Consider the following 106,636-nt stretch of genomic DNA (forward strand, 5'->3'; position numbering starts at 1 on the left):
AAAATCTGTAGTTATTGGTTTGAAACAGTATCAAGATCCAAGTTATTCCTCTAAAGTCAACTATTTTTGAAGTAAAAGAGCTCAGAATTAGGTAATGAGTGAGGTTAAGGCTCTGATATATCTAAGTGGAGAAAGTCGAGGTAGGGGTGCCAGTTAATTTGGGGGTACTTTAGGAAAATGGGCTAGAAACCAGCTTTTTAAGGATTTCAAACTAGATTGTTGATGGCTTTTATGATGTATACCTTGATTTGCATATTTAAAACTCATGAAAACAAACACTCCTAAGTCTAAGTGTTGCATCTTTTGGTGGTCATTTCCCACAGAATCGGGAAATCTACATTTTTTAAGTTCAGTAGGTAGTTACTGCTAAATACTCAGTACTCTAGTCTTCCCTGGGAGTCTGAAGATGAAGCCAGCTGCTATAAAGTTCGCACCATTCGATTCAGTAAACTAACCCTTTGGACTCTATCCACTAAATACGCTTGTGTAGAATCACTAAACTCCATGGTCTCCGCGGCCACGGAACTACCGAAGCGGAACTAGAGGAAGAGACCCGCCCGGAGAGGGCGGGGCGAAGAAGAGGTCCGAGCACCGCCCTCGTCTCACTCCCCCTGAGCTGCCCCGCCCTCTCACGCGCGCCTTTAAAAAAAAGCGCGGGCACGCCGTGCGCAGGCGCAGGCGCGGCTTGCTCACGAGCCGCGCAGCTCACGAGCCGCGCAGTGCGGCTTGCTCACGAGCCGCGCAGGCGCGGTGACTGTAGGATGGCGGAGTTGGTACCTTTTGCGGTTCCCACAGGGCGTGACAGAACCTTGCTGGTGTGGGAACTGAGCTCTGGACCCACGGCCGAGGCTTTGCAAGTGAGCCAGGCCGGGGTGGAGGCAGGGATGGAGAAAGCCGCCTCGTGCCCTAGTAATTGGGAGCCATGGGGCCTTGCTTCAGCAACTCTCCTTCTTGTGGTCTTCGCTGAGAGGAATCTTAGTTCTAGAGCCGACCGGAGCTGTCAACTCACCCCTACAGAGTTTTGAGAGATACTTCCCAGCAGGCGTTACACTGCCTCCTAATGCTTCTCGAAGCTTAGGAGTTCGGAGGGAAACTTGTTTGTGAAATGAGAAGTGTTCGGAGTTGCAGGCTCACCACCGTTGCCTGTGGCGAAGGGCTGGGGGGAATATAAGGGAATGGGCAGTTTGGTTTCCTGGGCATTGAAATTTCCTGCTCTTACTTAGCGTGGGACCACCCTACAGCATTCTCTGTTCACAGCCTTCTCCCAGTTCGGCCTTCTGTATTCGGTCCGAGTCTTCCCAAACGCAGCAGTGGCCGGTCCTGGATTCTATGCCATCATCACGTTTTATTCAGCGAGGGATGCTCACAGAGCCCAAAAGGCATGCAACCAGAAGCACCTTTTCCAGAAATCTCCAGTGAAGGTGGGTCCAAATGTGGAATTCCTCGCTCTGCTGGGATGAAGTGCAGAATTTAAAACGAATAGGCCAACGTTTATAAAGCACTCTGGTTTACAGAATGCATTCAGATGCATTGCTCCACTTACCGCCCCCCACAGCTCCCCATTTCTCCCCCCATCCCATTTCTTTTCTCTTTTCTTTTTTAAAGAAACTCAAACCCAGGATGGTTAACTGACTTAAGGTTCATGACAATAAATATGGCAACTAGAGGTCAAACCCAAACTTATTGATGTTAAACCCCATGTCATTTTATGCTGCCCCTTAATTTACAAAATCTTCACAAGAGTTCTCTATAGTTACTTTTATATGAATTTTAAATGGGTGAGCTTGACAAAGTCTTTAGTCAATTGTAACATAAAGGATGCTTTATCATCATTCTCAAACTGCCTATTCAGAACTCCCTTCAGTTTCCAGAAAATGGTTAAAATATTCCTTAGTGCGTGATTATTCTAAAATATTGGAGAAGGCAATGGCAACACACTCCAGTACTCATGGCTAGAAAATCCCATGGACGCAGGAGCCTGGTGGGCTGCAGTCCATGGGGTCGCTAAGAGTTGGACACGACTGAGCGACTTCACTTTCACTTTTCACTTTCATGCATTGGAGAAGGAAATGGCAACCCACTCCAGCGTTCTTGCCTGGAGAATCCCAGGGATGGGGGAGCCCGGTGGGCTGCCGTCTGTGGGGTCACACAGAGTCAGACATGACTGAAGCGACTTAGCAGCAGCAGCAGCATTCTAAAATATGGTTATTCCATAGTAACATGCCAGCCAGTTTTACCTCCCCAGAGCCCCAGAATGAATGTTTCATTATGTGCCTCCATTCAGCCACCATTCCTTTTTCAAGGATTTTTTCAGTTCCTCTGAATAAGTGAGTAAGGCTTAGGTTTCCCAAGCCTTTCACTTTATAACTGTGTGTCTCCTCTGGTTGGCTGCTTCTTCTTCTTCTTTTTTTTTTTTTCTAATTTGGCTGAGTCGAGTCTTAGTTGTGGTGCCGGGGCATGTGGGATCTTAATTCCCTGACCAGGGATTGAACCTATGTCCCCTGCTTTGCACAGTGGAGTCTTAACCACTGGATCGCCACGGAAGTCCCTCTGGTTGGTTTTTTGATCTGGCTACTTCCCACTGACCTTGCTGCCTATTCTTACCCATGTTTCTTTCCTCACTGGTTTGACCTTGATTGAATCTGAGAACTCTCCTCAGACGTGACTCTAGGCACACTACTTCCCACTTTTGTACCCTCTTTCACACCCTCTTCAATCTGGGCTCTCCTCCCTATGATTGAAATGATTTCCTGTCAGACATTCTTTAATTTGGAGATCATGATCTGCCTGCTTCTAGCCTGTGACCATTTCATGTACCCGGTTAGATATTATTGGAAAGATTCTGAAATGATAACTTGGTATCAGTTGTGAGTAATGACTTCTTTTTCTTATATTGAACATTAAGACCATTCCTCAAGCTTAGGTTTTGAGATTTGCACACCATAAAACTCATCACTCATAGAGCAATGAAGGAAATGTTCTATAAGTCACTATATAGTTGAGAGGAAAGGGCATTCATATTAGATTTCTTTATTTAATGCAGAACCTTGACTTATTACCCCTCTCCCAATTGTTTCCTAGTTTAATTATGTGTTTTTTAATACATTGGCAAGTGTACATAGTTCTTACCTTTTTTCCCCTGAATTTTTTATAAATACAGAAAAGAGAACAACATCTTAACTTAAAATGAAGGAAGGGTCTAATGTATCTTGAGTTTCCTCAGTAGCCCAAAGGGACAGTTTTGCCAGCGAGAACTGTGGCAAGGTTATCCCAGATGTAGACTGTCTGTACTATGCAGAGGCTCAGAACTCTTCTGAAGCTTCCTCATTGTCCAGGACAGCTGAATTATGACTCACCATACAGGGCCTAACCTCCCACGAGACATTCAACATTTAACAATTAGTCTTCATTTCTCCTTCCCAGCAGGCAGCTTCAGTTGGAGAAAGCAATTTCATTTTCTTATTTACTCATTCTTTCATTCATTCACTCAGTCGACAGACCCTCAGTCTTCTATTATATGCCAAGAATTATGCTTGTTCCTGGTAACAAGATATGGTTCCTTCCAGCACTTAAGGAGTTCATAAACTAGTGATAGAGGAAGATGCACAAACAGATCAATGAAGAATTAATAATGCTTTGACTTTATCTGAATTTTTATTAATATACTTATATACTACACCCTGTTTAAAATGGAAATAGACATTTAAGAAAGAGCTAGTGATGTAAAGAAATCCACAGTAATGTGATACTGTGTAAGTTATTTAGACAGTTAATGCTGGAAATATTTGTACTCTCAAAGAAGCTTGTCAATGGAGATGAACCTCTCATTCTTTTGGTTATTTATAAAATGTATAGAGGTGTGTGTATTCTCTCTTCTAACAGGGGTTAGTAACTTGGGGAGAGGGTGCTACAGATTAAGGTCCTACTTCAGTGGCAGGTCCATCTGATCTCCCCTTCAGGTCATATTCTCCAGCAGGATAAGATGGGGATAAGATGACTAAAACAGTTTTCTTCCTTTGCTTACTCACAGCCCTATAATAGGCTTCTGCTGGCCTTCCTTGGTTGCTTTCATCATCACTTTCACCGCCAGAGCTCAGGGAAACCTTCCGATGAATCAGGGGTTCTGGAAATGATGCAGAAAAGTACTGACTTTTAAAAAATAATAACACTTATGTAGGGCTCACTGTGAACTCATTGTTTAAAATGTCCTGTGTAACCTTTACAACCACTCTGAAATTGGTTGGGGTTTCCCAAGTGGCTCAGTAATAAAGAATCCGCCTGCTATTCAGGAGACACGGGTTCAGTCCCTGGATGGGAAGATCCCCCAGAGGAGGAAATGGCAACCCACTCCAGTATTCTTGCCTGGGAAATCCTATGGACAGAGGAACCTGGGAAGGCTACAGTCTATGGTGGTCACAAAAGAGTCGGACACAACTCAGCAACTAAACAACACAACAACATGAAACTGGTATTGACAAACTTCAGGTGTATCCAAAATAAGTCTATGTCAGATTGTGATATTTTTAGGTTTCTTATGTCTTTAGATTCGTCTTGGCACCCAACATCAGGCGGTTCAACACAACGCCCTTGCCCTAAACAGCTCCAGATGCCAGGAATTGGCAAATTACTACTTTGGTTTCAATGGATGGTCAAAAAGGATCATCAAGGTAAACTCTGTAGATTTTCTTTGACCAACCAGGCCCCTTTCAACATTGAACTCCTAGACTTTAGAAAGAAAACTAGAACTGGGCTACAGGGAGGAGATGGGAGAGGCTTCCCTGTGGAAGTATCTGAGCATGGACATGCCACCTAGAATTCGCGATCATCTCAATGACTTGAATGGCAGTGTCCATAATTTTCTCCAGTATTTGTGGATGTATAATAAAAAGTAGTTCTCTGTACCTAGTAATTCATTTGCAAATCTCACTTGATTTTGAAGCTATAGGACACCTCAACTATTAACTGGGATTGATGGAGTTTTTTATTTTTCAAAACAGAATATTTTGAAGTATAACCTTTAATTCAAAATCCTAACAGCTTCAGGATCTTTCTGACCCTGAAGAAGAAAGGGAAAATGGAGATATTGTGGCACCTCTTCAGAAGCAAAGCCTGAAGTTCTTCTGTGCTTTAGAGGTGGTGTTGCCATCATATGAGTGCAGAAGTCCAGGAGTTGGCATAGCTGAGGAACCTTTGGATAACTTGGAAGAAGGTCTGTTTTCCTTTCTTTCTGAAACTTGCCTTTTCACATACATCATCACCATCACCTTTGCCAAGCAACTGAAGTCCTGGGCAGAGTTTTTCTGCTTTGCCACATAGGTTTTTAACTTAGGCAATACCTGACAGGACCTTAAACTTTAGAGTTTTAGAACTGACTGCCAGGAAGGAGGGAAAATTAAGGTGTTTTATTTTTTCCCATTTTTGGCTAATAATTTGTTTTCTGCTAAAATAGTCCTTCAAATGCAGATCTCTTGTGGCCTTCAGTTATCCCAACAAAATCATTGTCTAAAGATTTAAATAAGCTCTTGTGTAAAGGTTCAGTCCTTTGCCTCCTATGAAAGGGCTTGAGTGGAGAAAGTCAAATGTAGATCCCTGGAAAGGGGATTCCCATTGGTATGGATTCCCATGGCACTTGGGCTTCAGTCAGAAGCAGGGCTATTAGCAAAGGGAGTGGAGGAGGCCCCACCATCCACCTGAGTGAGTGATGTCTGGGGAGAGGCCAGATCATCTGTCTCACTGTGTAGAATCCAGCCCTCTCAATGCAGGAGTCTGTCTGCAGGAGCGTGGCTGTAGCTTGTCCATGTGGAATCTGTGAGTAATGTGAGATTTGTGTCGCGTTCTTGGCTTGCATCTCCCATCTAGTATTTCAGGAACTTCAAGAATAGATGTGAGCAGGAAAACCGTGCCCTGCCAGAACATAACTACATCATAGCCATTCAACCATACCCCTTAATCACTAAGATAATGATCTAAGAAGCACAGGTGCATTTTTAATTTTTAAACATATAACCTAGAAATCAGTTATCCAGATAGGCATTTTAAATTCATTTGTTTTGGTTGGATTTAGGGCCATTATCACTCCTTATGAAAAGGAGGAAAACCCAGAAGCTTGCTATTCAGAAGGCTATGACAGATGCATTCCAGAAACTGCAGATTGTGGTTTTAGGAAAGACTTTTTTTGATTGTCCTTAAAAGTACTTCAGTTTCAATGAGCAAATAGACTTATTTGAAAAGTTCATTGGATGAAAATAATGGTTATCTAAAACACTACATAGGGATTTCCCTGGTGGTCTAGTGTCTACGACTCTGTGCTCCCAATACAGGGGGCCTGGGTTTGATCCCTCATCAGGAAAGTAGCGTGTGGCTCCCACATGCCACAACTAAAGATCCTGCACGCCACAACTAAGACCTGGCACAGCCAAGTAAATAGATAAATAAAAAGTAAAAAAATAATGTTTAAAAATAAATAAAACACTACATACTCTTTCATTTACCAAATGCTTTCATAGCAATGGTCTCAAATTTGTTCTTTGTGGCATTTATGAGAAAAATGACACAAGTATTATTGTCCCCACTATTTAGATGTAGACTGACTTGCCTCAGTTCATATAGAAAGTGTCTGATCTGGTTCTTGTTTCTCGGTTGCTGACTTATCCTACAGAATGGTATGGTGACTATAAACCTTGGACACCTGTGTTTGAGTCCTGACTTTGTCTCTTAGATTTTTGTTGTTGTTGCAATTTTAGGTTTTCTAGCCAGAGAGATTTGAAGGTGTTAAATATCTCTAAGCTGCAATTTCTTTATCTATAAATAGGTTTAGTAATTCAGCTTACCTTGTGGGGGATATTGTAAGAGTAAATTAGATGATGAATGTGAAAGTCTTAGAACCATGCCTGGAACATAGTAAGCAGAGAAAATATTTTGACTATTATTATTATCATTGTTGTTTTCTTGAAGAGTTGATTAGATTGTGGTTTTGGAATCGATTTAATTTCAGTTTTCATTTCTGATATATTGGGTGAATATGATTCTTATATACATTTTTGTGAGCCTTGAATGTGACCATGCTATTGAATAGCTTGATTATGTACCCTATTGAGTTATATAGGGTGAGAATGTCACAGGCTGTGCCCAAAGGAAACTTCATGGTTGGTAGATCCCTGGAACAGAATTGCTCCCCTGTTTCACAGCCCTGCAGGCTTAAGGACTGAGAAATGCTAGCTAAGTTGTCAGAGACTATTTGCTGGTCAGAGTTGGCCTTGGACTGGTGTCAACCTTCCAGCCTGGGCAGTCGTTCCAGTGCAGTTTGACTTCCCTGGTCACCAGGCAGAATCTCCATGAGCTGTCAATTCCAGTAACAACCTTTGAGAACAAAACTAACTGTCTAGGTTGTTTGCCTATCCCTAATATGCAAATGGTGTTCCTTATATGCACTCAAAATTCCTTAAACCGAAAAGCCTGGTGGCTGTAGTTTGCCTTGAGGGAAGCTGTGTAGTCCAAAAGGTACATAGGCCAGTAAAATTCTCTCTCCAAAGCTTTGTTCATTGCATCTGGTAGAATTTTGGTCCCAAGTAGTAGACGCTTGCCTCGCTTCTAATATGAAGTTTCCTGTATAGTCCAGTGGTATCTATCCCCGGTTTGAACTCACTTTGACCCCTCCTTAATGCCTTCCTATTTAATCAGGTTGTGATTGAACATTTTTGTTTCCATAGCTTTTACTGCCTCATTCCTTAGTTCTTATTTCTGAGATCATAAAGGTTTTTGAACCAAAGTTGACACTTCTCTTACATATTTTTTCAGAAATAGTAATGATATGTGTCAGATGAGGGAACTGCTAGGAAAATGCTCTCGTTTTCTGCTTTTAGAAATAAAAAGAATGTCTAATTATTGGATGCTACCATTGTGCACAGGAAGTTTTGGAACAAAATTTCTGAATTGATGTTTGTTAACTCTATTTCAGAAAGTGGTAAAATAGCTGTGACATATAGATCCTGTGAAGAGGTCACAGATGCTAGAAACGAAGAGGAACTACAGGATTTAATTCAAGTACGTGGAGAGAAAGACTCAAGGGATACAAAGCCAGGGTAGCCATAATTCAAAACAACGAGAAGATTCTTGGCATGTCTTCTCAGCTCCATCATCCTTAGGGAAATGTGAAACTCTGAAACTGCTATTGAGGCAGGGAGTTTCTAGGACTTTTCCTGATGTCCTGAGCCTTCTCTCTGACCCCTTATTTGAAATTTGGAGAGCAGGGTTGAGGCCCATAAGGTACTTGTACAGTTGTGGACACAGGAGAAGACACAGGCCTCTTAGAACTCACCTCGAACAGAATTGCGGGCATTTGGGAACAAAGTAATTATGGCTTTAATTTGCTGTGATTATGCTACAGTGTGTGAAAACTGTATTAATGTATTCATGCCTTTCAAATAAGATGTTTTACCCAGATCTCATGTGTATTTTATGTGAAATATTTTGCTGAAGGACCTTTCTGTAAACCAATTATATGAATGCCTCAAATCAGGGATTCAGTTGTCAAAGTAATTTCTAAAAGAACATATTAATGTACCGCATATAGGATTTAAAAAAAAAAAAGAGCAAAAAATGTGTTTCATGTCATTGAGAACTTAATTTGGGGCTAGATTTCTGATTATTTAACCGATCCCAATGTTGCAAAGTTTGTTTTGAAGAGAAGAAAGTAGAGAAAGAAAAGGTGGTTATGTTCTGAAAAACATAAAAAGTTTGAAAGTTTTTCCTTCACAAAATAATTATTTTAATTCAATTTAGATCAAATAAGTCACGGAAACTTCAAACATATCAAACATTGGGCTTTTAGAAGGCTAGCTTCCTGTGAAATGAGAGAGGAAAGGATTCGGTATTGATGCTAAAGATTTTGGAAACCTGATTATAAAAACAAATCCATTCCTAAGTGAGGCCAATCTTGGAATCAGTTCCATTTAAAAACCATTATGTTGGACAGCGGGAATAAGAAGCAGCTCCTTTTCTCTTGGAGTTCAGATGTTAGAGGTCATGCCAAACAAAAAGGATAGATTATTTAAAAGGACTGTGAAGAAAGTAAACTGCGTGCTTAGTTACAGTATTTCAAGAAAATTACTTAACATGCTGACTTCTAACATCTTACGTGTTTTCTCCGTGCGTCTGCACAGAGTAGGGCTCTGTAAAGTGACACTGCAATGTTTTCTAGATTAATGGCTGTGCGGAAACAAGGTGGGATGGGGCACGTTTTCGCATGGTAATGTAAAGGGCCTTTCACTTGGTTGGACATTCTTTCCCAGAATGGCTTGCTCACTTGCCCAAAGCCTCTCCTACAGAAATTTTGAAATCATCACTGATTTGATGGTAACCCCTAATAGCAGAGTGGTGAATTAATGACCAGACCTGAGTACTGAGAGTTTAGAGGATAGAGCAACATTTTAGAATAACTTTAAAATTGTCAGGTGTGTTCCCCTCCCACCACCCTAACTGGTGCTGCTCATTTGGCAGGTCAGCTGCTTTTCCTGGAAGCCGTGTGGCCAAGGGGAGGAAGAAAGCCTCTCAGACTTCAGCTTTGAGGAGGAAGAGTTCACAGTGCCAGAACTGGACTAGCAATTCTGAATTTCCCAGATGCTTGGCCTCTGGGGCTTCCTTGGGAAAGTCTGCCTCCCCTTGCACTCCTCCCCCAACCCCTGGGCTGCCAGCGTCCAGGGCCATTTAGGTCTGCAGCCCAAATCCTGCCTGGTTGCGTGGAGCCAGGGAGGGGCTGGGGGAGGCTGGGGAGAGGGCCCGGCCGGAGGTCACTGTCACCTGTGCGAGAGGAAGGATGGCTTGGTTTGCGCCCTGGTGACTGGGAAAAAGGCTCACTCAGATGGCGCAGATTGGTTCTAACGTCATAAAGGTGGCGTAAACAAAGGGCTGGACGTGGCGCGGGGGAGGGGTGCGCGCGCATCGCGAGCTCACATTAACTGTTCGGCGCCCCCGCCCAACAGACCTGGGTCGCTGCGCCCGGGAGCCTTTGCGTATGATGTGTCGCCTGCGCCTCTGGTCGCCACGGTTCCTCCTTACCTGGCAATCGTTGTGGCTTTTGGTTCAGGCAACTCAGCCTCTGGAGTGGGCCCAGGGCCCTCTCCAGTTGACCCCCAACCCCCCAGGGCTGACTGAGCCCTGGTCTTCACCCTCCTCTGACCTCCCGCCCGAATTGCCCCATGCACTCACACCCCTGGCAGAGCCGGGGGACTTTAATTACTTGACTTCCTCCTCTGCAGGCCACATGTTGGCCCTGCCTCGTGAGGATTTGCCTGAGACTCTGGTTCCATACCTGGACTCGGATTCAGCTGGAGAGCTGTTGGCAGAGCCAGATGAGTATGCTATTCTACACGAGGATCTGGATGACAAGTTAAGCCAGCATTTAAAGCTCCCAGCAGCGGTTCCAGTGCTAGACTGGGATCAGAATCAAGGCTTGGTTCTGCCTCCTCAACACAAAAGTAAGGCTAAAACTATAGGTCTAGATCAGACTGAAAATCATCCATCATTTGAAATAGTTGTTCCACCTCTAGGTAGTAAGAGCTCAAAACCAACGAAGTTTATTGTTTCACCCTCAAACCTGAAGAAAGATCTCGTTAAGCATCGACAGCTTGCCAAAGTTGTTGTTGGAACTACAAGACAACTTGGGGGAAAAAATAAGGGTCCAGAAGAACTGCAGGATGATTATTCAGATTCCGGTATGGATGCCTTTTATCCTGAGGAGAGCCTACCTACGGGTTTTCTGGGGAGCCCAGATCAACCTCCAGAGCCCCCTGAGGCTGAAATTTCTTCATCTCAGAAGGAGGACCACACTCGCTATCCATTGCTTACCGAGCAGTTTGAATCTTCCTCCCAACGAGAGACGCCTGAGGAGGCTGAATCTTTTTTATTCCAGGAAGAGGCCCAGGCTCAGCATCCAGAGCCCACCGAAGAGGTAGAACCACCTCTACTTCACCAGGAGGCTCTGTCTCAGACTTCAGAGGCCCCCGAGGAAGTGGAAACCTCAAGCCCTCAGGAGGCCCTAGCCCAGCCTTTGGAGACACCTAAGGAGACTGTAGCTCAACCAGTAGCGCATCGTAAAGTTCAGCAGTCACACTTGCACAATGTCACCGTTAAACCTCTGGATCTGGTGCTTACCTTGACTCCGGAAGTCACTAAAGAGGTGGAACCTTCTCCAGTCCAGCAGGAGGTTCTATCTCAGCCTCCAGAGCACTTTGAGGAGATTGAACCTCTTCCAGCCCAACAGGAGGCCCCATCTGAGTTTCCAGAGCAACAAAACGGGGTTGAAACTCCTCCAGTCCAGCCAGAGGCCCTATCTCAGCCTGTAAAGCACCCTGAGAAGGTTGAATCTCCTCTGCTCCATCAAGAGACCCCAACTCAAGCTCCAGGATTCCCTACTGAGTATGAACTCCAAGTTCCAATTAGCGATGAGGTAGTAGTTCTACCTGGCATTCAGCATCGGGTTCATTCAAATCTGCATAGTGTTACATTTAAATCTCATGATTTGGAAGTTACTGTCACTCCTATGCTCACTAAGGAAACTGAATTTCCTGAAACGCAGCAGAAGCCTCCAGTGACCCTGGAGGAGGTTGAGCTTTCAACTGAGCAGGAGCAACTGGATCAGCCTTCTGAGCTTACCGTGGAAGTTGTAGCTTTTCCAACCCAGCAGGAGACCACAGGCCAGCCCCCTGAGGAAGCTGAGCCTTCTTCAAGTGAACAGGAGCAACTAACTCAGCCTTCTGAGCCTACTGGGGAAGTTGAACCCTCTCTCACCCAGCAGGACACCCTGACTCAGCTGTCAGGCTCTTTTGGAGTAGCTGGACCTTCTCCAGTCCAGGAGGAAGATGCTCCTCCACCTCCACAGTCCCCTAATGAGGCTGAATCTTTTCCCACTCAGCAGGAGTCCCTAGCTGTGTCTCCAATGGAGACAGAATCTGCTACAACCCTGCTGGAGCAACCTACTCAACATTCAAGCATATCCAATGTCACCGTCAAACCCGCAGACCTAGAGCTTGCTGTAACCACAGAACCCATGCCGGTGGCAGGACTTTCTCCAAGTCAGCAGATGCCTTTGGCTCAGCCCTCAGTGCCCCTTACTAATGCAGAATTTTCCACATCCCCGCTGGAGGCCCCCACGCTGCTTTCACAGTCACCTGAGGAAGTTGAACCTTTGCCAGTTCAAGTGCCAGCTCCTGTCCTATCTCCAGAAGCTGTTACCCAGATTACACCTTCAGAACAACAGGAGACTTCAGCTCAGGATTCACAGGCTCCTGAGATTATACCTTCTCCACCCCAGCAGGAGGCCACAGCTCCACGTCCAGAGCTCTCTAATGAAATTACAGTTATCGTTCCAGAACATCATGTGACAACAGTTTCTTCTCGAGGTCAGCGTCTGCAGCGGCCCAGTGCCACTGTCAAACCTGTGGATCTTGCACTCACCATCACTCCAACATTCACTAATAATGTTGAAACGTCTCCACCCCAAAAGGAAACCTCAGCTCAGTCTACAGTGTCCCCTGGGCAGTTAAAACCTTTGTCAGTCCAGCAAGAGGTTTCAAGTCAGCCACTGACTGCCTCTGAAAATGACCCTTTTCTGGTCCAGCATGAGCACCTAGCTCAGCCTCTAGAGGACACCAACAATGCTGCTACTCAACCTGCAGTAGCGAATGAGGTACCAGTCTCACCTCTGGGTCCAGTGTTTGCTCCTATCACCGCTAAATCCATGGATCTGGCGGTTGCCCTAACTCCAGGCCCCACTAAAGAGCTTGAACATTTTCCAGTGCAGCGGGAGACCACTGCTCATACTCCAGATCGCCCTGGGGGGGTCAAGCTTCCTTTAGCCCAGGGGGGACGCCCAGCTCAGTCTCCAGTTCCCCAGGGGAGCTCAACTGTATCTCTCAAGCCCCCCAAGGAGGTGGTGTCTTCTCCCACACAGCAGGTGCTTCAGACTCAGCCCACCAAGGAGGAAGAACCTTCTCCAACCATGCAGGAGCTACCACTTCAGCCTGTGAAGCCACCTAACGAGGTTGTGGCTGATTCAATTCCAGGCCAGTATCAAGCTCAGAATCTAACACTGCCCAGCATCACAGTTCAGCCTTTCAACCCAGGGCCTACTGTAACTCCAGAGCCTACTGTAGAGGCTGAATCTTCTACAGCTCTTCGCCCCAACCCCTCTGAGGTGACACTTGTGGAGCAAGTTCAGCCTCAGTTGACGGAGTTCACAGTTCAACCTTTGGACCTGAAAGTTACCATAACTCCAGAATCCACGAATGAGGCTGAATCTTCTCCAGTCATGCAGGAGACCCCAGCTCAGCCTCCATTGCAGCAAGAGGTGACTGTTCCAATGCCAGCTCAGAACCAACTGCTGCCCAGTGTCACAGTTCAACCATCAGGCCAGAGGCCTAACACAACTCTGAAACCTATGACAGAGGCTGAATATTCCACAGGCCTGCAGCAGACTGCAGCTATTCCACCATACCCCGAGTTAACACTGCCACATCCATCGCCAGTTCAGTCTCAGCGCCCAACCTTGAGTGAGGTCACCTTTCAACCTTTGGACCTGGAACTCACACTAACTCCGGAATCCACTGTGGAGGTCGAACCTTCTCCAACCATGCAACAGACCCAAGCTCAGCCTCCAAAACCCATTAAGGAAGTTTTAGCTCAGCCTCCATTGTATTCCGAGGGGACAGGTCCAGCACTCGAGGCAGCATTGCCCGGCGTTACCGCTTATCATGTGGACATGGAGCTTACCATAACTCCAGAACCCGCTATGGCGTCTGAACAGTCTACTGTCCTGCCACAGACCACAGCTCCTCCTCCAGAACAGCCTGAGGGGACACTTGCCCATCCAAACCTGACTCAGGTCACAGTTCAACCTCTGGACGTGGAAGTGAATGTTACCGCAGTGAATAATACAGAGACTGAACCTCCTCCAACCCTACAGGAGACCCCAAGTAAGGATCAAAGTCAGGCTCCAACATCACCCACCCTCACAACTCATCATGCGAACCTGGAGCTTACCATAACCCCGGAACCTGCTATGGTGTCTGAATATTCTACCGCCCTGCGGCAGACCACGGTTTCCCCGGAGGTGACACTTCCACCACCAAACCTGACTCAAGCCACAGTCCCAACTGTGGACCTGGGAGTTAGCATATCTCAGCAGCCAAGGTCATCTAGGAAGGTTCTTTTTTCTTTGACTGCATTTTCGGAACCAAAAAGTCCCCCTGGTGTAAAACATATACTAGGAAAGAAGCAACCAGTACAGAATGCCACCACAACCATCAATGTATGTAAGCTCTGTACCTGCAAAAATGAGACGCTGTCGTGTGTTGGTCTGAGTGCAAAGCAGAAGCTCCACAGAGTGCCTGAGCCAGGGCCCAACTCTTACAATGACACCTTCACCGTCTTGTAAGTATGGCCTTTCTTTATTTGTTCTCTGTATCCTGCCTAACACGGCAGCCCCTCTTCCAGGTTTTCCTGGGTCTTTCTCATCTCCCCAACCCACATTGACTGACTTGCTATTTTTAACCTTTTGTTTGTCAACGATTCCTTATCTTCATTCTCCTCCTTACTATATTGTTCCCTCTTCTCCAGTCTTTTACTTATAATCACCCCTATTCTTTTTCCTTCTCTATTTTTTACCCCATCATTTAATTCCTTAACATCTACTCTTCTCCCGTCTTTGCTCCATCCTCTTTACAGCAACATGTCCCTCTCCCCACCTCATTGGTGGTGAAACAGCAAATAGTGAGGAGTAGAGATTCCAGAGCTGAACTACCTGGGTTTGAACCCAGGTCTGTTATTTGTTAGCTTTGTGACTCAGTTTCCTCATGTGTAAAGTGGGAATGATGATAGTCATCATCTCATAGGATTGTTGTGAGATTTAGATGAGTTAATACATGTAAAGCTCTTACATCAGTGCCTAACATATACGGGCTTTCCTGGTGCCCCAAATGGTTAAGAATCTGCCTACAATGCGGGAGACCCAGGTTTGATCCCTGGGTCAGGAAGATCCCCTGGAGAAGGAAATTGCCATTTCCAGTATTCTTGCCCAGAGAATTCCATGGACAGAGGAGCCTGGCAGGTTCCATGAGGTCTCAAAGAGTCGGACCCAACTGAACGACTAACGCACACAATGCTTGTAAAACTCTTACGTCAATGCCTAGCATATATGTTAGTGTTAGCTATTATTATATTCAGTTCCTCAGTTACATCTAGAACTCATCTTTGTCCCCTGACTTTCTATGTATAGCACCCATTTTGTGCCCAACACAGGGCTAAGTACTGTGGGTGCCACAGAAGTATAACATTGTCTGCAGAACATGACAATGATAGGTGAGAAGAAAGGGGATGTGCTTTAAAAGGGAGATAATATGCAGTTAAGCATTAAAAGAGATACAGATATGTGCTGTAGTTCACCAGAACCTGTAATTATTATGGTGTGGAGGTCAGGGAAAGCTTCATGGATAAGTTAAAACTTCAGCTGGGACTTAAAACATTGGCTGTGATTTGTTAAAGAAAAAACAGCACGGTCTCGGCAAATGTGTGCCTGCGAGGATGATCAGGATTTCATAGGTTAGTCTGGCTGTAAAAAGAAGTGGGTTGGTGGTGGTGGTTTAGTAACTAAGTCATATCTGACTCTTTCTGACCCTGTGGACTGTAGCCCACCAGGCACCTCCACCCATGGGATTTCCCAGGCAATGAAATGGATTGCCGTTTCCTTCTCCAAGGGATCTTCCTGACCCAGGGATCAAACCCATATCTGCATTGGCAAGTGAATTCCTTATTGCTGAGCCACCAGGGAAGCCCAAAAGAATTGGGTTAGAGAACAATGAAAGCTACGATTATGAAAAACCTTGGCTGTCCTAATGGAGGCTTGAAAGTTATGATGTAAGATATGCGGAGCCACTGAACGTTTTCAAGCAAAAAAGACAAATGATTAAGACAAGAGAATTATTTAAGATTCCATATGTAGACTGATCTTGAGAGGAAAGCTTGATTCAGGGAGACCAAATAGAATGGTCTAGCAAAATCTAGCGGTAGAGTGAGAAAGGGCTGAATTAGAGTGGTGGTGAGAGGAGTAGAAATAAAATCATGAGAGCATGACAAAGGCAAAACCGACTAGATGTAGTCATTGACTAGTGTTGGGGGACTTGGATATGCGGGAAAGAGAAAAATTGTGTATGTTGATGGGGCTTCCGAAGTGGCAGTAGCGGTAAAGAACCCTCCTGCCAAAGCAGGAGACATAAGAGACACGGGTTCATTCCCTGGGTTGGGAAGATCCCCTGGAGAAGGAAATGGCAACCCACTCCAATATTCTTGCCCGGAGAATTCCATGGACAGAGGAGCCTGGCGGGTTACAGTCCATGGAGTCGCAAAGAGTTGGACATGACTGAAGCGACTTAGCATGCATGCATGATGGGGAGAATGATAGTGGTATAACAGGTGGAAATACAGCATTTGGGAAGGAGAGCTGGTTTCAGGAAGATGAGTTCCATCTTAAGCATTTAAGGTTTGATCCCTGGGTTGGGAAGATCCCCTAGAAAAGGGAATGGCTACTCACTCCGGTATTCTTGCCTGGAGAATCTCATGAACAGAGGAGCCTGGCGGGCTGTAGTCCAGAGGGTCACAAAGAATTGGACTAAGCACACACACTGGGAAGCTGTGGGAATTAGAGATATGTTTTTTCTGTGTTTGAATATTCCCCACAAGGTGGCCATGGTTCTTTTACCTATTCTCTTCATTCCTTTCCTACCTATTCAAAGATATGACCTGTGTTTCTTCACAGAAATTTCCAAGGAAACTATATTTCTTACATTGATGAAAATACATGGAAGGCATACCGTTGGGCTGAGAAACTGTGAGTATATTCTCTCAAAATGTGAATACAAACTGCTAACTGTCTTTTAAGATCCTTCTTAGTCCAGAATTTTGAGGTCAATAGCTGTGAGAAAAGGTATTTCCCCTTTCATCTCCCAAAGCAACCTATTAATTGAAATTCTGTGTTTATTTTAAAAATTAAATTTGGCAGGTCCTCTTTAAAATCAGTCATTTATTTTCCATTATATGAGTATTGCATGATTATATTCTCACTATGTAAAAATAACAGGTATAGTGAAAACCCTCCTTGCTCCCTAAACCCCATTCAAGCTGCTTTAAGTTTAGTATATATCCTTCCAGACTCTTTCCTATACATTTGAATACATATATATTTCCAGATAACGAACAGATAGGTTTGTTGTATGATTTTCTTATCTTCTTACATAAATGAAACATCGTGCAAGTTGACTCTTTCATTTCATGATATCTTAGGTTTCTTTCATTCCTAGTACATAGAGGGTTACCCCATTCATTTCAACTCCTGCGTAATATTCCATAGTATAAATGTATCACAGTTTAATAATGCCCCTATTGAAGGATGTTTGTATGTCCAGTTTTCTTGTTGCATGCATTAATGCAATGAATATCTTCATACAGTCACCTTTGTGAATCTGGTCAGGTATTTCTGTAGAATAGCTATCTAGAAATGGGATTGTTGGGGTGAAGACTATGTAGATATAATTTTTTAATTGCCCTCAAAAATGTTGTGCCAGCTTCTACTCCAATCAACATGCCATGATGACATTCATTTCCCCCACATTCCTTCTACTACTGGATAGTCTCCACCCTCTCCCCTGCTCTTTTTTTGGCCGATCTGATGGGTGAATCAAAGAGGTCTGATCTGAATTTGAATTTTTCTAATCACTTATGAATTTAAATATCTGTATATGTTTACTGAACATTTGTCTTTCTAAATTGTCTGTCCTTGGTCCATTTTTCTGTTACTGTTATTTTTTATTGATTTGTAGAAAAAGTCTGCTTAGATACATAAGTGATTTTGGAAAAAAACATTCAAAGTAATTAACTAGTATTTTTCATGACCGTTTGTGGTCATATCATTCATTCAACTTGAATAGACCAGTCATAAATGAATTCTGAATTAATAATAAAAGACATAACAGTCAATCTGAAAATAGGGATTATGACTGCCCTTAGAGACATGTTTACTTAGTCTGACTATCTTATTGGTAAGGAAAAAATGCTAGAACCAGGCAATTTAAAAAAATTTACAGATTTCGTACCTACAAAATGTAGTTTATATTTCCCATGACAGTATCTAACTTGGAGGTTTTATTTCCCAAACTTGTGAGAAGAATGAAAGTCATTTGGCACAAGAACTAGATTAACATTAGTTTCCTCTGAGGAGCAGAGGGGAATGGTAGACGTTTGGATTGTGTACTATATATCTTTGGGATTTGGAGCCATGTGAATATATACTACATATTTTGTAAAAAAATAAATTGAAATTCAAAAGTTAATTGTTAAAAAGCCTGTGTTTGGGAAGTGATACAGTGTAACATGAATCTGGTGAGATCTGAAGATTTCTTTCTTTTTTTTTTTCTTTGTTTTGCCATACATTGACATGAATCCACCATGGGTGTACATGTGTTCCCCTTCCAGAACCCCCCTTCCACCTCCCTCCCCATCCCATTTGTAAGTCAGCTTGAGGTTTATACCTTATAAGCAGAGGTTCCTAACTTGGTGGCAGTGGTTCCCCAGGGCAGAAGTTTTTAATCTCCCTCCTAATCCCCCATGTATGTCTCTTTGGCGTATAATCTACAGAAGCTTATGTTCTTGGGATAATGTTTTAAAGTGTATAATAGGTTAAAAATATATAGGAAAACAAAGGAAACTGACTATATTGAAACACTGACTATTTTTCAGAATAGTTTAAAAATTAGTGATATAGTAATAAATATGCTTCTTTTAGCACATTAAATAACAAGATAATAGTAGGTCAATAAATATTATGCCTCGGGATAGTGATGTGAATAAATGATATTTTGAGATATCTGCAACATACATGTGATATGAAATGGTGTGTGATTTCTGCTGGGGACCAAGTTAGCTACTGCTGATCTACTGCAATTTGTTGCCTATATTCATAATGGAAGGAAATGCTGATTTTATTGAGAGATTGTGAAAATTGAGATGTAATTTTGTTTCCCGTCCAAGTTTAGCCCTCTGAATTCAGTCTCCTCTGTTCATAGACCTCTGCCCTAAAAGGATGGCCCATGAATGGAGATTGCACGTATACTCTTACATGTGTTCAAGACAGTGCAGTTTTCTAGGGGAAAGGACATTGTTTTTATGAACTTCTCAATGGATTCTTATCTCAAAAGATTTAGTCACAAATGTAGGGGAGAAGACATTTCTTTTCTTGTACTTATCCTCGTGAATGATGGCAAATGGATGATTTGTTTTAAATAAAAGTATCAGATAGTTGATAACCCATCACTTTCTGAATTCATTCATAAATATTTTTTGAGTGTCTCCTGTGTGCCACGAACTGTTTTACATGCTAGGGAGACAGGCCCCAAACAAAACAGACCAAGTATTCCAGTTCTCAGGGGATATGTATAAAAATAAGTAAGTAAGTATAATAGATAAATAGATATAATTTTAAGCATTGATGAGTCCTTTGGAGAGAAAGAAAGTAGAGAAAGTCGAGTAAATCACTTCTAGAATGGCCTACTGTTTGCATTATATGTATAGTTGAGTCAAACAAACACTGAGGCCTCTCAGTTTCCTAGAAGTTTCAGAATGGAGAGAAGGATAATTGTCTATGAATATAGAACCAAGAATGAATGTGAAACTTAGAAGATTGCCTTAGACAAGAACCCTGGTCAGAAGTAAAACATGGATGTTTCTTAAACGTTACTTCATGCCTGGTTTTGATATTTTCATGGTGTGAGAAAGTTTTCGATCTGGCTTTAACTCTTGATTCCCCGTAGTTTTAAATTTCTTGCCTCAGTCAGAATGAATATTTGAAGTTCTACAGATCAGTATATTTTATTTCAGTTAGTTGCTTATTTGAAGCTCCTTTTGGGGGTACTTTTTGGTGACTGACATTCTCATTCTAAACTTTACTTCTAGGTTGAATTTATTACTGTTATTTTTAAAAATTTTACTATCCTGCCAGCCAAACAAGTTCACAAAAAGGAACTCCATTACTTTAAAATACATATTCTTGGTTACTCTCTGTCCTCCCACAATATTCAAATTCCAACTAGTCTGATATGGGCATCAGCCAATCAAAGAAGACAGTGCCATGAAGAGTTAATGATCAGCCCCATCTCTTCACTGTCTGATTGAGTCCTTGTCAGTGTTCAGACTTATAACTAGTACATACGAGTTTCACTTTTGTCTTGACCTTTTTCATATATCATTATTTCCTGTGACTTGTGTAAATCACCTATGGTGTACACAGTTTTGTTACACAATGCAGGGAGGTAGAGTTCTTTCCAACTTTCGAAGTTATGAAAAGGATTACTATAAATGTCGTTGGGCATATTGATTTGAGCTTCCCAGGTAGAGCTAGTAGTAAAGAACCCCCCTACCAATGCAGGAGACATAAGATATGCAGGTTCGATCCTGGGTTGGGAAGATCCCCTGAAGGAGGAAATGGCAACTCACTCCAGTATTCTTGCCTGGGAAATCCCATGGATAGAGGAACCTGGCGGGCTACAGTCCGTGGAGTCGCTTCTGTCTTGACCTTTTTCATGTATCATTATTTCATGTGACTTTTGTATATTACCTATGGTGTACACAGTTTTGTTATGTGGGGAGGTAGAGTTCTTTCCAACTTTAAAAGTTATGGAAAGGGTTACTATAAACGTCGTTGGACATATTGATTTGTTTTTTCATTTTGGATCATTTCCATGGAAATATGAAACCACTACTTAACAGAGGTGAGGAAAGAATCAGTCTTAGCACCATCTGTTGACCATTCCCTCTTCACCTGTCCGTCATTGCTGTTCTTTCTAACAAGGTAAATTTCAAATTGAGGTCAGGATCTTTGAAGCATTTTCAGGACTCCAAGAGTTCTTTGTGGGAATTCTGTGGGAATAAAGTCTTCTGTGTTTTTGTTTTAGTGATCCTTTAAAAATGTGCATGCCTGTATTCTATATAATATGAACCACCTTATAATTGAGTTGCAGAGTTTCCAAGTAGTGATACTTTAATTCTCATAAGGTATGAGTAAAGAATTAATTTATGAGATAGAATCAAGCTATGAGGTGGAATTAATATAAATATGTGACCAAGATACACTATGAGTGAAAAACAATGTTTTAAATGCAGAACTCAGTGAAAATATTCACAAGGCAACATAGCATATGCTCAGATCCCCAAGACTCCTGAAGGATGTACCACTGTTAATATCACAAGGAAGGGGATTCTTGCAGGCAAGAGAAACTGACCTCTGACATCTTTATAGAGTTTCTTCTGTACTAAAGTCAGAGAGAGAGCTGTGATTGGAAAGGTCTGCCCGGGGACTCCTCAGATGCTGACAGGATTCTTTTCTGACATGAGTGGTATCACACAGGGATTTGTTTCATAATTATTAAACTGAACAATTGTATATATTTTATGCATATTTTTAAAATATTCAAATAATTTTCAAAAAAGTTTTACTAGAGGAAAAAATCAAATGGCTTCATTTGCAGCCCTGATACAGTTCTGTGTGGAACTTCCCAATAAGGTTTGGGAAAAGAGAAGAGGGAAGGACTCCTCTGCAATGTTGGTGCTGCCCACAGTTGGATTCTAACAGAAATCCTGTGATCTAGAGAGTAGGCATTAACTATATGATCTGTATGATTTGGTGGGAAGAGTGGATGGAGTGTGTGTGTGTGATGGAGAGAGATGGACACAGCAAAAGATGTGAGGAGAAAGGTTTAAATGAAAACAGAGCAGAAATCGCCATCCCTAAATTAAATAAGAATTAGGGTGTTTAGATGGCACCATTACTTAGCTTCCTCTACTTACAGAAGTACTGTGTAGTAAATGGTTGTAGTTATTTTGCGTTTTGATTGAGAAATAACCTTTTCATTTTTCAGAATTCTCAGTGAAAATTCTTTGACTGAATTACGCAAAGACTCATTTGAAGGCTTGCTATCCCTCCAATATTTGTAAGTTAATTAGTGAATCATATTTATTTATGAGATCTTCTCTATAAAGTAACTACGGGGTTCAAAATAGATAGTCTCTTCAATTTCTTCCACCCATACAATTCTATAATTTTGTAAGTCTGTGTAGGGCCCTAGCCCATCTCTACCGTTAAATACCCCCTATTCATTTTTTAGTTTAATTATTTAGACAAGATATAGATAGGAAAATACCCTTTAGTTGTAGAGGAAAAGTAGTAATGGGATCTGAGCAATTATAGCCTCCCATGTGAACCTTATATATAAATGTTCATATACTATCTGCTTATATTTTGTTCATGACTCAAATCTGGCCCATGGTCCATTTTTATACAGCCCATAAGTTAAAAATGATTTTTAAAGGGCTGTAAATGAAAAAACAAGAGGGAGAAACAAAGAAAATATGCGACAGAGACTGTGTGGCGTGCAAAGCCTAAAATATTTACTCCCTGGCCTTTTTGGAAAAGGTTTGAAAAACTTGTTTTAGTAAAATGAGAAGAATTAAACTTAACTTCAAATTGTCACCCACAGAAAAGAAAATATAGAGCACTTACATTAGTGTGAATGCCATTAACTCATAATTTTGATAACTTAATCTAAGCTAAAACTGGATCAGATGCTATTAAAGCAATGCTGTTTAAATGGAACCTTAAAGGGCCATCGGTATGATCACATAGACATCTTGGGAAGAATAAGCTTGCAAGAGGAAAGTGAGAGAAAGATAAAACACAGGAAAATGTTAAGTATTTAACATTTAACACTAAAATGTTAAATATTAGGTGAACTATCTAAACAGTCGTTTGTCAAGAACACATGAAGTTGTCAAAAGAACAGACTGTTGTTAAGGATTTCATGCAGAAATTGCATGAAATTAAAAATGTTAAAGATGATGGATAAGTGGTATATTTAGAAATGTCTACACTAAATAAACATATCAGAAATGCCCCTAACTTCACTAGGTACAAAACAAAAATCTCTCCAGCCTCTATTTATTGGCCACACTGTGTGGCTTGCAGGATCTTAGTTCCTCCACCAGGGATTGAATCCAGGCCCCTGGCAGAAGTGCTGAGTCCTAACCACTGGACCTCCAGGGAATGCCCTCTCTAGCTTCTTTATCCAAGAAGAAATGCTTGCATAATGTTTCTGTTTATTTAGGAATAAGGAGATACCGTGTTCTTTGCTTTAAAAGCTCAGTTTTTGTCCTTTGTCCATGGCATCCAAGATGTGTATGTTATTAACCCTTATTAAGCCAATTTATGATGCTGTTTAACAAGTAGAGTATTTTTGCAAATACAAAAGAGTTAAGGGAGATGGGTATATAAAGAATCTCACCTCACCCTAACAATAGTTCTTTAATTATCAAACCTTCAAAGCCTTAGGGGCAACTGTTTTCTTTTCTTCTGTCTGGGGTCCAAACCTTACAAACATAGTTTGGAGAAAAGCAAAGGTAACTACTCAGTGGATTAGGCCCTTCATTACTTCTATGAAATACTTTATAAGTTGATTATTTCATGTTAGCATCCGTATACACATTCTTTTTTAAAAATGCCAATCAGTAAAAAAAAAGCTAAAAAAGAATATGCTAACCACTAAGCCTAGTGTTGGAAACACAAAAGTGGCTAAGATAGGATTCCTTCTGGCAATTCACGATCCCACGGAGAAAGCAAACAACTCAAACTCGAATGGCAAAGTGCGGCAGAGGCACAGAAGAGGGAGCCGTGAAGTAATAAAGCTACACTTCTCTTAACACAGTCATTTTCCTCTTACTCACTCCTTATTTGTTGACTTTATAAATATTTGAGTTTGCTTTATGTCCATACATTGGCTGCAAACATCACAGACAATGTGCATAAATAGGATTTAACCCATACATTCAAGGAGTTTTATGCTGAGAGAAAATGGCACGCAAAAATATCTTTCTTTTTTTAAAAAAAGAAATGGATATGGGTAATGAGAGCTGTAAGTTGGTGTTGGAGCATAGAAGAGGGGAAAAAAAGACTTCTAACTGGATCAGGGAAGATGTTGCTAAAGCAATGCTGTTTAAACGGAAATTTGAAGGGCCACTGGTATCATCAGATAGACATCTTGGGAAGAAGAAGCTTGCAAAAGAAAATTGGGAGAAAGACAAAACACAGGAAAAACACTTTGAGTACCCATAGAGTTCCAGTGGGGAGAGTAGGAGATGAGAGCCAGGTTATCAAGGGCATTGGGGCCAAGCGACCATGTTACCACAGCAGTGCTCTCGGGCAGATTTGAGCCTGCAGCAGAGTCAATCACTTGGAAGGCTTGTTGAAACCCAAACTCCACCTCTGTAGTTAATGATTCAGTCGGTCCAGAGTAGGGCTGAGTATTTGTCGCTTCAGTAAGTTCACAAACGGTGCTAGTATTTAAGGACCACTTCTGGAGATTGGCTCAGATGGTAAAGAATCCGCCTGCAATGCGGCAGACCTTGGTTCAATCCCTGGGTTGGGAAGAGCCCCTGGAGAAGGGAACGGCTACCCACTCCAGTATCCTGGCCTAGAGAATTCCACGGCCCGAGGATCCTGGCAGGCTACAGTCCATGGGTTCGAAAAGAGTCGGACACAACTGAGCAACTTTCACTTTCACTTTCTGGAGAGCTCAACTAATGATCATGTAGAGGATGGCTTAGGAATGGAGAGAGCAGAGATAGAAACACCAGTCAGAAGACAGTTATACCCATCCAGGTGAAATGAGACGCAAGCCGATATCAATGGAAACAGGATAGTCAGCTATAGTCAAGAGTGGGTATTTTCCAATAAAAATCAATATGATAGAAAGTATAATACTGAATTAGGTCAAGTTACATATCATTGAGGGGAGTGACTTCCTTTCAGGTTGTATGAAAGGATATCTTTTATTTCTGCTAGTACTGAATTGGTCTAGAAAAACGGAACTAAATTGGGAGGTGTGTAAATATAAGAAAATTCTTTTTAATGTTAGAAATTGTAATTGGAGAATAAAAACTTTGAGCTCATAATCTAAAATTTGGAGAGGCTACAAAAGGTGGGAATCTAATCAGTTCTGCTCTCAGGAGAGATTACCTCCAAAATCTATCAAGGCCTATAGTTGTAGCTCAAACTGGTAAAGAATCTGCCTTCAAGGCAGGAGACCAGGCTTCGATCCCTGGGTTGGGAAGTTCCTCTGGAGAAGGGAATGGCAATCCACTCCAGTATTCTTGCCTGGAGAATTCCATGGACAGAGAAGCCTGGCGGGCTATAGTCCATGGGGTCGCAAAGAGTTGGACATGACTGAGCGACTAACACAGCCCATAGTGATAGCTGCCTTCCAGGTGATTATGACATAAACTTTAAAAAAGTTCTATAGTTATATATTTTATTTATAGAGATTTCTTGAGAGAGGTGAAGGCAGGGTTAGGGACTCTGGAAGGTTCAAATAACAATTCCTAAGGTTTGGAGTTTAGACCAAAGCTACTTACTTGTGATTGTCATTCTAACCTCTACTATTATTCCTATTAAATAGATATCTAATAGCTAATTGAGGCAATATTTTCCTTTTACTTTTCCTAGAGATTTATCCTGCAATAAAATACAGTTTATTGAAAGACGTACATTTGAACCACTTCCTTTTTTGCAGTTTATGTAAGTTACAAATACAACTTCATTATATTTGGAATTTTTAGAAAACTTAATTTTTATCAAATTAATTTGTTACTCATTTTGAAATATTATTAAAATTATATAACAAGTGCTTTTTGTCTCTGGCAAAGGTTAGTGTGAGAATTATTACACAGATCAGAGTGAATCGTTATAGAGCAGTGAGTGATTCCCAACCAGGGTAATTTTGCATGCAGTGACATTTGGCAATGTCTGGAGACATTTTTGGTTGTTAGAACTGTATGTGCTACTGGCATCTAGTGGACAGAGGCCAGAGATGCAGCTAAACATTCAACAGTGTACAGGAGAGCCCCACCACAAGATAGAATTATCCAGTCTCAAATGTCAACAGTGCCGCTTTTCTAGAGAAATAAAGATCACTTAACATAAGCACTTATTGAGCATTTACTAAATGCACCAAGTATATAATCATTCAAGTGTCAATCCTATTATCTTCCACAGTGAGATTTCTTTAGTGTATGGAGGGAGTACTGGTGTTATTTTCATCATATATAAATTAGATTTACTGCCAAAGGATAAGTGTTTTGAAAGAATATATATTTTTCTTCTTCTTTTGCTTGTGTCTTTTTTTGTAGAAATCTTGGTTGCAATTTACTCACAGAACTGAGCTTTGGAACATTTCAGGCCTGGCATGGAATGCAGTTTTTACACACATTGTAAGTGAAATAGAAGATGAATACATGTATAAAACTGTGTGTAAAAACATCATACAGTTATTGGTTACCTGGGTGTAAGCCTAGTATGAATCCTGAAAAGTATATCTTGTGATCCTTTTTTTTTTTTTTTTCTCAAATGAGGAAACTAAGGTACAAAGAGGCCAAGAGACTTGTCTAACTCCTATGTATGAAACGGTCTGGTTTCCATAGTACTGATCTTTGGGACAGGCAATAAAAGGCACCAAACAAAAACATTCAAATTAACACTGTCATGGAATCCCACTGATGCTGCTCCAATATAGGAAGGGTCCATGAAGTTCCATTTTTGAATTTAACTTTGATTCCTGCTCATGTGCAAAGTTCCTAACTGCTTAACGTCTATACAATGCACAGCTGCAAAGATCTAAGTTTAGCACAAAATTCTTCATGGAACAAAAGGTATGGATGCTTCCTCAACCATTAGCTTCTTTTAAATGGTAAAGGAAAAGGAATTCCTGAACATCCGCTACAGGGCTCTCCCCAATCACCCAGATCCTTGTTTTTCAAAAAGTATGCCTCTGAAGTGAATTATCTGTGGCCAGTAAGAACCTTTCAGTTATGGAAAAAGATGATGTTTTTGTTCAGCTGTAGTGTGAAAAATATAAAGAAAATACATTGCTGTAGCCTAATTCTATAGACTTTACCTGACTACTCGTCAATAACAAGTGTGGGTTTTACACCCCTTCTGCTCAAAAATTCTGTGATTTCTCTGTGACACAAGCAAATCATAGTACATTCCATGGCCGGAAGGGGATTTTCGAGTCAAGGTAAAGAGCCTTCTCTATGCCTGGCTTTGGTAAAGGCTCTCTTACTGTCTTGTGGCTCAGAAATCCAGTTTCACACAGTTCCTTTCCAGTTAATGAAGGTGTTAAGGGTGTGTCCAGAGCTACAGATCCCTATCTGGGGTGGCCTCCCCCCACCCCTCTGCCCCTCATGAGTTTCCTGATGCCTACTTTGGGGAAAGAGCACCCAGGGTCAGTTTTCCTTTGGCCAGAGAGCCGGTGCCTAAGGTCCCTCCACCAGGAGGTTTCAGTAGCGTCAATACAATGTCTTAAACTCACCACCTTTTCTAAACATTTTATAATGCCAAGAGTCCCTAATAAGAATCAGAGTTTCACTGTGGTTATGCAGACAACAGGAAAGTAAATTGTGGAATCACAGTAGACAAAAATTGATGAATTCATTCAAAAACATTCACAGAGTGCCATGCCTACTGTGTGTCAGCACTGTTCTAAGTGCAGTGTTGGGGACACAAAGAAGAATAGGACAAGGACTTTGTCCCCAAGAAGCTTTGACACTGGAAAGAGGAAGATGGATGTTGATGGGGAAATATAGGAGAGGCATGCTAGCATCTATGCAGCAGGGTAACAAGGTGGGCAGGGGCAGCAAAGTAGAAAATGGGTGGTGGGTCAGAAAAGATTCTTAAGGGAAGAGACACCAACTTGTTCCTTTTGAATTTCTGTGTTTATCATAAATGACAGGAAAAGGTAATGAAAGAATCTGAGCTATCTGGTGTTGGAAATAAATCAATACTGTACTCCTAAAACTCATTCAAAGTTTTACCATCAAAAGATTGTCACAATACAGTAAGTGTGTGTTGGGGGTAGGGCTCTTTGATGGGGCCAAGTCTTTCTACTAGACAAAGCTAATTTGCTTCAGGCAACATTTGCCATGGTGAGATATAAACTTTATTGCATCTTCTTCCAAAGGTAAGATGCCAAGGGAAGATGCTACCCCTCGAGTTAAGTCATTTTATTACCTGTAATGACTAGGGTGTTTCCAAGTTGAAATGATATTTTCCCTTGCATTAACTAAGTTTGGTAAAGGGCCCCAGTTGAGATAGATTTGTCATGAATTAAATGAAGCTTAAGCTTTAGGGCTCCTCACTTGCATAAGTCCCTTCCAAGGTCTTGGGAGTGGTCCTAGCAATTTTTGTATTCTTATCTTTGTGTGCTTTTATTAGAATTTCCCAAAGTAGATAAGGTTCAGGCCCTACAAAAACTTGATTCATCACTGGCTTTCAGGTAATTATAAGAGTAGGTTTCTTAAATGAAGCCTGTATGTTATTGACAAACACCAGGTAAATAGGTTAGCAGTGTGGTAGTCTATTTTGAATCTGACATCCACCTCAAAGTTGAACCAAGGGCTTTTTAATTGAGTACAACTTTGTGAATGGCAGTAATAATCATGTCTCTTTCAGATGAAATCAGGAATGAAATATATTATGGAAAAGCAGCAGTGGTTGATAATCCTAAATGTTAAGTATACTTTTTCTTCTGACTTCAAACTGCTTCTCCTTCCTTTACCTACACAGATCCAGACTGATGGCTTAGTTTTTAAAAATTCTTTTAGTCACTTCATTGTTTTTAACAATACAAGCTCCATGATTTTAGAAACTAAAGGACTGTACAATGTAGAAAGGCTATATAGTTATCCAGACAGAGCATGTTCACATGCTGGCTTGTCTGTGGTACATCAATATTGTACCAAGAACATAAGCATTATGAGAGAATTAGAGGAAAACCAAAGCCTTATCCCTATTGAATTATTTACCCCACTGTTGAGAATATTGATGAGATGGGTGTGGTCACACCATGAAGACAAATTGAGCTGTGGTCACCAAGCTTCCCAGTCAGCTGGCCTTGGTTTTCTTTAGACAGGTGTGTACACACAAAAGTTAGCACGCTTGAGGATGTTGTCATCACTTTTTGGTATGTACTGAAATCCCAGCAGCTTCTCAGATTCAGAAAAGCATCAGCATTAAAAATGAAAATGAACTCACTTGGGCCTGTCCTCTGGGATGATTTAGGGTGGCTGTTCTTTTGGGTTTTTTTTTTGTAATAGTTCAAAAATTTGAGATTGTCACACCTAGCAACTGCTCTACTTTTCTTGTCTCAACTGCATCTTATTACCACCTATATTACAACGTTTCTACTCCTTGTCAAAAGCATAGTAATTCTTCCTCTGCCCTATAACATTTCTTTAATACCTACATCTCTTAGATACTTATTATGTTCCAGGCACTATACTTACTATACAAGTAAGATAGTGTGCCTAAAGCTTTTACCATAGTGCTTGATACATGGTAAATACTGAATACATATTACTTCACACTTTTTTTTCCCCCAACAACTCTTATTATCCCCATTTTAGGGATGAGGAAATTGAAACTCAGAGACACTGGATAACTTGCCTAGATTCACACTGTTAATAAGAAGCAAAACCACTTATGAGCTTTGCAAGTAATTTTCTACGCAGTTCTTCATTTCCTTGTAGTAAGAGCTAAATGATGACAGTTTGGCTTTTTGTACCTTGCATCTTGAAGTTGGCTTCTAACTTGAATAGCGCCTTTAGAGCTGTTTTCCCTGTGATAACTCCACACTTCTGGAGCTCTTGGCCAAGCCACCTCTGGGCATCCTCAGGGTTTCTGGCCAGTGCAAATATGACATCATCACTTCTGAGCACCTACTCCGTCCCCAGTCTATGCTGGGTGCTTTGCATATGCTCTTTCACTTAATCCTCAAACTGCCTTACGAGGTAAATGATACTAAGTAAGACAGAGATGTTCATTATTCAAGTCACTGTACCAGAAAGTGACAATCAGAATTCAAACTCAGGTCTGCCTGATTTCCTTGTGTCTTCCTCTGTTCCTCACTGCCAGGGACTCTTCTTCAAGGCTACTCTCAGAACTTGCATGGAAAGACAGATTCACCACTTCAAATTCTTTAGGCTGCCCCCACCCCACCCCAAGAAAGGGTGTACGTGGTGCAGCTGGAGGTCTTGTATTGAGGAGCCTCACGTGGGGAGTCATGTTCTCATGGCTCATGGACCTATGCAGATGAATAAAGGAAAGGGGGTCAGCCCCTCCCCAAGTACTTCAAATATATTGGAACAGGGTCTAGGTCACTCTGCTCATTTCTTTGACTGCCTTCCTCCAAGGAACCAGTTTGCCCTGCCTGCCTTGGGATTCTAGCATAGATAGTTGTGGAGTTTGTCCTATTTGAAATCTGTTTTCACCGCCTGATTTGGACATTTTTTCAGCTAAAGCTGTTAGGATTTCAGTACACTCACGACAGTGATGACAGGCTTCAGTCCTCAATTCTTCTGTCTCCTCAGTTAATAGAAAGGAAACATAGCCCATCTGTCTGGACCTGTATAGAAGAATTTGGAGAAAAAAAATAACAGGTAAGAAATGTTCCCTTATTTTGTGTTCTATAGCAGAAGGCTGATGCGAAAACATTTGAGCTTTATTCTTCAAATAAGGTATATTTTTCAAAACCATTTAGGACAGCATTTGTTAAACTTTGACTCTGAGATGGTCTTTGAGGCTAATAAAAACTGTTGCCTAGGGGAATCTGGGTAAAAATATACACATATTTCTTGATCTGTTTCTTTTTGTAACATTTTATGAGTTTGAAATTATTCAAATAAAACTTATTTTTTAAAATTGCCAAAAAAAAAAAAAAACTGTTCCCATGTTTTGTTCCATAAAGAGAAGCTCATGAATTAAAAAGGTAATGGACTAGAAGTCGGCATACCTTTTATGTGTAAAATGAAGGAATTGGGCCAAAATGGAAATGATCTGTAGTACAGTGTCCACTGTGAATCTGAAACCATTTGTCCTTTGGTTTGTAGGAAAGTAGTTGCTGTAGCAACCCCCACATTGAGCTGTTGACTCATTCTCACTCATTCTCCCCTTTGCCCAGACACAAGCTTGTGAATAAAAGGCTGCACTAAAGACAGGAGGAAGAAACAGGGTAACTTAGAGTGGCCGCATACTTTTATTTCACTAGGGATGAACACAAGGATATTAATCTCAGAGAAGGGCTGCTTGGTTAAGAAAAAACAGTAAGCTCATGGGACCAAGACCATGGGCAAGCTATTAAAAAGTGAAGGGTTGGAGAATTGAGATAATTCTGGAGAAAGATAACAAACTTTGCCAAATTGTTTTGGCTACCTATTGCTTTATAATCATTCTATTTTTATATACAGTCAGTCGTGATGACTGGGGAAAAGTGGACAGGAGAAGATGCAAAAGTGAAGGAATTCACTGTCACAGGAGCCCATCAGTGATCTGATAAGTTAGTGCCAAAAGTTTGTTTTTCAGCGCCTCAAAGTTTGAAGAACTGTGCTTAACCAAACATGTGACACTCACGTTTTTTTCTTTTTTTGACGGGTACACACTGCTCTATTTATTTATTATTTGTTTATTTTTGGCTATGCTGGGTCTTCGTTGCTGCACACAGACTGTCTCTATTTGCAGTGACTGGCTACTCTCTAGTTGCAGTGCACAGGCTTCTCATTGCAGAGGCTTCTCGCATGGAGCACAGGCTCTAGGGCACGAAGGTTTCAGTAGCTGTGGCACAGGCGCTCATTAGTTGTGGCTCAAGGGCCCTAGAACATGCAGGCTTCAGTAGTTATGGCTCTAGAGCGTGGGCTCAGTAGTTGTGGCACAGGGGCTTAGTTGCCCACAGGGGCATGTGGAATCTTCCTGGACCATGGATTGAACCTGTGTCTCCTGCATTGGAAGTGTGGAGTCTTAACCACTGAACTTCCAGGAAAGTCCTATTTTTTTCACTTTCATGATAGTGTCTTTTGAAGCGGAAACATTTTTAACTTTTGTAAAGTCCAGCTCATCTATTTTTCCTCTGATTGTTTATGCTTTGGGTATCAGGTAGTGTAGCGGTAAAGAATCTGCCTACCAATGCAGGAGATGCAAGAGATGTGGGTTCAGTCCCTGGATCAGGAAGATCCCCTGGAGTAGGAAGTGGCAACCCACTCTATTATTCTTGCCTGGAAAATTCCATGGACAGAGGAGCCTGGTGGGCTACAGTCCATGGGGTCAAAAAAGAATCAGACCTGACTGAGTGACTGAACACAGCGCATACACGATGCAAAGTCATAAGAATTTACTCCTTTGTTTTCTTCTAAGAGTTTTATAGCTTTAGCTCTTCCTTTTGGATATTTGATCCATTTGGAGTTAGTTTTCTTATATGGTGTGACGTGTGAGAGTCGAGCTTCATTATTTTGTGTTTGGATGTACAGTTGTCCCAGCACCGTTTGAAAAGACTGTTCTTTCCACATTGAGTTGCTTTGGCACCCATGTTGAAAATCAATAGACCGTAAATATAAGGCTTTATTTCTGTACGGTCGATTCTGTTCCATTGATTTAACATGTCTATTCTTATGCCAGCACCACGCTGTGGTTGCAGTAGCCTTAAGCTGGGTTTTGAAAGCACCAACGTTGTTTCGGTTTTTCTTTTTCCTTGAATTGCCATATGAATTTTAGAATTAGGTTGGCAATTTCTGGAAAGAAGTCAGCTGGGATTTTGATAGACATTACCCTGAAACCGTAGGTCAATTTGCGAAGTGGTGAAATTTTAATAATGGTACTTTCCTATTCATGAACACAGCATGTCTTTACATTTTATTTAGACCTTCTTTAATTTCTTTCAACAATGTTTCATACTTTGCAGTGTGAATCTTGCACTTATTTGGTTAAAATTTTTCCCAAGTATTTTATTTGTTTTGATGCTGTTATTCATGGAATTGTTTTCTTAATTTCATGTTTGGAGTACTCATTGCTGTTGTGTAGAAATATAACTAATTTTTGTATATTTACTTACATCCTGTAACTTTGCTGAACTCTTTAATTAAGGCTAATAGTTATTTTTAGATTCCCAGGAATATGTCTTGCGGTCTTCTAGTTTCCCAGGAATGTGTTGGAACATTACGAAGTCTCTGGGGGCATCTCACTCCTCAGCTTTTCTTTCTTTCTCTCTTTCTTTTTGGCTGTGGGTCTTCTTTGCTGTGAAGGCTTTTCTCTAGTTGCAGAGAAAAGGAGCCACTCTCTAATTGTGGTGTGCGGGCTTCTCATTGCAGTGGCTTCTCTTGTTGCAAAGCACTGGCTCTAGGGTGCATGGGCTTCGGTAGTTGCAGCACATGGGCTCATAGTTGCAGCTCCCAGGTTCTAGAGCACAGGCTAAATAGTTGTGGCACAGGGGCATTGTTGCCACGTGGCATGTGGGATCTTCCTGGCCCAGGGGTCGAACCCGTGTCTCCTGCTTTGGTAGGTGGATTGTTTACCAGTGAGCCACCAGGGAAGCCCCTCAGCTTTGCCTTTTAAGATGTTTGGTTAGGCTGTTTTTTGCCTCAAACTGTTATCCACAGCCTCATACAACTGTCTTGTTAAAATATTTACCTGGAACTATTTTCCAAAAATACCATCTGAGAAGAGACCTTTTACATTAGGCCCCTTCCAGTCAGGTCAAAGGCAAACCTTTCAAGTAAGGTCTTCCAGGGAACCACCAAATGTGTAAAATAATGCTGGTGCTTTGGAAGTGAGGCTTTGAAGGCCCTCCCGGTCTGTTCTGCTTCCTCTGGTACCAGAGATGTGGGCTATTTTTCAAGGCATGGAGAGCAAAGGTCTGGAACAAGTGTACAAAGTTTCCTCATTTGTAAAATGGGGCAACACAGATCTCATTGTTCTTACAGAAATTAATTTGTTTTCCTTGAATAAATGATTCCCTGCTTTGCTGCAAGCCTGTTGGTTAAATTTCCAGAGTTCAGGAAAGGTTGATTCTGACCATTTTTGGGGTCAGTTTTGTTGTTGCTTTTATGGAGGGATGAATTTTCAGATGTCCTTACTGCATCAGTTTTACTAATTTGCCTGCAACATTGTTTAAAATCTCAGTGACCATAGGCTAATTAAATATTTAATCATGGGAGATGATTAGGGAAAAGAAAGAAAAAGAGAAAGTACAATTCTCATAGAGGCTTTCCCAGATGGATAGATGAAGTTTGAAAAGGTATTTCTATATTTAGTGCTCTCACAGTTAAGGTTAACATAACAGATATTTTTAACCCATAACAGATATTTTTTTTTTCCCATACAGGTTAAACAAAAGCTTTAGAGTCAGAACTGAGTACAAATTCCAGTTCTGCTTCTTACTAGTTTGATGACTTAGAACAAGTTATATAACTTCTCTGTGCCTCAGTTTCCTCATTTGTAAAATAGGGTAGTAAGTCGATCACATAAGGTTACTATGAGGATTAAATGTTAAATGCCAATCACAGATGCCTAGCAACCCAACAGATGTTAGTTGTGATAATTAGCTTTATAATAATATTCTGCAAAAATATGCTATGATTCTTGGGTGGAGTTAGCCTAAAGACAGATTTTCTTTCCTTGCTTCCTGTGTCTTCTTGGTTTTCCTTTTCCTTATTTGTTTTAAAGAACTAAGAAGAAAATCTATTGTAGTATCTTGGAATAAAACTTTGTTCCAAAAAAATTAATTTGTTCATTTTTTGATATATAAATAAAATGTTATTTATTTATTCAACAAACATTTATTAAATACCTAGTAAATATTAGGCACTCTGTCAGGCACAGGGATAACAATGACAATATAGTGTGGTCACTGCTTTCCAGTTGTTGACGAGACTGACAAGCAAACAGGTGATTACATACAATGTAGCAAAGGCTATGATACTAGGATACACATGGGACCACATGATGGGAATATGACTTTCACCAGTTCCTCTTGTATTTATCTCTTCTTCTTTCCTATTTTTGTCTTTAATTGGGTAGTTTAAACTATGAAATTTAAGAAAAATTTCTAGAGATGAAAGAAAAACACCTTGAGTTATGGAGGACCCTAGAGATAGTATTTCTTATGGAGCAAGGGCTTCCTACCAGCATAGTCACTTCTAGGGTTTTTGACCTGAAAAGTTCTTTGGCATATTTTTTTCTTTGCTACCCACTATTTTTCTATTTTTTTTTTCCTCTCTTTCTCTTCTCCTTCTTATCATCTAGAGACTTGGGTAATTCCCAAAGGAAGAGTGCTTTACGGACTCTAAGGGTGATTTATAGGTAAAGACAGAAAAAGATTAATTTTTTACCAAGTTCCATATGCCCCAAAAATGAATGTAAACTTTCTTGGACGTCATTGAAAATGCAGACAGTTTTAATTCCATTCCATTTTTCAGAATTCTCAATCGTAATCCTTTGACAACAGTGGAAGATTCGTATCTTTTTAAATTGCCAGCATTAAAATATTTGTAAGTATTGCAGCATTTTCATGGCCCTTGGGATGATTTCTGCTCTTTCTTACTTTTGTCACAGGTTGAGTATTTTGTCTAAAAAGTCATAATTTAAATTTTAACTAGGTTCTTGATACAAGAGTTATTGGCAAAGAAAAAAGTTAAAGAATATATATGAGTAAGACAGCCAGCAGAGGAAGAGAGCAGTGTTGAAGAATGCACATAGATATGGAAGGTGTAGATGCATTAGGAATATTATTTATCCAGGAAGCAAAAAGGGATAAGGGGTACATTATTTGAAAAAAAACAAGTTATCGAGAGAGGTAGATGCAATTGAAAATGAGAACTCAGGATAATAAAAAAAGATTTTATTGTTCAGCACCAGGGTCATTAATTAGATGATGCAAATTTAAATTTCTCCAATAAGAGTCCTCTGGAATTATCTAGGGCATATAAGAAGTCAGAATTGAAGTAATCACATGTTAAAAATTTTAAGTTTAGAATTTGTGTTTATATTATATGTTTATATCTTACGTGTTTGGGCCTCTCCTTCAGAGACATGGGAACAACACAAGTGTCACTTACAACAATTGAAAGCGTTCTCATGATGACCCTTGAATTGGAAAAACTGTAAGTTGATTTTTATTATATTTATTTTCACTCGACTGTGTTTTTTTAGGTTTATTTTATTATTTTTTAAGTTTATTGATGTATAATTTTCATTTAAAAAAATTCACTGTTTAAAAATACACAGTTTGATGTGTTTTGACAGACTTATAGTTCTGTAGCCACCATTACATTTGAGATATAGAAAACTTCTGCACCCCCCCAAAGACCCCTCATGTCCCTTTATAGTCAGTCTCTTCCTCCCACTACCAGCCCCTGGCAACCACCAATCTGATTTTTGTCTTTATAATTTTGCCTTTTCCATAGCATCTTATACATGAAATCATGTGGTATGTAGCCTTTTTGTTTTTGACTCCTTTCACTTAGCCAGTCTCCTTGGAGATTTATTGTTGCAGTTGTACCTATTGGTAGTTCATCCCTCAGCAGTAATGCTGAGTAGTATTCTAGTTGTGTGGGTATATAGTTTGTTTTTGCATTTATCAGTTGATGAACATCAGCTGAGTTGTTTCGTTTTTCGGCTATTATGAACAAAACCTCTAAAAATATTCACATGCATATGTGAGCATGTTTTGTGCAAATGTATGTTTTCATTTCTTTGGGGTAAAATACCTAAGGGTGGGATTGTTGCATCATATGCTAAGTGCATATTTAACTTTTTAAGAAACTGCTGAACTGTTTTCTGAAGTGGCTGTTCCATTTTGCATTCCCACTGGCAACGTCTGAGAGCTGGTATTGCTCCACATCTTCACCTGATCCTTATATCTGTTTTAAAAAATTTAAGCCTTCCTAGTAGGTGTGTGGTTAAATTTAATTGTGCTTTAATTTGCATTTCTCTAATAGCTGATGCTGTTGAGTGTCTATTCATGTGCAGATATCTTTCAAAATGAGCTGTCTGTTCAAATCCGTTTTAATTGGATATTTATATTGAGTTTTAAGAATACTTTATAGAGCACTGAAAAAAAAGTCCTTTCTCTTAGATATGTGTTTAGTAAATATCTTCTCTCAGATTGTGACTTACCTTCATTCCATTAAAGTGTCTCTGAAGACCAGAAGTTTTAAAATTTTGAAGAACTCTAGCAATTTTTCTTGTATGGTTTGTGCTTTTTTGTGTCTTACCTAAGAAATCTTCCCCTGTGATCCCATTGCCTAATCCAAAATCACAAAGATTTTCTCCTGTGTTTTCTTCCAGAAGTTGTATAGTTACATTTAGGTCTATGACCCATTTAATTTTCATGTATGGTGTGAAGGAAGGGGTCAGGTTTTAAATTTTTGCAGTTTGAAAAACTATTTCTGTAGGTCCTTATTGTGACAGTTTGTTACACACCTCCAGTTCAGTTCAGTCACTCAGTCATGTCCGACTCTTTGCAACTCCATGGACTGCAGTATGCCGGGCTTCCCTGTCCATCACCAACTCCCAGAGCTTACTCAAACTCATGTCTAGAGTCATTGACTAGAGTCAATGATGCCATCCAATCATCTCATCCTCTGTGGTCCCCTTCTCCTCCTGCCTTCAATCTTTCCCAGCATCAGAGTCTTTTCCAGTGTGCCAGTTCTTCGCATCAGGTAGCCAAAGTACTGGAGTTTCAGCTTCAGCATCAGTCCTTCCAATGAATATTCAGGACTGATTTCCTTTATTTGGGTGGAGTGTTCTATAAATGTCAATTAGGTCAAGTAGGTAGATAGTGTTGTTCAAGTCTTCTAGTCCTTTCTGATTTTTTATCTACTTGTTCTGTTAATTATTGAGAGAGGAATGTTAAAATCCCTAACTGTAGTTATAGATTTTTTTTGGTTTCTCCTTGCCACTCTCATTTTTCATTTGTATATTTTGAAGCTGTTACCGAATGGATAATTTTTTAGGTAATGTCTTCTTCATCAGTTGACTTCATCAATTGTATCATGATGAAAACATTCTCTATCCCTAATAATATTCTCTGCTTTGACACTGACTTTGTCTTAAAGTGATATATCCACTCCAGTTTTCTTTTCATTAGTGTTAGCATAGAATAATTTTTTCGACCCTTTTAACCTTTTATTTTCTATTGAAGATGGTTCTTGTATATAGTTAGCTTTTGCTTTTTGTCTAGTGTGATGATTCTTTTAATTAGGATGATGAGAGCATTTGCATTTAATGTAATTATTGATATTACTACATTCAAATCTACTGTCTTGCCATTTGCTTTCTATTTGTCCCATCTGTACTTTCTTTTTCCTTTTTCTTCCTACTTTCAGATTGAGTACATTTTATTATTTTATTTTCTTTGTTTGCTAATTCATTATAACTCAGGTTTTGTTATTTTAATGATTGCTTTATAGTTTACAGTATGCACCTTTAACTTATCACAGTCTATCTTCAAATGATATTACACAATTTCATTAATAGTATAGGAATCTTACAATAGGGTACTTCCATTTCTCCCCTCCTGGCCTTTGTGGTATTGTTTTCATATATTTTACTCATGCCATAAACAGCACACTATATTATTTTTTGTGTAAACAATAGATTATCTTTTAAAGATATTTAAATAATAAGAAAAATCTGATATATTTACCTATGTTGTTACCAATTACAGTGTTTTTATTCTTTTGCGTAGATCCATGATTCCATCTGGTATGATTTTCCTTCTGTTTAAAAATACTTTTTAACATTTCTTACAGTGAAAATCAACTAGTGATGAATTCTTCAGCTTTTGCATATCTGAGATAGTCTTTATTTTGCTTTTATTTTTGAAAGATCTGGGTATAGAATTCTAGCTTGATAGAATTCAATTCACTACTTGAATTGTTATTACATTATTCCCACTTAGTATTTGTTTACGTTGTTTCCAACAAGGAATCTCCTGTCATTGTTATCTTTGTTCCTCCATATGTAGTGTATCGTTTTTTCCTCTGATAGCTTTAAAATTTTTCTCTTTATTGCTGGTTTTGAGCAATATGATTATTTGTGCCTTGGTGTAGTTTTGTCCATGTTTCTTATCCTTAAAGTTCACTGATCTTCTTAACTTTGTGGGTTTATAGTGTTTAGCAATGTGGGAAAAATTTGGCTATTATTTCTTCAAATTTTTGTACTTCTCCTCTCCTTTAGGGAGTCCAAGTATACATATATTAGGTCACTTGAAGTTGTTGCACAACTCATTGATGTGCTGTTCATTTTTGTTGTTGTTTTGTTTTTTTACTCTTTGTGTTTCATTTTGGGTTGTTTCTATTACTATGTCTTAATGTTTTCTGATCCTTTCTTCTGCAGTGTCTAATATGCCATCAACCTCGCCCAGTATCTTTTTCATTTCGACATTGTTTTTATAATCTCTAGAAGTTCAATTTGGATCACTTTTACATCTTCCATGCCTCTACTTAACATTTTCAGTCTTTAGTCTGGGTTTTGTAACAAATGAAATACAGTTGTTATAACTTTTTTAATGTACGTTGTTGTTGTTGTTGTTCAGTCGCTAAGTTGTATCTGACTCTTTGTGACCCCATGGACTGCAGAATACCAGGCTTCCCTGTCCTTCACTATCTCCCAGAGTTTGCCCAAATGCATGCCCATTGAGTCAGTGGTGCAGTCTAACTATCTCATCCTCTGTCATCCTCTTCTTTTGCCTTCAATCCTTCTTTTCCAGTGAGTTGGCTGTTTCCACTAGGTGGTCAAAATATTAGAGCTTCAACTTCAGCATCAGTCCTTCCAATGAATATTCAGGGTTGATATCCTTTAGGACTGACTGGTTTCATCTCCTTGCTGTCCAAGGGACTCTCAAGTCTTCTCCAGCACCACAATTCAAAAGCATCAATTCTTCAACGCTCAGCCTTCTTTATGGTCCAACTCTCACATCCATACATGACTACTGGAAAAATCATAGCTTGGACTATATAGACCTTTGTTGGCAAAGTGATATGTCTGCTTTTTAATATGCTGTCTATGTTTGTCATAGTTTTTCGTCCGAAGAGCAAGTGTCTTTTAATTGCATGGCTGCAGTCATGGTCCGCAGTGATTTTGGAGCCCAAGAAAAGAACATCTGTCACTGCTACCACTTTTTCCCCTTCTATTTGCCATGAAATAATGGGACCACATGCCATGATCTTAGTTTTTTGAATGTTAAGTTTTAAGCCAGCCAGCAGTCAGCCAGTCAGCCAGCTTATTCATATATTATAATTTTTAAAATGTCCTTTTCTACTAATTCTAATATCTGTATAGATAATTAGTTAGTTTTAATTGATTGCTTTTTTCCCCAATACAGGTCACATATTCCTGCTTATTTGCATGCCCGGTAATTTTTCATATGATTCTAGACGTTGTGAATTTTTAGCTTATTGTGTGCTATATATTTTTATAAAACGCTTGGGTTTTGTTTGGGGTAAAGTTAAGTTACTCAAAACAAGTTTATTCTTTTAGGTCTAACTTTTAAGATTCATTAGGTAGCACTTCAAGTAGCTTTTAAGTCTAGAATTCATTATTTGCAACTACTGAGACAAGTCCTTTCTGTGTATCATGAGGTTTTCCCTTCTGACTTGTAGGAACAGATGCTATTCCCAACCCTGTGTGATATCCAGTTATCTTTTTTTTTTTTTTTGCCTTTTAAAAAATTTATTCATTTTATAAAATTTATTTTTTGTTGAAGGATGATTGCTTTCCAGAATTTTGCAGTTATTCTTATTATTAATCCTTTCATGTGGTTCTTTTCCTGGCATCAGTTAATTCCTCACACAAATGCACTGACCAATACTTTGTTGAATACTCAAGAGCTCCCTTTGCATATCTCCAGAGTTCTTTGTCTGAGTACTTCTTTTCCCTCTAGTACTCTGCTTTGTGAACTCTCATCACCTTGGTTTTCCCAGATTCTCAGCTCCATTTCTTCAGCTGGGGAGTCTACCAGTCTGTGCCAGGGTTTCTCTTCCCTGTACCATGACCTGGAAATTCTCTTAAGAAGTAAGCTAGGGCAGTCATAGGGGTCACTTCATTTATCTCTCATCTCTTGGGGATCACTGAACTTGATTGCCTGAGGTCCGGTTTCTTGAAAACTGTTTTTCGTATGTTTTGTTTGATTTTTTCATTGTTTCAGGTAAAAGGTTAAATTGGTCCTTGCTACTTCATCTTGACCTGAAGCCAATAATATTCTTTAAGTCTGTTTTGTTTTGATATGGATGGAGTCCAATCAAAGACTAGGCATTGCATGTCATGTCTTTGTTTCCCTTAATGTAGAATGTTTCCCTGCTTTTTTTTTTTTTTTTTTTGGTCTTTTATGGCATTGGCATTTCTGAAGAGTCTAAGCCAGTTGTTTTATAATTTGCCCCGCAATCTGGATTTGTCTGTTTCCTCATTAGATTCAAAGTAAACATTTTGGAGAAGAATACTATGTAAGTGACATATCCTTCCTTCCTACTTCATCACTTCAAGTGGCCCGATGCTAAGTCTGATCACTTGATTAAGGTGATATCTTACATATGTCTCCATTGTAAAGTTATTTTCCCCCTTGGTAATTGATAAATAATATGTGGGCTGAACTTTGGGATCATAGAAGATCCTACTTCCAGACAACTCTTCACCCAGCTATGCATCAGAGATAATCCTTGTCTGAATCAACTATTACATTGATAGTTGTAAAATGACACTTTCCTAATTTTATCATTCCTTTCGCATTTATTACCTGTTATTATTCTATAAAGCAGAGCTCCCTCACTTTTCTTTTTGAATATCATTATGAACTCATGTACTCTTCTTTAATTATAACTTGTTATAATGATAATGTTATTCTTTTGAATGTTCAGATTGTCCAGATTTGGTCAATGAGATCTCTGTTATAATTTAACCACACAATATTTTTTTATTCCTAGAGTAATTTCTAATGTATTTATTACTCACAAATAGGAATTGAGAAAGAGACTCCAGAAGGGGGACTTATTCAGATTCTTCTTAGAAGTCTTCCTACTTCTGTGTACTCTCAACCCAAAATGAAGCTTTTAGGTTGGAAGGAGATATTTCTGAATTAAACTACAGATCAGTGTCACCCGATTCAAGTCCCTATTCCCTTTTTTCTAGGCATACCATCCCCACTGCCACCCTAATCCTTCTGTTGGGCACCTCTGGCCTCTATATTTATTTTCAACAGTCAAGAGCAGCAACTGGCCAACTGATCTGTATCCAGTTCTCCAATCCATATGCCCCAAGAACTAACTCCTTTATGCACTGGCCTGTGGTGGCCTTGGCCTGCCTCTTCCACCTATTCGAGTAACTCCTTTACCACAAATTTGATTCTCTGCATTTCCATTTATAGGATCTTACCTATCCGTACGGCCTGCTGCCTCTGCCAATTTAAAAATACTATTGAGGTTGTCTGCAAGACAGTCAAACTGCACTGTGACAGTGATTGCCCGACAAACATCACATTTTGTGGTGAGTCTGAATTGCCTGATGGTAATTTTAAAATTTTCTTTTAATTCTTTAATTTTTATTTTTAACCAGTGACGATAAATTTTAAAATTAATAATGTAATTGCATTATTTTTATTCATTCAGAATTCCACATCCCTAAATTTCTAAGAGCTACTCTCTTACTAAAAATCAGATTCTCAGTTACATTATTAAGCTAATCATAGCTTAGTTACATTGTTAACTTAATAACTGATATACGTACATAAAAAAACAAGAAAAAGGAATGGAAGGGGGAAGGGCATTAGCATGAATGGCCACACAGTGTGTTCTGTGCTGTCTGCAAATGAGAATTTATTCATACAGTGCATCAGTTTGTAGACTGATTCTATATACATTAGGTCTCAAGTATCCTTTGTCTTATAGGGTAGATGTAAATATATTTTTGATATGTTGTCTATTTTTGTAATATTATAAAAGAGTACAAGTGATGCTGTCTTATGGCCTACATGGAGCCTGAGAGTTTCTGGTTCCACCACCAGAAGCTGCTAGCTAGCACTTCTAAAGGATGGGTGCACTGTGTGTGTGCTAAGCTGCTTCAGTCATGTCTGACTCTTTGAGATTCTATGGACTGTTGCCCACCAGACACCTCTGTCCATGAGATTCTCCAGGCAAGAATACTGAAGTGTGTTGCCATACCCTCCTCCACGGGTTCTTCCCAACCCAGGGATCGAACCTGCGTTTCTTACATCTCTTGCATTGGCAGGTAGGTTCTTTACCACTAGCGCCACCAGGGAAGAGCAATTTTATTCTTAGACTGTCCAGCTCTGAACTTGTTCTGAATCTCAAACTTTTCTATCCACAAAACACTCAGGTGCTTCTGACTATTTTTCTATTTATTAGATTTGTTGGCACTAACTCGATAACCTCCAAAATGTGCTTTGATGCCCAGATATCTTAAATACAGGTGTCTCAATGGTCTAGAACACATCATAAATAATAACACTTTGTTACTTATATAAAGATAATTTTTGCTTCTTCTTCAAAAAAATTTGTTATTTTGGCCACTCAGTTCCTTGACCAGGGATAGAACCTGGGCCATGGCAGTGAAAATACTGAATCCTAACCACTATACCACCAGGGAACTCCTCAAAACAATTGCTTTTACCAATTATATTACTCTCTCTCCCCCAGAAGTGGGCCAGAAAAGCCATTTTTAATCTCCTTTTGCAGATGAGGAAAAACAAGATCCGAGATATTAAGTGCAGTGGCCTAGTACCCAGATCTCCTGTCTCCGATTTTAGGCTCTCTGCACACCCACGCTCCTCCTCTCTCATGACCCTTACATCCTCCTTTGACCCTTGCCACCACCACTAACATTTTTAATCCTTTTGTAAGAGAAGCCCAGCTACACAACGGTACATATTACCTTCACACAGTCAGAAGCTTTGGATGGTTTCCCAACACACTGGAAATATTAGAAGCGAAATGAAATGAAAGCAAAGTAGGCAACTGACAGAAGTTGCTTTTCCCTTTTGCATTATAGTACTTCAAGTATTATTCTATTGGTCTGTCGAACATTCCACACTGGCATATAGGCTGGCAAATCTGTTAGCTTATGGATCCCTGCCTAAATTTCAGCAAAGAGCCAGGGTGACATAAGAGTTTTGGACATAGAGCCCTCTGTTCTAGGGGCTGGAATATATGGGGGCAGGGACTGAGCAAAGGACTCAATGGGTGGGTGGAGGACACGTTCGGATGATGACCTGTCGGCAGCAGTTGTGGTCACGGTCATCTGGGATAGTAGTAAGAGTGCAGGTGCCCTGAAGAGGTGGAGGGAGGAGACCTTATGCTCCTCTGCGTCTGAGGCAGGGTGGGGTGGGGTATGTGACTGTGAGGGGTCACAGTAGATGGGAGTAGAGGAATCTGTGTCTTCCTGCCAGTCCCTTGGGAGCCAGTTGAGTGATCCTAAATATAATTGCTATATTTCATGCCACAGAATTTTCTGAGTAGATGGTCACTTTTTCAAAAGATATCTTTTTCACCTTTTAGTGTAATCAATCACTGGCCTATGTTTGGGTTTCTTTCTCTCCCCTCCAAGTGGCACTCACACATTTGCTGATGCCTAATTTATTTGTCTGGGATACTTGACTGTGGACTGACCAAAAGCTCTCCCATCAGTCTTCACTTACCAAAAACAGTCTCTTCTCTTTTGACAGATGAAGATACATCTATAGGGAGTGCAGAAGGATCGTTCATGAAGGTGTTACAAGCCCGGAAGAAGAACACCAGCACAGAGCTGATTATTGAACCCGAGAGGGCATCCTCAGACAAAAGTGCTGTCAGTCTGTCAGCCTTCATGAATGAGCAGCTGGACTTTAATGATGAAAGTAACGTGATCAGTGCACTGAATTACATATTGCCTTATTTCTCAGAGGGAAATCTAGAAGATGTTGAATCCACATTATTGCCCTTCATTCAACTTCTTTTTACAAATGCCCACGAGGGAGATATGCCACTGGGCCATCTCAAAAACAATGCAAAGAACCCTTCTGTTAACCCTATACACCACAATTCAATTTATAAAAATAAATTGAGGAAACTCTATTTTCTGGAAAACTTGTTAAAGACAGAAATTCAAGAAAAACTTGACGAGGTTGAAAAGAAAGAAAAAACGGCCATGCTTACCCGTGCCAACCTTTTGGGTCCCAAATTTAAACGCCAGATCTTTCCAAAGAAACTGGAAACAGCCCAACCACAGGAAAACAGCCTAGCTGAGATTGAGAGCCCAGGGCAAAGGCTGCTGAGAGTGAACAGGGTCCTCAAGCGCCCAAGGGGCCTACAGAAAAGGCACTTCAAAGATGCGGGAGATGAGAGCAGCAAGAAGAAACAGAATGCCCAGCCATTGGTGGAGAACACTGCCAAAGAAAGAAGGCTCCGGAGGCCGTCCCCAAGGGAGCTGGATGAGCTGGACATGGTGAGGAGGCCCAGGAAGTTAGTGGGGAACTCCTTCAACACAGAGCCTTCGTTCATAGAGGAGCACAAGTCAGCAGCCTATTCTTTGCTGAAACAATACTCTTGGGATAGGCCTTCAGACCCCCTCCCTCCAAAACCCCAACCTGAGGTTAAAAAGAAATCAAAAGGTTTATCCTACCCCATTTCCATTTTAGAAGACGCTGATGCTAGAGTGAGAAACATGAAGTCTTCCAAACCAGCCTTGCATTCCAGAAAAAAACACCTCTTCCATAAAACTCGCTCTCGGGTGGCCCACAGAACACCTACGGCCAAAATAGGTCAAGAGCAGAGAAAGAAAGATTCACTCAACAGAATGATGCTGGCCAGAAGGCCTCCATTCTCTGCAGTGAGGAGTCTCATCAATTCCCCTCCACGAGAGGCATTTTCATCTTCAGGATTACTGGATCCTCAGGAAAAGCCTTTTTCAGAATTATATTCTCTTTCAGATCCTCCCAATGGAAAGTCTAGTTCAGTGAACAATACTCCACATGTTTTAGAAGCAGTTATCTCTTCAGGAAACATGACTCTGCCAAAAGAAACCAGGCCTGGAGTCACTGCCCATAAGAATGTCTCCAGTGCACATTCTACTGTTGCTGCGGACTTCACGCCACCTGTTCAACACACCAACGAAACACAGTGGGAGTACCACAACGTGGGCACTGAGTTCGCCTCTAAGCCCCCAAGCCTCGGTTTCCCAGCGCTCGCATCCCCAGGCGATCAGTTTGAAAGTCAGCTTAACCAGCAGCTACGGCCCCTCATCCCCAGCAACGACGTAAGAAAGCTCATCGCTCACGTCATCCGGACTTTGAAAATGGACTGCTCTGAGACCCACGTGCAGCTGGGGTGCGCCAAACTCATATCCAGAACAGGCCTCTTGATGAAGCTTCTCAGTGAGCAGCAAGAAATAAAGGTGTCCAAGGCAGAATGGGATACGGACCAGTGGAAAACTGAGAACTACATCAATGAGAGCACAGAAGCCCAGAGTGAACAGAAAGAGCAGGAGTCCAGTGAGGTGAGGATTGTGCCTGAAACATGGGACCTGGACTTTCACTCAGTTCAGGACATGCCATTAACGTGCCCAAGCAGGAAGTCCTGGGGCTCCTCGTCTGTATCTTGTCTCGGCCAAGCTGGCTAAGACAGTGACCTACCACTCTGCTCATTCAGAGAACGTGCCACTACTGCTAGGGTAGATGAGAAGAGGACATAACCCACAAGATAGATACATTGTAGAAGAAAATGCTAACGATGAGATCAATAACTTTAAATTTGGTTTCTTCTTGTAAAAGCTATCCACCTGAAAAGGATGGAGTCTTCTAGTAGTTTAAGAATAGTTAGGTATTGTTTAGAATAGCTTTAATACTCCTCAGCTTTCCTCCTTTCCAGCTCCCTGTTTTTAAAAACTTGTTGTTTATTTATTTATTTTTTAGCTCACAAAAGAAGTTCCAGGTTACGGCTATAACAACAAACTTATCTTGGCAATATCTGTGAGTGCAGGAGTGACGGTTTTGATTACAATGTTCTGTCTCATTGAGGTAAGGATGTTTCTTAATTCAGATTCAGAACCCCCAACCCGAAAAATCAAAGCTACCTTTCCACCTGCTAGTACTTGATACTCCTCTTCAGTCACGAGGACTAAGATATGCTTTGTTCTTTTACTGAAAAGTGTGTTCCCAGGGTTTTCACAGGAGCTCCACTCCCAGGAGATATCTGTGGAACTGAATCCAAGATAACAAGCCATTAGACTATTCTGACCAGTTAAGTTTATAAGAAACCAGAGTTGACATGATAGTAACATTTCTTCGACTCAGAACACCATGTGGATTTGATGTACTCACAGTCACTCTCATGCTACCTTGATTTCTCTCCTTGTTGGCTGCAGTGGTGAGAGATATATCATTTCCACCCTCACGTAGCTATTGGTCACCCTGCATGCTATGCATGCTAAGTCGCTTCAGTCGTGTCCGACTCTGTGCGACCCCATAGACGGCAGCCCACCAGGCTCCGCTGTCCACAGGATTCTCTAGGCAAGAATACCGGAGTGGGTTGCCATTTCTTTCTCCAATCGGTCACCCTAGGAGGCCTAAGTTCAGTTCCGTTCAGTTCAGTCGCTCAGTCGTGTCCGACTCTCTGCGACCCCATGAATTGCAGCACGCCAGGCCTCTCTGTCCATCACCAACTCCCGGAGTCTACCCAAACCCATGTTCATCCAGTCGGTGATGCCATCCAACCATCTCATCCTCTGTCGTCCCCTTCTCCTCCCGCCCCCAATCCTACCCAGCATTAGGGTCTTTTCCAATGAGTCAACCCTTCGCATGAGGTGGCCAAAGTATTGGAGTTTCAGCTTCAACATCAGACCTTCCAATGAACACCCAGGATTGATCTCTTTTAGGATGGATTGATTGGATCTCCTTGTAGTCCAAGGGACTCTCAAGAGTCTTCTCCAACACCACAGTTCAAAAGCATCAATTCTGTGGCGCTCAGCTTTCTTCACCGTCCAACTCTCACATCCATACATGACCACTGGAAAAACCATAGCCTTGACTAGACGGACTTGTGTTGGCAAAGTAATGTCTCTGCTTTTAAATATGCTATCTAGGTTGGCCATAACCTTCCTTCCAAGGAGTAAGCGTCTTTTAATTTCATGGCTGCAATCACCATCAGCAGTGATTTTGGAGCCCCCAAAAATAAAGTCTGACACTGTTTCCACTGTTTCCCCATCTATTTCCCATGGAGTGATGGGACCAGATGCCATGATCTTAGTTTTCTGAACGTTGAGCTTTAAGCCAACTTTTTCACTCTCCTCCTTCACCTTCATCAAGAGGCTCTTTAGTTCTTCTTCACTCTCTGCCATAAGGGTGGTGTCATCCGCATATCTGAGGTTATTGATATTTCTCCCGGCAATCTTGATTCCAGCTTGTGTTTCTTCCAGCCCAGCGTTTCTCATGATGTACTCTGCATAGAAGTTAAACAAGCAGGGTGACAATATACAGCCTTGACATACTCCTTTTCCTATTTGGAACCAGTCTGTTGTTCCATGTCCAGTTCTAACTGTTGCTTCCTGACCTGCATACGGTTTCTCAAGAGACAGGTCAGATGGCCTGGTACTCCCATCTCTTTCAGAATTTTCCACAGTTTATTGTGATCCACACAGTGAAAGGCTTTGGCATAGTCGATAAAGCAGAAATAGATGTTTTTCTGGAACTCTCTTGCTTTTTCGATGATCCAGCGGATATTGGCAATTTGATCTCTGGTTCCTCTGCCTTTTCTAAAACCAGCTTGAACATCTGGAAGTTCACGGTTCACGGGTTGCCGAAGCCTGGCTTGGAGAATTTTGAGCATTACTTTACTAGCATGTGAGATGAGTGCAATTGTGCGGTAGTTTGAGCATTCTTTGGCATTGCCTTTCTTTGGGATTAGAACGAAAACTGACCTTTTCCAGTCCTGTGGCCACTGCTGAGTTTTCCAAATTTGCTGGCATATCGAGTGCAGCACTTTCACAGCATCACCTTTGAGGATTTGAAATAGCTCAACTGGAATTCCATCACCTCCACTAGCTTTGTTTGTAGTGATGCTTTCTAAGGCCCACTTGACTTCACATTCCAGGATGTCTGGCTCTAGGTGAGTGATCACACCATCGTGATTATCTGGGTCGTGAAGATCTTTTTTGTACAGTTCTTCTGTGTATTCTTGCCACCTCTTCTTAATATCCTCTGGGGCTAGGCCGGGCCGGGGGCCGGGGGCCGGGCCCGGGGTCAACGGCCGAGAGGGGCTAGGCCGGGCTGGGGGCCGGGAGCCGGGGGCAGCGGCCGACAGGGGCTAGGCCGGGCCGGGGGCCGGGGGCAGCGGCCGAGAGGGGCTAGGCCGGGCTGGGGGCCGGGAGCCGGGGGCAGCGGCCGACAGGGGCTAGGCCAGGCCGGGGGCCGGGGGACGGGGGCAACAGCCGAGAGGGGCTAGGCCGGGCCGGGAGCCGGGGGCGGCGGCCGACAGGGGCTAGGCCGGGCCGGGGGCCGGGAGCCGGGGGCAGTGGCCGAGAGGGGCTAGGCCAGGCCGGGGGACGGGGGCAACAGCCGAGAGGGGCTAGACCGGGCCGGGAGCCGGGGGCTGCGGCCGACAGGGGCTAGGCCGGGCTGGGGCCCGGGGGCCGGGGGCAACGGCCGAGATGGGCTAGGCCAGGCGGGCGGCGGGGGACGGCGGCCGACAGGGCCTAGGCCGGGCCGGGGGCTGGGGCCGGCGGCGGCGGTGGCGGCGGCGGCGGCAGCGAGAGGAATTACCCAAGGCCCAAGGTAAGAGAAACCCATGTAAGACGGTAAGTGTTGCGAGAGGGCATCAGAGGGCAGACACACTAAAACTAAAATTACAGAAAACTAGCTAATCTGATCACATGGACCACAGCCTTGTCTATCTCAATGAAACTAAGCCATGCCGTGTGGGGCCACCCAAGACGGATGGGTCATGGTGGAGAGGTCTGACAGATTGTGGTCCACTGGAGAAGGGCATGGCAAACCACTTCAGTATTCTTGCCTTGAGAACCCCATGAACAGTATGAAAAGGCAAAAGGATAGGACACTGAAAGATGAACTCCCCAGGTCAGTAGGTGCCCAATATGCTAATGGAGATCAGTGGAGAAATAACTCCAGAAAGAATGATGGGATGGAGCCAAAGCAAAAACGATACCCAACTGTGGATGTGACTGGTGACAGACACAAAGTCCGATGCTGTAAAGAGCAATATTGCATAGGAACCTGGAATGTTAGGTCCATGAATCAAGGCAAACTGGAAGTGGTCAAACAGGAGATGGCAAGAGTGAACATCGACATTCTAGGAATCAGCGAACTAAGATGGACTGGAATGGGTGAATTTAACTCAGATGACCATTATATCTACTACTGTGGGCAAGAATCCCTTAGAAGACATGGAGTAGCCATCATGGTCAACAAAAGAATCCAAAATGCAGTACTTGGATGCAATCTCAAAAACGACAGAATGATCTCTGTTCGTTTCCAAGGCAAACCATTCAATATCACGGTAATCCAAGTCTATGCCCCGACCAGTAACGCCGAAGAAGCTGAAGTTGAAGAGTTCTATGAAGACCTACAAGACCTTCTAGAACTAACACCCAAAAAAGATGTCCTTTTCATTATAGGGGACTGGAATGCAAAAGTAGGAAGTCAAGAAACACCTGGCGTAACAGGCAAGTTTGGCCTTGGAGTACAGAATGGAGCAGGGCAAAGGCTAATAGAGTTTTGCCACGAGAACGCACTGGTAATAGCAAACACCCTATTCCAGCAACACAAGAGAAGACTCTACACGTGGACATCACCAGATGGTCAACACTGAAATCAGATTGATTATATTCTTTGCAGCCAAAGATGGAGAAGCTCTATACAGTCAGCAAAAACAAGACCGGGAGCAGGCTGTGGCTCAGATCATGAACTGCTTATTGCCAAATTCAGACTTAAATTGAAGAAAGTAGGGAAAACCACTGGACCATTCAGGTATGACCTAGATCAAATCCCTTATGAGTATACAGTGGAAGTGACAAATAGATTTAAGGGACTAGACCTGATAGACAGAGTGCCTGATGAACTATGGACGGAGGTTCGTGACATTGTACAGGAGATAGGGATCAAGAAAATCCCCATGGAAAAGAAATGCAAAAAAGCAAAATGGCTGTCTGAGGAGGCCTTACAGATAGCTGGGAAGAGAAGAGAAGCGAAAAGCAAAGGAGAAAAGAAAAGATATTGCCATCTCAATGCAGAGCTCCAAAGAATAGCAAGGAGAGATAAAGCTCAGCGATCAGTGCAAAGAAATAGAGGAGGGCTAAAAGGACCCAGCTAATAGATAGAAGTGTGATCTTATCAGTCCCGTAGATCTCCGTAGCAGCTGTCTTCTCTGGTGTGTTAGGCGTTGTGTAAATAGGTTCCATTAGAGCACTACAAGAGAGTCCTGCATCAGGCCACCCTGAAGCATGTCATGTTTAGAACAGCATCTTCCTGGAGCTAGCCTCTTGAGCTTTCGTCCAGTTACATAATGGTTTATTACTTTTCCCAACAGGCAGTTGCTAACATTAAGAGGAAGATTTTGGTTTTTTTTAACATGTTTATTTTTTTTTTATAATCTTATTTATTGATTTATTTTTGCTGCCCTGGGCCTTTGTGGCTTTGTGCGGGCTTTCTCTGGTCGAGACAAGTGGTGGGGCTACTCTTCCTTGCTGTGCACAGGCTTCTCATTGTGGTGGCTTCTCTTGTTGCAGAGCACGGGCTCTATGTGTGGGAGCTGAGTAGTTGCAGCATACAGGCTTAGTTGCTCCATGGCACGTGGGGGTCTTCCTGGACCAGAGATTAAACCCATGTCTCCTGCATTGGCAGGCGGACTCCTATCCACAGCACTACCAGAGAAGTCCAAAAGAGCAATTTTAATGAGCTGACCATCTTGATTCTACTCTACCAAGTCAATCTACTTTATCTTTTCTTCTGTCCTGGCAGCCCTCTATTCCAGCCAAAGCAGCCCCTTACCATGTGCTCATTACACCGTACCCATTCCTGCTTTTATCTGTGCGTTTGCACAGACAAAATAAATTCCTTAATTTTACTTTGCCTGTGGGAGTCCTATGACTCTCAAAAGCCAACTCAAGTTCATCTTTCTTCAAATAGACTTCCCTGAATACTCCAGCCCTGCTGACCCTAGTCCCATGAGGCCTGTCACCAGTTCTCAGGGGCCCCAGCAAAGCAGTCCCCTCACCTCAGAACTTACAAAAGTGGTAAACAGTTCTTTAGAAGGTGGCTCCCTAAGAGCCTCGTGGAGGGGAGCAGAACAGTGTAAGGACCAATGGCTTCCTGGTCTGTCAGACTTGAGTAAAACCTGACATGATGTGTTACCTGCTAAAGAGAAATGTGTCCGTCTGTAGGAGGGCTGGTCAGTAGTGAAAGTGCAGGAAAGGTGAAGAGGGACCAGCATGGGCAGTGCCCAGCCTCACCTTGTCCAAGAGGAGAGATGCACCCGAGGCAGCATAACTGAAGAGTCAGGCCCATCGCCAGGCTGCAGCTGTTGAGAGCATCTGGCTACCGCAGGCCTTTCCATTTAATGTGGGATTCAGCTGATTCCTTTGGTTCTAATTCTGTTCTCACCAAGTAGCCTTTTGAGTGTGTGGTTGTGCTTTGGTGTGCCTTGGAGGCCTGTCTCTACAGAAGTTTAATTCTCCGGTTGTGTAGACACAGGTAGAACAGATGTATTTCTCGTTGTCAAGTAAGAATTTGGCATTCTGATTTTTGATCAGTCCTGTGATATTATTGATAAAGTGAAACTGCCGCAAGAGGAAGATGTGAGTTCTCTCTTGGTGGGGAAGAGTAATTTCTGAGCCTAGGAGGCTAGGGACTTAACATGGGGTCTGGGGACTTAGCATGGGGTCAGCTTGCTAGTAGTTGGCCATTGCCCAGACTGTACCCCTGCATCTCCAGGTGGCATATGGCCTTTGCTTGTTTAGTGTATCTACATGTGCGAGCTAAGTTGCCAGTCATGTCTGACTCTTTGTGACCCCATGGACTGTAGCTCTTCCAGGCTCCTCTGTCCATGGGATTCTCCAGGCAAGAATACTGGAGCGGGTGGTCACGCCCTCCTCCAGGAGATCTTCCCAACCCAGGAATCAAACCCGCATCTCTTATATCTTGTGCATTGGCGGGCAGGTTCTTTACTACTAGTGCCACCTGGGAAGTCCTATAACATCCTGTTTCTACTGTTTTTAATTTCCATGTAGTTTAACCTTGCATTTGTATTTATTTATACCATTTCATTGTTTCCGCTCCCTACTTACAAGGTTTTTGAGGACAGGGACTGTGCAGTGTTTTTCCCATGATAGACACTAATGGTGTTTGACAGAAGAGAGATGAGGCATTATATCAGTTCCACAGTGAGGAATAATGCAACGGAATATTTATTTGAAGTAGCATAGAGAGCCCAGAAATAGACCCACGTGTTCTTAAGATATTTGTCATGTTTTAATATTCTGATCAGTGGAAGAAAATGAATAAATGGTAATCAAATAAGCTGCCTGACTATTTGTGGGGAGGGGGGGGAGGAATAATAGCAGATCCCCATTTCTCACCTTAAATAAACATGTTTCCATAAATGTGAAAAGATACTGCATAAAAGTATTAGAAGAAAAGCAGTGTTTTAATAATCTTGTGGCAGGAAAGCAGCTTCAGGGTCCGGTACCATGAGCAGAGTCTTTGATGGATCTGACCACCTGGTCTGTGACAACAACTTAGCACTGATTCATGCCAAGTGGAAGATGAAGAATTTTCTGTGTATTGTCTGACTCAATCGCCACAATCCTGTGAGGATGGTATTACTCTCCCTCTCTCATAGAGGAAGGAAATCAGCATGAGGCCCCAGTGGTCAAACCAAAAGCAGGAGCCGGATCACCAGACTGCAAAGCCTGTGCTTCCTACTCTGCTCTTTTGTCTTTTCTCCTTAGAGACAAACACTGGGAGCTTTTGAAACACTGAAATTCAATGGAAGCCAATATTTATTTATTATAACGAGGTTTGTGGTGGGGGTTTGTTTTTGTTTGCTTGGCCGTGCTGTGCTCGCAGGATCTTCGTTCCCTACCAGGGATCAAATCCAGGCCACCGCAGTGAAATCGCCGAGTCCTAACCACTGGACCACTAGGGAACTCCCAGGGGTTTTACAGATCAACAGGGAGAAGGCAGACAATCCAGGGGAGAAGGGGGTGAGGGCTGAGAGGAGTAGGAGAGGCATTGACAGTCTGCCACCATACTGGCCCGTCTCTCCTCACGGGTCGTGTGCAGCGGGTTTTGCTAGCCAAGCCTTTGTCACCTCATGACATAAAAATCATCTCTAATCGTCATCTTCAAGTACTTTTATAATCTGTCTAGAACTTGCTGTATTTGATTTTTAGTGTGATTGAGGTAGGGGATCTAACCTTTTCCCCACTACCTGAAGATCCACTTGTTTTCAAATCTTTCACTGAATGGTTCATTCTTTCTCCCCTGTCTAAAATACTATCTTTATTTGAACTCTATTCTGTTGATCCAGTTATCTTTTCCTGTTATCTTTTCAATATCACACTGCTTAACTCCAGTTACTCTATAACATGTAATTTTATATCTGTTAGGGTAAGGCCCTGCTCTTTGATCTTCTTTTTCATACATTTCATAAGCGTTCTTGCGTATATTCTCTACAAAATGTCAGCTCACCAGATTTTGTTTAAAAATTTCCTTGGATATAAATAGGGTTGCATTGAATTTGTAGGTTAATTTGAGGAGAATTGACCTCCTTACAGTATTCTTGGAAGATGGTATCCATCCCATGCCATGTATGTATTTCTTCTCAACGTCCTTCAGGAAGGTTTTAATGTTCTCTTCACATAAGTCTTACACATTTTTGGTTGAGTTTATTCCTAGTTACTATTGATATTATAAATGGGATCTTTCTTCCATTTTTTAGTTGGTTTGGTGATTTGTGCTATATAGGAAAGCTATTAAAGCTTATATGTTGATCTCTTGATTTTGTACATAAGCCACCTTAACTAAATTCTCGTATTACTTACAGTACTTAAAATTTTGGTTGATTCCTTTGGTCTTCTAAAGTCCATTACTCATATGCAGATATGTTTGTCTCTTCCTTTCCAATTCTCCCTTTTTCTTACTGTACTGATTAGGAAACCCCCCTCCTCCACAGTGATCAATAGTAATAGTAATGATAGGCATCTTCCCCCTGTCCTTGATTTTAAACAGTGCTTAGGTTTCTGGTCAATGCTTTTATTTTCTTTCCCTACTTCTGAAAGTTTTTTGTTAGGAATTATCTGTTGAACATGATCCAAAATGGTCCATAAAATGTATCGCCAGCTGCACGCAACACCCAAGGTTAGGTACTGTGAGAGAGTCAAAGGATTCTTAAACAGGATAGAATTCCTGTCCTTGAAAATGTTATCAACTCACTGGGTAGATAAGACTGAAAATAAAAAGTAATTAATAAAGATTTGAAAGTGGCTGTCATGATCGTGATCATGTTTTCTTTTAAAACAGATTTATTCTCATAGAAGAGCATCAGAGGAAGAAGGAAGCAGAAGGTAAATATTGGCCTTTTAAAGTAGAATTTTAGAACTAGAGGAGAGCTGAGAACTCATCTATTTTAGTCTCCTCACCAAAGTCAAGAAGAAGCTCTATTTACCCTAATGCTTTACGCTAATTTACTTATCAGCAGAATTAACTCCTCAACCAAATCTGGCCCAGCACAGGACTGGCACGGATTCATCTGGTTTCACGCATTCTTTAAGGAAAGAGGGTGGATGGGGAGAGGTTTCGGTTGTACCTGTTCCTGCCGGTGGTAGGCATCAGGCCAGGTCAGAGGTGTTCTTGGAGGCTCTGGGGTAGGGAAGTTAGAGATTTGGGGGCTAGCCTTACTCAAAGCTGATGAAAAGTAGAACAAACTATGTGTTCTTTCTGTAAAGGGGCAGGAAAGCTTCCCTTCTCATCATCCTCCTGGTTTTCAGCCCCCACTCCCTATTCCCTTTATCCAAACCAGTTAAAGTTTTAACTGGAAGAAACTTCAGACAGTAGTTTGTCTTTTCCTTTTATAATTAAAAAAAAAATGGAGAAAGAGAAAACATCTGGCCCCGTGGTCACGCTGCTAGTGATTATCAAAGAGAAGGTGGTGCCTTTCCAACTAGGGCCCCTCGTGATCACACTGTGCTTGGGCTGCGAGCTGCATTTTATGTCAACAGTTCAGTACACACATACTTTATGGACAGAAGTGGTTTCTGATACAAACTCATTGTGCACTCTGTTGTTGTTGTTGTTGTTAGTTTTGTTTGTTTTCGAAAAGAATACTTTTGAGTTTTCCTTCTGGTCATAACCTTTAAACTGATTTCACAATTCACTCACACCTCAGTGACAACCTGCCATATGCAAGTCAGAGTGCTAGATAACTTTGCTAGTTGGACTTAGGGGTTTACCTGCTGTGATGCAGTTTATCAGATCGAGCAGCTAAGAAGATAGAAGCACCTCCTCCCCTCCCCCACCCCCACCCCAGCAAATGCTGCACATGAGACTAAGTCCAAAGGGGGCTAGTGTGGAATGCTTCTGAAAGGAATGTGCACCTGCCCAGCATGGTTGTGCAGTGTTTTCACTGCACGAGGGCAGTTGGCCGAGGGCCGAGAAATGGGAGTGGGGCTGCAGTCGTGCCTGTAGGCCATGCTAAGCCACATGCACAGGTCTCCCCAGAGACGCAGGCAGGGGGCCATTTTGAACAGACCCGGAGAGCTTCTGGAAGGCCAGCATGCGTGGAGTGATTCTCAAGACCCCAGGTCTGTGGTGACTTTGCTCATTGTGATTGCTGACTGAAGTCCCATTTAGTCCTGGTAAGACCAGAGCAAACACACTGTGGGAGATGGAAAGTGGCACGTGACACTAACTGTGTATGCTTTCCTCCAAGGGGCTGTTTTGGATTTCTGCTGCGTAAGAGAAGCTCAGGGACAAGTGAGAGTCAGGTAGGTTTGGGAAGGATAAAGTGCTGTGGCCAGAGGAAGCAGGGGAGAAGCAGAACTAACATGTCGCTCTCTGTGTCCCAGGAGGGCTTTTTCTGGCGGCGGCCACTTTGGCTTCGGGACATGTACAGGCCTCTCAGTGCCACACGCAAGAAAAATATGGCGCAGAAGCTGCACGACAAGGAGTCTTCAGATGAGGATGAGATTTTCAAAAAGGATGCCTGGTAAACGATAGGGGACAATTTACACTTCTTGCCTCAGATGAGGAAATAATGCAAAGTGTAATTGCCCCTTTCGAGACTAAACGCCTTGGTACTCTTCTTCTTATCCCAGGGGGGACCCTGAAAAGCTGATAGGGACTCCTCCTCCGGCTACAGATTCGGCTGCTGAAGAGCCAGCGGGTGAGGAGAGTGAGACAACCGCCGACACCACCACAGAGTGAGCCCCGTCCTGCCACCGGCCACCTGCAAATTTTATTTTCTAATACTGGCTTCTCAGCATCACTTTTAAAATACTTATTTTTCTCATATTAAAATGTATGAGTGCATAACCAATTATAACCATGTGGTAAGGAATTAAAATATCAATAGTTGAGTATTTATGTACCAATATAATATCAAGAAAAAAGCAGAGCTGAAACTAGAATCCCTCAGGGCGGCCAGAACTTCCACCAGAGGAAACACAGGCAGAAGAGGAGAAATACAAGAATGGAGGGGGGGGGGCTTCCATCCCGTGTTTCCGCAGTATAACCAGCCCCTGGGAACTGGAAAACAGGTCATCCTCCGGGGGCATAGATTATTAAATCAAATAACAATTTTCTCTGGTGCTCTCTCTCCTGGTTCATCAAGTACAAGTTATTTACAACACACTTGCCCTCCTGCTCATGGAGGATCATCCACTTCTGGCCCCTCTTGTAAGTCACTGGGGCTGACAGAATATTTGGATCCCTGGGCCTTCCTCCACCACAGGACCAAGGCCTGACTTTCTCCCAAGCCCTCAAACTCGTGTACAAATGCGTTCCCTGTCTTGGTAGGGGGTTCTCCACCCCTTAAGCTGGTGGAAAATGCACATTGGGTTGCATTTTTTCTTTAAAAAGCAAAAAATCTGAGCCTTTGAATAGCTAGCAGGGAGGGGCCAGAGGGGCAGGATAAAGAAAAACATGTGCAAGCACCCAAGATGGTCCTCCTCAGGCCCCAGCCTCTCCTGACCCCTTTGAGGGTCAGTCATATGCTGCTCGGCTCCCTCCAGCACCAAACCCGCCGCACTCCTGCCTCACCCAACACGGGCCCAGGGCTGCCTTGACTCCAAGTGACGATGTAATGGCAGTGCCATGTGGGGAAGGTGCAAAGGCTCTTCCAGTCCTTCTGCAAAGAAAATTGTTAATCGATCGCATTTAGTAAGTCAGGGAGAAAGAAATATATTAATGAGTAAAAGAAATACTGAATGAACAAGATTTGATAATCTACCAAAATGACCACAGACAGCGCCGGAGCTTTAATAATACGAGGTGAAGAATGGCGCAAACCATGGGACGAGAGCACGCAGTCCCCCAGAGGAGCAGTGGGCCTGAGAGATAGCCCAGCAGGTTCTGCTAGTTGGGTGGGGTTTCAAGCAAAGTGATCAGTCCACCCGTTCTTCTGGTTTATGAGTTCCCTGATGGGGCATGAAGACATCTGTTCTCTTAGTGCCTGCCCAGGTCACCTCCCAAAGTTTCTCACCAAGAATGAAAAACAAATGTTTTCTCTGGGCGGTAACTTCAACGAACAAGTATTTACTTTGTTTAAAGTGCATGACCAATAATACTAATAATAGGAAGCAGCAGCAGCGAGCATGTTCCATTTGCCTGTGTGCTGCCCACCCCTGGGTTAGGCATTTTACGGTCTTACCTAGCCCAACAATCCATGTAAACATATCTTGTTATCCTCGTTTGACAGATAGGAAACAAGGTTTAAAGAATATAGGTAACCTGGACTTCCATGAGGGTCCGGTGGTTAAGAATCCACCCCTCAGTGCAGAGGACCCGGGTTTAATCCCTGATTTGGAAAGTTCCCACATGCTGTGGGGCAGCTAAGCCTGTGCGCCACTCAATTACTGCAGCCTACGCTCTAGAGCCCATGCTCTGCAACAAGAGAAGCCATGCACCTCAACTAGAGAAAGCTCACGTGCCGCAACAAAAACCCAGTGCAGCCAAAAACAAGTAAATAAAATTCAAAAAAGAAGAAGAAAGTAGGTTACCGGCTCAAGTGCCCCAGGCCACACGTCCAAAAGTGTGTTAGGGTTGTAGCGCAGAACTGCTAGATTCCAATAGGGGTGAGAGAAGTATAGAACCTTTGGTTGCCACCAAAGAGCCAATAAGTGATAATAATTAGGGGGAAGAGGCGGCTGCTGTTTCTTGAGCACCTGCTGTGTGCCAGGGACTATCCTAGGAGCTTTGGTTACACTATTAGTTCACAGGAGCAGAAAGTCCTCATGTCTGCTCAAAACTCTGTAATGAAAGGGAGGTTGATTTCAGTAAGAGAGGTAGCCACAAAGACAGGGAGCTGACAAGACCAGCGGTAGAGATCCTTGCGCTGCTGGGCTTCCCAAAGAATGGACCAGGATTCCCAGTAGCTTCAGCTTCCTATTTGAGGACAGTTTCATTATTTCAAAGTTGGTACATAAAGTGAGGCTTAGATATCATTTTTTTGTATCACACTACCTCAAGTTTGCACAATTTTATATTGGTCTCACATGCTACCCTACCAGTTTTCTAAATTAAAATTCCCAAGAGTAAAAGTCTGCTTTGCCCAACTTGACCTAAAGGTTGCTGTTGTTGTTCAGTCGCTCAGTCGTGTCTGACTCTTTGTGACCCCATGGGCTGCAGCATGCCAGGCTTCCCTGTCCTTCACCATCTCCCAGAGCTTGCTCAAACTCATGTCCATTGAGTCAATGATGCCATCCAACCATCTCGTCCTCTGACCTAGACTGGGCAGTGTTTTTGCCAGAGCCCAGAGACATCACCTGACCAGCCAGTGAGTGAGATGTCTCTCCTTGGATCCAGGGACACATCCCTAAAGAGAGCTTGAAAGTGGGAAGAGTGCCCAAGGTCAGGTGGTACAAAGCTTGTCTGCCTAGGGCTGCCTCTGTCACCATCACATGATGGACAAGCCAGCGCAGAGCCCAGCTCCTTATTGAGAGCTGAGTGACAGAAGGAGAGAGGGAGACACAAGGCCAATAGCTACCAAATGAATGAAAAGTCTCACTGATTCTGATGAAATCTGTCAGAGGAATTAGCCATTTTTTAAAAGATAATGAAATGAGACAATATGATTGGGCAAAAATGATAGAGAAAAGTTGTAAGACTCGAAGGAGGGAAAGTTAGGAAGCTAGGGAGAGTCCATGAAAAAGGGAGAACTTGAGCTGGCCTGGACTATATGCCAGACACTGCGCCTGGTGCTGGGGAGAGTTGATTAGGACAAAGTCACTGCTATGAGGGACTCTAAGCCTAACAGGAGGCCCAGACACCTGAAGATACACACAGAAGACAGTGTGTTGGCAAGACAACGGACCAAGAAGGTTTTGATACAACTAAAGGGCTTGTGCAGTGGGTGTAGATGAATAAGAACTGAAAGGACAAGAGCTTATGTTTTAAGGATGAAAGATTGGCCTTGTGTGTGAAACCCACATGTGCTGACTAACTGACGCTTATCAGAGGTGGGCTCCAATCCTGTCCCAGCAGCTGGGAGACAAGGTCCTTAGCTTCAGGTGTTGGCTGGAACAAACAGCAAATTCTTTAGGCAGCCTGGAGTTTTTCCAGGCAGGCACTTTAAGGGGGGCTAGAGTCATCCTAGATCTGTGGCCTTGAGCTGGTAGAGACTGTGTTGGTGTTTGTTGAAGTCTCTATGGGCCAAGGTTGAATCTAGAGGGAGGCTCAGAGGAGCCTGGCTAGAATTTAGTCCAGGAGAGAGTCTGTCACCCTCCAAACCCACATGCCCACCCCTCCTGCCTCCGTCAGCCTCTGAAGCAGGGGGACTTGCTTGTTGTGTTCACTGAACTGCTGAGGTGTGGAAGCAAGGGGGGCAGGGAGGTGTGGGATGCGGAGGTTCTTTGGCACCTTCAGGGCCGGAAGTCAGCAGGGATTTGAGAGTGGGAGAGGTTGGCTGCAAAGATGACTGGGAGGCAGAATGGACATCTCTGCCCACCCCTCCAACTCCCCAAGGAGGTCAGGACCTCTCACTCCTGGGGAGCACCAGGCCTGCCTTCGGGTGAGAGTGAGATGCTGTTGAGACCCCCTGGGGGAGGGCAGTGGAGCAGCTTGCGGACATAGGGGGAGCATACCCATCCAAGAAAAGGACAGGCCCTGAAGCCTGGAGCAGAAGTGGAAATGTGGTTCAGGGTGAGGCTTCAGGTGTTGGAGGGTGATGTAGGAAAGAGGGTTTGGCGCCACGCTGTGGCATGTTTGGACTTGCAGGAAAATTATGACCGATCTGTGAACAATACGAAGGCTGCAGGTGGAAGAGGGCTACAGCGAGAATGGTGGAGCCTGGCTCCCCAACACATGAACCGCCAAACTAACCCTGGCTGCTTAACCAGATTCTTACACAAAAGATCAATAAATGTCTTTCTTATTTAACTCACTATTGTGTAGGGTCTATTGCAGTGGCTTAACTTATAACCAATAAAAGAGTATGCACATGTATTGGTTAGTTATTGCCACAATAATGCTATGTAATAAACCCATCCCAACCTCAGTGGGTTAAGATAGCAATTCTCGTGAGTCTGCAGTTTGGCTGGGGCAGCTGTGGTTTAATGCTCTGCTGGCTGGGTCCACTCTGCTCCTCACTGCTGGTCTGCAGACCAGACGAGGCAGCTCTTTTCCAAGCGTGTTTATCCTGGGGCCCAGGCTGAAGAGGCAGCAGCTGCCCAAGTGAAGTATATGAGAGGAAGCATCACCAGGCCTCCTCCAACCTGGCACAGAACTGCCACACTCTCATTTTTGCCCATTCCATGGGCCAAAGCAAGTCACTTGACCAAGCCTAAGCCCAGGGACTGGACAGTCCACTCCACCCACAGTGAGATGAGTATAGATGTAGTGAGGGATAAGGGATCATAGCTAATAATTCTATCCATCCCAGGATGTGGTGAGTCTTGGTTTGGGATGTGTGCAGATGATTGCGATTTTGTTCTGCATCAATAAACAGCTGCCATAGGACCTGTTGGTAAGGGTAGTCCTGGTTCTGTAGCAGAAGGAAGGGTTTTGCAGAGTGCACACCCTCCACTCTCGAAGGTGTCACCTATAAATGGAGCTTTGTGAAAGTCACTGTCTGTCAGTGTGCAGACCCAAACACTTTCTCTATTATGTCAGGAACCCTGACAAGGCAAGAAGCACATCTTCTTTCCATCCCCAATGTATAAGAGCAGGTCCTGCCCCCAGTGATGACTCAGTCCCTCAGTCTTGAGTGACTTTTAGATCATTTCTTCATTCTCCCCATATGATTCCTTGTGAAATACAGACTGAGCTCCTAAAGGTCAGCACAAGCTGCAAAGGGACTATGCCATTTGGAGGTGGGTTTTGTACCCAGATCTGGCTGATACTGAATTCTGTATCCACTGCTACCCGAAGGGACCTCACAGAAGAAAGCATTTGTAGAGAGTAAACATCAAAACAGACTAGTGAAATGTTTTTCTCTAGATGCCATTTGAAACTGGGTAGATTCTCATTGCCTGAAATATCCGAAGAGGAAGACTGTCTAAAAGCACAATCCTGGGGGCTTCCCTGGTGATCCAATGCAGGAGGTGATGCAGGAAATCACCTTCCAATGCAGGAAGTGCAGGTTCAAGCCCTGGTTGGGGAGCTAAGATCTCACATGCCTCGGGGCCAAAACACCAAAACATAAAACAGAAGCAATACTGTAACAAATTCAACAAAGACTTGAAAAAAATGGTCCATATCAAAAAATCTTTAAAAAGAAATAAAACAGTACATTTCTAGTTATGCCTGAGCCTCGGTTAAATTATGATGCAGATTGGAAAAAAAAAAAAAATAGCACAACCCTAGGGAATTCCCTGGCTGTCTAGTGGTTAGGACTCAGTGCTTTCACTGCCATGGGCCCGGAGTTCAATCCCTGAGCAGGGAACTAAGATCTTGCAAGCCACGAGACATGGCCAAATAAATAAATAATACAAAAGCGCAATAATACAAAATAATACAAAAGGGATCCACATGGACTTAAGGACAATTTTAAGAACAATGAGATCATTCATCAGAGCCCCCATGGCTCTGATGTCACATGTGCATGACGGCTACCATATTGGACATTGCAGGTAGGCTGTTTTCATCATTATGGTTCTATTCGAAGATGATGGTGCAGAATATGTCCAGGACACAGAAGAAACTGGTAATGGTAGTTGCTTTCAGAGAAGGAAACTGGGAGGCTGAAGCACCATATTCCCTCTTGTACCTTTTGAATTTTTTGTCATGTATTTGTATGGCGTACTTAAAACCAGCAACAACTGGGAATTAGAAATCTCCACATAGGGTCACCATACCAGGACAGTGATTCTCAGGATATTACTTTGCAATCAGCATAAAACAAAGTAAGCTAACAGATGTTATGATTTCACACTTAGTTTTTTTTCACAGTGTAAATATTTAGCTCCTGCCACCATCTCTCTGCTCTTGTGAACTCATAGACAACAACGTGAAGTAGCCAGGGGATGTTAAAGGAAAAACAACCTACTGTCAAGCACTGGTTGACAGCATTATTTTTTCCAAGAAATAAATTCGCATGATCATGATTTTATTCCACATCAATGAACAGCAGCCATAGGACCTGTTGATAAGGTGATTCCTAGTTCCAGAACAGAAAGAATTGTTCTGCACAATGCACACCTTCCAAGTGAGACAGGAAGGAAGAGGGCAGGGCACAATCTCTTAAAGAACGGCATAGTCCTTGAAGATACGACATAAACTGGTTAGAACCAGTGAGGTCTAAGATGGCAGAAGAATTGACTGCTGGTAGACCTTGAGCCTCTTGCCTACTAAGATGGCCCCCACTCTGTGTGGGGTTTTTCTCCCACGGCCGCTCTCAGTTTCCGAGATGGCCCCATGTCCTGGGGCCGCTCTTGCCAGCTGAAACTACACAACTCAGATGGGACTTGAACCCAGCCAGAAGCTACAATGGGACTTGAACCCACTGTCTTTGAGTTGAGTTCACATACCTGGCCTTAGGACTTCATGAAGCTCAGGTTCTTGATGTTTATCACAGAATTCAGTGAGAGGCAAAGTGATAGCTAAAAAGTCGATTTATTTAGAGAGATATACATTCCATAGACAGACTATCTCAAAAGGCATGAGCTCCCCTCCAGGACATGTGATCATTTCAGAAAATAAGCCCTCAAGGGCTATGTCATTCTTTTAAAGGTTGTGCCCTGCCCCCATCCCTCCTGTTTCACGAACACCCTGCCTCCTAAATGAGTTTGAGAACTGGTGTAACAGGGAACAGGGATCCTGCTTGTAACCTGTATCCAGGTCAGTTAAGGAGGGAATGGGGGTAAGACAGGAAGAGGGCAGGGAACAATCTTTAAAAGAAGGACATAGTGGGAGGACAGGACATAAACTGTTTAGAACCAACTAGGCCCAAGATGGCAGGCAAATTGACTTCCACTAGAACTTGAGCCTCAGTGTATGCTCATTGCAACTCATCAGCATGCTAAATGACACACCCACAGGCACCATGACAGTTCCAAGGCTGACCATAAAAGTCAAAAAGTGGACAGTGGCCTCGATCCTGGAAATCTCCACCCCCTCCTCAAAATAGCTGGAATACTCCTCCCACTCATTAGCCTATGAAAGTACCCAGCCCTACAAAACTGACAACCCCATACTCTGCTGCCACTCTCGCCTTCTGAGATGGCCCTGTCTGTGGAGTGGGTTTCTCTCTAAATAAATTCACTTCTTACCTATCACTTTGTCTCTCACTGAATTCTTTCTGTGATGAAATCAAGAAACTGAGCTTCATTAAGTCCTGAGATGAGGTGTGTGACATCAGTTAAAAGACTGTGAGTTCAAATCCCAATCTGAGTCACATGGTTTCATGATCAGGGATTGAACTGAATCTAGGCAGTGAAAGACCTGAGTCTTAACCACAGAACCACCATGGAATTCCCTGTAAACACTATTAATTATCTGGAGACAGTGACATAACTAAGTCTCAAGAATAGTTTGGGGGTGGCAACTCCTTGCCAGTGCCAACTAGGAATTCAATAGACAGGGTCTAAAATGGATAAATCAAGAACTAGATGTGCAAAGAGACATGGAGAAAAGCAGCAGAAGATTCAGCTGAAACCTGCTCTGTAGAGGTACCTAGGCCCAGTGAGCTTGCTCGGGAAGGTGGGCAAAGACCTGGTCTGGGGCAAGGAACTGCTATGGGTCCTTGTGTTTCATCACCATTTCATTTCACTTAGCATCTGAATGTAAACTGCTATGATACAATTTTTTGTTGGTTTTATTTTTAAGTTCATTACTTGGTGACTTTTTTTTCCCAATAAGAGGTATAATTGACAAATAATTTTAAAATTTAAATCCATTTTTTAAAAAAGAATGGGAAGTGGAATTCCCTAGTGGTCTACCGGTTACAGTTCCACTAGAAGGGGTGCAGGTTTGATCCCTGGTCCTGGAACTAGGGTCCAGCAAGCCACGCCATGTGGTCAAAATGAAGAGAAAAAGAGAGAGTGGGAAGAACCAGTTTCCTACTGAAGAATCTGGGAAAACACTAGCTATTCCAGTGTTGAAAGAGATGGTTGCAGTAATACCTGTTTCATGATTTCAACCTGATGCCAAGTAAGTATATCTGGGATCCAAAGAAGAAAAGATTCACTCCAGTGCTCAGAAGGGCAGTGAAAGGCAAGGGCCTGACTGGATTGGAAAGGTAAGAATTGCCTTGGGCTTCCCTGGTAGCTCATCTGGTAAAGAATTCACCTGCAATGCAGGAGATCTTGGTTCCATTCCTGGGTCAGGAAGTTCCCCTGGAGAAGGAATAGTCTACCTGCTCCAATATTCTGGCGCTTCCCTGGTGGCTCAGAAGAATTACCAGAATTGTAATAATAATAGCTAGTCATCTTCCAGTGTTTCCTACAGAGGAGAAACTGTCTTAATGATATTATCTTATTTAATCTGATGTTTTCCCCAATTTACAGATGAGGAACTGAGGCTCAGCGAGTTTTAGGAACTTCCCTGAAGTCACACATTCCGGACCACTCTGCCTGAGGCTAAGGGGCCAGAGGATGTTGTGACTTACTTCTCTTTTCTAAACATCAATAAAACTCAATTTAGAAGTTTCATTTTCAGTGATATCTCAAGGGACCTATGAAAACTAACAACAGGGCGCGCAGGGGTCGTGTGAGCGGCGAGCACGGGTCGGCGCCTGGGGGGCGGGGGTCACGTGAGCGGCGAGCACGGGTCGGCGCCTGGGGGGCGGGGGTCACGTGAGCGGCGAGCACGGGTCGGCGCCTGGGGGGCGGGGGTCCGGTGAGCGGCGAGCACGGGTCGGCGCCTGGGGGGCGGGGATCGTGTGGGCAGCGAGCACGGGTCGGCGCCTGGGGGGCGGGGGTCGTGTGGGCGGCGAGCACGGGTCGGCGCCAGGGGGGGTGGGGGTCAGGTGAGCGGCGAGCACGGGTCGGCGCCTGGGGGGGCCGGGGTCAGGTGAGGGGCGAGCGCGGGTCGGCGCCTGGGGGGCGGGGGTCAGGTGAGGGGCGAGCGCGGGTCGGCGCCTGGAGGGCGGGGGTCAGGTGAGCGGCGAGCGCGGGTCGGCGCCTGGGGGGCGGGGGTCAGGTGAGGGGCGAGCGCGGGTCGGCGCCTGGGGGGCGGGGGTCAGGTGAGCGGCGATCTGCGCCTGGGGCGACGGGGGTCAGGTGAGCGGCGAGCGCGGGTCGGCGCCTGGGGGGGCGGGGGTCAGGTGAGCGGCGAGCGCGGGTCGGCGCCTGGGGGGCGGGGGTCAGGTGAGCGGCGAGCGCGGGTCGGCGCCTGGGGGGGCGGGGGGCGGCGCCTGGGGGGCGGGGGTCAGGTGAGCGGCGAGCGCGGGTCGGCGCCTGGGGGGGCGGGGGGCGGCGCCTGGGGGGCGGGGGTCAGGTGAGCGACGAGCGCGCGTCGGCGCCTGGGGGTGCGGGGGTCATGTGAGCGGCGAGCACGGGTCGGCGCCTGGGGGGCGGGGGTCCGGTGAGCGGCGAGCACGGGTCGGCGCCTGGGGGGCGGGGATCGTGTGGGCGGCGAGCACGGGTCGGCGCCTGGGAGGCGGGGGTCGTGTGGGCGGCGAGCACGGGTCGGCGCCTGGGGGGGCGGGGGTCAGGTGAGCGGCGAGCGCGGGTCGGCGCCTGGGGGGGCCGGGGTCAGGTGAGCGGCGAGCGCGGGTCGGCGCCTGGCGGGCGGGGGTCAGGTGAGGGGCGAGCGCGGGTCGGCGCCTGGGGGGCGGGGGTCAGGTGAGCGGCGAGCGCGGGTCGGCGCCTGGGGGGCGGGGGTCAGGTGAGGGGCGAGCGCGGGTCGGCGCCTGGGGGGGCGGGGGTCAGGTGAGCGGCGAGCGCGGGTCGGCGCCTGGGGGGCGGGGGTTAGGTGAGGGGCGAGCGCGGGTCGGCGCCTGGGGGGGGCGGGGGTCAGGTGAGCGGCGAAAGCGGGTCGGCGCCTGGGGGGCGGGGGTCAGGTGAGCGGCGATCGGCGCCTGGGGCGACGGGGGTCAGGTGAGCGGCGAGCGCGCGTCGGCGCCTGGGGGGGCGGGGGTCAGGTGAGCGACGAGCGCGGGTCGGCGCCTGGGGGGGCGGGGGTAATGTGAGCGGCGAACGCGGGTCGGCGCCTGGGGGGGCGGGGGTCAGGTGAGCTGCGAAGACGGGTCGGCGCCTGGGGGGCGGGGGTCGGGTGAGCGGCGAGCACAGGCCACCGCCTAGGGGTCGGGGGTTGCAGGCGCCGGCCTGTGCAAAAAATAAAAAAAGAAAAAAAAAAAAAGAAAACTAACAACACTGTGGCAGTTGTCCTAGCTTCATGCTCGTTGGGTGGCCCTGAACCCTGGACTGTTTTAGGGAAAGCTTAGCGAACACCTGGGCTTCCCAGGTGGTTCAGTGGTAAAGAATCCGCCACCAGTGCAGGAGACGTGGGAGAGGCGGGTTTGGTCCCTGGGTTCCTGGGTCAGGAAGATCTCCTGGAGAAGGAAATGGCAATTCACTCCAGTATTCCTGCCTAGACAATTCCGTGGACAGAGGAGCCTGGCAGGCTACAGTCCACGGGGTTGCAAAAAGTCAGACACGACTGAGCACACACGTCCATCCATTTACCATCAGCAAACAGTATGGGATTAAAAACTAAGCATTCCTGGCTCCAAAGCTCACTTGCTCTGCCACTGAACTATGCTTCCTCACCAACCAGAATCAGAAAGAGCTGGGTGAGACTTCTGCTTCTGCTGTTTATTCATTGTGTGGCCTTGGGCCCCAAGTCACTTAACCTCTCTTAAGCCTCTTTTCTTATTCGTTCAGTTGTTAGGGGAAGCACTGACCGAAACCATCCTCCCTGGCCAGACCCAATAATAACCAGTTGCATGAGTTATCTTATAACAGGAGGTCCTGGGAAGGAACATGAAACTAACAAGCTACCACCAAGCAGGAAGAAGTTGGGAAAGGTCAAAAGGAGAGAGAAGACGCCAGTCCATATGTCCTACCAACCTCCCAGAATCCTTCTCGCTGGAATCCATCTTGGCTGAGCAATGTGCATGCCATCAGGAAGGACTCTGAGTCAGAATGATCAGCCAGAGGGACTTCCCTGGTAGTCCAGTGACTAAGATTCCATACTCCCCATGCAGGGGGCCCTGGTTCAGTCCCTGGTCAGGGAAATAGATCTCACATGCTGCAACGGAGTGTTTGCACGTCACAACTAAAGATACCACATGTCGCAACTAAGACCCCGAGCAGCCAAATAAATAAATAAATAAAAATAATAATAAAAAAAATGACTGGGTGGAGACAACCCAGAAACTAACACCATCAACATAAAACCTAAGACTGTGAACTGCATGGCAGAGAAGTTCTCCTGGGTTCTCCTACCCTACTGCTCTCTGTCGGGGCGCCCCTTCCCAATAGTCTCTTGCTTTGTTAGCATGTCTTTTCCTTTGGACAATTCATCTCCAAATGTTAGACAAGACCTCACTCTCAGGCCTTGAAAGGAGTCCCCCTTCCTGCAATACTATGGGTATAACAAGGATGTCTACCTTCCAAGTGCTTGGTAAGGACAGATCACAATTCCATCCTGGAAAACAGTAGGAGCTTCTATTTTCCACAAATGTCAAACCCTTACCCTTCATCTCCCAGGTTGGGGCAGAGATTCTCACATTTTATTATACTTCACATCCATCAGAGGTGAGGGCAGAGGACAAGAGGGATGATCAAGCCCCAATTTTTGGACCCCGTCTTGTAGTGACTCTTTAGAGTAGGGGTGGGGTTCAGGATTCTATATGTTGGACCTGTCCCCAGGGAATTTGGATGGCTGCAGTTCTTCTATCTGGCTTCAGATAACTCTGGATAGTGCTAGAAATCTCAGCTTTCAGACCAGTAAGATATGAGCTGCCTTTGCAAATGTTTTGAGCCCTCCTTGCCCTGGTCTCCAACTGTGTCTGTACCTCCTCCCTTTCTCTCTGGTGTAATCTATCTTTATCTTCCCTTTTATCCCGACCCCCTGCTCTGACTTTTCCCTTTCCTTACTTCCTTGCTTCTCCCCCCCATCTTGGTCCACCCTCCCCTGACCTCAGCTTGCATTTCTACCCACCAGCCATTTCTTCTTCTTTTAATATTTATTCATTTGGTTGCAACAGGTCTTTGCTGCAGCATGTGATATATTTAGTTGTGGTATGTGGGATCCTCTATTGACAAGAAGACTCAGATCAAAAGTCACCTCCTCCAGGATGCCTTTTGAGCTCTCTTGTCTAACACTTTGTGGGTGGCCTTTATTATTGTTCAAATTATGTGGTAATGTGAGATTCCTCTTCTGGCTGGAGTCTACCTGGTGCATTCATGGTCCACGTAAAATTTTTCGTGGCAATGCACATTCACCTTCACTCAAACCCTCCAACCCTCCAACCCCTCAACCCCTGCCAGGATTCAAGGCTTTATTCAGTCTCACAAAGGCTTGTGGAGCAAGAGGAGGAGAGGAAGGCAAGCTTGCAGACTTTGCACAGAGGCTGAGAAGCCTGGGAAGAAGGAGAGGACTGAGAGATGGGAGTGCTCCTGAAAAATCAGACGAGAGATTATTCCAGGGGATTCCCACAGCTTTTACAGATGGCAGTCGTGCAAAAATTCACTGAAATTGAAATTGCTGGGTGGCATTTCAGGGGGCTTGTAGAGCTCTGGTTCTTTATGTCTCAGAACAGGAAGAATTCAGCAAGAGGCAAAGTGATAGATAAGAAGTGATTTATTAGAATAGGGTGCTTTTGAGGTTTACAAGCGGGAGGTGAGAGGTTGCCTTGCCCCAAAATCTTAGTGGGCTACAGTTTTATAATCAAAGGAAAAGTGCGGAGGGGGAAAAGACCATCTTCTTCCTCATTCATGAATAGACTTCCACCATTAGTTCCTCTATCTCGTGGTGAAGGAGGGTGGGACGAGGAGATAGTTTTCTTGTCCCGATGTGGTCAAGCTGGGACTGTCATGACACTATGGAAAAATTATTTCAGGTCTCATTACAATGAGTGTCTTTCAGTTTGAAATGTCACATTTCCATAAATTATTGTTTCTTATGTCTGCAGAGAGTATGTCCTAGGGGCCATTAAATTACTGAGCCCACGAGGCAGGATGTGGGTCTCATGTCACCATTGTTTTGTTTGGGGCATGTCTTGTGCTTCTCTTGCGTGGTTTTCTTGCTCAGCGAGCCTGCTTGGTTTTGTGGTTAAGCAAACCCCTGCTTTCTTGAGTAATCACTAACTTACAGGGGTCTCCCACACTATTCTTTCTACTTACAATGCCCTAGTGGAAATAACTGTTTAATCACCTATCTTGTCCCTTTACTTGTCCCTATCAGAATAACCAAGGGACATTGCATGCTCCATTTGAGGTGAGGGTATGATTGTGCCAAGCCGGTGAGGCGCTTGCTGTGCCAATTATGACCAAAAAATACTGCCCTTTTGCCAAGGTGACCATATTTCCCTAGTAACTCTCTTACTTTCCACTTGTTTAAGAGGAATTTAACACTGGGACTTCCCTGGTGGTTCACTGGTTAAGAATCCACCTGCCAGTGCTGGGACACAAGTTCGATCTCTGGTCTGGGAAAATCCCACATGGTGCAGGGTGGCTAGGCCCCGTGTGCTGCAACAGGAGAAGCCACCACAAGAAGCCCTCTCACAGCAGCTAGGGAGAAGGCCCTGCTCACTGCAACCAGAGGAAGCCCGTGGGCCTCAGGAAAGGGATGGAAGCAGGGCTGGGGACTTTCCCTGGCAGGTTTCTGCTTCTCTTGGTGCCTTGGCCTCACAACTCCCTCTGCAGACCAGCTTTCTCTAATCTACAGTCTACCAGACAGACTATGTCTGCCCTGAATCTATGGGCTAATGTCCTAAATGACCATAGAGACCCACAAGGCTCAGTCCTTGTCCAGATAGAGGATCTGTTGGGTTAGCTTGGACCTGGTGACCCAGCTCCATTCAGCTGTAGGGATGGAAGCAATTAATCAACATAAACATGGCTGCCATGGGACCCTCTCTCCATAATTGGCAGCAACATTTCTATAAAAAAGAGTGTTGTTCATCAGCTGGATGAGTGTTGCTCATTATCTAAGATTTCTAAGCCTCAAACTGGATATATAAACAATGGAAATGGCTGCCTCTACTGGAAACTGAAAACAGAAGGACTTAAGTGCCTTGCATGCTCCAAAGTGAAGTGAAGCGTTAGTCATGTCCAACACTTTGCGACCCCATGCACTGTAGTCCGCCAGGCTCCTCTGTCCATGGAATTCTCCAGGCAAGAATACTAGAGTGGTTTGCCATTCTCTTCTCCAGGGGATCATCCCAACCCAGGGATCGAACCTGGGTCTCCTGCATTGCAGGCGGATTCCTTATCATCTGGGCCACCAGGGAAGCCCACATGTTCCAAAAACACCATCCAAAAGAAGGGGCACTGGGGCTTCCCTGGTGGTCCAGTGGCTAAGACTCCATGCTGCCAAAGCAGGGAGCCCAGGTTCAATCGCTGGTCAGGCAACTAGATCCCACATGCCGCAACTAAGACCCGACAGAGCCAAATAAATAATATTTTTTTAATGAATGCACATAGCAATTATTTGAAAAAAAGAGAGAGAGAGGAGGGGGTACTGACGACTGTTAGGGCTGACCCTTTCTGGAGGGAAAGTCAATAGTTATACCTGGGATCTTTTTTTTTTTCCCCCAGTAATTCTCAGCCCTGTAAAAAAGTGCTCTCCCCCTTCAGAAAGGGTTGACGATTTGAAAATGTGGGAGTATACTAAGTAGGGGGAAAGGGCAAACACTATGGATGACAGAAATTAAAGGAAGAATCAGAGGGGCCATAGGAGGACCCAATAGAGAGCTGGGAATGGAGTTTCTGGGTGTTGCTCTGCATAGAATACTCACGGAAAGCTGGGTCATGTGTATGAAGAAGCAGCTGCTAAGTAGGAAGCAAGAACCACTCTTCTTTCTCTCCAAAGGGTGAAATGGAGGTTGCACTGTGCTGGCCGGCCCCTCTCCTACTGGATGACAGGCTGTCACCTGGCATGAGGACTAAATCCATGGATCTGGCGGTTGCCCTAACTCCAGGCCCCACTAAAGGGCGTCTGAACAGTCTACTGTCCTGCCACAGTCCTTCTGTAGACTGAGCTGAGGTTTCCTTTTGGGGTGGAGACGTTTCAACATTATTAGTGAATGTTGGAGTGACGATGAGTGCAAGATCCACAGGTTTGACAGTGGTAAGCTCAGAAGTTCAACCCTCTCTCACCCAGCAGGACACCCTGACTCAGCTGTCAGGCTCTTTTGGAGTAGCTGGGCCGCTGCAGAAGCTGACCTCGAGAAGCAACTAACTCAGCCTTTCTGAGCCTTCTGAGCCTACTGGGGAAGTTGCTCCTGCTCAGTTGAAAGCTCAACCTCCCCCAGGGTCACTGGAGGCTTCTGCTGCATTTCAGAAATTCAGTTTCCTTAGAGAGCATAGGAGTGACCGTAACTTCCAAATCATGAGATTTAAATGTAACACTATGCAGATTTGAATGAACCCGATGCTGAATGCCAGGTAGAACTACTACCTCATCGCTAATTGGAACTTGGAGTTCATACTCAGTAGGGAATCCTGGAGCTTGAGTTGGGGTCTCTTGATGGAGCAGAGGAGATTCAACCTTCTCAGGGTGCTTTACAGGCTGAGATAGGGCCTCTGGCTGGACTGGAGGAGTTTCAACCCCGTTTTGTTGCTCTGGAAACTCAGACGGGGCCTCCTGTTGGGCTGGAAGAGGTTCAATCTCCTCAAAGTGCTCTGGAGGCTGAGATAGAACCTCCTGCTGGACTGGAGAAGGTTCCACCTCTTTAGTGACCTCTGGAGTCAAGGTAAGCACCAGATCCAGAGGTTTAACGGTGACATTGTACAAGTGTGACTGCTGAACTTTACGATGCGCTACTGGTTGAGCTACAGTCTCCTTAGGTGTCTCCAAAGGCTGGGCTAGGGCCTCCTGAGGGCTTGAGGCTTCCACTTCCTCGGGGGCCTCTGAAGTCTGAGACAGAGCCTCCTGGTGAAGTAGAGGTGGTTCTGCCTCTTCGGTGGGCTCTGGATGCTGAGCCTGGGCCTCTTCCTGGAATAAAAAAGATTCAGCCTCCTCAGGCGTCTCTCGTTGGGATGAAGATTCAAACTGCTCGGTAAGCAATGGATAGCGAGTGTGGTCCTCCTTCTGAGATGAAGAAATTTCAGCCTCAGGGGGCTCTGGAGGTTGATCTGGGCTCCCCAGAACACCTGTAGGTAGGCTCTCCTCAGGATAAAAGGCATCCATACCGGAATCTGAATAATCATCCTGCAGTTCTTCTGGACCCTTATTTTTTTCCCCAAGTTGTCTTGTAGTTCCAACATAAACTTTGGCAAGCTGTCGATGCTTAACGAGATCTTTCTTCAGGTTTGAGGGTGAAACAATAAACTTCGTTGGTTTTGAGCTCTTACTACCTAGAGGTGGAACAACTATTTCAAATGATTCATGATTTTAAGTCTGATCTAGACCTATAGTTTTAGCCTTACTTTTGTGTTGAGGAGGCAGAACCAAGCCTTGATTCTGATCACAGTCTAGCACTGGAACCGCTGCTGGGAGCTTTAAATGCTGGCTTAACTTGTCATCCAGATCCTCGTGTAGAATAGCATACTCATCTGGCTCTGCCAACAGCTCTCCAGCTGAATCCGAGTCCAGGTATGGAACCAGAGTCTCAGGCAAATCCTCATGAGGCAGGGCCAACATGTAGCCTGGAGAGGAGGAAGTCAAGTAATTAAAGTCCCCCGGCTCTGCCGGGGGTGTGAGTGCATGGGGCAATTCGGGCGGGAGGTCAGAGGAGGGTGAAGACCAGGGCTCAGTCAGCCCTGGGGGGTCGGGGGTCAACTGGAGAGGGCCCTGGGCCCACTCCAGAGGCTGAGCTGCCTGAACCAAAAGCCACAACAGTTGCCAGGTAAGGAGGAACCGTGGCGCGGGCGCCTAACAGTTATGTGAGCTCGCGATGCGAGCGCACCCTTAGCAACCGCGCGCCCCTCCCCCGTGCCACATCCAGCCCTTTATTTATGCCACCTTTATTAGGTTTGAACCAATCTGTGCCATCTGAGTGTGCCTTTTTCCCAGTCACCAGGGCGCAAACCAAGCCATCCTTCCTCTTGCACAGGTTGACAGTGACCTCCGGCCGGGCCCTCTCCCCAGCCTCCCCCAGCCCCTCCCTGGCTCCACGCAACCAGGCAGGATTTGGGCTGCAGACCTGAATGGCCCTGGACGCTGGCAGCCCAGGGGTTGGGGGAGGAGTGCAAGAGGATGCAGGAGTGCAAGGGGATGCAGAGTTTCCCAAGGAAGCCCCAGAGGCCAAGCATCCAGGAAATTCAGAATTGCTACCACTGAGCGACTTCACTTTCACTTTTCCCTTTCATGCACTGGAGAAGGAAATGGCAACCCACTCCAGTGTTCTTGCCTGGAGAATCCCAGGGACGGCGGAGCCTGGTGGGCTGCCATCTATGGGGTCGCACAGAGTCGGACACGACTGAAGCAACTTAGCAGCAGCAGCAGTCCAGTTCTGGCACTGTGAACTCTTCCTCCTCAAAGCTGAAGTCTGAGAGGCTTTCTTCCTCCCCTTGGCCACACGGCTTCCAGGAAAAGCAGCTGACCTGCCAAATGAGCAGCACCAGTTAGGGTGGTGGGAGGGGAACACACCTGACAATTTTAAAGTTATTCTAAAATGTTGCTCTATCCTCTAAACTCTCAGTACTCAGGTCTGGTCATTAATTCACCACTCTGCTATTAGGGGTTACCACCAAATCAGTGATGATTTCAAAATTTCTGTAGGAGAGGCTTTGGGCAAGTGAGCAAGTCATTCTGGGAAAGAATGTCCAACCAAGTGAAAGGCCCTTTACATTACCATGCGAAAACGTGCCCCATCCCACCTTGTTTCCGCACAGCCATTAATCTAGAAAACATTGCAGTGTCACTTTACAGAGCCCTACTCTGTGCAGACGCACGGAGAAAACACGTAAGATGTTAGAAGTCAGCATGTTAAGTAATTTTCTTGAAATACTGTAACTAAGCACGCAGTTTACTTTCTTCACAGTCCTTTTAAATAATCTATCCTTTTTGTTTGGCATGACCTCTAACATCTAAACTCCAAGAGAAAAGGAGCTGCTTCTTATTCCCGCTGTCCAACATAATGGTTTTTAAATGGAACTGATTCCAAGATTGGCCTCACTTAGGAATGGATTTGTTTTTATAATCAGGTTTCCAAAATCTTTAGCATCAATACCGAATCCTTTCCTCTCTCATTTCACAGGAAGCTAGCCTTCTAAAAGCCCAATGTTTGATATGTTTGAAGTTTCCGTGACTTATTTGATCTAAATTGAATTAAAATAATTATTTTGTGAAGGAAAAACTTTCAAACTTTTTATGTTTTTCAGAACATAACCACCTTTTCTTTCTCTACTTTCTTCTCTTCAAAACAAACTTTGCAACATTGGGATCGGTTAAATAATCAGAAATCTAGCCCCAAATTAAGTTCTCAATGACATGAAACACATTTTTTGCTCTTTTTTTTTTTTTTAATCCTATATGCGGTACATTAATATGTTCTTTTAGAAATTACTTTGACAACTGAATCCCTGATTTGAGGCATTCATATAATTGGTTTACAGAAAGGTCCTTCAGCAAAATATTTCACATAAAATACACATGAGATCTGGGTAAAACATCTTATTTGAAAGACATGAATACATTAATACAGTTTTCACACACTGTAGCATAATCACAGCAAATTAAAGCCATAATTACTTTGTTCCCAAATGCCCGCAATTCTGTTCGAGGTGAGTTCTAAGAGGCCTGTGTCTTCTCCTGTGTCCACAACTGTACAAGTACCTTATGGGCCTCAACCCTGCTCTCCAAATTTCAAATAAGGGGTCAGAGAGAAGGCTCAGGACATCAGGAAAAGTCCTAGAAACTCCCTGCCTCAATAGCAGTTTCAGAGTTTCACATTTCCCTAAGGATGATGGAGCTGAGAAGACATGCCAAGAATCTTCTCGTTGTTTTGAATTATGGCTACCCTGGCTTTGTATCCCTTGAGTCTTTCTCTCCACGTACTTGAATTAAATCCTGTAGTTCTTCTTCGGTTCTAGCATCGGTGACCTCTTCACAGGATCTATATGTCACAGCTATTTTACCACTTTCTGAAATAGAGTTAACAAACATCAATTCAGAAATTTTGTTCCAAAACTTCCTGTGCACAATGGTAGCATCCAATAATTAGACATTCTTTTTATTTCTAAAAGCAGAAAACGAGAGCATTTTCCTAGCAGTTCCCTCATCTGACACATATCATTACTATTTCTGAAAAAATATGTAAGAGAAGTGTCAACTTTGGTTCAAAAACCTTTATGATCTTAGAAATAAGAACTAAGGAATGAGGCAGTAAAAGCTGTGGAAACAAAAATGTTCAATCACAACCTGATTAAATAGGAAGGCATTAAAGAGGGGTCAAAGTGAGTTCAAACCGGGGATAGATACCACTGGACTATACAGGAAACTTCATATTAGAAGCGAGGCAAGCGTCTACTACTTGGGACCAAAATTCTACCAGATGCAATGAACAAAGCTTTGGAGAGAGAATTTTACTGGCCTATGTACCTTTTGGACTACACAGCTTCCCTCAAGGCAAACTACAGCCACCAGGCTTTTCGGTTTAAGGAATTTTGAGTGCATATAAGGAACACCATTTGCATATTAGGGATAGGCAAACAACCTAGACAGTTAGTTTTGTTCTCAAAGGTTGTTACTGGAATTGACAGCTCATGGAGATTCTGCCTGGTGACCAGGGAAGTCAAACTGCACTGGAACGACTGCCCAGGCTGGAAGGTTGACACCAGTCCAAGGCCAACTCTGACAAGCAAATAGTCTCTGACAACTTAGCTAGCATTTCTCAGTCCTTAAGCCTGCAGGGCTGTGAAACAGGGGAGCAATTCTGTTCCAGGGATCTACCAACCATGAAGTTTCCTTTGGGCACAGCCTGTGACATTCTCACCCTATATAACTCAATAGGGTACATAATCAAGCTATTCAATAGCATGATCACATTCAAGGCTCACAAAAATGTATGTAAGAATCGTATTCACCCAATATATCAGAACTGAAAACTGAAATTAAATCGATTCCAAAAACATAATCTAATCAACTCTTCAAGAAAACAACAATGATAATAATAATAGTCAAAATATTTTGTCTGCTTACTATGTTCCAGGCATGGTTCTAAGACTTCCACATTCATCATCTAATTTACTCTTACAATATCCCCCACAAGGTAAGCTGAATTACTAACCCTATTTATAGATAAAGAAATTGCAGCTTAGAGATATTTAACACCTTCAAATCTCTCTGGCTAGAAAACCTAAAATTGCAACAACAACAAAAATCTAAGAGACAAAGTCAGGACTCAAACACAGGTGTCCAAGGTTTATAGTCACCATACCATTCTGTAGGATAAGTCAGCAACCGAGAAACAAGAACCAGATCAGACACTTTCTATATGAACTGAGGCAAGTCAGTCTACATCTAAATAGTGGGGACAATAATACTTGTGTCATTTTTCTCATAAATGCCACAAAGAACAAATTTGAGACCATTGCTATGAAAGCATTTGGTAAATGAAAGAGTATGTAGTGTTTTATTTATTTTTAAACATTATTTTTTTACTTTTTATTTATCTATTTACTTGGCTGTGCCCGGTCTTAGTTGTGGCGTGCAGGATCTTTAGTTGCGGCATGTGGGAGCCACACGCTACTTTCCTGATGAGGGATCAAACCCAGGCCCCCTGTATTGGGAGCACAGAGTCTTAGACACTAGACCACCAGGGAAATCCCTATGTAGTGTTTTAGATAACCATTATTTTTCATCCAATGAACTTTTCAAATAAGTTTATTTGCTCATTGAAACTGAAGTACTTTTAAGGACAATCAAAAAAAGTCTTACCTAAAACCACAATCTGCAGTTTCTGAAATGCATCTGTCATAGCCTTCTGAATAGCAAGCTTCTGGGTTTTCCTCCTTTTCATAAGGAGTGATAATGGCCCTAAATCCAACCAAAACAAATGAATTTAAAATGCCTATCTGGATAACTGATTTCTAGGTTATATGTTTAAAAATTAAAAATGCACCTGTGCTTCTTAGATCATTATCTTAGTGATTAAGGGGTATGGCTGAATGGTTCTGATGTAGTTATGTTCTGGCAGGGCACGGTTTTCCTGCTCACATCTATTCTTGAAGTTCCTGAAATACTAGATGGGAGATGCAAGCCAAGAACACGACACAAATCTCACATTACTCACAGATTCCACATGGACAAGCTACAGCCACGCTCCTGCAGACAGACTCCTGCATTGAGAGGGCTGGATTCTACACAGTGAGACAGATGATCTGGCCTCTCCCCAGACATCACTCACTCAGGTGGATGGTGGGGCCTCCTCCACTCCCTTTGCTAATAGCCCTGCTTCTGACTGAAGCCCAAGTGCCATGGGAATCCATACCAATGGGAATCCCCTTTCCGGGGATCTACATTTGACTTTCTCCACTCAAGCCCTTTCATAGGAGGCAAAGGACTGAACCTTTACACAAGAGCTTATTTAAATCTTTAGACAATGATTTTGTTGGGATAACTGAAGGCCACAAGAGATCTGTATTTGAAGGACTATTTTAGCAGAAAACAATTAGCCAAAAATGGGAAAAAATAAAACACCTTAATTTTCCCTCCTTCCTGGCAGTCAGTTCTAAAACTCTAAAGTTTAAGGTCCTGTCAGGTATTGCCTAAGTTAAAAACCTATGTGGCAAAGCAGAAAAACTCTGCCCAGGACTTCAGTTGCTTGGCAAAGGTGATGGTGATGATGTATATGAAAAGGCAAGTTTCAGAAAGAAAGGAAAACAGACCTTCCAAGTTATCCAAAGGTTCCTCAGCTATGCCAACTCCTGGACTTCTGCACTCATATGATGGCAACACCACCTCTAAAGCACAGAAGAACTTCAGGCTTTGCTTCTGAAGAGGTGCCACAATATCTCCATTTTCCCTTTCTTCTTCAGGGTCAGAAAGATCCTGAAGCTGTTGGGATTTTGAATTAAAGGTTATACTTCAAAATATTCTGTTTTGAAAAATAAAAAACTCCCATCAATCCCAGTTAATAGTTGAGGTGTCCTATAGCTTCAACATCAAGTGAGATTTGCAAATGAATTACTAGGTACAGAGAACTACTTTTTATTATACATCACACAAATACTGGAGAAAATTATAGACACCGCCATTCAAGTCATTGAGATGATCGCGAATTCTAGGTGGCATGTCCATGCTCAGATACTTCCACAGGGAAGCCTCTCCCATCTCCTCCCTGTAGCCCAGTTCTAGTTTTCTTTCTAAAGTCTAGGAGTTCAATGTTGAAAGGGGCCTGGTTGGTCAAAGAAAATCTACGGAGTTTACCTTGATGATCCTTTTTGACCATCCATTGAAACCAAAGTAGTAATTTGCCAATTCCTGGCATCTGGAGCTGTTTAGGGCAAGGGCGTTGTGTTGAACCGCCTGATGTTGGGTGCCAAGACGAATCTAAAGACATAAGAAACCTAAAAATATCACAATCTGACATAGACTTATTTTGGATACACCTGAAGTTTGTCAATACCAGTTTCATGTTGTTGTGTTGTTTAGTTGCTGAGTTGTGTCCGACTCTTTTGTGACCACCATAGACTGTAGCCTTCCCAGGTTCCTCTGTCCATAGGATTTCCCAGGCAAGAATACTGGAGTGGGTTGCCATTTCCTCCTCTGGGGGATCTTCCCATCCAGGGACTGAACCCGTGTCTCCTGAATAGCAGGCGGATTCTTTATTACTGAGCCACTTGGGAAACCCCAACCAATTTCAGAGTGGTTGTAAAGGTTACACAGGACATTTTAAACAATGAGTTCACAGTGAGCCCTACATAAGTGTTATTATTTTTTAAAAGTCAGTACTTTTCTGCATCATTTCCAGAACCCCTGATTCATCGGAAGGTTTCCCTGAGCTCTGGCGGTGAAAGTGATGATGAAAGCAACCAAGGAAGGCCAGCAGAAGCCTATTATAGGGCTGTGAGTAAGCAAAGGAAGAAAACTGTTTTAGTCATCTTATCCCCATCTTATCCTGCTGGAGAATATGACCTGAAGGGGAGATCAGATGGACCTGCCACTGAAGTAGGACCTTAATCTGTAGCACCCTCTCCCCAAGTTACTAACCCCTGTTAGAAGAGAGAATACACACACCTCTATACATTTTATAAATAACCAAAAGAATGAGAGGTTCATCTCCATTGACAAGCTTCTTTGAGAGTACAAATATTTCCAGCATTAACTGTCTAAATAACTTACACAGTATCACATTACTGTGGATTTCTTTACATCACTAGCTCTTTCTTAAATGTCTATTTCCATTTTAAACAGGGTGTAGTATATAAATATATTAATAAAAATTCAGATAAAGTCAAAGCATTATTAATTCTTCATTGATCTGTTTGTGCATCTTCCTCTATCACTAGTTTATGAACTCCTTAAGTGCTGGAAGGAACCATATCTTGTTACCAGGAACAAGCATAATTCTTGGCATATAATAGAGGACTGAGGTCTGTTAACCTCGTGGGAGGTTAGGCCGTGTATGGTGAGTCATAATTCAGCTGTCCTGGACAATGAGGAAGCTTCAGAAGAGTTCTGAGCCTCTGCATAGTACAGACAGTCTACATCTGGGATAACCTTGCCACAGTTCTTGCTGGCAAAACTGTCCCTTTGGGCTACTGAGGAAACTCAAGATACATTAGACCCTTCCTTCATTTTAAGTTAAGATGCTGTTCTCTTTTCTGTATTTATAAAAAATTCAGGGGAAAAAAGGTAAGAACTATGTATACTTGCCAATGTATTAAAAAACACATAATTAAACTAGGAAACAATTGGGAGAGGGGTAATAACTCAAGGTTCTGCATTAAATAAAGAAATCTAATATGAATGCCCTTTCCTCTCAACTATATAGTGACTTACAGAACATTTCCTTCATTTCTCTATGAGTGATGAGTTTTATGGTGTGCAAATCTCAAAACCTAAGCTTGAGGAATGGTCTTAATGTTCAATATAAGAAAAACAACTCATTACTCACAACTGATACCAAGTTATCATTTCAGAATCTTTCCAATAATATCTAACCGGGTACATGAAATGGTCACAGGCTAGAAGCAGGCAGATCATGATCTCCAAATTAAAGAATGTCTGACAGGAAATCATTTCAATCATAGGGAGCAGAGCCCAGATTGAAGAGGGTGTGAAAGAGGGTACAAAAGTGGGAAGTAGTGTGCCTAGAGTCACGTCTGAGGAGAGTTCTCAGATTCAATCAAGGTCAAACCAGTGAGGAAAGAAACATGGGTAAGAATAGGCAGCAAGGTCAGTGGGAAGTAGCCAGATCAAAAAACCAACCAGAGGGACTTCCGTGGCGATCCAGTGGTTAAGACTCCACTGTGCAAAGCAGGGGACATAGGTTCAATCCCTGGTCAGGGAATTAAGATCCCACATGCCCCGGCACCACAACTAAGACTCGACTCAGCCAAATTAAAAAAAAAAAAGAAGAAAAAGCAGCCAACCAGAGGAGACACACAGTTATAAAGTGAAAGGCTTGGGAAATCTAAGCCTTACTCACTTATTCAGAGGAACTGAAAAAATCCTTGAAAAAGGAATGGTGGCTGAATGGAGGCACATAATGAAACATTCATTCTGGGGCTCTGGGGAGGTAAAACTGGCTGGCATGTTACTATGGAATAACCATATTTTAGAATGCTGCTGCTGCTGCTAAGTCGCTTCAGTCATGTCTGACTCTGTGTGACCCCACAGACGGCAGCCCACCGGGCTCCCCCATCCCTGGGATTCTCCAGGCAAGAACGCTGGAGTGGGTTGCCATTTCCTTCTCCAATGCATGAAAGTGAAAAGTGAAAGTGAAGTCGCTCAGTCATGTCCAACTCTTAGCGACCCCATGGACTGCAGCCCACCAGGCTCCTGCGTCCATGGGATTTTCCAGGCATGAGTACTGGAGTGTGTTGCCATTGCCTTCTCCAATATTTTAGAATAATCATGCACTAAAGAATATTTTAACCATTTTCTGGAAACTGAAGGGAGTTCTGAATAGGCAGTTTGAGAATGATGATAAAGCATCCTTTATGTTACAACTGACTAAAGACTTTGTCGAGCTCACCCATTTAAAATTCATATAAAAGTAACTATAGAGAACTCTTGTGAAGATTTTGTAAATTAAGGGGCAGCATAAAATGACATGGGGTTTAACATCAATAAGTTTGGGTTTGACCTCTAGTTGCCATATTTATTGTCATGAACCTTAAGTCAGTTAACCATCCTGGGTTTGAGTTTCTTTAAAAAAGAAAAGAGAAAAGAAATGGGATGGGGGGAGAAATGGGGAGCTGTGGGGGGCGGTAAGTGGAGCAATGCATCTGAATGCATTCTGTAAACCAGAGTGCTTTATAAACGTTGGCCTATTCGTTTTAAATTCTGCACTTCATCCCAGCAGAGCGAGGAATTCCACATTTGGACCCACCTTCACTGGAGATTTCTGGAAAAGGTGCTTCTGGTTGCATGCCTTTTGGGCTCTGTGAGCATCCCTCGCTGAATAAAACGTGATGATGGCATAGAATCCAGGACCGGCCACTGCTGCGTTTGGGAAGACTCGGACCGAATACAGAAGGCCGAACTGGGAGAAGGCTGTGAACAGAGAATGCTGTAGGGTGGCCCCACGCTAAGTAAGAGCAGGAAATTTCAATGCCCAGGAAACCAAACTGCCCATTCCCTTATATTCCCCCCAGCCCTTCGCCACAGGCAACGGTGGTGAGCCTGCAACTCCGAACACTTCTCATTTCACAAACAAGTTTCCCTCCGAACTCCTAAGCCTCGAGAAGCATTAGGGGGCAGTGTAAGGCCTGCTGGGAAGTACCTCTCAAAACTCTGTAGGGGTGAGTTGACTGCTCCGGTCGGCTCTAGAACTAAGATTCCTCTCAGCGAAGACCACAGGAAAGAGAGCTGCTGAAGCAGGGCCCCGGGGCTCCCAATTACTAGGGCACGAGGCGGCTTTCTCCATCCCTCCCTCCACCCCGGCCTGGCTCACTTGCAAAGCCTCGGCCGTGGGTCCAGAGCTCAGTTCCCACACCAGCAAGGCTCTGTCTCTCCCTGTGGGAACCGCAAAAGGTACCAACTCCGCCATCCTACGGTCACTGCGCCTGCGCGGCTCGTGAGCAAGCCGCACTGCGCCTGCGCACGGCGTGCCCGCGCTTTTTTTAAAGGCGCGCGTTAGAGGGCGGGGCCAGTTCAGGGGGAGTGAGACGAGGGCGGTGCTCGGACCTCTTCTTCGCCCCGCCCTCTCCGGGCGGGTCTCTGCCTCTAGTTCTGCTTCCGTAGCTCCGTAGCCGCGGAGACCTTGGAGTTTAGTGATTCTACACAAGCGTATTTAGTGGATAGAGTCCAAAGGGTTAGTTTACTGGATCGAATGGTGCGAATGGTGCGTATAGCAGCTGGCTTCATCTTCAGACTCCCAGGGAAGACTAGAGTACTAAGTATTTAGCAGTAACTACCTACTGAACTTAAAAAATTTAGATTTCCCGATTCTGTGGGAAATGACCACCAAAAGATGCAACACTTAGACTTAAGAGTGTTTGTTTTCATGAGTTTTAAATATGCAAATCAAGGTATAACTCATAAAAGCCATCAACAATCTAGTTTGAAATCCTTAAAAAGCTGGTTTCTAGCCCATTATCCTAAAGTACCCCCAAATTACCTGGCACCCCTACCTCGACTTTCTCCACTTAGATATATCACAGCCTTAACCTCACTCATTACCTAATTCTGAGCTCTTTTACTTCAAAAATAGTTGACTTTGGAGGAATAACTTGGATCTTGATACTGTTTCAAACCAATAACTACAGATTTTATTATACATTTCATTGTTCTTGCATTTATTGTATGTGTCCATTTATTCATTGTATCCATTGTTCATAGATGTCTCTGCTTCTCCAGCTGGATTATGAACACCACGTGAACAATAGTTACCATTTATCGTCTTTCTTCTAGGACTTAGTACACACTCGTAATCTATTAGGTACTCAAATATAGGTGGAATTAATCATGAATAAATTATCACATTCTTTGCACAAGGAATAATTTAATAATTCCAAAAAATAGAGAAGCTTCTTTCATCATGGTCTTCTTGGTTTGCAAATGACAGTCAGGAACCAGGGACCTGGGCCCGGATGGGAACAAGGAGGAAGCCCTAGAAAACCATTTATTCCTGGGGATCTGGTCAGTTTTATTTGTAAATGGAAAGGGAAGAAAATAACATGAAGTGGAGGCAAGAGGAAGAAGAATTGAAGAATTCCCGAGTGAGGAGAGGAGTTTTCTGGAATGACTCCCTGCCAGGTGAGTCCTCATGCCAGGTGACAGCCTGTCATCCAGTAGGAGAGGGGCCGGCCAGCACAGTGCAACCTCCATTTTACCCTGTGGAGAGAAAGAGGAGTGGTTCTTGCTTCCTACTTAGCAGCTGCTTCTTCATACACATGACCCAGCTTTCCGTGAGTATTCTATGCAGAGCAACACCCAGAAACTCCATTCCCAGCTCTCTATTGGGTCCTCCTATGGCCCCTCTGATTCTTCCTTTAATTTCTGTCATCCATAGTGTTTGCCCTTTCCCCCTACTTAGTATACTCCCACATTTTCAAATCGTCAACCCTTTCTGAAGGGGGAGAGCACTTTTTTTACAGGGCTGAGAATTACTGGGGGAAAAAAAAAAAGATCCCAGGTATAACTATTGACTTTCCCTCCAGAAAGGGTCAGCCCTAACAGTCGTCAGTACCCCCTCCTCTCTCTCTCTTTTTTTCAAATAATTGCTATGTGCATTCATTAAAAAAATATTATTTATTTGGCTCTGTCGGGTCTTAGTTGCGGCATGTGGGATCTAGTTCCCTGACCAGCGATTGAACCTGGGCTCCCTGCTTTGGCAGCATGGAGTCTTAGCCACTGGACCACCAGGGAAGCCCCAGTGCCCCTTCTTTTGGATGGTGTTTTTGGAGCATGTGGGCTTCCCTGGTGGCCCAGATGATAAGGAATCCGCCTGCAATGCAGGAGACCCAGGTTCGATCCCTGGGTTGGGATGATCCCCTGGAGAAGAGAATGGCAAACCACTCTAGTATTCTTGCCTGGAGACTTCCATGGACAGAGGAGCCTGGCGGACTACAGTGCATGGGGTCGCAAAGTGTCAGACATGACTAACGCTTCACTTCACTTTGGAGCATGCAAGGCACTTAAGTTCTTCTGTTTTCAGTTTCCAGTAGAGGCAGCCATTTCCATTGTTTATATATCCAGTTTGAGGCTTAGAAATGTTAGATAATGAGCAACACTCATCCAGCTGATGAACAACACTCTTTTTTATAGAAATGTTGCTGCCAATTATGGAGAGAGGGTCCTATGGCAGCCATGTTTATGTTGCTTAATTGCTTCCATCCCTACAGCTGAATGGAGCCGGGTCACCAGGTCCAAGCTAACGCAACAGATCCTCTATCTGGACTAGGACTGAGCCTTGTGAGTCTCTATGGTCATTTAGGACATTAGCCCATAGATTCAGGGCAGACATAGTCTGTCTGGTAGACTGTAGATTAGAGAAAGCTGGTCTGCAGAGGGAGTTGTGAGGCCAAGGCACCAAGAGAAGCAGAAACCTGCCAGGGAAAGTCCCCAGCCCTGCTTCCATCCCTTTCCTGAGGCCTAACTGCACCCCTGTGTAGGCCCAGCAAGACACCTTGTCCTCTTAGCATAAATCCACCCCTCCCCCCCACATCTCCCTACTCCCTGCTAGCTAAAGTCCTTCTTTTACTGCAACCCAAAAAGTTTCGCTGATTACAGCATCAGAGAAAGAGCTAGATCCCAGGTGCTACTAAATCAGAGTTCCTGCCACATCTCTCATTTTTCTAGACTTAGAGAAGGTCAGGTCCTGACCTACGGTCCGTTTCTCTGTCACTACATCGTTCTTAAGGCTCTGCCCACTAACTTCGTCCCAAAGTTTCCTCCTCACCAGTTCTTCATCCCCCCTGCTCCGGACACAATCTTTTTTGCACAGTTGATAATTGCAAGAAGATTGGGGCTCAGCAGTTCTGAAAGGGAAAAAGAATACCTGTGAAAGCGCCGGGGACAGTCCCCAAAACTGGCTCTCCTTGCAAGGCACCTCCCACCCAGCGGCTGAGAACTTCCAGTTGAGGCAAGGCACAGAGGCCCATCTGGACATCCATACAATGGCTGCTGGAGGTTGGGGGTGGCTGGGGAGTAGAGGCGGGAGGGTCAGGAGGACAGAGATTTGGGTCTGTTTACTGCCATACTCCCTAGTGGATGGTGATTCATCCCAAGTGTGGAGGTTTCTAGGGAAAGGAAAAGACAAAACAGGCCGCACAGAGACCAAGGTAAAGTCCTGCCCAGGGAGCGAGGCTCTTCAAGTGAAGAGCCGAGGGCCATTCATCAGAGTTTAAAGGAGGAGATGAGGTCTCCTTTTCATCACAGAGTCATGGACCTGTGGAATCTTCTGGATTAGCCCTGACGTGGGGACTTTGCACTTAACCTTCGGTCAGACCATTAGCCAAAGACAGCACTACTTTCTGGTAAGAGCTGAGTCTTCAGGGCCACGAGTGTGGCATTTGGCAATGATTCTGTGAGCCTCGGTTTGCTCATCTGTAAAGTGGGGATCATATTAGTTTCTATCACATAGCAAGTTGGGTAAAATGAGCTATGTGTGCAAAGTACCGAGTATGTAATACACTCAGTAAATGTTGGCTGCTGCACTGCTCTGCTCTACTGGCTGTGCAAAGCCTTCTGGATCTTGAGAGCACCCTGCAGAAGCTCCTGTGGGCATTCAGGGACACAGTCAAACCCCCTGCTCAGTAAAGGAATTCCCTGATTGCTTGAGCCATCCCTCTGGGGGCGTCCCCAGGCTGTGCATGGGAAGGGAAGTCCCGTGAGTAAAGCCTGGTCATCTCTCTCACCTCTCCCACTCTGGGGCCCTCACCAGACCTTGACAGTCCACTTGGCAAATGTTTTCCGTGTGACTCTGGTAATCGTTGCACCAGTAGTGGCTGTTGATCTGGAAAATGCCATAGTCAAAGCTGCCATCTGTGTTTTCATTCACCTTTGTTATGTTGAAGTCACTCTCTACGAAAGCCAGGCACAGCCCTTAGAACAGGGAGAAGAGGGCTTTCAGAGGGGGTGGCCAAGCTGAGGGAGAAGGAAGACGGAGGAGAAAGGGACGAGGAATCAGAAGAAAGGAACAAGGCCTGAGAAGCTAGATGGGGCTGGCAGGCCAGAAGCATCCATCAGCTTCTCCTCTCATCTTTCAGTCCGTTCAGCCAAACACCCATCAGTACAACCTACAACCACTCATGCATCCATCTGTCCATCCATCCTTTCTGCACTTACTGATCACCTACTGTGTGCTAGAAACTGTGCAAAGCCCAGAGAGGGACATTTAGCTGGGTCAAATTCAGGTGCTGCCTTCAAGGAGCCTATACAGTAAGAATGAAACTATGGACCTAAAAACCCCACAAGGCAAAATAAAAGGAGAGAGTGTTGTAAGGCAGATATGCACAAATTCTGGTCCAAAAGGAGCTATCTCTATTGTGGAGCGGGATGAAACCTTTGCACTGGCTGTTCACTCTGCCTGGAATGCTCTTCCCCCAGACGTTTGAGGGACTGGGTCCTTTATTCTATTCAGCACTTCTCAAAGTCACGTCCTCAAAGAGGCCTTCCTTGACTTCCCCTTCTAGAACAGTATCACCCATCACTCCCCCTGACTTATTCTTCTGCATAGCATTTATTTATTTAGTGCTTCCCACCAGGAAGCACTTCATATATCTGTGTGTTTGTTTCATGCTACCTCTTCCCCTAGGATGTGAATACTGTAAGAGAAGGGGCTGTGTTGAAGTCTGCACCCCCAGCACCTAAAATTCCTGGGCCATAATAGGTGCTCAGTTAATAATGGTTGAACAGATATGGAATGTTGGGAAAGCCTTCTTGGAGAGGACTGCTTTGTTCATTTGACTTTGAAAAACAAATGAGAGAAGAAGGAAAGATGGGCACCGAGGGCACGACTGTGGGAAGAGGAAGGAGGCGGGTGTGAGAAAATATCACTCACAGTCAGTCAGGGAGTAGCCTTCAAACCCATCCAAGTCCTCCTGGTACAGCACCTTGGCCAAGTCACAGCGGCCGATGAGACTGGCTTGATTCACAGCAACGAGGCAGCTGACCAAGGAGATAAGCAGTGGGCTTGTCATCCTTGGAGGGGAGGAGGCGCGGTGGAGGGTGAGCAGCGGAGGGCCTGTGGGTCCTGGAGTCTCCCAGACTGCCTGCTGGTCTTCTCCCGGGGAATCTGGAGAGGGCAGCCAAACGTCCTCACTCAGTCACTGCTCCCCTCCTGGCTGTTTCTCTTTCCTCTCACGTATATTATTCTATAAATACTCTTGTCTTTGGTCTCCTGTTTGGTTTTTTATTCCCCATTTAAAATTAACTATGCTAGGGCATGTCAAATGGACATGTGAGCTGGCCTAAAGGGGTACCCACTAGCCAAATCTGGAATAACATTTTTGAAGTAACAACTTTACTGAGATATAATTCACAATATATAATTCATACAGTATACACTTAATTCAGTTAGAGTGTGTAATTCAATCATTTTCAGATTGCAGAAAATAATTTCAGAATGCAGTACTATGTGACTATCATCATAGTCAACTTTATACTATTTCCATCAACCCAAAAAGAAACCTCATATCCATTAGTTGTCACTCCCTGTTCCACTTCCCTCCATACTCTGGCCACCACTAACCTACTTTCTGGGCTTCCCAGGGGGCGCTAGTGGTAAAGAACCCACCTGCCAATGCAGGAGACATAAAAGATGCAAGTTCAATCCCTGGGTGGGGAAGATCCCCTGGAGGAGGGCATGGCAACACACTCCAGTACTCTTTGCCTGGAGAATCCCATGGACAGAGGAGCCTGATGGGCTACAGTACAGAGGGTCTCAAAGAGTTGGACACAACTGAAGTGACTTAGCACGCATGCATGCAATCTACTTTTTATTTCTATAGATTTGCCTGTTCTGAGCATTTCATATAAATGAAGTCATACAATATCTGGTCTTTTGCACCTGACATCTTTCACTTCACATGATGTTTTCAAGGTTCATCCATGTCATAGCATGTACCAGTAGTTATTCCTTTTTCATGGCTGACTAATATTCCACTGTATGGATATATCTCAATTTGTTTATGTATTCATCAGTTTGTGGACATTTGAGTTGTTTCTACTTTTTGGTTGTTAGGAATAATGCTCCTGTGAACATTCATGTACAAGTTTTTGTGTGGACAAATATTTCCATTCCTAGGGATATATACCAAACAGTGGAATTGCTGGGTCACATGGGGACTTAAAGTTTAAACTTTTGAGGAATTGCTAAACTTCCAAAGTGGCTGTACCAATTTACATTCTGATCAACCATGTATGAAGATTCCAACTTCTCCACATCCTCACCAATACAGTTATTAACTGTCTTTTTGATCAAAGCTATCCTAATGGGTGTGAAGTGGTATCACATAATGATTTTGATTTGCCTTTTCCTGATGGCTAATAATGTTGATTGTCTTTTCACATCCTCATTGGCCATTTGTATGACTTTGGCAAAATGTCTTTTCATATCCTTTGCCCACTTTTTCAGTTGGGTTTTCTGTCTTTTCATTATTGAGTTGTAAGTATTCTTTATATACTCTGACCCTTATCAGATACATAATTTGCAAATATTTCCTCATATTCTATGGGTCACTTTTCACTCTCTTGATGGTGTTTCTTTGAAACACAAAAGTTTTAAAATTTGATGAAGACTGATTTATGTATTTTTTTCTTTTGTTGCATGTGCTTTGGTATCATATCTGTGAAACCAATGAATAATAGTTTCCAAGATAATCTAGAACAATTTGGCCATCAAAATAAATGATGATAGTTATTATCTGTGATAACTTTCACTCTATTAAATGATGATTACCCATTGAGTGACATAGGAATCCATGAGTTCATAACAGTAATAGATAGACAAATGGGTACGTAATGGGGATCAAGGGGGTCTCTTTCTGACAAGAAAATGCTGACGGATAAATGTGGAGGTAGGCATGAAGTTGAAAAATCACCATCCTGAAACCATCATAGATTGATCTGAGCAAGAAAGAATCATCAGTGGGTGCTAAATCGGAGGGAGTGGAAAGCTTGGTTAAGAACCAAGCATGTTCATGGGCCTAAAGTGTCTCCCCACAGATTGCATCTTAGTTGCATGAGAAAAACAGGAACGATACAGTGGAGAAACCAGACAGCATTTTAACCTCAGTCATATGGAGTGAAGTAAGTCAGAGAAGGAGAAATATCTTATGATATCCGTTATATGCAGAATCTAAAAAGAAATGATGGAAATGAACTTATTTACAAAACAGATACAGACTCATAGACTTAGAGAAAGAACTTATGGTTGCCAGGGGGGAAGGATGGCGGGGGTGAGGGGTGGGCAGAAAGGGATAGTTAGGGAATTTGAGATGAACATATACATACACATGCTATATTTAAAATGGATAACCAACGAAGACCTACTGTATAGCGCAGGGGACTCTGCTCAGTGTAATGTGGACAGGAGGGGAATTTGGGGGAGAATGGATACATGTCCCTTTGCTGGAAATGGAAAAGGAGGAAGGGAAAACATCTTGCCCTGTGGTCACACTGCTGCTGTCATTGTTTAGCCCCTAAGTCGTGTTCAACTCTTTGCAACCCCATAGACTTAGCCCATCAGGCTCCTTCATCCATGGGATTTCCCAGGCCAGAATCCTGGAGTGGCTTGTCCTTTTCTCCTCCAGGGGATCTTCCTGACTCAGGAATCGAACCCGTGTCTCCTGCATTGGCAGGTGGATTCTTTATCACTACACCACCTAGGAAGCCTCGTGTGTGTGTGTGTGTGTGTGTGTGTGTGTATGTGTGTTTCCTTAACTAGGTGTATGTTCCTGAAGGTTCCTCCATCCACTGGCTTCATGAGTCTGGCAGTTTCTTGGACAAGATGGCTACCCAGACAGTCTGTCTCCTCATGGATGTTTTATTCTGTCTCCTGAGACTCACTCCTTAGCAGCCTGAGCTTGTGACCATTCTTTTGCTTCTCTCTCCCACCCTACAGTTGCCAGATTTAGTAAATAAAATTACAGCATGTCCTGTTACGTTAGAATTTCAGACAAACGATGGTTATTTTTTTTAGTATAAGTGTGTCTCATACAACCTTACTTGGCCCTGACTCAGTGGGATCCTCCAGTGACAGATATCACTGAGCCTTGGAAAGCAGGGAGCTCCATCTCTGCCCCTGAAAGTCCCTCTTGGGGTTCCCCAGGGAAGATGGTGGTTCGGGCAGGTGCACCCTAACCTCCCTTCCCGAAACTTACCTCTCTCCTCTCCCTCGCTGACCCCAGGTCCCAGCCTGCCCAGGGCTTTCTGTGAGAATCTATAGAACAAAGCCTTTTGGGTGGGAGCCTCCTCTTCCTCATGGACTATCCTTTAGCCCCACCCAGCTCACTGCTCTCCATGTTCTAAAGAAGATGGGAGCACTCAGCCACCCCCACCTTCTGGAACCCCAGTTCTGTGATGTTATCACTCTCCTGGAAATACTCTGGTCTTAACCATGCAAACTGGCTCAGTCTTGAGGCCAAACCTGAGGCAGAAGCGGCAGATGGGCCTGGAGGGATTGGTGACAACTGTGATGAAGCCCACTGGTGGGACAGGGTAGAGAGGGCGCATTGTTTTGTCTGACTACCTCCTTCGCTTCTGTGCACAGTAACACCTTTGAGGGAACTCCTTCTCCCATGGGTTTTAGGTGGTCTGCCGGTCACAGGGCCCTGCCCTCCAGGTGAGAGGGTTTGTGCATGCCCCAACCCATGTATCTTGAACTGAAACTAAATGGCGAGGCTCAGCTTCTCACAGGAAGCCTTCAGGTGTGGGGCCTGAGACTGCTTGGAATCTCGCGGATACAGCCCATCTGAGAGAATAAGCCTCCTTGAACAGGGAGCAGAGTCCAGACAGGACTCTTGTCCAAGCATCCACCACTTCTGCAGCCTAAACTCACTTTTGCCCTTCCTGCAACCCTGTGATTCAATAAATGTCCTTTCTTGTATAAACATGTTTGAGTTGAGTTTCTGTCACCCATACAACCAAAAGAGACCTGCTTAGTAGAGGTAGGTTGGAGTTAACCATCCATGGAATGGTGACCTGACAACATGTCACCTCCCCATGAAGGACACACATCTTAATGTCATTTGTCACCAAGAAAGTCTAGGAGACATTTCCACCAACTATAGCAAAAAGGAAGGGCTTCCCAGGTGGCGCTAGTGGTTTAAAAAAAAAAAAAAAGACACCTGCCTGCTAATGCAGGAAACATAAAAGACACAAGTTCGACCCTTGGGTTGGGAAGGTCCCCTGGAGGAGGGCGTGGCAACCCACTCCAGTATTCTTGCCTGGAGAATCCCATGGACAGAGGAGCCTGGCAGGCTACAGTCCATGGGGTCGCAAAGAGTCAGACACGACTGAAGCAACTTAGCAGCAGAAGCATAGCAAAAAGGAGGCAAGAGAAAGTTTTGTTACTGATGCTCACTTCACCCTTGAGACAGGGTGATAGAGTCTACCAGAAAGGAAGTAGGAGGAGCTTTCTAAGTGGGCAGTGATGCCCTGTACCCTCCGTCTCTGGACTTACCTCCCTAGTGGGGCAGCAGCACATTGCATCTTGGGATGTAAAGACAGCAGAAGTTTTGTTGTTGTTCAGTCGCTCAGTCATGTCCGACTCTTTTCGACCCCGTGAACTGCAGCACGCCGGGCTTCCCTGTCCTTCACCATCTCCTAGAGCTTGCTCAAACTCATGTCCATTGAGTCAGTGATGCCATCCAACCATCTCATCCTCTGTTGTCCCCTTCTCCTCCTGCCTTCAATCTTTCCCAGCATCAGGGTCTTTTCTAATGAGTCGGCTCTTCGCATCAGGTGGCCAAAGTACTGGAGCTTCAGCGTCAGTCCTTCCAATGAATATTCAGGACTGACTCCCTTTAGGATTGACTGGTTTGATTTCCTTGCAGTCCAAGGGACTCTCAAGAATCTTCTCCAGCACCACATTTTGAAAGCATCAATTCTGAAGCTCTGGTGGAGGTTGAACCCTGGGAGGAGGGCATTCTCTGGGTATCACTTTATGCAGTACCATTAGTGGCCAAAACGGATGACCCAGATAACTTCAGATGATCCAAGTAACCTCACCTGTGCAGAATTAGAGCCCTGGGTGACAGGAAAAGCTTCCATAGTCCAGGGCTACATGCTGAAAATTGGGCCTGCAGGCGAGGGTCTCCTTGCAGCGTGAAGTCTTAGAGGAAATGATGGCAGCACTCCTAAGGGGACCATAGGGACCCTCCAGCCCCACTCATCCCCAGCTGTGGCAGACATGAGGCCTGGATGGATCCCTACCCACTCAAGGCACTGGCACATCCAACCTGGGACCCATGAATAAAGTCTGGGTGTTGTAGCCTGGGGCAAGAAGACATGGACGCCATGTATCACTTGCCTAAATAAACATTTTCAAGTTATAAATCAAGCTAACAAGCTGTTAAATAAAATATTTTCTATCCTCATATTCTGAAAAACATTCCTTTAAAAGAATAAAATTTTAAAATGTGTATAAAGTTGTGTGTGTGTGTGCTCAGTTGGGTTTGACTCTGCGGATCCAGGGACTGTAGCCTGCCAGGCTCCTCTGTCCATGGAGTTTTCTGGGCAAGAATACTGGAATGGATTGCTATTCCCTACTCCAGTGGATCTTCCTCACCCAGGGCTCGAACCATGTCTCTTGCATCTCATGCATTAGAAGGTGAATTCTTTACCACTAACGCTGCCTGGGAAGCCCATATGAGGCTATGGCTTATATTAATATATGACTGAAAGTTAGCAAAATGTCAAAGATCAATGAATTTAATTGCTATTCCACATGTCTGGATGCTCTGTTAATGGACTAGTAATGTTGGGATGAATAATAAGCATATACATAATTCATAAAGGATTAAAACTCTTCCATGAAATTTATTTTCCTATCTTCCTTTCAGCACAAACACTAGCTATATTACTATTATCAAGACTTTTAAATATATTTAAGAATTAAAAACATAAGTATATTCAAAGTACATAATTTTAATATATTTTCATCAAAAATATGAATTTATGTAAAAAATGTACTAATTTTTTCTGTTTTCCAAAAAGTTAGTTTCTTTAAAATATTGAAAAGTATCTAATAATTTGAAAGTCAAGGGCTTTCCTGGTGGCTCTGTGGTAGAGAGTCCAACTGCCAAGGCAGGAGACAGGGGTTCGATCCCTGGTCCGGGAAGATCCCACATGCTATGGAGCGACTGAGCCTGTGCACCACAGCTACTGAGCCTGTGCTCTAGAGCCTGGGAGCAACTACTGAGCCCCCCACACCCTAGAGCCTGTGCTCCCCAACAAGAGAAGCCACCGCAATGAGAAGTCTGTGCACTGCAACTAGAGAGTAGCCCCCACTTGCCGAGACCACAGAAAAGCCCGAGCAGTAACAAAGACCCAGCACAGTCAAAAATAAATAAACAAATAAAATTATTTTCTCAAAAGTCAAAATACAAATTAGAATGAATGTATGTTAAGTTTTTATATCAAAATTACAGAGATCCATTTTATTTTACTCTTTGAAAGTTTAACTACACTTTACTAAGTAACTTTGAATTTTAAAATTTAACTTACATTTTATTTAAATTATAAATTTAATTTAAAACTTAAAGTAACTTTTCAAATTAAAATGTCAAAATTCAGAAGTCTAGCATTTAATGTCCATCTTGTTGCCAACGTAAAGAATTAGTATTATATTACGTCTAAAGTCTAGACATATGAAAACGTAAGAGTAATGTGTAATGTGAGTTTTGCAATATTACAAACATTTCCTCAGCTTTTTACAGCTGAGGTAAATATTGTACTAATTCATGGATACTTCCAGAACCAAGAATAGGAACACAAAAATAAGAGACTGTATGCTCACCACTACTAGCAAATGATATCTCATTGTGTTCAAATCTATTGCCTTCAGGCTACCTGAGAGGAAAGCTCTGAAGAGTTAATTAATTCGTCTTTTCTCTTACCTAAATACTTTTCTGCTCAAAGCCGTCTGGACTTCAAAATAGTGCCTAGCAAGAGAAAGCCATTACTGCTAAGTCACTTCAGTCGTGTCCAACTCTGTGCGACCCCACAGACGGCAGCCCACCAGGCTCCCCGGTCCCTGGGATTCTCCAGGCAAGAACACTGGAGTGGGTGGCCATTTCCTTCTCCAATGCATGAAAGTGAAAAGTGAAAGTGAAGTCGCTCAGTCGTGTCCGACCCTTAGCGAACCCACGGACTGCAGCCTACCAGGCTCCTCTGTCCATAGGATTTTCCAGGCAAGAGTACTGGAGTGGGTTGCCATTAAGCTTTCACCAAAACATAAAACAGGAGCTACATTGTAACATTCAATAAAGCTTTTAAAATGGTCCATATAAAAATATCTTTAAAAAAAAAAAAAAAGGCTGTTGTCACACACTTGGAAGTCCTCCAAATCCTGAGCAGAAAGGCATGTGGAAAACGATGAGACCAAAAATGGATGGATGTGGATGACAAAGATCAGAGACTTAAACTGGGACAAATACAGCAGAGCTGAAAAAGGTGAGTTTGCAGATCTGACATGAAAAGACAGCCACCAATGAGACATATTCAAACCATATATTCATAAGGCTGAATTTTAAAAATTATTTATTTTTATTTTTTTTATTTGCGCTAGGTCTTCATCGCTGTGTGTGGGCTTTCTCTAGTCGCAGCGAGTTGGGGCTCCTCTCGAGTTGCGGTGTGCGAGTTTCTCATGGAGGTGGCTTCTCTTGTTGCGGAGCACAGGCTTTAGGTGCGCGGGCTTCAGTAGTTGCTCTGTGGCATGTGGAATCTTGCCAGACTTGGGATCAAACTTGTGTACCCTGCATTGGCAGACGGATTCTTATCCACTGGACCACCAGGGAAGCCCAAGACTGAGTTTTTTATTTTATTTTTAGGCTGTACTTTACCCCACAGAAAGTATACCTTCTCAAATACTTCAGGAATAGTTACAAAACTGATTATAAACCAGGCTAAAACTATTACCTCAAATTGTCCCAAAAGGAGGAATTACATCAGCTCCATACTCTGGCTACAATTTAAAACCTTCAATTTCTTATAACTTTAAAGGAAACACATACACAGACATACATACACTTTTTCTCCCCTGAATAATTATTGGGTCACTGGCAAATTATTAATAAAATCTGGAGTAACAGCTTTCTAAAATGAAAATTACATTAACATATCGTGTCTGAAATTTATTTAGAAGTAAATTCATAGTCTTAACTGCTTTCATTCAAGCAAAACAAATTGAGTGTTTGACTCAAGAAGTTAGAAAAATTAGAAGAAAAACTTTCCCAAGGAAAACAGAAGGAAGCAAAGCATAAGAATAAAAGCATAATATATTTAATTAAGGTGTTCCCTGGCGGCTCAGATGGCAAAGAATCTGCCTGCAATGCAGTAGACCCGGGTTTGATCCCTGGGTGGGGAAGATCCCCTGGGGAAGGGAATGGCTACTCACTCCAGGATTCTTGCCTGGAGAATCCCATGGACAGAGGAGCCTGGAGGGCTACAGTCCATGGGGTCACAAAGAGTCAGAGACGACTGAGTAACTAACACTTTCACACTTTCATATTTAATCAGATTCAGGGGAAATGTTGGGTGACAAGTTAAAAATGGAGTTAAATAGCAACGAGAGAACCTGCATATTATGAGTCCCACTTTGGACTTTGGATTCTTCTCTGTGGCACTAGTGCAGTGTAAGCTAAATTCTTCAAAGTTTCTGGAGTAAATTTCTTGCAAGGACAGGTCACTCTGAAGCTACAGGTCACCACAAAACTCAGTAGGTTGATTATCCAAGAAGGTAGAATAACTGAAGGTTCTAGAGCTTTGTTACTTCAAAATCATTGCCAAACATTTTCTCTCATAAAATCATATTCTGACCCAAGAAGGCCTCCAATGGAACAAAGAGGTACCGTTGCCAGCTGCTGGCCCTGAAAGCATGGGTCACAGAAGGAGACTTCTGTTTCTGCTCAGGAAAGTGCAATGGAAGCTTCTAGATTGCTCTGTGAAACACAAGATGAGTCAAATACAAACATGCCTTGAAAAAATCAAGTACGGACCTCAGTGAGCTCATAAGCCTGCGTAATTAACATTTATTTATTTACTTGGCTGCACCCGGTCTTAGCTGTAGTACGATGGATCTTTGATCTTCTTTTCAGCATGTGGGTTCTTTTAGTTGAGGCATGCAAACTTAGTTGCAGCTTGTGGAATCTAGTTCCCTGACCAGGGATTGAACCTGGGCCACCTACATCGGGAGTGTGGCATCTTAGCCCCTGGACTATCAGGGAGGTCCCTGAGTAATTAATAGACTGGAGAAAATTCCACAGTGGTCCCCACCATACACACCACTCACATAATTCAACAAGTAACATGCCACCCTAACAGTCAGTCCTCTGAGAAATGAATCCACTGAACTAAAACCTGCCTGTTTCCACCTTCTCTGCTCCATCTCGGTGCCCATGTGTGATCCACACAGCATGTACCCTTCTGCATGGAGTGGCCTTTGGAGACAAACCAGCCAAAGTTTCTGGCAAAGAACTGGGCTCACGTAATTTCATGTATAGGTAAAGCCCTTGACCACATCATTGTATGTTTTACTGTTCTCATGCATGAGCATCTACTTGGGACTTATCTATTATTTTATTACTTTCCTTCCGTTTCTTTTCTATATGATAGTTAGGGCATAATGCTGCTTTTTAAATTTACCATCTCTCTGAATGGATAAGCACGTTCGTGAAAAGAGAAGAACTATTGGTTAATTCGTTGGATGGATAAATTTCAAAATAATTATGCTGAGTAGAAGAAGCCAGACCAAAAAAAAAAAAAGTATATACTGATTTCATTTATAGAAAACTCTCAAAAATGTGGACTAATCTATAATTCTTTTTAATTCTAGAAAGCATGGGGGGAATTCCCTGGTGGTTCAGTGTTTAGGCCTTCACGCTTCCACTGCAGGGAGCAAGGGTTTGATCTCTGGTCAGGGAACTAAGATCCCACATGCCTTGTGACATGGTCAAAAAGATAAATAAATAAAAAAAATTTTTAAATTATAGAAAGCAGAAAGCAATCATTAGTTGCTTGAGGACAGGGAGTAGAAAGGGGGACAAGGAAATCTGAGGGGAGTGATGGAGATGTTCACCATCTTGATTGTGATGATGAGCATGGATATTCACATACATCAAAAATGATCAAATTGCACCCTACAAATACGTCATTTATTAGATAGCGTCACTGACTTGGCAGGCTACAGTCCATGGGGTCGCAAAGAGTCAGACACAACTGAGCGACTAAGCACAGCACATCACTGACTCAATGGACATGAATCTGAGCAAACTCTGGGAGAGGGTGAAGGACAGGAAAGCCTGGCGTGCTGCAGTCCATGGGGTCACAAAGAATCGGACGTGATTTACCGACTGAACAACAACCTCAATAAAGTGCTTAAAATCTTTAAAAGCTATTATCATTACACAAAATATATTTTATGACGAAGGAGTTCTAGGTCTGTCATGGTTGAAACCCCCAGCATCGGGAAAATTCAGAATGGGGGAAAAAATTTTTCCACACTCCGATTCTCAGGCCAACTTTCTGTGCAATTTATCCAGTGGCCACTAGGGGCCAGCAACAGCCCATGTACAGGAAGTGGGGCTGCAGGGGTACCAACAGTTAATTGATTGATTCATTAATCAGTCCATGGGGTCCTAAAGAGTCTGACACGACTGAGAGACTGAACCACAACAAAAAATTATTTATTAGCTTTATTTTTATTTTGCATTGCTGCATATTCCCAATACATCTCAGGAACTGGCTGTTGTCTGCCCTGTGGGGAAGGTACAGCAGGCATTGGTCCTGCTGTAGATGTCCAGAGAGTGGCCAGCCTGTCAGGCACAGGGAAAGAGCCACAGGTAAGAGGAAGAGAGGGAAGAGGGAAGTGGCAGGGCTCACTCTAGGAAAGCAATTGGAGCAGCAGGCTGTATGCCACTCTGGCCAGCACAATCCTGCAGGCAGCATGGATGGGGAGCACCAGCAGGTTGCAGGGTTCAACCACGCAGGTGGGACTGGGACAGAACTCCAGTGCCCAGGGGGAGAAAGGCAGGACCCTCATCCTCATACTGGGCAGGTAACCAAGGCTAGAACTCAGACCAAGGATCAAAATCAGAAACCCTGGGACTTACCTGGTGGTTCAATGGCTAAGGGGCTTCCCTGGTGGCTCAGAGGATAAAGCGTCTGCCTGCAAAGCGGGAGACCCAGGTTCGATCCCTAGGTAGGGAAGATCCCCTGGAGAAGGAAATGGCAACCCACTCCAGTACTCTTGCCTGGAAAATCCCATGGACGGAGGAGCCAGGTAGGCTACAGTCCACGGGGTCGCAAAGAGTCGGACACGACTGAGCGACTTCACTTCACTTCACTTCACTTCAATGGCTACGACTCTGCGCTCCCAATGCAGGGGGCCTGGGTTCGATCCCTGGTCGAGGAATTAAAACCCACATGCCGCAATTAAGACCAGACAGCCAAGTAAATCAATAAAAATTATATATATTTGTTTAATCAGAAGCACTGAGTATTAGCTAGGCTTAAATTGGGGTTGAGAGGAACGGAAAACCCCAAATATCACTGGCTCAAACAGAGTAGAAGCTCATTTCTCTCTCATGTTAAGACACCCCGAGGGAGTCAGTCTGCTACCAACAGGGTGCCCCATAGTGCCAAGGAGATGAAAGAGAGAGAGGATCCAGTTTCCCCTGTCTTGTTCCCCTATTTTCAGTCATGACTTTGCTCCTTGGCCCAAAATGGCTGCTAGGACTCAGCCTTTCCTTGCCATATTCCAGGTAACAAGAAAGAAGAGAGGAAGGAGAAGTACAGGCTCCTTTTTTCGGGCATTTCCTAGAATGGTGCAGACTACTTCAGTTACATTCTATTGGCCAGAACCTGACCTAGCTGCAAATGACAATGGGAAATACAGTCTTAGTTTCACACATTCATGAATGGGCCCAACTAAAAATCAGAGAGTCTATAAGTGAAAATCAGAGAACATGTGTCCAGGGACTCAAAGCATGACATAAGGCAGAGTGAGCAGGGGGCTCACACTTAGACCCAGGTGCTGGGGTGTAGCTGTTTCCATCTCTGCTGCCCTAGGTCCCAGGGTTTGGGTGGAATAGGGTCACATGAATTCAGCTGTGGGGAAGGAGAAGGTGTTGAACCCAGCCACAGGGCCTGACTGTCCCTGAGTACCTGCCACTGCAGCAACAGTGGGCCTTTTACAGCTAAGTGCAGCATCAGCCCTGGAAGAAGTGTCTGCTCATTGTCAAGGACAGTCACAGACTCAAAGGCCAACAACTGCTTAATGCTGTGAAAGGAACTCTCAAGATGAGTCCAAGGGTCACAGATTGCCGTCTCCCAGGAGGCAGCGATGTGGTTGAGGACAACTGCCTTTTTTTTTTCTTTACTTAAAAAATAATTTTTAAAAATTTACTATGGAATAACATGCAGAAAGAAAAGTACACGAATCATAAGTGATCTTCACACACGGTGATACTGTTTACTTTTAGAAGTAAGACCCCTTCCAAATAAAACTAGAATTCATATAAACAACAAGTAAGAGGGGCATCTTGTTAGTTACATACATTTTATAAATTCAAATGTACATTTTCTTTTTAAAAAGTCAGAGGTTATGGATCATACTTATTTTTGGTTTTGTTTCTGATCAGCCTCAGCACCTGTGGCATTCAAGTCAAAGTTTTGTAGAACCAACCAAATGTCTTTATGAAACCCTAGTTTCATAAATACAAGGAATACAGTTTGAAAACCATTGCAATGTGATAAATTCTTGGAAATATAGCTGGTGGAAGGCCTGAACCATTTCAAAGCAGCTTATGGAGACCTCCCTGGCGGTTCAGTGGCTAAGACTTTGTCTTCCAGTGCTGGGGGTGCCGGTTCCATCCCTGGTCAGGGAGCTGAGATCCCACATACCTTGCAGTCAAAAAACCAAAACATAAAATAGAATAAATATTGGAACAAATTCAATAAAGACTTTAAAAATGGTCCACATAAAAAAATCTTAAAAAAAAATAAATAAAAGCAGCTTGTGTATGTCATTTCAGCTGTCAAATGACCTTGAAGAAAGAGGGAAAAAAAGACATGTTTCTAATATTCAAATAGGTGTGAACAGCTTCCAGTTGTCCAATTGGCTTTGTGGGGTGAATGTTTTAGACACTGGTTCCTAGCGTGGTGTGAATCACTTCCTTCCCTTGTCTCATCCCTTTCAATGATTTGTAGAAGGTTCTCCAAGGTTCTCCCATTGCACATGCTCGTTAGGGCTTTCAGAAACATCAATAAAATGATCATCTTATTCTCTTTTTTCTTCTAGTCTTACTGAGATATAATTGACATACAGCACTGCATAAGTTTAAGGTGTACAGCATAATGATTTGACTTACATACATCATGAAATGATTATCACAGTAAGTTTAGTGAACATCCATCATCTCATATAGATACAATAGAAAAAAAGAAAAAAAAGAACCTTTCCTTGTGATGAGAACTCTTAGAATTTATCCTCTTAACAACTTTCATATATAACATACAGCAGTGTTAATTATATTTATAATGTTGTACACTACATCTTTAGTACTTCATTATCTTTTTTAAATATTTGTTTTTTAATATATATATATTTTAATATTTGCCAGGTCTTAGTTGTGGCATGGAAGATCTGTTTTCTGACCAGAGATCGAACTCAGGCCCCCAACACTAGAAATGTGGATTCTTAACCTCTGGACCACCAGGCCAGTCCCCTCCCTGCCCACTCTTCAGCCTTCTCTCTCGACACTCCAAAGCGCTGCAGCCTCACCCCTGGGTCCCTGCGACCACAGCCCAGGGCTCCCTCAGGTTTCAGGGCCACAGCAGATGCTGCTTCGCCTACAGATTGCTCTTCCTGCCCCTTTTGTCTGAATTTTCCTGTGTACCTTTTCTGACTCAGTTCTCCTGTCACTGTTCCCCTAGCACATCATACAGAACTGTAAGTGGCCAAGGTCACTGTGCCCAGACAGTGGGAAGGGGTGACTGACTCATGTGGGATGCTGTGAGGTTCTTCACTTGACCCCAAAACAGCCTTGGTCCTCCCCCTCTCCTCTCCACAGTCTGCGATATTCCCCACAGCATCTGAACTAAACAGGGAACCACCGACTCCCTAGAGCCTTGTCATTAGGAGCTGGCATTTTGCTGCATTCCCCCTGTTGTGACGACTGGCATTGAAGCTGGTGCCAAATGGGCAACCCAGAAGGATCTTTCTCTTCCTTTTTTCCTTCCTCCAGGCTTGTTCTTTAGGCTTGAGAAGCCAGATGCTTTGGGGTTTAATTACACGCTGCAGTTAGAAGCACAGAATGTCAGAGCTGGAAAGGAAGAACCTTATTATAAATAATCGCTGCCAGCATTTATTGAACACTTACTCTGTGCCAGGCCCTGTGCCAGGCCTGTTTCCAGGCATTACCTCGCTTACCCTTCCCAACAATTCCAGGAGGCAGAAACCATCATCATCCTTATTCTGCAAGGAAGGAAACAAAAGGTTTTCAGGAGATTACAGGGCATTTCCCAAACTGTGCTGAGTGGTACACAGTGGCAAAAAACGTTTATGCAGGTTTTTCCACAAGATGGTATGGAAAAGTCCAAATGAACTATTTGGCCAACCCATATTAGTTGCTGGTGAGGAAAAAAGCATCCCATTGTTACACAGGACATCCAGCATCACCCTGGGAAAGTCACAATGCACATCAGTATTTGAAAGGCTCTGAGAAGTCCTGTCGTGAAGAAACCTGTTGGGATCAGTGTCACTTCTGTGGGTACCTCACTGGGACTGCTGATCCAGAATACACAGTTTGGGGGATGCAGATCTTACCCAGGGCTTCTCATCTTACAAATGGGGTAAGAAAGGCCTAAGATGATGGCATCTGGTCCCATCACTTCATGGCAAATAGGTGGGGAAACAATGGAAACAGTGACAGACTTGATTTTCTTGGGCTCCAAAATCCCTGCAGATGGTGACTGCAGCCATGAAATTAAAAGACACTTGTTCCTTGGAAGAAAAGCTATGACCAGCCTAGACAGCATATTAAAAAGCAGAGACATTACTTTGCCGACAAAGGTCCGTCTAGTCAAAGCTATGGTTTTTCCAGTAGTCATGGGTGGATGTGAGAGTTGGACCATAAACAAGGCTGAGTACCAAAGAAGTGATACTTTTGAACTGTGGTGTTGGAGAAGACTTGAGAATCCCTTGGACGGCAAGATCAAACCAGTCCAAACTGTGCTGAGTGGTACACAGTAGTAAAAAAAAAAAAAGGTTTGTTCAGTTTTTTGTTAGTATCGATTGCCAGGTGGACCTATCTGAACTAAAATGTTTAAATCCAAAGGTATTTTACATTATCAACCTTTCCAAAAAGGTTAATAAAGTGCTTCCTGCATTCTATCAATTCTATCAAAACTATCAATCAAACTATTAAAACTATCAGTCCTAAAGGAAATCAATCCTGAATATTCACTGGAAGGACTGATGCTGAAGCTGAAACTCCAATACTTTGGCCACCTAATGTGAAGAGCCAACCCATTAGAAAAGGCCCTGATGCTGGGAAAGATTGAAAGCAGGAGGAGAAGGGGACAACAGAGGATGAGATAGTTGGATGGCATCACCGACTCAATGGACATGAGTTTAAGCAAGTTCCAGGAGTTGGTGAAGAACAGGGAAGCCTGGCATACTGAAGTCCATGGGGTCACAAATAGTCGGACATGACTGAGTGACTGAACGACATCAATAAGAAAGGCTCGGGTAATGCTTGAAGTACAGACCAGGCACAGATCTTGGGCCCCATGCTCTCTGCACATCCACCCCACCCCTTCCAGGAAAGAGAGAGTGGAAAAAGGCAAACCATGACCCATCTAGCCCCATTTCCTGTTTTTATAAATAAAGTTTTATTGAAAATGATTAGATTCAGCTCCCTTGATTTACAGATGAGCCAATCAAAGCCCAGAGAGGATAACTGACTTGTCAAAGGTCAGGCAGACAATTAGGGGCAGAAATAGATTCTAGATCTCCAAAAACCAGGTATTCTCTGAAACACAAATCAGACAGGTGGCAGGAGGTGACGTGTGAAGTTCCTGATACCTGTGACATCTCCTCACAAGTTCTCCACTGCACAGTACTCAAACAAATACATCGCACTTTCTGCTACGGCATGAACACCCCCCAAGGCATTTCTCTTGCTGCTTTGGGCAAAACCACCTCTGCATGAACAGCCAGGCTCCTCTGTCTTCCACTCTGTGTGCATGAACAGAGCAGGGGCCAACCTCGAAACCTCTGGAGGGGCAAAAGCTGAACAGGGCAGTCCGTGTTTACTTAAATTCTGTACCAGATGCAGGAAATCATTATCAACTTCCCCTCTGCCAATGTGAAATGTGAGATCATTTGGACAGGACCTGGGCATAAAGCAACCTTTGCCCACTCCAGGAAGAGTTTGCCAAATGAATGGCTAGCATACACAGGAGCCCCAGCGCAGCTGTTTGAAACCACTTTAGAAAATCAATTCTTTTCAAGCGTTCTTGGGCCTGCCTGAAACAAGCTATGGTCCAAGGGTCACCTATTGATATTTTGTGCGTGTGTAGTCATGTATGGATGTGAGAGGTGGACCATAAAGAAGGCTCAGTGCCAAAGAATTGATTTCAAACTGTGGTGCTGGAGAAGACTCTTGAGAGTCCCTTGGACAGCAAGGAGATCAAACCAGTCAGTATAAAGGAAGTCAACCCCGAATATTCATTGGAAGGACTGATGCTGAGGCTGAAGCTCCAATACTTTGGTTACCAGATGCAAAGAGCCAACTCACTGCAAAAGACCCTGGTGCTAGGAAAGGTGAAAGGCAGGAGGAGAAGGAGATGACAGAGGATGAGATGGGTGGATGGCATCACCGACTCAATGGGCATAGTTTGAGCAAACTCCAGGAGGTACTGAAGAACTGGGAAGCCTGGTGTGCTGCAGTCCACGGGATTGCAAAGAGTCAGACACAACTGAGCAGCTGAACAACATGTTCATGTGTACAGTTGAATATGCAAATAAAATCATTCTGACCTCTTCATTAAAATGCAGGGAGCACTTTATTAACATTTTTGGAAAGGTTGACAATGTAAAATACCTTTGAATTTAAACATTTTAGTTCGGATAGGTCCACCTGGCAAGTGATACGAATTGGGGAGGTTTGATTAATCTCTGAATCTAGCGGAGGAGGTGTCTCACTGATCCTGCAGGAAGGCCAAGGCAGGCCTGAGAGCTAAAGGCTCATCTAGAAACAGCTGCGGGGACAACAGTGGCCTCTGGGTGGAGGTTCTTCCTGGGGCAGCCAGACTGCCCAGATGGCCTTTCCAGATCTGGTAGAGGCAGGCTTGTCACTGAGGTGGAGGGTAAAAATAGTGCTGTGTGGGAGGCAGCTGGGCCCAGAGGCACTGGCTTCCTGGTTCTAGGGAGGGAGACAGCCCGCAGACAGGCACCTTCTTGGGCTCCTGAGGCCCCTCCCGAGTCCTGGGGCCTGGGGGGACTTTTCTCTAATATCAAAGCACACTCCTATATTCATCATTTTCCCCCCGCTCTCCCTGCCCCCATGAGCAAACAACTTGCTGGAACTGGAATGAGCTTGGGCTGGGTTATAAGGTAGCTAAGGGCT

At 43.7% G+C, this 106,636-nt stretch overlaps 5 protein-coding genes, 2 long non-coding RNA genes and 1 other non-coding gene across 13 annotated transcripts; 2 read left to right on the forward strand and 6 right to left on the reverse strand.

Annotated features, from left to right (window-relative positions):
- The first annotated feature begins 734 nt into the window (after positions 1-734).
- On the forward strand, positions 735-9,600 carry LOC145541064 (RAD52 motif-containing protein 1-like). Of its 3 annotated transcripts, XM_081576405.1 has the most exons (7): positions 735-857; positions 1,242-1,421; positions 4,545-4,667; positions 5,038-5,209; positions 6,065-6,161; positions 7,956-8,043; positions 9,499-9,600. In XM_081576405.1, the coding sequence occupies exons 1-7, from the start codon at positions 762-764 to the stop codon at positions 9,598-9,600; spliced, it is 858 nt and encodes a 285-aa protein (XP_081432531.1). In that variant the 5' UTR covers positions 735-761. The 3 variants fall into 3 exon arrangements, with proteins under 3 accessions (XP_081432531.1, XP_081432532.1, XP_081432533.1); XM_081576406.1 differs by lacking the exon at positions 6,065-6,161 and having other exon boundaries at positions 7,958-8,043; XM_081576407.1 differs by lacking the exons at positions 5,038-5,209; positions 6,065-6,161; positions 7,956-8,043.
- LOC145541070 (uncharacterized) lies at positions 3,831-9,683 on the reverse strand. The gene is made up of 3 exons (XR_014078761.1): positions 6,831-9,683; positions 5,691-5,904; positions 3,831-4,123 (listed from the first exon to the last, which is right to left on the reverse strand). It is a non-coding gene; the product is annotated as an uncharacterized LOC145541070 (long non-coding RNA).
- A 60-nt stretch (positions 9,684-9,743) lies between these two features.
- Positions 9,744-57,522, forward strand: LOC145541060 (leucine-rich repeat-containing protein 37A2-like). Of its 2 annotated transcripts, XM_081576399.1 has the most exons (15): positions 9,744-9,889; positions 10,548-14,427; positions 16,808-16,879; positions 21,957-22,028; positions 25,592-25,663; positions 26,275-26,355; positions 35,383-35,454; positions 35,992-36,066; positions 42,327-42,445; positions 44,640-46,447; positions 46,863-46,967; positions 55,482-55,525; positions 56,890-56,944; positions 57,026-57,165; positions 57,275-57,522. In XM_081576399.1, exons 2-15 carry the CDS (start codon positions 10,715-10,717, stop codon positions 57,381-57,383), a joined length of 6,537 nt encoding a protein of 2,178 aa, XP_081432525.1. In that variant the 5' UTR covers positions 9,744-9,889; positions 10,548-10,714; the 3' UTR covers positions 57,384-57,522. The 2 variants fall into 2 exon arrangements, with proteins under 2 accessions (XP_081432525.1, XP_081432524.1); XM_081576398.1 differs by lacking the exon at positions 9,744-9,889 and having other exon boundaries at positions 9,903-14,427.
- LOC145541072 (uncharacterized) lies at positions 26,574-47,150 on the reverse strand. The gene is made up of 3 exons (XR_014078762.1): positions 47,024-47,150; positions 30,466-30,545; positions 26,574-30,224 (listed from the first exon to the last, which is right to left on the reverse strand). It is a non-coding gene; the product is annotated as an uncharacterized LOC145541072 (long non-coding RNA).
- A 14,654-nt stretch (positions 57,523-72,176) lies between the features above and the next one.
- On the reverse strand, positions 72,177-74,433 carry LOC145541062 (leucine-rich repeat-containing protein 37B-like). The gene is made up of 2 exons (XM_081576401.1): positions 74,153-74,433; positions 72,177-74,080 (listed from the first exon to the last, which is right to left on the reverse strand). Exons 1-2 carry the CDS (start codon positions 74,364-74,366, stop codon positions 73,038-73,040), a joined length of 1,257 nt encoding a protein of 418 aa, XP_081432527.1. The 5' UTR covers positions 74,367-74,433; the 3' UTR covers positions 72,177-73,037.
- Positions 74,434-74,673: 240 nt separating this feature from the next.
- LOC145541063 (RAD52 motif-containing protein 1-like) lies at positions 74,674-83,906 on the reverse strand. 3 transcript variants are annotated; one of them, XM_081576402.1, is made up of 7 exons: positions 83,791-83,906; positions 83,227-83,406; positions 80,097-80,219; positions 79,556-79,724; positions 78,606-78,704; positions 76,725-76,810; positions 74,674-75,268 (listed from the first exon to the last, which is right to left on the reverse strand). In XM_081576402.1, the coding sequence occupies exons 1-7, from the start codon at positions 83,884-83,886 to the stop codon at positions 75,155-75,157; spliced, it is 867 nt and encodes a 288-aa protein (XP_081432528.1). In that variant the 5' UTR covers positions 83,887-83,906; the 3' UTR covers positions 74,674-75,154. The 3 variants fall into 3 exon arrangements, with proteins under 3 accessions (XP_081432528.1, XP_081432529.1, XP_081432530.1); XM_081576403.1 differs by lacking the exon at positions 78,606-78,704; XM_081576404.1 differs by lacking the exons at positions 76,725-76,810; positions 78,606-78,704; positions 79,556-79,724 and having other exon boundaries at positions 74,937-75,268.
- A 1,063-nt stretch (positions 83,907-84,969) lies between these two features.
- On the reverse strand, positions 84,970-92,345 carry LOC145541068 (lysozyme-like protein 6). The gene is made up of 5 exons (XM_081576432.1): positions 92,165-92,345; positions 88,843-89,076; positions 87,726-87,884; positions 86,740-86,818; positions 84,970-85,172 (listed from the first exon to the last, which is right to left on the reverse strand). Exons 2-5 carry the CDS (start codon positions 88,979-88,981, stop codon positions 85,103-85,105), a joined length of 447 nt encoding a protein of 148 aa, XP_081432558.1. The 5' UTR covers positions 88,982-89,076; positions 92,165-92,345; the 3' UTR covers positions 84,970-85,102.
- A 5,812-nt stretch (positions 92,346-98,157) lies between these two features.
- On the reverse strand, positions 98,158-98,230 carry TRNAG-CCC (transfer RNA glycine (anticodon CCC)). The gene has a single exon. It is a non-coding gene; the product is annotated as a tRNA-Gly (tRNA).
- Positions 98,231-106,636: the final 8,406 nt, after the last annotated feature.

This window comes from Giraffa tippelskirchi, chromosome 3 (assembly GCF_054371585.1).
Source record: "Giraffa tippelskirchi isolate mGirTip1 chromosome 3, T2T-mGirTip1v1.2.pri, whole genome shotgun sequence".
NCBI classification, from domain to species: Eukaryota; Metazoa; Chordata; class Mammalia; order Artiodactyla; family Giraffidae; genus Giraffa; species Giraffa tippelskirchi.

Bases quoted from the DNA above. Each gene is read 5' to 3' on its own strand.
- LOC145541064 (XM_081576405.1), top strand. From the start codon at position 762: ATGGCGGAGTTGGTACCTTTTGCGGTTCCCACAGGGCGTGACAGAACC. The intron at 1,422-4,544 runs GTGGGTCCAAAT...TTATGTCTTTAG, and splicing joins TCCAGAAATCTCCAGTGAAG to ATTCGTCTTGGCACCCAACA. The intron at 6,162-7,955 runs AGGAAAGACTTT...TAACTCTATTTC, and splicing joins AAACTGCAGATTGTGGTTTT to AGAAAGTGGTAAAATAGCTG.
- LOC145541060 (XM_081576398.1), top strand. From the start codon at position 10,013: ATGATGTGTCGCCTGCGCCTCTGGTCGCCACGGTTCCTCCTTACCTGG. The intron at 14,428-16,807 runs GTAAGTATGGCC...GTTTCTTCACAG, and splicing joins AATGACACCTTCACCGTCTT to AAATTTCCAAGGAAACTATA. The intron at 46,448-46,862 runs GTGAGGATTGTG...TTTATTTTTTAG, and splicing joins AAGAGCAGGAGTCCAGTGAG to CTCACAAAAGAAGTTCCAGG.
- LOC145541068 (XM_081576432.1), bottom strand. From the start codon at position 88,981: ATGACAAGCCCACTGCTTATCTCCTTGGTCAGCTGCCTCGTTGCTGTG. The intron at 87,885-88,842 runs GTGAGTGATATT...CCCTGTTCTAAG, and splicing joins AGGCTACTCCCTGACTGACT to GGCTGTGCCTGGCTTTCGTA. The intron at 86,819-87,725 runs GTCTGGTGAGGG...TTTCCCTTTCAG, and splicing joins TTGCCAAGTGGACTGTCAAG to AACTGCTGAGCCCCAATCTT.
- LOC145541062 (XM_081576401.1), bottom strand. From the start codon at position 74,366: ATGTTGGCCCTGCCTCATGAGGATTTGCCTGAGACTCTGGTTCCATAC. The intron at 74,081-74,152 runs GTAAGGCTAAAA...TTCCACCTCTAG, and splicing joins TCTGCCTCCTCAACACAAAA to GTAGTAAGAGCTCAAAACCA.
- LOC145541063 (XM_081576402.1), bottom strand. From the start codon at position 83,886: ATGGCGGAGTTGGTACCTTTTGCGGTTCCCACAGGGAGAGACAGAGCC. The intron at 79,725-80,096 runs GTAAACTCCGTA...AAATCCCAACAG, and splicing joins GGTCAAAAAGGATCATCAAG to CTTCAGGATCTTTCTGACCC. The intron at 76,811-78,605 runs GTAAGACTTTTT...ACTCTATTTCAG, and splicing joins ACTGCAGATTGTGGTTTTAG to AAAGTGGTAAAATAGCTGTG.